This window comes from Culicoides brevitarsis, chromosome 1 (genome assembly GCF_036172545.1).
Source record: "Culicoides brevitarsis isolate CSIRO-B50_1 chromosome 1, AGI_CSIRO_Cbre_v1, whole genome shotgun sequence".
NCBI classification, from domain to species: Eukaryota; Metazoa; Arthropoda; class Insecta; order Diptera; family Ceratopogonidae; genus Culicoides; species Culicoides brevitarsis.
In genome coordinates, this window is record NC_087085.1 from 10,674,854 (window position 1) to 10,796,749 (window position 121,896).

Consider the following 121,896-nt stretch of genomic DNA (forward strand, 5'->3'; position numbering starts at 1 on the left):
ATTTACGACAATTTTCATGCATTTTGTGTCAATATCATTGTGACAATGTTGCTATCCGCAGTTATGATGAGGCGCAGTAAAAATAGCCCCAATCGCGACATCGGTTGATGAACAACCATAAAACAATATTTATTTTCAAGTCAAATAACAAATGACGGAGTGATTTTTTTTTGTGTTGTATTCCCAATAATAAAACAATATTCAAGCAATTGCAAATGGCAAAAAAAATTATCAGGGTTGGAAAAGTTTTTGAGTCAAAATTTAATAAAAAAACATTAAATTAAATTGACAATTAATTTAATTAAATTGATTAAAAATTTTGAAGTAAATTTTATTAATTTTTAATTAATTATTATTTTTTTATTGATTAATTAAAATTAAGATTATTAATTAAAAAATTAAATTTTGCTTTTAAAATTTTTCAATAAACTTCGAAGAATACCTAATGCTTTCGTTTTTGAGAAAAAAAATATAATAAAAATTACTTATTTTTGAATTTTCATTAAAAGCTCTAATAAATTTAAAAATATAAATTTGATAAAAAAAGGAAATTAATAAAAATATTTTTTTTAAATTAAAATTAAAAATTAGAAAAATTAAAATTTTAAATTATATTTAAAATTAAATTTGAATTTTTAAGAAAATTTTAAAAAAATATTTTTTTTTTATTAAAGTTAAAAATTAATAATTTAAAATAAAAGTCTTTTAATTATTTTTTTAAATTAAGTAAATTGTTTTTCAAAAGTATGAAATTTTAAAATAATTTTATATTTTTTAAAAATGTATCATGACTTGACAAAAGTTATGTGATTTAAATTTTAACTTAAAAAAGAATATTTTGACTTAATTACCTTACTAAGGCTCAAGTTAAAAAAAAAGCTAAAATAAGTCAAAAGTCAAATATTTTTAGATTTTTGACCCGATTTCGTGAAAAAAATATTTTTTTTTTGAAATTTTTTTAAAAAATTTTAAAAATAAGTTAGGCCGCCGAATGAAAATCAAAAATAAAGTCCGATGCCCCATTTTAAAAGTCAAAAATCCAATGGGGCAAAATAAAAAAAAAGTTAAAAATTTCATCAAAATTGTCGGCTTATTTTCATAATTTTTCAAGACATTTTCAAAAAAAATCTATAAAAAATTTTCAATTATTTTAGTTTTTGTTTTGAAAACTATATTTTAACTTTAATTTTCTTCTCTAAAAATATTTTTCATAAAATTACTGAATTTTTTTTTCAAAATTTTTTGACAGTTATTTTTTATGAAATTTTGATTTTTCAATTTTTAAGTTTAAATGATCTAAAATCAATTTTTCAAAAAAAAAAATTATTAAAAAATAACAAAAATGTTAATCAACGGTCAAAAATTGCTAAAATTCTGTCATTTTGTATGAAATTAAGTACAGTGAAAATTCTATTATAGGGCAATTCTGAGTTAGGGCATATTCTCTAATAGGGCACATCGATTTTCTATAGAATTTCAATCGAAATCTCAAATTTTGGGTTTATTTTAACTATTTTCAATGGAAAAAAGTTTCAAATTGTCTAAAATATGATAATTAAGAAAGAAAAACTTCAAAAAGTTAAAAATTTAAAAAAAAAATTAAAGAAATTCATCATTTTAAATTTTCTCAATAAAATTTTCAAATTTTTGAATAGTTTTTGATCAAAACAGTAAACATTTAGCTTAATGATCAAAAATATTTATAAATCCATCATTTCTTACGAATTTTCTTTGAAAAATGCATGAATTTCTGAATATTGATATGCCCTATTAGAGAATATATATTCTCTTATTGGTACACTTATTTTAATTTTGGGTGCCCTATGATAGAATTTTCACTGTATTTCAAATTTTTTTTATTTTCCAATTTTATTTTCAAAAATTTTGGACTTTATTTTTGATTTTCATTTGGAGCGGCCTTATTTAATTTTACTTAAGTCAAACTCAAACTTTTACTTAAGCTGATTTACATAAAAAGCTTTGAGCTCTAATTATTTTATTTTCAAAATTTTTTTTCTAAAGTCAATTATTCAAAAATTTTAACTTCTTGCTTAAACTTAATTTTAAAGATTTTATTAAAAGTTAAAAATTTTAAGTAAATTTTTTTTTTTTAATTTTTATTGATTTAATTCAAAATTTTTCAATCTCAAATTATTAAACAAAAAAAAAATTAAGTAAAACTCAAAAATTTTTCCAACCCTGGATATAAAAACAGAAAAAAAGTACAAAAATGTTCATACACGACGACGACACATTACTGCAAAACTCATAAAATCATAGCTGCTGGAAATTCAGTCGTTCAGCGAGCGTCTCTTGTACATTATTGCATTCCGTAAAATAAACATTAAGCGCCGTTCGTATCGTTTTCTACTCCACAATAATAATTGTATCGTTTTCTGGCATGACCATACATACCTGACAGTGTAATAAAAAAAATCGGGATAGAATTTTAAGGAATTTTCGTTATTATTACACGAACGTAACAATCATGTGAGCAAAAAAAAAAGTAGGATAGAAATGAACGTTATGATTGTTTATTGTTTGCAATTTAATTTTCCTTTCCATTTCTCTTTTCAGGAGCAATTTCACGAAAAAAATGCAATATCTGGTTTGTCATCTGTTTGTACTTTATTTAGCTCTAAAAACGGAGAATGGAGAGAGGTATTCATTTCACAAAAGCATGGCATTGGCATGGAATGTCCAATAAACAAACATTTTCGTTTATTATAATTGTTATTAAATATTAAATAAAGATCACGTTCTAATCATCTGCAATTAATTGTCCAGGCACACGATTCGTTACCTGAACAACATGTTGCCACTCTCGACCAACTCGATGAACAACAGCAGCTTAGCACGAGGCACATAATAAGGTGATTTCTATTCAAATAAAGTGAGAGACTCGAAATTTGTATCGAATTTACTGCACTGCACGACAAAATTATATTTACTCAATGTTATAATGAATGTCCTTTGCCAGACAACATAAATTGAATCTTCCTTGATATTGAATATTATTGAATTACGGAATAATTGGAGCTCATTGTATCAAAGAGAAAATGCATCGGGTAAGTAGTTTTAATGAAAATTTCTGATTAAAATTACGAGGTGACTTCATTTTGGGACATTGCATGGGAAGATAATCATTTTCAATGAATTTATAGGGCAACGGTTTCTTGATTTGCGGTGTTTCTTGTGAATTTCAATTAATCATCGAAGATATTGGTAGACAAACTTGAGATTGGTGAGTATTGAGAATTTATTGGAAATTTGAATTAAAATTAGATTGAAATTTAATATTTCTGCTTTTCTGATTAAAATTTATATTTTTTTCTAATATTTTATAAAATATTATTTAAAATTATTTTTTTCATATATTTTCTGAAACAAATTATTCAAATTTTTTTTTTTTTTTTTTTGAAAAAAAAATTTTTTTAATCTGGAAATTCAGATAATTTTGAGAATTTAATAATAATTAAATAATTTTAATAAGATACAAAAATTGTCAATAGTATTTTAATTTAAAAAAAATTATATAAATATTAAGTAAAAATTTTTGTTTATGAACTTTTTTATCTGGTTTTTTATTTAATAATATTTTAAAATTTTATTTAATTTTATTAATAAATTTGATATTTCCATTTTTTGTCGCCTCCTTCGATTTTGTCAAAAAAATTCAGGGGGAAAAATTAAAATAAAAATTGGAGCATTTTTGACATTTTTGGGAATTTTTTTGAATAAAAAATCATTTTCAAAAATTTTAATTTTGTAATATTTTTTTAATTTTTTCTTTAATTTTGAGTTCAAATTTAAAAAAATAATATATTAGATTAATAAAATGTTAAAAAGTAACGTTTAACATCCAAAAACGTTATAAAATTACAAACAAAAAATAAAAAAAATATTAATTTTTTATTTAAAAATATTAATCATTTAAAAAATGAAGAAATTAAATTTATTCGCCTAATTGAACTTTTATTATTTTTTAATATTAATTTAGGTATATTATTTTTTACTATTTTATTTTTATTTATTTTTATTATAAATTTTATTAAAAATAAAAGAATCGGCAAAGATCGTTCATTTAAGCAAATAACTTTATTTTATTGAATTAAATTTAATTTAATTTTTTTTTTATTTAATTTAATCAATTAATGAAACTTGAATAAAATAAAGACATAGAAAAAATGAAATATAATGACTAATAAGTATTTCACAGTAAAATAAATTTTTAAAAATAAAATATTCATAAAAAATTTAAATCTGAAAATTATCAATTGGCAAAAGAAATAGAAAGCAGCTTATAATTTTCTAAAAAATAAAATATGATAGCTAATTTTACACTACCTGAGTCTAAATATTTTTAAACCCATATTTAAAACCTTTGATAAGCGATATTTCCCATTTTGCACAAAAAACTTTGCACTTGAACATTTTTCAATTACTACCAAAGTTACGGGTCGTATCCCCGGATTAACTTCCCTGGACACAGGCAGAGAAAAATAAAATATAATCAGGTTATAAAGCTTACGATAGCTAAAAAAAATTAAATAAAGAAGAAAAGTGTGTCTGGTGTGTATAGTCAAGCAAAATGATTTATATCTTCTAAATTTATAGAAAACCCATTGGATTTGTAAAAGTTACCTTATAAAAAATGGGGATTTGAAACGATTTTCCTTTTTTGGCCTGAAAGCAACACGAAGATGAAACGGCATGCCCGAAGATGTAGAAGAAGAACAAAAAGGGACACATCGAATAAAGTGATTATATAATATTATTTATGGCTTTAACGAAAAACAGTATAATCTTTTGTGATAAGGTGATAATAATAAATTTTCGCCAGACGATCATGAACGATGTTACTTTTCTCGGAGCAATGTCAGTCGGATCAATATTGTTAATTTAATTTAAAACAAATCCTTCGTAATTTGCAACAAATTTCTGCAAAATTTCACAGAAATTGAGGTAAGAGGAAAATTGAAGGCAAATGAACAAGGAGACATATTGTGAAATCAAGCATATAAAATGGGATTAATTGTTTTTCATGGAAGTGCATTTCGCAAAGGGCAAAGAAAATATGCAAATACGGCTTACCTCTGCAACGGAAAGGAGTGTGTGACGCACAACTTGATAAATTGCTTGGAAAATACACAATTTATGTGTAATTGTTCACTTACTAATAAATTTACTCGTTGTTGTTGTTGCTTTGTGGATTACCGAAAAACTAACTACAAGGAAGGATCACAAGATATTTTTTAACATTTATTCCGAAAAAGGGAGTTTTATTGAGATATTCCATGAAAAACAAACACTCTTGTCTTCAATAGGCTGTTTTCGGTATTTTAACGTATATTTTGATGCAAGTTCAACGATGCAAGCGCATGTAATTGATTGTAAAGCAGAGTAAAAAATTTGCATTTAAATTGATTTTTTTTTTGCCCATGTTGCTTCGTACATATTTTTGAGTAAAACTACAATTTCTGGACTTTCATTATTATTATCTACTTCATATTTTATAGTCAAACGCGTAAGTACAACAAAATTTATATTCAAAAAAATAATTTTTTTCTTGCATTATTTCATGCCTACAGCAATTCACCATGTTTTTGTGTTTCTTATCGTGCAGTAAAAAAATTATTATTCCAGAAAATTTCGTTTTGTTTATTTTTTGATATAAAAAATTTTTTAAAAGCTTGTCTTACTCTTTATTTTTTTTCTCCTAATAAAACAATTAAAAACTTTAGACGAGCATGCGGACGTCAATCAAGGAAGTCGTTTCCTTCATAAATTTGTTTTTATAAAAAAAAAGTTAAAGACACGCAAAAATATTTTGTAATGAGTTTACGCAAGAGAAGGAAAGTAACAAAACAGATTCATCTGTCAACTTGATAAAATGATTAATTAGATTTTCCATTTTCTTTGTGTTTGATTTAAAAATATATTTTTCATGATTATTATTTGTTTTGTTATCTCGTTACGGTTTTTATCATTTTAATATTTTTTTTCTTTTAGCAGGAATTTTACAGAATGAAAAGCGACAACAATTAAAGGACGAATGACCTGCAGATGATGATGAATTAGACAAATGGTAGCTCGGACGTTTTTAAAATGACAAATGATTACTGCATTGTTACATTTTATTTTCTGTTTTTTTTTTCAGAAAAAAAGGAAATATATTTTTTGGGTTAGAAGGAGCTTTTTTGAAGAGTTTCAGTGTCCGTAAGTTTTGAAAATTAAATTTCAAGTATAAAATTTTATATTTTTAATTTTTCATTTTTTTTTAAATTTACCTAATAAAATTTAATATTTTTTATAATTTTATTTTACAATTAATTTAATCATATTTTCATTCTTCTCAATAAAAAAGCAATTTGTTTCATAATTTTTTTTGTTACAATTTCATATATTTTTTCAAGAAAAATATGATTGTAAAAATTTTGAATTGAATTTTAAATAATTTTGATCAATACAAATTTAAAAAAAATTAAATGAAATTTAAAAAACTAATTGAATTAAATGTTTTCAAGCAAAATTTGTTCAAAATTCTATTTTTTAAATGTAATTTTTAATTTAAAAAAAATGTTTTTTTTTTTGTAAATTTAAATTTACATTAACCTTTTAACAAAAAAATAAAATAAAATAAAAATATTTTTTTAAAAAATTATTTACATTTAGAAATAAGAATTTTGAACAAGTTTTGCTTAAAAATATTTAAGTTTTTTAATATTTTATATTTTTTTTTAAATTATTATGATTAAAAATTTTATTTTTTTTAATTTAATTCAAAAATAGAAAATAAATCAATTAAATTTAAAATTAAAAAATAAAATTAAATTTATTTTTAAATTAATTAATAATAAAATATAAATATTATAATTTTTTGTTTGAATTAATTTCAAAATAGAAAAAAAAATTAATTAAATATTTAAAAATAAAAAAAATAAAAATACGCTCAAATTCTTAAAGAAAACATTGCAAACAAAAACTTTTTTAAAAAAATATTTCACTTTTAAAGTCGAGAATGGAGTGAAAAGATAAAATGAAATGGTTAATGAAAAACAAATAATGAAACGAATACATACCCCTTTTTTATTATTTCTCCGTTACACACGACGACCATTCCATTTGTGACTAACGTTTCTAACAAAACAAAAATTTAGACGGATAATGGATCTATTTTATTTTTATTAAATAGGGTCTTTAGTATGCTAATTCCATCCTGTGAAAGTCATTAATTACATTTTTGTCCTATTTTTCATTTCATCACAGAAGGTCAGCTTCAAAACTTAATTTAAATAAAGTCACAAATTCTTTTTTCAAGAGCATTTGATAAAAATCTGAACGAACTTGCAATATTTCATGTTGTCAGAATGTATCAACAAAAATAATGACAATCATATTTCTTCAGTGCAAGTTGAGTTATTATGTTACATTTGATATTTAAAGTGAACAAAAAAAGGCATTTTTTCGGTCTTTTATTATGATGTGAGGTGAAATAAATGTCATTTCCCCCCCTCGTAATTTTTTATTTTTGGCTCACTAATGTAATTAAAGCGGAGATTTTTCATGTGAGCGATTTCATTAGCGCCGGAAAATTTTAATTTGTCAACTTTCGAGACAATTCTGGCGTTTCAAGCTGATTATTGTTATTAAAAGTACATCTTTTCTCTTTTTAAGTAATGCAGCAAAGGCTCGAACAAAACAAATAACAATCAGACACAAAAACTAATGATGTCTGTCATATCTTTGCGAATGCCTGCGAGTCTTGAAACTTTTCTCTATGCTGCATCATTGTTGGAATATTGTGAAAGGAACGAACAAAAGTTTTTGCAAGCACGACAAAAGACAAACAAACTAAAACTCAAACAAAATCAAAGAAATCTATTCAAAAATCCTTTTATATTGTTTCAATTTTGTGAACATATACCGAGACAGACGCTACCTTTTCTTCTTTTCAAACTACTACTCTTCAGTTTTACGTGAAAGTAATTTTCCTCGACAAACACACACACACACAGTTTATTGTCCGGATACGGCAAAAACCATAAACACATCATTGTGGTCGGCGTCGTCGTCTTCGTCTTCGAAAATAATGAAGGACCAGCAAAATGATACGAAACATAAATATTTGAACTGCTATTCCTTCTAAATATTTAGTAGTTGGTAAATTATAAAATAAACTTGTCTTGTTATTGCAAGTACCTCCTTCACACACATGATTGTAAACATTGGTTGCGATACACTTATGAAAAACATAAATAAATAATGATGGCACGGAACTAAACAAACCTGATGTTGACGATGACGATGATGATGAAAGGAATTATCACTATGGAATTTACACTATCTCTTATCACACATCATTGAGAATTTTGTCGTCGTTGTCAGAGAGCTGCTGTTTATGATGTCGTCTAGCTTACAGGTAAACAAAGCTTGTCGCTGAGACTATGCTCAAGGAGATAATGAGAATGAATGGAAGGAGACGTTGACTTTGTTTGGAAAGCGAAAATATGTCGGGTTGTTATAAAAAACCTTAAGAGAAAAATCTTTAGCCATGCTGTTGATCAAAAAATTCATGCAACGAAGGTAAGTTTCATCCGAAATGAGCTTTATAATGTATTTTTTTTCTTTTTCAGAATTTTCATATCACCCAGAATTTTCAAATGGCATAAATAAACCTAAACTAATCGAAAAAACTTAAATTAAAAATTCTAGAACGAGTTTTTGAGATTTTAGACATTTTTTAGTGGATTTGGGGGTTTTCAAGTACCTCTTTGGCATACCAACCCGAACTAAAATTTGGTAAAAACGCTGATCATCATGAAATTTCGATCAATGAACAACATTCAGTGTGGTACGACGGTGTCAGACTTTTTAATGAAATGTCGAAACAATATAAAACAGACTGTGATAGTATTCAAGAATTTAAAAGAAACGCTCTGAATTACGTGAAAAGTGCAATAAATGTGAACGTTTAAAAGTATGCCTGCCCAAATCATCGCAAGATGGACTTGACATCTACAACAACAACAACATTCTAGAATTTTACAAAATTAAAGTTTTTTGGACTTCTGTAGGCCTAACTAACACAAAACCATCAAAAAATCTCTTGCTATAAATTTTTTGAACCTTGTTCAATATTGCTCTACAAATTACAAAAAGGACGACTTTTGGATGGCTCATTAATGAAACCATTTAATATTTGGAGGATAAAGAAAGAAATCTATCAAATCATGTGAATTCATTTGTACTTTGCAGATTTTCAAGAAGAACTAAAGAGTTACTTAATATGAATGTCAAACAAATCAGAGAATTCATTGCTTTCCTTACAGGTCATAAAAGATTGAACAAAGATGAATGCAGAATTTGCTTTAAAGCAGAAGAAACAGTACTGAACACAAAACTCATTTTATTACAAAGGATTAAACGAATACAACAAAATGAAACGAGTAGTAATATCATTGACCGATAATCGAAAGCTTTCAGATGATCTAAAAATATACGTTAAAAATAATTACTCATCATATTGAAATGCTATCTGACATGATTTTTTGAACTTTAAAAAAAACTTTCAATTTTCTTCTTTCTGAACTTTTCGAAAAAATTTTAAAATCTTTAAATTAAGCTTAATTTTGAAAAAATTATTACAAAAGTCAATATTTTCTTGCTTTTTTAAATTCTAAGTCAAGCTTGTATGATTTAAATCAAAGATTTGAAAATCAAAATCAAATCTTGATCTGATGCCTCAAATCAAATCAAAAAAGATTTGATTTGCAAATCAATCAAAAATTTTTCAAAACTGAAATTTTTTGATTTGATTTGATTTGAAAATTGATTTAAATCAAAATTTAAAAAAAATCTCTTAAAGTCTCTTAAAAAAATCAAATCACTTTTTTGATTCTTAATTATGATTTAAATCATACAAGCCTGCTCTAAGTGAAAAGTGTTCAATTTTGTAAACAACCTCTTAATTTTCAAAATTTAAAAAAAACTCATATTTTTAGAAAATGTCTAATTAGTAGTTTGAAATCTTTTTTAAGACATTTCCCATACTTAATTAAAAGTATCTTCGAAAAATATTTTCGATTATTGTTTTAACCTCATTGAACTTGAATGAAGGTAACTCACCTATTGACTTTCTGAATAACTCTTTTGGTGAAAACACTTATTTTTTTTTATCAAATATTCTTGAATGATCTCATGGAAAAAACTGATAAAAATAACACGCAAAAACACGATTTACGTAAATGGATTGTATCAAAAACAACGATTGACGCACAAAAAGCCCAATTGTGTCAACGAAAAACGTAGAGACCTTCAAAAATACTTTTCATCTGAATCAACAAACTAGCGATTCTTTTGGAATTTTTTCATGAAAACATGTCACACGCGTCACAAAAAAAAATGATTTTTCGATATGAAAATAATTTTTCTTTTGTTATATTTCATGGAATTAATTTAAATTTAAAAAAAAAGTGTCAAAACTTCGCGTTGTTTCTATGTGATGGAAATCAAACAGTTAAAAAAAAATATAGCGTCAAGTCAAGGACAAACTTTGCAGTTGTCTAAATATTTGAAAATATTAGAGCAGCAAGAAATTTTTAGATATAAAACGAGAGTCTTAACGAGATTAAATCAGTCTTACTTTTAATTTGAAAAAGTGAAGTCAATTCGAAAAATTAAAAAAAAATGAAATTCTTAGCGATTATTGGTGCGATCGCCTTGTGCTCGGGAGTTTTCGCAGGCCCGCTCGAAAAACCAGAGAGTCGAGTGATGTTGTATACTGATCCTGGATATGTGAATTATACCAATACAGTGGCTAGCTTTGCAACTATTCAAACGACATCTTGGTCCTTTATGTACACCAATGCTGTAGTTGCAGTCTTCCCGTTTGAGGTTTTAATACTCCCTCCAACCTTCACGTACTATTCAACAGTTTCAACAAACATTGTTGCACAATGTAACATTATAACGACTGGACTTCACCTTGCACCTTCGAAGGATGGCATTACTATGATTGATCAAGCTATGACTTCCATCGTAAATATTGTAATGCAGGGTCAATTGCATGTTGCTATGACAAATCCTGAAGCAGCTAAAGCAATGGAAGAGCAAATTACAGCTATGCAAAAACTTCAAGTGGAAATTATCAAGGAATTGACAGCTTGTTCAGCTGGTTCGATATTTGCGATCATAGCCTCTCCGTGCACTCACACAGTTATGTACAAAATCAGCGCATTTTTGATGATGTCACAGACTGTTACAAACTATTCCTATACTACATGGTCTCATGATGTCATTTATGGTCCACCCGCACCTGCAAATTCGACAACGACAACTACGACAACGACACCATCAACTACGGTAAGTTATCACTTGTGTGAATAGACAAAATGTGTGAATTAACTTTGTTTTTAATTATTTAGACAAGCTCATCAACAACTTCTTCAACTTCGACCACGTCATCAACAACTTCCAGCTCTACATCGACTACATCAACTACGACAGTAAGTTCAATTTAAAATAAAAAAAATTAGAGCATTTGTAATTTTTTTAACCAATTTCCATTTTTAGCCTACTACGACAACAACTTCTTCGACTACATCGACAACTACTGTAAGTTCAATTTAAAATACAAAAAAAATAATTTTTGTAATTTTTTTAATCAATTTCTATTTTTAGCCTACAACGACTACAACTTCTTCAACTACATCGACAACTACTGTAAGTTGAATTCCAAATAAGAAAAAACATAAAAAATGAAGTTTTCAACTTTTAAAACAAATTTATATTGAGAAAAGGGAAAAAACAAACTATAATGTATGAAACAAGCTCTTCAAGAGAGATAGACCTTTCATATTATGAATTTCTCAATGAGCTCGTCAAACTTTAAGGATCAAAATTAATATATACCCCTGACCAAAATGATATATATTTTGGGCAACAATTTTCAATCAAATCAATCAGGGGTATATATTATTCTTGATCCTAAAAGTCTGACGAGCTCAGTGAGAAATTCATAATATGATTTATCTCTGTCTCTCTTAAAGAACTTGTTTCATACCTTATATTAATACGTTACATACAACTAATTAATAACAATTAATTTCTTTTTTTAGCCTACAACTACTACAACAACAACTACTCCAACCACGGTAAGAAATATTTGCTAAACTATTAGTAATAATTTTTTAAAATTTTATAAATTTTTAGACCACGACTTCTTCTACTACTTCTACAACTACGACAACCCCGACAACTGTAAGTTTTGTTTTTTGAACATTCTAAAGAGTATGAAATGATTTTTATCAATTTATAGACAACAACTACTACTACGACTCCTGCTCCTGCTGCAGCACGAAGATAAAGCCCATATTTACTTTTGAAAAATGCTATAATGCTTTTTTGAATTCCAATGTAAATAAAGAAAAAATAATCCTTAAAAAATTTAATGTTTTTTTTACTTTTGAGGTTATAACACAAAGATGTTTTTTCAGCATGAAAACAAATCGTAATTTTTTTTCGTAATTAGGCCGCTCCAAATTTTTTTTAAACTTTTTGTCCCATGCCCCATTTCAAAAGTCGAAAATCCAATGGGGCAAAATAAAAAAAAAAGTTGAAAATTTCATCAAAATTGATCGTTTTTTGGTCTTTTTTAATATTTTTTCAAAGAATATTCTAAAATTTTTTAAAAAAATTCCAATTATTAAGAATTTTTGTATTAAAAATCGTATTTTAACATGAATTTTCTTCTTTGAATTTTTTTTCAAAAAAAATTACTTTTCAAACTTTTTTGACAGTTATTTTTATGAAATTTTTTTATTTAAATTTTTACCTTGAAATACTTTGAGATTAATTTTAAATTATCAAACCTCTACTACCATAAAACTACCATAAAAATAACTCAAATATTCATTATTGATTAAAAATTGTTAAAATTTTGTCATTTTGTATGAAAAAGTATTTCAAAACTTTTTTTTTATTTTCTTGCCCCCCCCCCATTTTGAAAAAAAGTTTTTGGGACAAAAAGTTCGAAAAAAATTTGGAGCGGCCTTATTACATTTATTACAACAATTGCAAACTTCATTCACAAATTGCAGGCTTGTATAATCTAGATCAAAATCAAAAAATTATTTGATCTTTTTAGAGGCGACAGATCAGATCATGATTTGATTTGCAAATCTAATCAAAAAATTTTTAACCCTTAACTTTTTTTGATTTGACATGATCTAAAAATTGATTTAAATCAAAATTAGATCAGATCAAATCCAAAATTTTTAAAAAATTTTTGGCTTCAATTTTTTGTGTATTTTTTTTTTTTTTTTTTGATTCGATCTGATCTAATTTTGATCTAAATCAATTTTTAGATCAAACCAAAAAAAATTAGTTAAGGGTTGAAAATTTTTTGATTGGATTTGCAAATCAGATCAAAAACCAAATCTTGTGATTTGTAAGTTTTAAAATATCTCATTTTGAAAAAAATGTGGAAGAAACCAAAAAAATATTTCCTGAATTCGTAAATAACAGAACGTAACAGATGTATGACGACAGCGCAACTGTATCAACGATAAACACAAAATTTCTTCGTACTGATCTTCGTACTGACTGAATTTGCGTCAATTATGTCGGCAATTGGAACAATATTCATCACAAATAAAAACCATTGGTCAGATCTTTTGGATATAAAAGGGTTTGTTCATCGTGAATTATTCAGTCTGATATTCACAGTTGAATCGAAAACCTGAAATTAATCAATAACTTTACAAAATGAAGTTTTTAGTGATTTTTAGTGCGATCGCCTTGTGCTCGGGAGTTTTTGCCGCCCCGTTTGAAAAACCAGAAAGTCGAATGATTTTGTATACTGATGCTGGATATGTGAATTATACCAATACAGTGGCTAGCTTTGGAACTATTCAAGTGACATCTTGGACGTTTGCTTACAACAATGCTTTATACGCAGTCTACCCCATGGGTACTTTATCTCCCGCTCCAAGCTTTACGTACTATTTCACAATCTCATGGGATATTATAAATCAATGTAACTTCATAACGAATGGTCTTAATATGGTTCCTGCTACAAGCGGAATTGCTGTGATCGATCAAGCCATGACTACCATCGTGAATTATTGCATTCAGGGACAAGCTTATTGCGGTGCAACACGTCCCTCGAAAGCTGCGGAAATTCAAATCCACATCATAGAAATGCAAGAACTTCAAAGGACAATTATTTATGAGCTGAAAGCGTGCTCTGATGGTTCCTTTACTTCGATTCACTATTCTTCATGCACTGATTCCATCATGTACAAGATCAGTGCGTTTTTGATGATTGCACAAAGAATTACAACCATTTCCATTACAAGTTGGTCTCACGATATGGTTACGGGCGATGTTGAAACTACTTCGACATCATCGACACCAACGACGCCAACTACGGTAAGTTATCACTTGTTCAAGAGGAAAAATAGGAAAAATTGATGAATTATTTTTTTTATTGTTTAGCCAACCACATCATCATCTACTACGTCATCTACGAGCACTTCGACAACTTCTTCAACTTCGACCTCGTCATCAACTACTTCCAGTTCTACATCGACTACATCAACTACGACTCCAAGCACGGTAAGAAAAATTTTCAAAATACTCAATTAGAGATTTAGGTTTTTAAAACCTTTTTTATTGAAATTTCAATGTTTTCTGTAATTGGGTCACGCTCTTAGTTACATACTGAGAATTCAGATGGCGCTGTTGCTATTTATCGCGTTAAGTAATGGATTGGTTAAGTTCAAAATGTACATATGCAATATGACTTAAAATGTACATTGGGAAAAATTTTAGATTGTGTACAGGGACAAAGTTTTGGAATGTTCATCGGGAAAATTTTCAGATTGTGCATTGGGATAAATTTTAAGAATTTTCATTCTTTATAAAATGTTAGAAAAACTTCATAAAAGCTTCGAAAAACTTCATAGAATCTTCCAGAAACTTTATAGAATGAAACATCATAAAAATTTAAGGAAATCTGACATCCTTTGTAATAACTCAAAGGCATAAAATTAAAAAATTATTAAAAAAAATTATTTTAAAAATATATTTTTTTTTTATAAATAGGGTCCTAAAAAAGTTAAAAATATACAAAAATTTTCAAATTTTAAGTATGAGAAAAAACCATGAAATTCCAAATCTTTGAATATAAATGAGATTTAATTGAAATAAAGATTTGGATTCGAATGTTTTTTTCTCATACACTTTTTTCTTTATAAAATTTTTCGTTTATTTTTTTACTTTTTAGGGCCCTTTTTATGAATAATTTTTTTATTAATTTTTTAATATATATATTTCTTTATTTTATCTATGAACTCATCAATAATTATTTTTTTTTATTCTTTCAGACCACGACTTCTACTTCGACGCCTTCAACTACGACTACGTCATCAACAACTTCTAGTTCTACATCGACTACATCTACAACGACAGTAAGTTTAATTTAAATGTTTTTCTATTCATAAATTGATTTTTCTTTATTTTTAGCCCACAACGACTACAACTTCTTCAACTACATCGACAACTACTGTAAGTTAAATTTCGGAAAAAAAAATTTTTTTCTAATTTTTTCTAATTTTTTAAATCAATTTTTAGCCCACAACTACTACAACGACGACGACAGAGACTCCAAGTTCGACCACATCATGAGAGTTTCAAAAAATGACTGTCTCCCCAAAATAATAGAGCTCTAGATTTTTTTTATAATTACTCAAGATCAGATTCATTTTAAACAAAAAAAAATAAATTTAAAAAATTTAAATTATTTTTAGCTTAAAATTTTGTACAATAAAATTTTTAAATTAGTTAATTTTTTTTTTGTTCAGAATAAAGTTTCAAACAACTAAAAAAAAACTATCTTAAATTCACTTTAAGTAAAAAAAAAAATGTCTTCTCGAGCACATCTCTCTAAATTTATGATGATTACATCCCAGCTTAGGACAAATCCTGTGACGAAACGTCATTCCGCTACCATGATGAGAAAAGTTTCAAGTAAAAAAAATTGTATTCTTCTTACTTGTACGAGAAACAAAACATCCATACGAAAAATCTTTATTACTTTAAAAATCCACGAGGGAAATATAAAAAGATGTTCCTTGAGTCATTGCGCAAAAAGACAAAACCTTTTATAATAAATGATTTCGTCGTAAATGGCAACAGTAACAAATTTACGCGCATGTTTTAGCCATTTGTGGAACTCCGAAACATGAAAATTAAGTGCTTTGCGGATTAAAAATTGCCCATTGTTGCTAAGGAGAATTGTGAGTATCAATTAATTTACACTAAAGTTTTTTTGTGTTTGTATTTTTTATTTTTATTTTTTTTTTTTCATTTAATTTACAGATATTTTAATTTTTTTTTCAGCTGTGTCAATAAACTATTTTTTTTAATCATAATTGAATTAATGAAACACATCTAAGTTAATTAGTTTTTTTTTATTTATTTTTAGTTTAAAAGAAGCTGATCAAATTGAGATCTTCGGTTTTAAGTATCGAGGGGTTCTGTTTGACAAGTGAATGACATTTCAATAGCACAGAATATACTTCCTGAACTACATTGAGAGCAAAAAAGCCAAAAAAGCTCACAAAAACTTTTCGAAACCTAACCATGTTTCATTTTGGATATACTTGAATAAAAAAATCTTAAACTCTCGAAATTGTGAAAACTAAAGTCGCTTCGATCGGATCTATTGAGTGATGTATGATTCGTATAAGGACGATATCCTATCAGAGAAATGAGATGAATCAAATTCAGTTTCATAAAACCAATCTATCTTAAACTCATAGCCCTTGTAAGTGAGTCCTAATCAATATTTTTAGAGATTTTGAAGCGGAAAAATATTTTTTAATAAAATCAGCTCGAATACCAAACTATTGTTTGTAACTTAAGTATGGTTTATTTACTGGATATAATTCTTAATTGTAAAAAACATCGTATTACCGTAATGTAGATGATTCTTATTTAAAAAAAAAATAACCCGTTTTATTTACAAAAAAAAATTTTTTATATTTTTAACAAACTTTCAAAATTTTTAACAAAATTTTTTAAAATTAATTTTCATTAATTTATTTTCTGATTTTATGAGAAATAATTTAAATTTGTCTAAATATTTGCAAAAAAAAAGGAAAAAAAAACTAATGGAAAAATATTATTATTAATAGTATTAACTTCAAAATTGATGTTCCATTAATTATTAATTTTTTTTTTAATTTGTAACGGATTTTTTTTTCATCTTATTTTTTTCATTTATATTTTCTATATATTTTTTATATAATTATATATTTATATATTATATTTATATAAATATATATTTTATGTTATATATATTTTTTTTTAATTTTCACGTTTCTACGTGTTTATAAAAAATTTACAGCTAAAAAAGTTATTTTCTTAAAACTGATACTACTTTAATTACCCAAAGCATATTCTTTGTAATTTCATTCAATTAAAATAAATGATTTTAATCCTTTAACCATAAATTCTCAATTTAAATTTAAGCATCAATTGAAATGCAACTGGCGTCTAATGGTAAAAAAAATATTATTCCATCACACCACACAATAATTCCTTATTGCAGTTGCATGCCAATGAAACTTTATTATTTTTTCGTACACTTCTTCGAAACTGGACCAAACATTTTTCCAACATACTCAATTTGTGTCGACACAAGATCGTATTAGCATTTAAAACTAATCTGAACAAGACTGCATTCTTTTTGAAACATATTTTTGCTGCAAGTGTTGCATGTAAAGTTGGCATCTTCTCTCTGAGTTCTTTATTTTTGCGACATGAAATCTCAGAAGAAAATTTTTTTGTATGTGTGATTTTACAAATCTTTTATTTTGAATGAGTTGTTTGAAAGTAATGACTATTATTTTATATTTTTTTCCAAAAAAATTAGAGAAGTGAATAAAAAATTTTAATATTTTAGATAAAATTAATGAAATTTCATTAAATAAAATTTTCGAAAATTTTTGAATTTTTTTTATTAAACGATAATTTTTTCTGGAAACAAATTTTCATTCAAAGACAAAATCAAGTGTTTAAAAGTTTTTCTTGTAACCAAAAAGAAGAACATTGAAAGTCCATAAAAAATTCCTTTTCTCACATGTCAACTTTTTCAAGTCAATCGAACATTTTTCGTTGCAACACATAAAAAGATAGTTTCAGTAACATGTGTCTTTTTTCGAAGAAGAAACAATTTAATCCACGTTTGAAACTTTTTCTTGTCTTCATCCAAAATTCTAGAAGCTGTTTGTCCATCAAGTCACATACTTGTGTGGTGTTCCAATGCATTAAATAAATTATAAAAATGAGAACGTAGAACAAAAAAAAAGCCGTAAGAATCTAATTTGATTAAAACTCTGTATCACACATTTTTTCCATTCAAGTTTGACTCGCTTTGGGAAATTGTGAGAATGATATGTTTATAAATTAAATAAAAAAAAAAGTTTTTCCACACTACGGCGAAAAGATGAATAAATGAATTGTAATGTTGGTTGTTGTTGCCGCGTGTTAATAAAAGCTATGTTGCGTCGTCGTCGTCTCCGCTTTTGTTGCGAAAAAAACACAGAATGATAGAAAAATTGTGTTCGAGTCCCCAGAGTGGATGAAAAAGTTTGGTGTGAAAAGTATATAAATTTTATCTGTATGTGATATCTGATTTTTTCATTCATTCACTCATCCAAAATGATCCAAATAGAAAAAAAAATATAAAAGTTCAGCATCGACTGGGGAAATATAGCATAAACGTTTGCACTTCATAGAAATTAAAAGCTTTCGATGTAAACAAAAATTTGTGAGGTGCCATGGAGTCAGTCGGTCTACAGCTTTTATTATATGAAATAAATATTAAAATACATCACTCTTAATAAAAATCCTGCTCTTTGACAACCGATTTTGAAATGATGGGATGATGTTGACGATGACAACAACAGTCGCTAGAATTTTCCACTGTGGTAAACATTTTACAAAACAAGATTATCTCTTTTTTATAAAAAAAAACATCCGTCACATTGTTGGTCGCTTCTTCATCATAGTCGAGTCCTCATAATAAATATACTGTGAAAATATCTTGTGTCGAAAAGAAGATATTTCAAGAGACTTTAATATTTTTTAACAGATCCAATTTTTTAAAAATTTTTACCCAAAAGTTACTTTCCTTTAACTAAATTTTTATGCTTGATTTGGATTAAAAAGAAATTAATTTTAAATAATAATTAAATCAACTATAAATTATTATTAAGAATTATTAAAGTTCAAGTATTTTTTTTTATAAATTATTCAAAATTTTTTTATATTTTTTGGAAAAAAAATTAATATTTTAACACTAAAAACTAAAATTTTTGTTTAATTTTTTTTATTTTTATTAAAATTTTTTTTTTTAATTTTTGACTTTAATCTTGAACTATTTTTTTAAAAATTCTAATTTAAAAATTAAAAAAAATAAAATTCAAATAATTAATAAAAAAAATCTCCTATTTAATCAAAAAAAAATATAATAAAATATTTAACTATTTTTTTTTGTTTTTTAAGAAAAACTTATTCAGCTTAAATTTCTCAGAACACGTAAAACATGTAAATATCATAAAAAGTTTTTAACTAAAATATTTTAATTTTTTTTTATTTTTGACTTAAAATTTAAAAAATATTTTTTTTTGTGAAATATATTTAATTTAAAAAAAAAATAATTTTAATTGAAATGAATTTTATTGTAAAAGTTTTAAATAAACAAAAAAATAAAAAAAAAATTAAAAATAAAATAATAATTTATTTCAAATAAAAAATAATTTAATTCAAATATTTAAAATAAAATAAAAAAATTATTAAAAAAAAGATGAATCGCTTAAAATAGTAATATAATTCTCTCAAAAACTACATTTTTCACATCACTCTTAAAAAAGAAACATTATGAAATTACCTTATATACTCTGCTCGAAGGCTGGAGCTCTTCAATGGGATTATCTCTTTGTGTCTGAGCCAGACACAGATTTAAAGAAGAAAAAAAAGTAACATTTCCAACATCTATCTTCTTAATTTAATAATAAACGTATCCCATTCCTCGCCTTTTCTTGCCTTGATTCGCGTGCGTCGACGGAAGGAAGAAGCCCACTTGAAAATTTATTTGCTCACACAAAATGCGATACATAATTTGTTTTGTCAGAATGGCAAAATAAATTTATTTCCCAAACTTGTTTATTATCCACTTCATTAAAGGAAATTAAACTAAAGGTATGTTGTTATACACTTGAGATGATTTGAATAATTTGCCTCGTGTAGCGTGTCTCGTGAGTCGTTAGATGGCAAAAGGATACAATTTCAGATATTTGCATTGATGTGATGCGATGCGAGTTTTGTATGGAGAGGATAAATTTCGTTGAATCGCTTTTTTGATATATTTAGAGAATTTTTTTTTTATTTTTATTCATTTTAAATTCCCGCCAATTTTACAATTCTAAAGAAATATTCAACTGAAATATTTCGCTTGAGTTTTTTTAATTGCTATAGAATTAAAATTTTTACAGGTTGGAAGTGAAATAAATTTAAATGAAATATTTTTTTTTTCATAGCGATACATCTTGTTAAAAGCGTTGCCATTCAATTTCGAGCAGAAAAACCCCCTTTGTGTCAATTGCTATCATTTTACGTGAAAATTAAAGGGAAAATGAATGGTTCACTCACCAAACATTCATCATCGGCATGATTATAATCGAGTCATTTTAATTGGAAAACGACTGAACTTCCCGTTTGACAGACACGCAAAATTCGCTGGAATTAAATTGATTAATTTCGGTGCTTTGTAATTTTCTTATTTTCCGCATCAATAAAGTCGCACATTCGCTTTGAACTGACTTTCTATTGAACTTGCGACTAAATTAAAATATTTTAATCGACAAGGACGCTAATCAACAAGTCACAGAGAAAAAAGTTGACGACCGATTCAATTTTTATGCCATCTTCATTAAAATGGTAGCAACGTACCTGCGTCTTTTGTCCGTGACATGCCGAATGGAAAATAAAATAGCTGATAGCTTTTCAATTCGATTTCTACAATGCCATGATGATGATGATGAATATGATGTGATGGGAAAAAGACTGTAATCGTCCATTTAATTTACTCATTCAATTTAACAACTCATCTTTTCTCGGAATTTGTACGACGGGAACGAGGACGACAATTTGAATGCAAGATCGATGATGATGCTGATATCGAAATGATTTTCCATTAGATTTTGTCGCTGAGATAAATTAAATATTTAACTCAATTATTTTTGTGCATACACGACACATATACACACACCTGATGTCATGTCAGAGATAAGTGCTTTGAATGTGGAAAAATAGCGAGAAATAAAAAGGAAATTTGCAGGGTCATCAGTTTCTTTGAAAATGTGCTTTCGATGTGCGTGATAAGAAAAAGTTGAAGATATTTTTGTTTTTATGGATGTTGAAAAGGTTCAATTAATGGCGATTGTTAGTTGATTAGGTAGGAGTTTATAGATTGAAAATGATTTTATTGAATTTTTTGAATAATGCTTTTAAAAAAAATTTCTCATATTTTGTGTGGATTTTTGGATAATTTTTTTAAATATAAAAGAATTAAAAAAGTTTTTTTTATCAAAATTTTACAAAAAAAATTAAACAATTAATTAATTATTTTTTATTTAAAAAATGATTTAAAAAATTAAAAAAAAAATAATAAAATAAATTAAACTTTTGAAATAAAAATAAAAAAAAAATAAAAAAAAGCGATTATTTAATTAATTTTTACAATTTTTTTATTAAACTTATATTTATTATATTTTTTTATTATTTATTATTTTAAATACCTATTATAATTTAAAATAAAAAAAAATTAAAATAAATAATTAAATAAATAATAACATTATAGTTTTAAATAAATAAAATAATAATATTTAAATAATAAATAATTCGTTATATTATTTTTATAATTTAATTAATTATTTATTTTATTTTTTTTTTTATTTATTTTAAATTGTTTATTTTTTATTTTATTTTGTAATTATTAAAATAATAATTTTTAAGCTTTTTAAATGTAAATTAATAAATTTTTAATATTAAAAAGTATTTACTTTCTGCTAAAAAATATAATGAGAAAAATATTGTTGGTACTTTAATATTTAAAAATAAATCGAAAAATAAATTAATTACTTAACTTAAATTAATGAAAATTATTTAACTAAAACAAAATTAAATAATTTTAATTAATCTCACATATAAAATATTGTAAAAAAAATCTTTGCTATTTTTTTTATTTTTTAATTTTTTTTTATAAATTCTTTATTTTTTAAAATTATTATTCTATAAATTTTAATTTTTTTTCATGTACTTACTTTAACCAATTTTCAATATTAAATTTTAAATAATAAAAAAAAAATAATTAAAAGTAACGAAAAAAATTTAAAAAAATTGAAAGTATGAGAAAAAACTAAAAGCAGAAAATATATTTTAAAGAAAATTCCTTTTGAAAAATTTTCTACATTTTTTTCTACTTTAAAAACATGTTCAAATTCACTCTTTAAAAAAAATCTTTTCATTTCCTTCAACTTTAAACAAATTTTCAGAAAAGAAAACTTTTATAAATCAAAAAGGTGAATCACCTGTTAAGAAATATCCTTTAACGTTAAATTTTTGCTCATTTCGCACACACATCTCGTATAAACTCTCCCCAAGCCATAATCTATTCGCATAATCCAGAATTTAATGTTCTTTAATATATCATTGAAGCACCAATCCATTTCATTCCTCTTTTACTCTTTTCTTTTTCTTCTTCTGTGGAAAAACATATTTTTTCCTCGCTCCTGATGATGTTGATGCATGCAAGCAAAAGGAAAATTTATTTGGACTTATCAATACACTTCGAGTCCACTTATTGCCTCCTTCTTTCATTGAACCGCACGAGAAGAAGAAAAATATAAATGAGAAAAAATTCTTCCTTTATGCATTCATTCAATCTGATTAAGAGTATTATCTGGACATTAAGCACTTATATATGGTCTAGACACCTTATTGGCAAGACCCTCATAATGTAATAAAAATAAAATCCAGCAAAAAAAAAAAAATTATCATCAATATTTACCTCGTCAATGCACTGCACGTCGCGTCGTCCTGTGCAAGTGAAACATAAATAAGCAAAGAAAAAGTTGTTATTATTATTAAGAAATCGTAAAAGAGAAAAAAGGGTTCTCCACAAATAAATAAAACAGATACTTTCGCCGAATATTATTTCCTTCAAGGATTTTCTCGCCAACACACACACACGAAAGTCGATGATGAGGAGGATCATCATTTCGTTACAACAAGATATGATTTTCCATTCAAAACATGAAATTTAATGTAAAAAGCTCCCCTTTTATTTTTTCTTTCGGTCGATATGATGGAAGAAAACCGAAAAACCAACACAAAAAAGTCAGATGTTGTAACACGCGTGTATCTCCAACAAAAGGCAAATGTTACACCGCAGCACACAATCCCACATAGAGCAGCTGCAGTGCGGCTTAATTCCATTATGACACACTTTTCTCTGTGTGTGTTTGTATTGTTGTTGAGACGAATCGACGACGAGGGAAACACAGAGAAATTCCGTCAGACAGATGCTCTCACCTCAAATAAAAATATATGTGAGATTTTCCTATTGAAAGGCTGATGCAAGAATCGAAAAAAAATTTGGATTTAAGTTGAGGAAAATAAATGAAAATTCACTTCAAGAGCTGAAAAGTTTATTTCAAGAGCTAAATTTTGTATTTCAAGAGCTAAATTTTTATTTCAAGAGCTAAAAGTTTTATTTTAAGAGCTGAAATTTTATTTCAAGAGCTAAATTTTTATTTCAAGAGCTGAAAGTTTTATTTCAAGAGCTGAAATTTTATTCCAAAACCTAAGCTTTTATTTCAAAAGCTGAAAGTTTTATTTCAAGAGCTGAAATTTTATTTCAAAAGCTAAATTTTTATATCAGGAGCTGAAATTTTATTTCAAAAACTAAATTTTTATTTCAAAAGCTAAAAAAATCATTTCAAGAGCTAAGTTTATTTCAAGAGCTGAAAATTTTATTTCAAGAGCTAAATTTTTATTTCAAAAGCTAAATTTTTATTTCAAGAGCTGAAATTTTATTTCAAGAGCTGAAATTTTATTTCAAGAGCTAAATTTTTATTTCAAGAGCTAAATTTTTATTTCAAGAGCTGAAATTTTATTTCAAGAGCTGAAATTTTATTTCAAGAGCTAAATTTTTATTTCAAAAACTGAAGTTTATTTCAAAAGCTTAAAAATTTATTTCAAGAGCTGAAATTTTATTTCAAGAGCTGAAATTTTATTTCAAGAGCAAAAAGTTTTATTTCAAGAGCTAAATTTTCATTTCAAGAGCTGAAATTTTATTTCAAGAGCTGAAAGTTTTATTTCAAGAGCTAAATTTTCATTTCAAGAGCTGAAAGTTTTATTTCAAGAGCTGACATTTTATTTCAAGAGCTAAATTTTTATTTCAAGAGCTGAAATTTTATTTCAAGAGCTAAATTTTTATTTCAAAAGCTAAATTTTTATTTCAAAAGCTAAATTTATATTTCAAAAACTGAAATTTTATTTCAAAAGCTAAATTTTTATTTCAAAAGCTGAAAAGTTTATCTCAAGAGCTAAATTTTCATTTCAAGAGCTGAAAAATTCATTTCAAAAACAAAAAAAATAAATTTTATTTCTTTAAACTTTTTTCGATTTATTAAAAATAAATAAAATAGTTTTAAAGGGGAAAATTCAAAAATTTTCGAAACATCGCATCAGCCTAACTACTTTTGTTTGCTTCACTTCATATTCCAAGTTACGACAGAGAATATCAAAGTCACAGATCTTCTTATTATAATTTATATCCCCTTTGAGAATTGAAATAATAAACATTTTTTTATTTTATTTTAGAAATGAAATGGAAATCCACAAAAAACAAGCTCTTGTGCATAAGACAACAAGAAGGGGGACATGCATGATAATCGTTATCTCCAAACTACAAGAGATGATAATATGGTAATTTTATCAATTTAAATGAGGTCCGGTAAAATTTTCAATTTCGCTACTTCCTGCCAGATTTTCATGCTCCGCTGCAAGAAATGATAGAAAATCGCATTAAAGGGTTTTTTTTCGGATTTATGTACATTACATTATGATTATTATAATATAAATATTCCATAAATAGACGTGAATTTTACTCCGCCAAAAGATATGCAAAACATGAGTTGCGGAGTTAACGGATAAAGAAGGAGCAAGGAACGAGAATCAAGACGAAGGCTTACATTTAATAATAATCATAATATTTTTATCTCTATTTATATACAAATACATGCACTTCTGCTGCCTACAGATGTTCCGCAGTGAAAAGGTTGCGAAAAGCGAGAAAAAGAGGAAGCACACCCGTCGTTCGTCGTCTTTTCTCATAAAATATATTAAAATTAATGTGAGAAAGTCTTTAACGTACACACAATTTAATAATAATCATTAGCATAATTATTATTATTATTGGGAGGATCGAGAAGAAGACGTGCCATGTAAAAGGTGTAAAAATATAAATAAGTACAAAATTAAATTAGACTGTCAGTTGCAGCTTTGGAAGGAAATGAAAAGTGTCGCACGAAATTATGTTCATCTTTTTGTTGTATCCTGAACATGAGATTAGAAAAAGAATTCTATGAAAAGTAAAAAAGGATTTTTTTTATTTAAAAAGCTTCGTGAAAATTAAAAGAATTTAGAGCAAAAATTAAAAATTGATGTTTTAGACAATTATTTTTTCCGGGATATAAATTGATATTTAATTGGAAAAAAATCTAAATTTTTTATTGAAGTTGATTAAAATAGGAATTCAAAGATAATTTTAGTAATTCAGAATTAAATCAAGAGATGGCGCTGTTCAACAAAAATTCACAATATGCTGAAATTGTGAATAATTGAAGTTAAATACAAGGAAATTAAAGCATTTTTTTCAATTTTTTGGTTAAATTTCATATTTTTTTATATTACAAGGCTCGAAATATCTCTTTTTTAAATATTTTTTTAAAATTCGAAATTTTACCATCCGAATTTTCTTTTAAATTGATTTCATAATTTAATATTATTAAATTTTTCTGACAGAAATTATTTTTTAATATTATTTAAATTCCCTAAAATAATTTTTAAATATATTTCTTTTTATAAAATAACTCTCTATTTATCATTTTTGGCTCGATATTGGCATTTGAAAGCTGATTTTTGGTATTTAAAGATGCATTGCTGCATCAATTTTCGTTTTCCGTAACTTTTTCTTTCAATATTTCCAATTCCCTGTCTTTGTCATTTAAAGATTTTGTAATTTTTTGACACTCATTAGTAAGATCTAAAATAAATTTATACAAAAAATTGAGAAATAAAAATTTTAAACGAAAATTTACTTGAAATTTCTTCATGTTTGGCACTAATTTTATTCTTCAGATCTTGAATGATCGTTTCCTTTTCCATTAACGCGTTTTTGATATTATTCAGCTCTTCAGAAATTTTTTGACATTCGACTACTGCTTTGAGTCCTGCTTGCATTTCTCTTTAAAATAAATTTTAAATAAAAACAAAAAAAATTTATTTAGAAGAATTCACAAAAATCTTCTAAAATTTAAACATTAATTTTTTACCTCATTCTACTCGCTTTTACTTCTTCAAGTTTGTCCTTTAACTCGACCTTCTGCGCTTTCAAGTAAAGATTTTCATGAGAGAAGAACGTGATTTCTCGTCCGGCATCATCAAGACGTTTCAATAAAAAGAGCTCATTGTTGTTCGTCATTGAAACTTTAAATTCAAACAAATCAATTACTTCGTTCAAGTTTAATTTGTTCGTGAACTAAAAAAAAATAAATTTATTTTTTGAAGAAAAAAAAAATAGAAAATTTTTAAGTTACCTCATCAGCACATCTGGCTTCCAAAATTTTTTCAATGGATTTTTCAATTCTCTCTTGCAAGTGATGACTAATTTTTTCTTTCACAAAAACACGATGTTGACTTGTTTTGACTAAAAATGATGAATTTTCCACTGAGGAAGAGATTTTTTCACAAATTGTGTTTGTTACAATATCCAACGGGCATTCTCGTAAAATTTCCAAAGTATATTTTACGATTTCTACTTCTTGTAAGAAAAGACTTTGACCGAGAATGCGTTGAGTAACTTCAAAATCCAACGTTTTCTGAAATAATTTCTTCAATTTTTGCCCTTCTTGATTTGAATGAGATACGATTTGAAGCAATTTTAATCCATAAATGTACATTTCGAGCTCAGTTTTTGTAAAAGAATGGATTTCAGTCTAAAAAAATCAATTTTTAAAAAATTTTAATAACAAAAATTAAAATTTACTCACCTCCCGATAATTTGTTAATTTTCGAAAAATTTGTAAGAAGAATTCTTCATTTAAAATGCTGAGAACGACTTTTTCGAACTTTTCAATGGTCAACAAGCCAATCAAAAATTTACAAAGAGCAGAAATAGATTCACAATGAGGTACTATTTTGTGGACTATTAAAATAATTTCAGGCAATTTTTGAATTATAGTTGCAGAAATCTTCTCGTCGTCACAGATTTTTGGTATTTGAAGTAATTCTTGAATAAATTTATATGATTCGATTGCTACTTTGTCGTTCCAAATCCATTCCAGACTAAAATTTAGCACTTCCATGCATCGAAGATGATCATCTTTCACCAAAAATGGAATAAAATGCCTGAAAAGTTCCATTATTTTAGCAAAAAATGTCTCTTGCATATCGGTTAAATATTTTCCGTCTCCAATTTTTTCTTCTTTATTGAGTTTCTCATCAAGGATCTAAAAAAATTTAATTTTTTTTTATCACAAACGTGAAGAAAATTTTTCAAAAATAATTTTTACCATTATTAGATTAGAAACTTCATTCTCTCCGTCGGTATAATCATCAAAATATTGCAAATAATTCTCTTTGATGTCAATAAAAAAGTCAATTGTGTGACAAAGGACGTCAAAATTCCAAATTCTAATGAAAAAAAAAAATATTTTAAAAAAATTATTATTAAAAATTTCTAAAAAAAATTACGAAATTGTCTCCTTGACTTCCAAAAAAACGTTCTTCATGAAGCGATTTGAGTTGATTTCAAACTTTTTCTCTTCTGATGGCTCAAATAAAATATATTCCAACTTAAATTTCTGTTAAAAAATATTTTTTAGTAAAAAATTATCAATAAATCCTTTCAAAACTTACCAAAAATGCATGTTTTCGAACTTTTTCCAAGACATTCTCGTAATCAAAATTTTCGCGAAAATTTTCAATGGCTGGAACATTTTTAAAACACAAATTAATGAGCACCAAAGTTGCCAAATGAACAATTTCATCTTCGTTTCTTTGAATTAACGATACGAGTGACTTCATCATTTTATCTAAAAACGGTTCATTCCACGTCAATTTCACATTGAGAGTTAATTTGTGCAAAATATTCAACAATTTCATTATTTTTGCCTTTCCTGTGACTTCTTGAAGAATTTTTGACAACACGGATAGAAATTTTAAATTTTCTACTAAAGTTTTGTGGAAGCCACTGTTGATAGCTTGTTCCAAGGCAGCAATCGATGACCATAGAAGAGTACTTTGACCATCGATCATCGCGATTAAATTGTGTAAATTGATGAAAAATGAACAAATTTCCTTGTTACGCAAAGGATCAAAGCAACGAGGATCCAAAATTGTGCTAATTAACTAAAAAAATAAAAAATTTAAGAAAAATATTTTTAAAAAATTAAATAACCTACCGTTAAATGTCTATTCAACCCGTTAATGTTTTCCTCTGATTTTACATTCAAATATTCCTCGTAAAACGTGTTAAAATTTCTAAAGTTTTCCATGTACTTTTCCATAATTTTTCGTTTTTTTCAAGTGACAAATGTTTCATTGTTTGCTTGATTTGCATTTTTAGTCATTTTTTGACACAAAAACATGTGAAAACTTGATAAACAAAAAAGAAGCAATCACATAAACAACGAAAAACTAAAAGTTTTCAACAAAACTCGTGTTACTACAGCAATAAAAATATCACCTACTTATCATTTTGAGCCATGCACGAAATTGTGGCGTTCTTCAATCATCGTGATTCATGAACGAAAAGTGAAAATATTGGAAAAAAATGTTTGTGAAAAATGGTTTTTATGGAGAGCACTGAAAAATAGAAAATAAGAAAATTTTTAAATTTGAAAGGAGTGTTGAAATGAGAAATTACAAAATTTAATGATTTTTTAGTTGAATTTATGAAACCTGTGGATTGAGTTCTACCCGTCGAAAGATTTTTTGTCTTTAAAAACTCAAATCTGCTCCTAAATCTATGCAATTTATGAAGTTTTCATAGAAAATAGAACTTTTATCATTTTTCTGAGGTATGCAATGAACCTTACACTTCATATTTGAGAAATTTTCTTAATTTTTAATGAAATTTCTTGTATTTCAAGATAATTTTTCTACTATAAAGCCATTTCATAACTAATTTTATATTTTTTATAAAAAAAACACAAAGAAATTCTCGAAATAAAATTTGAATTGTAAAATGTCAAAATTCGTATGAGACTCAAAATCCATAGAAATTTCGAAAAATTTTAAATCAAATTTGTGCATTTCTTTCAGTTTTTTTAAGAATATAAAAATTAGCTATGAAAAAGCTTTTAAGAAGAAAATTTATCCTGAAATATGGAAAATTCATGAAAAATAAGGAAAATCTTCCAAATATGAAGTGTAAGGTTCATTGCATACCACATAATATTTTTTTCTATTAATTTTAAAAATCGTATTGATTGCATAGTTTTGGGGTAAATTTATACTTTTTCATCTCATAAAAATAAATTTCCTAAAATTATACAAAAAATATTATTTTTAAAAAATCTTCTATAAAATATGCAATGAAACTTACACTTCATATTTTAAATTTTTCTTAATTTTACACACATTTTTATATTTTTTTTTATTTTTTCAGATCATAAACCTTCTTCTGCTTCAACTTGACATTTTACAAAAAAATTAAAATAAATTCTTAAATCAAAAATTCGAGTTAAAGCGTTACAAAACTTACGTGACATCATAAAAACCCAAAATCCAATCCTAATAATATGCAATAAAACAAAAACAACTTTCGCGCCCATTCATTGTTGTCCATGACGAATCGACAAAACAAATTCTGCTGATTCTTACGTAACGTGGAAAAACAAAAAATAGAGTTTTGTGCTTTACTTCGTCTCGGAACACAGCTAGCAAAAGTACATAAAATATCGTGACACACTTTAATCAGCCAAGTAAATTTATTTGTCATTTTATTTCCATATTTTTCGGTGCCTCGTCAAGCATTTGCAAGTGTCGTGCCTTCCATGTCAACCCTTTCGCATCAAATTCACGAGTGTTCTTTATATTCATAAATTCCGTAATATTTCCTTGTCTACACATCGTAAAAAATATTACTATTACTCAATCAAATAAGCGGAAGTTGTGTGTGTGTGTGAAAAAAACTTTTCTTTATTCATTTTTTCATGACCTAGACAACTTTTTCGCCCGTGTTTAGGAATTTTTATTGACAGCAAAAAATAACACGTGAGTGAAAAGCGCAATGTTAGACCTTGAAAACACGTTGATGCGCTTGCCGGAGCCCAAAGACACCGGAGCAAAGGACGAGAAACGATCAGTTAGTTTTGTGACGGTTTATCGCCGGAAAAAATATTTGAATCGCCCGTGTTACTTCGAGGACGAAGATGCGGTTCAAATATCTTTCGGTCCATCGCGGAGTCTTGCGCGACATTGTTACTTGCCGGATACCGTGGAGCGTGGGATTCAGAATATTCCGCATAGTGCGGAGGACGAGGCGAATACGGAAGCCTTGCAATTTGCGTCGGAGGGAGTTTTGCATGCGGAAGGCGGATGGCCCAAGGATATAAGTTACCAAAATTCGGAGCAAACAAGTCGTTACAAGCGGAAAATTGAGAAAACGGAGGAATATATTTCGCAAATGTCGAATTTGACACAAACGATGATGCATATGATCAAGCAAAATAATGCTGTGAATATTTATCAGAATTATTTTGAAGAGATTGAACCGTTGGAACTGACGGAAAATTACTCGAGTCGAACTATTACTGTTTTTCATGAGCACGGGGATATTCATGTGAGTAATTTTTTTGTGTTTTTTTCACTAAAAATTATTTTTTTTTAAATTATTTCACATAAAATAGATTTTTAAAAATTTAAATAATTTTTTTTAAATTTAATTCAGTTTCACATAAAATATTTTTTTAATTTATTATTTCACTTTAAAATATTTTTTTTTAAATTTTAATATTTTTTTTTTACAAATATTAGTTTGAAAAAAATTAATTAAATTTAAAATTTTATTTTAAAATTTTATTAATTTTTTTTTCACTTAAAATATTTTTTTTTAAATTTAATTCAATAATTTCACTTAAAATAATTTTATTAAATTAAAATAATTATTTGAATTTACATAAATTTTTCTATATTTATTTTTATTAAAAATTAAAATTAATTTTTTTTCACTTAAATTTATTTTTTTTTTAGTTCTATTAAATTTTTTCACATAAAATTGATTTTTTTTATTTTAATAAAAATTTTTGATCACTTTAATTTTTTAATTTTAATTTTTAATAACAATTAAATATTAAATATATTTCACTAAAAATTTATTTTTTTCACAAATTTTTTCCTTATTAAATTAAAATATTTTTTTTTACTAAAATTCAATTAAGTTTTTATTTAAGTTTAATTTTTTTCACTTGATTTTTAAAATTTTCGTTTTTTGTTTTCAGTTTAAAATATTTCACTGGAATTTGAATTTTTGTTATAAATTATTATTTTTTTTTCGCTTAAAATTGATTTCAAATTGATTGAATTTAATTTAATTTATTTTTTTTTTATTTTTAGCGCCCCGTCACGAACATCGCATGGAATTTCGAGGTAAACACTCAATTCGCCGCCGCCTTTTCCGACAAATTTCAATTCAACAAGCCCGCAGCGACGTACATCTGGGACATTGACAACCCGAATGTGCCTCTTCTCACTCTAACTTCTTCACATCCGGCGCCCTGCGTCGAATATAACCCCAAAGATTCGCACATTTTGGCAAGCGGCATGAATTCCGGGCAAGTCGTTGTGTGGGATTGTCGCATCAGCAGCAACGAGCAACTCGTGTCGAATCACGAATTCAGTCATCGGGACCAAATTAATTGCTTGGTGTGGTTTCAGTCGAAGACAAACAGCGAATTTTTCACCGGTTCAACTGAGGGACAGTTGTGCTGGTGGGACATACGGAAAATTGACAAACCAACTGATCGAATTTTTCTCGATCCGATGAAAAGTGATCCGGGAAAGTTGTCGCGTGCGTTTGCGATTTCGGCGATTGACTCGGATCCGAGTATTGCGACAAAGTATATGGCGGGAACGGAGCAAGGAGTGCTTTTTACATGTGAGATTTTTAAGAAAATATTTTTTTTTCCTATTTTAGTGCATTTAACATAAATTTTGAGAAGAAATATAATTTTTGAAGTTAATTTATTTTTTTTTATTTTTTTTGTTGAAACAATTAATTATAATTTTTGCCAATTATAATTTTTTTCCTTTATTTTAATGAAAAAAAAAATTTTTAGTGAAAAATAATCCATTTGAAAAGTAAAATTACAATATAAAAAAAAAATTTAATAAAAAAATCAGAAAAAAAGTAAAAAATAAAAAAAAATTAAATTAATTATAAATTTAATTAGGTAAATTAATTTTTTTCCTTTGAATTTATTTTTTTTTTATTTTTTTTTTTAATTTATTTTTTTACTTACCAATTTTTTTTATTTTTTAGGCAATCGCAAGGGAAAAACTCCAAACGAAAAAATCACATCTCGCGTCAAATGTCACTACGGAGCAATTTGTTCGGTAATGCGAAGTCCTCATTTCATCAAAAATTACATGACAGTCGGGGATTGGCAGGCAAAAATATGGACTGAAGACAACAAAGACACGTCAATTGTGTGGACCAAAGAATATTTTTCGCAGCTAACATGCGGCGTGTGGAGCGAAACACGTTGCGCGGTTTTCTTCGTGGGTCGCATCGATGGCATGGTTGACGTTTGGGACATTGTGCAAGACCTTAACAAGCCAGTTTACAGCATCAAAGTAAGATTTCTTCCAAAATTTTCAATTTTCTCACGAATTTTTGCTTTCAGATCTCCGACTATCCGGTTTTGAGTTTGAAACATCACAAAGAAGGAAAATATATAATTGTGGGAACGAGTGACGGGCATGTTCATTTACAAGAATTGAGTGATAATTTGGTTCATACTTACAGGTTTTTGACTGTTTGTGAAATTTTTTGGCTTAAAATCTTAAAAAATTTTATTTTTTAGTAACGAGCGTCAATTAATGGCTTCCATGTTGGAACGTGAGACGAAACGTGAACGCTTTCTGGAGATCCGTATTCGAGAAGTCAAGCTACGTGAAAAAGAGTTGCGTCGCGAAAAGGAACTCGCACGTGCTCAATACGAAGAAGACAAGGCGACGGAGAAGGACAACGTTGAAATCGCCGAAAAAGCCTTCATGACTGTCATTGAAGCTGAAATTAAACGTCGAGAGGGTATATATCAACGATTAAATATTCCCTTTTAACTTTCTTCTCTCTATCTTTCACACTTTTTTCTAATTCTGAGACAGCTTCACTTTTTTTCTTTAAATTCACTTCCATAATTGCCTCTTGTCTACCTAAAAATGCATTTTTTATTAACTTACGCTTTATTAACCCAAACAGGAGACGGCCTTAGAATGCTGGAACGAGAAAATTTATTATATAGCTATAGTAGAACGGGTCCCGCAAGGAATTGAGCAATATCATGCCTTGTTTCTTGTGCAGTTACGTATTTAGTGGCAAGAAACCCATCAAAGAACCATTTTGAGACAGACAGATATGGTGTGTGTCTGCAAACTTGCTTTGCTATTTCCTGCTAGTAGCTGCTTGTAAAAAAAAACAGAACGATCCGGAAAAGCTTTAAAAAAAATAGTTAAGTACGAGATAAAATTAGTTGAAATATGTTTAAAAATGGCACAAATTGTTACTTTTTGCACTTGTTCAATATTTATTTATTTTTATTGCAGTAGTTGGAGTTGTTGATGTTTGTTGAGTTTTTTGAGATATACATGATTTTAGTTTAAAATATAAGACGTTTCCATACAGAAATATATTTTAAATGAAAAAATTGCAAATATATCGAATTATTTTTACTAAAGTAATTTTTAAAATATTTTTTTTAAATAATATTATTTTTTTTAACTTTAATTTTTTACTTTTAATTTTTTTTTAATTTAATGAACCCTGAAAATAATTAATTTAATTTAATTAAAAAAAATAAATATTTTTTTAAATTAAGGGAACTCTAGAAAAATTTTGCAATTTGATTAAAATTTTAAAAAATATTCATTTTATATTTATCATTATTAAAATTAATTAATTAATTATTTTTTTTAAATTAAATTTGAAAGTTTCAGAAATTTTCATTTTTTTTTTTTTGTTTTTTAATGTAAATATTTGTTTATGTATTTTTTAAATATATTTTTACGTTTTTTTATATTTAATTTAGGCCGCTCCAAATGAAAATAAAAAATAAAGTCCAAAATTTTTGAAAATAAAATGGGGGGGGGGGCAAAATAAAAAAAAATTTTGAAATACTTATTTTCATACAAAATGACAAAATTTTAGTAATTTTTGATCGTTGATTAATATTTTTTTTTTTTTTTTGTTTTTTAATAATCTTCTTTGAAACTTTCAAATTAAAAATTGATTTAAGATTATTTTAAGTTAAAAATTGAAAAATTAAAATTTCATAAAAAATAAAGTTGTAAAAAAAATTTGGAAAAAATTCAATAATTTTATGAAAAATTTTTTTAGAGAAGAAAATTCAAGTTAAATATGATTTTTAAAACAAAAATTAAAATAATTGAAAATTTTTTATCAATTTTTTTGAAAATGTCTTGAAAAATTATGAAAATACAACAAAAAACGATCAATTTTGATGAAATTTTTAACTTTTTTTTTTATTGGATTTTTGACTTTTAAAATGGGGCATCGGACTTTATTTTTGATTTTCGTTTGGAATTGATTTTCGCGCAGCCTTAATTTTATTTTTTATGTTTTAGTTTTTTTAATTTTATTTAAATTATCAAGAATTTATTTTGAAAAAAATAAAAGCATTATTTTAAAATAAATAAAAATAAAAAATAATTTTTTAAAAACTTTTAAAGTTACTCTGAACTTGAATTATGTTTTTTATCTTAAAAATATAAAATATCGAAATTAATTTTGAAAATATCATTTGAAAAAAAAAATTAATATATATAAATCGAATAATTTTAATATTTTTTGGATTCATATTTTATATTTAATTTAAAACTTAAATATTTTTGAATAATTTTTTATGTTTAATTATTTAATTATTAAAAAGAAAAACGATAATAAAAAAATAATTTTTTTATTTTTTAAATAATTATTTAATTTATTTCAACTTACTCTTAAAAGCCAAACTTAAAAACTTACATGCTGAAAAAATATAAAATACTCTAAAATATATTTATTGATCATCATGTTATCCTTTATTAAATATTTTATTCAATTGTTACATCCTAGACGTATTTCCGAATATTTCTGCTACAAAGTAGTAGATGACTAATAATATATATTTATTTTATAAAATACAGAACAGGTATCAATGTTACTCGTTATTTATATTAATTTTATTTTATGTTGTATATTCATAATAATAATCATTATAAATGTTTTATTTTTTTTTAATTGATTAGACATTCATAGAAATAACAACACGACTATACGATTTTTTTTTCTTTCTACGACAAAAAACAAAACAAAACTATCACGATAAATATTTTTATTTTAAATTTTTTAATTGATTCATAAGAAAACCGGTGAATTCATGTAGGGCAAAAAATTGCAGGAAAAAACAATGTTAATAATATATATTTTATATATATAAAAAGTTAACCTTAATATGAGTAATATTTAGATTTTTTTTTCGAAAGACACGATGACAACAACAATCCGAAACGTTGGGAAAATGTTCTACATTTTAGTGTTAAATTCAATTTTTTATTTTTTTTGTGGATATTTCGTGAATTCTGTTTTAAAAAAATGTTAAAGCGCGATTGTCGCTAAATTGATAATAAAATACTATTAAAGAGATTCAACTCATGATTGTACGAAGAAAGAGACTAGATTTGCTTCATTTCATAATAATTCTAAGCTAATAATAATTATTTTTGTTGTAATTTGACTCAAGTTTGTTCGTTATTGCTCGATGCTTTTGCTTTCCGCAGCTTCTTCTGCTTTCTCCGCGGCGGCGGTGGCAGTTTCCGTTGCAAAGCCCGTAAATTTCCACTTTTGCTCGCCATGAACGTCGGAATGATTTTTCACATTGCCCGTCGTTGCTTGCGCAAACAAATTTTCATAGCGCACAAGAATTTCATGCAGTTCATGTAGCTTCAAAGTTGGCAGCAAATTGTTCACGTACGACCAAATGTCGTACAATCGGGCACCGCTTGCAGGATGAATCGCCAAAAATGTCGATGTTAGACCGATTATTTTTGCTTCGACTAGATTTATGCTTTGGCTTGTATTTTGACAATTTTCAGTTTCAGACTTGATGTCTTCGGGCTTTATTTCGTCCGCGGATTCAGCTTCGTGTTCCGTTTTTAGCTTTTTTACGGGTTTTTCGTTGTCATCTGATGAATCGTGTGACGATGATATGTCGACAATCGGTTTAATTTGGATGTCTTCCTCACAATCGGAGCCCTTGCTGGATGAAGAGGAAATCGAATCGCGCATATTTTTCGATGTTGCGGCAATTTTTGTTTTTAAAAGCAATTCCTTCACATTCGCTTCTTTGAGTTTCGCTTCCAACTCGCTTATTTTAGTGTTAACTTCAGTTTCACGCGCCTTGTTTGTTAATAATTGGGTTTGTAGATTCCTGATTGTTTCATGAAGGACCTGAAAATTAATTTTTTTAACAATTATTCTATTAAATAAATACATTTTTTAAAAATTATATTTAAAAAAAATAATTTAATTAATTAAATAATTAAAATAAATAATTTATTATTAATTTTAATTTAATTTTAATTTAATTTAATTTTTTTAAAATAAATTTTTATACAAATTAAATAATTTTTAATTAAACAAATAATTTTTTTAAAAATTAATTTAAATTTAAATTAAAATTAAATTAAAAATTAATTAATTATAATTATTTTTTTTATTAAAAAATATTTTTTCACGCCAATTTCTACACTTACTTTGATCTGCTTGTCACGAATATCCGAATCCGACTTGTTATCAGTCTTCAATAATTCTACTTCGCTTTTACATGCACGCAATTGACATCGTAAACTGTCATTTTCCTCCTTTAATTTTCAAATAAAAATATTTCTATCAATTTTTCACACACAAAAAACACAAAAACCTACCTTCAACTTATCATTATCGAAACGCGCTTTCTTATTAACCGACGTTTTCGTGCTGTAACTATCATGCGACTCGTCGTCACTGATTTCCATGACATCATCATCACTTTTGTCTGACTCCTTGTCTTTGTTACTGCTGTGAGCGCCTCCCGAATCCTGCGATAAATTGTTAATTTTTTAAATAATTAAAAAAAAATTAAGGAAATTTTTATTTATTTTTTTATAAAATGTCATAAAATAAGGAAATTTTAAAAGATTTTGTCATCACACTCGTTCTTCGGGTGAGAAATGTTGATTCGCACATTAATTTATGTTACCTACCTATAGTGTTTATTTTTTTAATTAAAAAATTAATTTTTTTTAAATTATTTTTAGGATTTTGATTTAACAAAAAATTGTAATTTTAACAATTAACGAGATTTGACAAATAAAATTAAAATTAATGAATAATTTTGGATTTTTTTTACTTGACATACAAGTTTTAACATTTAGCACGGAGGCGAATTGAGCGAAACTTACCTGAAGGTAGGAAAATAATAAAAAAATTAATTTATAAGATAAAGGTAAAAGTCGAGAATGTACAGTAAAATTTTAAAATAAAAAAAAAAATTAAAAAGAAAATTTAAAAAAAAAATTAAAAATAAAAAAGTTAAAAAAATTATTTATAATTTTATTTATAAAAATAAATTAATTTTTATTTAACTTAATTTTTTATTTTATTTTTTATTAAATTTATACTTTTTAATAATTAAAAATTAAATATTTTCTTTAACAAACTCTAAAAAAATTAAAAAAAAAATAATTAAAAAATATTTAAAAAATAAAAAAAAAATTAATACTCAGTTGTTTTACAAACCAAATAGATTTAAAAAAAAAATATAGTTTCCATTAAAAATTTTATAAAAAAAAAATAATAATAATTTGTACATTTCGACTTTTGTATTATAGAAAATAAAAAATAATTTTAAGAAAAAATAAAATATCGAAATTTTAAATTTTGAGTCAGATTTTTTAAACATTTTCGTACACTTAAAGAAAATAAAAAATAATAAAATTCTTCAATAAAAAACCAGACGTTTCCACTTTTAAGTGAAAGTATCTCAAATTTTTGTCTAAATTTAATTTTATGGCTCACTTTCAGGCCATTTTCCAACAACATCAACTTATTCAAAAAAATTAGTAGCGAGAAAAATGTAATGATAAAAGCCTTTAACAAGTCACACATTGATTGATTGATTGATTAAAACATCTAAAATTAGTACTAATTATTTTTCTAATCTACAAGTAGTACAAAAAAAATCAGTTACAAACATCACATTCCAACAGTCAATTGTTAGATTATAGCCAAAAATTGTTAGAATCAAAAACACACACAGTTGAAAATTCGTTTTTTGTCAAAATTTCCAACATCTAACGATCAGTTTTTGTGAAAAATTTAAAAAAAAATAAAAAAAATCATGACAAGTTGCGAAATTTCTTTTTTTTTTAGGTTTATACGTACCAATGACTTTTTCCACAAGTCGATGTTTTTTCTTTGGGCTTTAGTGAAGTGGTCCCATACCTTCTTGTGATTGGCAGCCGTGAATACCTTATCGATCTGATTGACTGATAATAATTGATAATACATTTTGATAAAAGGTACATACTTAAAAAGCGTCTTTTTAAATTATTTCTTGATCATTATTAATTAAATTATTATTTTTTTTATTAAAAAATTAAAAATAAAAAAAAAATTATAGTTTTTGGGTTATACAAAGGAAGAAAAAAAGCTCGAAGGACGGTTTCCCATTTATTTATTTTTTTTTTGCGTTGCGAAAACTCTTATTTATTCAGAAGTCATTCAAATTTCGTGTGATGTAGCGTGAGATTTTATTTGCTGGTGTGTGAAGAGAACATGCATCAATCAATAAATTTATAATAAATAATTAAGAGAAATAAAAAAAAAATTAAATTACAAATCAATCAATGTTATACAGCCAAATATTGAGGTGAAAATATTTAAAAATAATAATTTTTTTGTCATACACACAATTTACTTTTTTTATGATTTTTTTTTCATCTGTCAGGCATTTGTCTAAAAATTTTATTTAATTTTGAGAATTTTTTACCTGTTGCATGTTCGCTTCATTCAACTCTTTTATTTTTTGTGATTTTTTAATTTTTTTCCGACTGACTTGAAAAAATTTTTTTAGTTTATTTTTTGAAAAATAAAAACATTTTTTTTGTACCCACATTACGTACCTTCATGAAAGTTTTTTTTCTAAAGATTTATCAGTCTTTTTCTACAAAAAAAATAATTACCTGTTCCATGAATTTTTAGTTTAAATTACTCGAAAGAAGAAATTTTTCTATCCCGAAAGTTAATAATTTTTAAGGCCAGAGATACAGAGAAGTGTTTTTGAGTAAATAAAAGGTTTTACACATTTAGAAAAATCATATCAGCAATGATACTATCACCAACTAAATAATATATTTTTTATGAGGAGAGAGTGTTTTTGATCAGAAATAATTTTAATTAATTTTTTAAAAAATAATTTGTATAGTTTTTAATTAATTTTTTTAAAAATTAAAAATTTCAAGTAAAAAAATTAAATTAAAATAAATTCACAATTTGGTAAAATTTAAATTTTTTTTTAATTTTTATTTTTTTTTTTTTTTTGAATAAATTAATTATTTTTTTAAAATATTTAATTTATTAAAATATTTTTAACAAAAGTAATTTCTAAAGAAATTAAAAAAATTAATTCACAATAAATTTCATATTTTTTAAAAATACTTTTAATAATTAAATTAAATTTCTTTAATTTTAAAATAATTTTAATTTCTAATAAAAATGTTAAAAAAAATATTTAAAATAAAAAATCTCGTTAAATTTAATTAAAAATTATATTTGGTAATTTAAAATTTTTTAAAAATAAAATGAATTTTCTTTTAAAATTATTTCTGATCTTCACATCTCATGCTCTAATCAAAAAAAAATCCCCAGGATGAGTCGATCAATTAAAAAAAAATATTAAAATTAAAAATAAAAGCCCATAATTATGAATAAAAGCCGTAAAAATCTTATCATTAAACAGTCATGAGAATCTCACCTGATCCGAAATACTTAAACGTGCTACGAAATACTTTTTTTCTGAATTTTTCTTTCTTTTCACTCGTCTCGAGTTTTCATGAAAAATGGCATGTTTGTGTAGTTATGACTTAATTCTCGTGTGTACTAAACGACACATTAATGTTAATAATATTTTGTACAAATAAAAAAATAAGTTTGCATGAAAAAAATCTCCCCTCGTTCTTAATGAAAATGTGAGATAAGCAAAATGAGACCCCTGAAGTCGATGTTCGAGTTGTTGTTACTTTATACAAATAATAATTTAATAAAAAAAAGTTTCTACCACCTATGTATGTCAAGATTTCAAGTCAAATTGAAGTGTGAGAAGCACTAACAATTAGATTTTTTTTGTGGAAATTTTTGGAAGGTACTTACATTGAACGGTAATTGTCATCATTTGTTTCTTGTATTTGTCCTGAAAAAAAATTAATTATTAAAAAATTAATATAAAATTTATTAAAAAATTAAAATGAATTAAATTTTTATTATTTTATTGTTTTTTTATTATATTATTTTTTTTAAGTTTTTTATTTATATAAATTTTTTAATTTTTTTTTTTAATTTTTTATTGTTTTAAGTTATTTCCAAAAAATATTTTAAATTTTTTGTCCCTTGGTGCATTTAAATCAATTTTAAAACTTTTCAAAAAATTTTAAAAATTTTTTATATAATTTTAAAAAATTTTTTTTTTTTTTTTAAGTCAAGTTTTTATTAAAATTAATTTATTTTTTTATTGAAAATTTTTATAAAATTTAAAATTGAATATATTTTTTAAATAAAACAAAATTAGGTATATTAAAAAATAAATTATTTTAAGTTTCATGAAAAAAATAATTTAAAAATATTTTTTGAATGTTTATAAAATATTTTATTACTTTAATTTTAATTTAAATATTAAAATTGTTGATTGAAATAAATTTAAAATTTATTTTTAAAAATTATAATAATTTATTTTTTAATATTTTGCCAAGGTTTTTATGATTTTTTAATTAAAATATTTTAAATAAAATTTATAATTAATTTTTAATTTAATTTAAATTAAATAAAATAATAAATTAAAATAAAATAAAATTAAATTTTATCAATTTAAAAAAAATTAAATGTAGGTAAAATTTTTCGAGTTTGAAAAAAAATTATTTAAATTTTTTTTCCAATTCTTTTTTTTTACAAAAAAATTAAAATAAATTTAAAACAATGTAAAAAATTGACGTACCTTCGCTTCCTTGAACTCTTGCTCATACGTCGCCTTTTCATTCTGCAAGCGACGCACATGCGAATTCGTGCTCTGTATGATTGTGTAAAAAATATTCGAGTTCTTTTTATTGCAATCGCCCCGTTCGAGCCACGTGCACAACACTTGACACGCTTTCAGAAACTTATCGTCGCTCTTGATCTTCTCGCCGAGATTCATTGCCTCGCTCTCGCTATAATGGATGATTTGCGGCGGCGATAAGGGTCTCAATCTCTCTTTCTCCATCTTTTCCCTGTGTCGCTGTTCGCGCTGCTGCTGCCTCGTGCGACACTCGTACTCGTACTGATCGTCGCGTGCTTGGGCATAATCGACATGCAATCGCCCGCAATTGGCGACGTCATTGCTGTTTCCCATTCGCACACGATATCCGGAGAGATAAATCGCCGACTCGACTGACGCCTCAAAAACAAACCGAATGTGACAAAAATTCTTCTTGGACAATCGGAGGGTCGTAATTTCGCCGCAACGCTCAAAAATCTCGTGAATTACTTGTTCCGTCATGTTTTCCGGCAGTCCCCCGACGAAAACAGTTCGACATCCGGCGGGTTTTTCACGCGTTGTTGGTTTCGGGGCATTTGGATTCGGCGGAAAAAGAGTGCAACTTTTGCATTGAATCAATTCCTTCGTTTGTCCCGATTGCCCACTCGTTCCGGGCTCTGGCGTGGAATTTGGCGCTGTTACGGGTGCCGCAATGCGATTCATTTGTTGCACCATCGAGAGTTGTTGTTGCATATTCAAGAGATTCGGATCGACCATACCCGCTGACATCATTAGGGGAAATTGACTTGTGCCCGGAACCAAAGTACCTGGCAATCCCATCATATTTCCGTAAATTATCTCGCCATTACTCAACATCCCGAGCGGTTTTGACATCGATTTGTCACCCAATTCAGACTCACTTGTCGTTCGACGCCCCATGCCATCGATAATTCCCTCGTTGGGCGTCTCCAATTCCATCGGGACATCTTTGCTGTTGGCGTTCGCAGCTCCCTGCGTATTATTGTTGTTCATGACAGCCATCGCTGCGAGATGCAATTGGTTCGCAGTGCCCGCCGTGGGTATTGGCATTTGATTTGCAGTCGTGTGTTGCGGCGCAAGAGCAACTTGCGGTTGGGCATTCACGAAATTACCCAACATTTGCTCTAAAAATAGACAAAAGCAGGAAATACTTTGAGATAAAAAGAATTTTCGTCTCATGGGGAGGTACGACGAAGCAGATGAAAAGTTAAATTTTCGCGTGACGAGCATCGATACTCACGTAATTGCAATTGCAACGCGTTGTTTGCGATGGATCCAATGTTGAATGCCATGATTTGTGGTTAAAAATGCGATTTTTCTACTGATTTAAGCTTTTTTTCGTTCCATCTGATCCGACTTGTTTTGATAAAAAAGAACTAATATTCACGTACGCCTCAGAAAATTAATTATTTCGAACACGTTGTTACTCCTCATGAAATTCAGTTCAAATCTAATGACCGTTAATATTTTCTATTGACATGAAAAATGAAAAATTTAATAAAAATTAAGAAATTTTATTCATGCCTCATAAAATAATGATAATGGACAAATCTCGCATCATGAACGCATTGAATGCAAAAATTCACCAAATGGCAAGAAAATAAAAACCAATTTCTCGGTTGGACTTGAATAGCGAAGATCATGAAAAGGAGAGAATATAAAATCAGAGCAGTTGTCATCACTCCAGAAATCTTTTCGGGATGAGAATTGATATCAATGAAGCCTGAAATTGGGATCATCCAGTTGGCGAGAGGACCCAAAAAGTGTGTGCTGAAGATGTAATTCCAGAAATTTTTATTGAGGAATTTTTCTTTCAAACGTGACATTTTTTCTTGTTTTGAAATGTTTTTCTTGGATTGCTTGAAAATTAAAAAAAAAAAAAATATTAAATAAAAAATAAATTAAAATTAAAAAAATGGAGAAAAAATAATTAATTTTAATTTTTTTTTGCAGTTGATTTTTCGTTAAAAAAATTTTAGTTAATTTTAAATTTAAGATTTTTAATTTTTTTAACTCTAAAATAAAATAAAAATTTTTTTAAATATTTTTTTTATATATATTTCAATTTTTAAAAACTTTAGTTTAAAATAAAATAAAATATATAAATTTAATTTTGTTTCAATTTTTAATTTTATTTCAAGTAATTCATTTAATTGTTAAAATTGAAATAAATAATTTAAAAATAAATAATAAAAATATTTAAAAAATATTAAAAATATTTTTTTCAAATTTGACTTGAAACTTTAGAGGTAATTCTTTAATAAATTTTATTATAAACAATTCATTATTTTTAATTTTAAAGAAATTTATAATTTTTTATCAATTACTTTTACTAAATATTTTTTCATATTTAATTTCATTATATTTTTAAAAATGTCAAAAATAATTACCTTAATAAAAATAAATGCAATAAAATTATTAAATTTATTTTTTTGAATAAAATAAATTTAATAATTCAATAAAAAAAAATTATAAAAAATAAATGAAAATAATTTTGAGTATTTTTTTCATATTTTTTAAATTAATAAAATTAAATGTGAAAAATATTTAGTATAAAAAATTTATACATTTTTTAATTAATTTTAATTAATTTAATTAATTTTTAATTTTAATATTTAAAAAATAGTAAATTTATTAAAAAATTACCTTTAAATTAAATTTGAAAATATTAGTATTTTTTTTTTTTTTTGTTGAATTTTATGAAAATTATTTTTAAAAAACCAACCAACTTTTTTTTACGAGCAAGAGAATCAAAATAAAAACAATTTTTTTTTTGAACATTTAACATCAATTTTTATTCTTTACATGTTTTTTTTCATCTTCATCATTATCTTACATCGCTAAAATTTACAATGAATCTCTTCGTCTTGACTTAATCTTATAAAATTTTTATTTTTTTTATCTAAATTTTAATTTTAAATATTTACACATATGCTCGATTACTACTTTAGAATAGCATTTTTCTACTTTTTGTCATCTAATTATAATATAATAAACATACAAACTATGGATCTTAACTTTTAGGGACTTTATGCTAAATACAACTGAAAATTATTAGAAACTTAGGTCTATAAGCGCTTTCTTACTTTTTAATATTCCTGTCGCTAAATTATTCTTTTTTTTTACATGCCAGACTTAAAATATGTGTTTATTTCGTAAAATTATTTTATTTCGTCATTTTTTTAATTAATTATTATTAAGTATTTTTGATTCACTTTTAAAGCAAACGTTATTGCTCCCGTTTTAATAGATCACTTCGTAAACTGTGGCTTTCTTGTCGCCCGAACCCGTTACAATGTATTTGTCATCAACAGAGATGTCACAGCTAAGTACTGATGAGGATTCCTTCGACTATGAAAAAAAAATAAAATTTTTTAGTAAAAAATTTTAAATAAATTTTGGTGAAAAAAATGTCTTACTTGGAAAATTGATGCTCCATAAGGCGTTCGCCAAGCATTCAATAAGTTATCTTTGCCAGTTGAGACAAACCACTTGCCGCACGAGGCAAATTTCAAACTCAATACACAACTTTCGTGTAAATGTAACTGATATTTGTCGGGTTTCGTGGCATGCAAGACCTCGACGTTGGAATTTTCCATACCGACAGCCAACCATTCGCCTAAAAAAATTAAAATTTATGTTAAAAATCGAAGTTTTAAGGGATTTTAAAGCAAAATTTTACCTGTTGGGCAGTATCCGAGTGAGAAAATTTGCGATCCAAAGTCGTGTTGTTGCAATTGACGCCCTTCTCTGAGATCCCATGAGCGAACGGTGTTATCCAAACCGCCAGTCCATAATTTTGTACCATCTGCACTGATGTCGATGCATGACGCGCCATCAGTATGACCTGAAAAAATAAAAAAAAGGATCAAGTTAGCATTGAATTTAACAATTTTTATGAGAAAATGTTGTCACGAATATTGAAATTTCTCCCAAAAAAGGTTTTTAAAAGCAATTTTCGACAAATTTCGTTCATTCCAAGATCAAAATATGGCGGAAGACAAATAGTTACGTGTGTTCCGAGCTCCTCAAATGGCGATCGGGATGAAATTATGGAACACATAAAAAAAGTCATGCTCGAATTTGGTGCCCCGATCGATTTTGAATGCGTAACTTTGGGCACTGACACCGGAGAAACGACAAAATCCGCGCTCGAGAACGAAGATTTGCAATATGCGATCAGTACAATTCGCAGAAACGGATCCGCCTTCATAAGTCATCTCGAAACATCGCAGCTGGCGAACAATATTGGCGTCAAAAACGTCTTAAAACTTCACGCGAGCATTTCTCACATCAAATCGTACCCCGGAGTCCCGATGCGACATAATAACGTCGATGCTGTCATAATTTTCCAAAATGTCGAAGGCGAATATGCGGGTCTCGAGCACGAAATTATCGATGGCGTCGTTGAAATGGTAAAAGTTGCCACGGAAGAAAGTTTTCGGAATGTCGCCGAAACTGCTTTCAAGTATGCCGTTCAAAATAATCGCAAGACAATTCACGCGGTGCACAGTGTTCGGTACTTTCCGATGACAGATGGGCTTTTTTTGAAGACTTTGGGAGCTGTAGCGAACGATTTTCCGCAAATTAATTTCACGCCGATCACGCATCGCTCGTTCATGAGTCGATTTATTCGAGCGCCGGAGGATTTTGATGTCGTTTGTTGCCCAAATGCCTATGGATCGGCGATAACAGCAGCTGCTTGCGGGATGTGCGGAGGTCCGGGATTGTTTTCGAGTGTTAGTTATGGCGAAGGGATTATGGTTTTTGAGCCGGCAGCGAGAAAGGCGAAGTTGGGACACAATTTTGAGAATCCTATTGCTTGTTTGAATGCAGCGGCGCAAATGTTGTTCTACTTGGGATATGAGTAAGTTCATTTTTTGATTGAAAATTAATCTGCTTTAATTTTTTTTCGAACATTATTAGGTTATTTTTCCTTATTTTTCAAAAAAAAAAAATAAATAAAAATTATTTAAAAAAAATATTAAAAAAAAATTGAAAGTTATTAAATTTTTTAAAAAAAATTTTGCAAATAAATTAGAATTTCAAAAGTTTTGTTTAAAATTTAAAAAAATTTTATTTAAAAATTTTTAAATATTTTTTTTTACCAAAATTTTTTATTTTTTTTTTTCAATTTTTTTTACTTAGGTTTAAACCGTACAAATATCTTAAAAATATTTTTAAAAAATTCTTCAACTATTTTTGAGCAATTTTAATTCATTTTTTTTAATTTTAACTATTTTTTAATGAATTTTAAAATAAATAGAATCTAATCAAACATCTTAAAAAAAATAAGTAAAATTATCAACGATCAAAAATTGTTTTAAAAACTGCCATAATATATAAAAATTATTTCAAACCTTAATTTTTTTTAAATTAATTTAAAGCAAATTATGAATTTGATTTTTTTTTTCATTAGGGACAAAGCCTCGAAGTTACAACAAGCAATTGACGCCACAATCAACAAAGACCGCGTTCACACAAAAGACTTGGGAGGCACCGCGAGCACATCTGAAGTCATCCAAAACATCCTCGATCGTTTAAATTTAGGAGAAATTCAAAAATCGACAACCATTTCCTAAAAAAAATGTAAAAAAAAATAAATTTACCTTGAAATTGTCTGACCAACGTTTGATTTTGCAAATCCCAAACTGCGATATTGCCATCGGAGCAACATGAGAAACAGACTTTTGAGTCAGGTGAGATAGCGAGTGCATAGCATGCAGGCGCATTTGAGGTAAGTTCAGCCTTGATTCTTGGAGTTGGACTCGCCAAATCCCAAATTGATAAATTAGATGCTAAAAAAAAAATTAAATTATTTTTTTGATTTTTTTTTAACAAAATCATCAAAACTTACCTTCTCCTCCGACAATCAATGTTCGACCGTCGGGCAAGAGTTTCACTGAACGAATGTAATTGTCCCGTTGCTGTTGGAAAAAAACAAAAAAAAAAGTTAATATCTTTGCACAAAGGAGAAGAAGCGGATTCTGATTCCACATGATCTACTCACTAAACAGTCCAATTGGCTAACTGGTGATTTCAAGTTTGGTTGAGAGATGTCCCACGCTTTGACGCATCCTTTGCCGCCTGTGTAGACGTATTTTGTGGGATTGGAGATCGTAACGGCGCACACAACTTCGCCGTGATTCAAGGTGCTGATTTGGCGTGCGTGACGCGGAATGCCGGCGCCCATTAAAGCATCATTGGGGAATGGAACGGGTTGCATTTGACCTTCGGCGCTCACGTGGAATGAATAAGCTCTGAAAAAATGAGAGAAAAATTATTAAAGTTGCTCAAAATTTTTTTTAAAGAATTTAAAAAAGGTTAAAAAATTTTTTTTAATTATTATTATTAATTTTTATTATTAATTATTAAAAATTTTTAATTACTAAATTAATTTAATTTTTGAACTTAACAATATTTTTAGTAATTTTTCACAAAATAATGAAAAAAATAATAAATAAGAAAATTTTTAATTTTTTGCAAAATTAAATTCATTTTCAAATTTCATAAAATTTACTAAAATTAATCCAACAAAATTATTTCTTTTTTAATTTTTGATATAAAATTCAAAAAATTATTAAAATTTTTTTTTTTATTTTTTTTTTAATTTTTTTAAAAATTTTAAATTTAAATTTATTTGGTAGAATTAAAAAAAAATTAATTAAATAAATTAATTAATTGAATTAATAAAAATTTTTAATAAAAAAATAAATTTAATTTAATAAAAAAAAATATTTTATTGGATTTATTTTAATTTTTTAAATTTGAATTTTGACTTAATTTTTGAAATTTTTTTTTTAATTAAATATTTTGAGAAAAAAATTAGAAATTAGTTCAATTTAAATAATTTTTTTTGCAAAAAAAATTATTTTTTTTAAATTTTTTTTAAAATATAAAATAAAACAAAAACTTACGGTTTTCCTCCCGCTAACGATCCAAGACCGGGTCCCAGCGCTCTCAATTGCGGATGCGGATCATATCCAACGGGCAACGGAGCTCTCGGATGCGGATATCCGGGCATACCTGGAGGCATTCCAGCGGGAATTCCGCCCGGACCATAAGCAGCTGCCAATTCTGGAGGCGGAGCGCCATTCAAAGGTCCCAAATAATGCGGATAACCGCCCGGATTCAAAACTGGAGGCTTAACAACGCCCTTCATCATGCCAGCTGGAGGTAATCCATTGCTTGCGGAATTTGTGGGAGTAACAGATTTCGAAACAGGAGTCGATGGTTTGTCTTCGAGCTTTTTGTTTGATGGCGTGGAAGCGTTTGACGAAGTGCCCGAACGCGGCGAATGAGGTCCTAAACGATCATTGTGTTCCATTTTCTTCACCATCATGCCATTTTCACGCGGAGACATTGTTCCGTTGTGACCCATTTGATTGGATGACGGACTCATGGGATTAATTTCTGAACTATCATCAACTACGAGATCAGCGTCAGATTTTTCGCCGTCAGATTGCTGCATGAAAAAATTTTTTTTTATCAAAATTTGGGTTTTTTTTGATGAAAAATCAAAACTTACGTGTCCCATATCTTTTTCTTCCTTCTTAATTTTTTTGAGATCATGTCCGTGCGATTCGGGAGTGCGAGGTCTGTACTTTTCACGATCCGGCGGTGAAACGGAATTTCTCTAAAATAAAAAATTTTCAATTAAAATCGATTTTTCATGAAAAATTTTCAAAAAATCTTACGTTATGTCGTTCATCAGTAGCACTCATGCCTCCAACGCTCTTCGATTCTTCAGGTCGATGCAATTCCTGCTTATTCAACATGGCAAGCGGATGCTGCGAAGGACCTCCGGGCAATGCAAGTTGTCCATTTAACGATCCGGGCGTCAAACCGGGATGAGGAATCGCCATCGGGATACCTGGAGGACCTCCGTGCGGGTGTTGCGCATGCATTTGTTGCAAAATTCTCGGCAAATCGGGTCTCTGTTGACCTATCACAGCATTCAGTTCCGACATTGTAATTTGCTTGGCGCGATCAACTGCCGTCAATACTTGCTGCTGTTGGTCTTGCGAAATATACGGAAGAATTTGGTTGATAATCGCATTCAAACGTTTCGCGATTTCAGTCTGAAAAAAAAAAAAAAATATTTAATGGTCAATTATTTCAAAGAAAAAAAGTATTTTATTAATAAAATCACGACAGACATCATTTACATTACAATTTGTGTGGGTTTGTTCATGTCATCATGTATCACACTTGAAAATCTCGCTGCTAGACAAAATGCTGAGCTATTACAATTATTAGCATTTACGCGATTTCGTTCGTTATTTAATACAGTTATTTATTTATTGTTAAAGCAAACATTAAACACACAACACGCCAATTAGTAGTGTTTGAGCGTGAGTGCGTGTGTGAGCGTTAAAGTGAAATTATATGTTTTTTTATTCGCTCTGTTCAAATAACGCAGCAGAGGCAAAAGAAAAATAAATTTATTGTTCTCCAGTAGATAATAGTCATAATAGTAATAACATAATATAGTTACTCTTATTTATAAAGTAGTAGTAAATATCTGGTGTGTAACAATAATTTTACCATGCCCATTAAATTCAATGAATGGATATGTCTATACAATAAAAATGAACATTCGGAGTATTTGTAGACGGAAAAATTACTATTATTTATGTTGACTCGATTACTTTGCTCGGAATTTCGTGCAGTGATGTTGAATTTGTATCAACAATACACAATATATATTTAGCAAAAATAAAATTAAATAATTTAATTAAATAATAAATAAAATAAATAAATAATAAAAAAAAAATAATTAATTTAATTTAAAAACAAATTTAATTTATTTTTATAAAAATTTAATTTGAATAAAAATTATAAAAAATAATTATATTTTTAAATAAATTGAAATAAATAATTTTATTAATAAATAATAAATTAAAATTGTAACAATCTTAATAATAAAATTATTTGTTTTTAATTTATTTAAAAATAAAATTTTTTTTAATTTAAATTAATTTTAAAAAAAAAATTCAAGTTGTTTTAGAATAAATTAAAATAAAATTTTATTTAAAAATTAAAAATTTAATTTTATTAAGAATTTTAATTTTTTTTCATCAATCAAAGAAAATTTTATTTTTTCTATTAAGAATTAAATAAAAAAAAATTATTATTATTTTTAAAAAAATAATTTATAAATTAAAAATTTTAACGTCAAAAAATATATAAATAAAAATTAAATTTTTAAAAAATAAATTGATAATTTATTAATGATTAATAAATAATTTTTTTTTATTTAAATTAAAACTTTTATTTTTAAATTTTTTTAATTACTCAAAAAATTAAAATTTTACGCTAAATTTTTATTTTTTGTAAATTTATTGACCTAAATTAAATTTATTTTTTTTTAATAATTAATTTGAATGAATAAATTTATTTTCTTTAAATTAAAATTTGAATTATTCGTTTTTTTATTTATTTTTTAAATTTTTATTAAGATGCAATTTAATTTATTTTTCATTTAATTAAAAAATTGGCACGATTATTAAACACAAACAAAAAAACTAATCACCATCCCTGCCTGCCTCTGCTAATAAATTATCAAGTGGTTATGATCTGCTTGCCTACACATTTCAATTTACTACTGTTTCTGGCAAAGGCACGGCATAACATGGCATGCGAAATGTGTAAAACAAAAAAAAAACAACAAAATCATTGCCTTCGCTATTATTATTGTATTACCACTCAAAAATTTATTTTTTAAATAAAAGAAATCATTAACATTTTCACAGGCGATTATTGTAAAGTAAATTGCTTTGAGTGCTTTTAAAGCGATTTTAATCAAGACTTTGTGGTTTAAATTTATTTCATTTTCATTCAAAGCGCTACTAAACGTCTATTTCTATTGTCGCAAACACAATAGCCCGTTTTTTTCTGCTGCTACAAAAATTGAATGTAATGGATATTTTATGAAGCACAAGAGACACCTACTGCGAACAGGGAAATTTCTGCGCAGTAATAACTCATAATTAACTCGATTTAAATTCTTTTGTGGAATGTTTCAATTCAATTTCTATGACCTTCCTACTCGCATGTTATGTAGCGAAATCGGTCGACACGGGAAATGCAATTGAATGCCAAAATATTCTAACCACTTAAGAAATGTATTCCACATACAAGAAATTAATTGCAACGCAAAGTATTTTTCTCACATACGAAAAAAAAATATTATTTCACTGCCAAGTTTCTGACATACCGCTACAAATTTCTTATTAACTACTCAACGAATTGGCACACACACAGAATCCGACATTTAAAAAAAATAATGCAAAAAACTAAAGCACGATTACAGTAACAGTATTTCTTTCTTGATTTAGGCAAATGCAATTTTTCAAAAAGTTTTGCATTTTGTTTCATTTAATTTTTTAAATGAAAAATAATTTAATAAAAATTATTTTTTTTTTTTCGAAGAAAATAAAAAAAATCAAGAAAATTAACTAAAATTAAAATTAAAAAACTTTTAATTTTTTGAAAAATTAATTTTTTGAGCAACTTAATGTTAAATAATAAATATTTTTGTTAAGTTAGTTTTTTTTTAAATGAGAAATTTAAAAAAAAAATTAATTTTCAAAGAAACGTTAAGAAAATTATTGAAAATTTTGTTTTTTTTTTAATCAAATAAATTTTTTATAAAAAATAATAAATTTTATTGATTTTTAAATAAATAAAAAAAAATATTTTTGTAAATTTATTTATACAATAAATAATTTTAAATAATAAAAAAATAATAAATTATTAAAATTGATTAATTAATTAAAAATAATAAATTAAATATTAATTAAAAAAAATAATGAATAAAAATAGAAATTATTTCAGATAATTTTTTTTAGTTTATATAATTTTTTAATAATTTTTTTGATAATTTTTTTAATTATTATTTTATTATTTTATTTAATTATTATTGTTTATATTATTTAAAAAAAATAATTAAATTTATTAAAATTATAATAAAAAAAAAACATTTTTCTTCAAAAATTATAAAATTAATAATTTAATATTAATTGATTAATTTTCTATTTAAAATATGAAAATAATTTTAAATTATAAAAATTATTATTAAAATTATTAATTATTATTATTATTAAAAACTATTATTAAAATAATAAAAATATCATGAAAGTTGTCAAAATTAGTCAAAACTATAAAAAATAATTAAAAACAACATAAAATATTTTCGAAAATCGCCTTTGCCTTTATAAAAAAATTAGATAAAAGCCATGATAGAAAACCGATGCCGAGCAAGAAACGACAACAAAATACCACAGACAGTGGGTGACACACACACACAGCAGAAGAAACGTTGTGCCAACTATACACAAGATTTTATCTCAATGGAGCATAAATGATTCAATGAATAGAATAATTAGATGTGGGTGCAATGATTCTCTAATGAGGTTTTTTGCTGTCTCTCTTTTAGCTGATATTTTATTTACCTTGCTCGGATTAATGATTTACAAGTCGCAACGGATTAAGCTTCATAAAATAATAAATATCGTGTGGTGTTAATGGTCTAGCCGGAATATATATTTATAAAAAATGTCTCGTCGGTGTGTGTCACGTGTTATTGTCACATTTGACAGATTTTTTATTTTGTAAAACTATAAATTTTTTATGCGTGACACGAATGTAAATGATCAAGTGGGAAAGTAGATCGAAATAGTTTGAAAAAACCCACGATGCTTATTATTTGACGTCAAGCGCCAAATTATTCAGGTGACAAATGTTTGTCGGTTTTGTGTGAATAGCGAATAAATAAACAATCGGGTGCCAAAAATTTAAAAAAAATAAAAAAAAAATTGTTACTGTGTCAAAGTCACGAAAAAAATTAAAAAAAAAAATTTTTTTTGAAAATTTACTCGAATAGTCGATAATTGATTATTAATTTTCGCCTTGTCTCACCTTTATCCGGCATGAACTACAAACACGTCTCACTTCATTAAACTACCGTTCACCGGTAAATTACACTTAATTAAACCTCATGAGTGCACAACAACTTTAAAAGTAACTCTATCGGCAACACTCTTGTTTGTGCTTTACTTGCTTCTTTTTTCTTCGCTCTCTCGTGTGTGTGATGTCGAACACTTAGGCAAACAACACAACACATAAAATTGGCTTGTTTAAATATGTACTATCATGACAAAATAACAACTTTACTCCTTTTCTCGACACAACAGCGACGCTCTCCAGTTGTCTGGCAAGCAAAAGCAAGGCAAGCAAAAAGACGAAGGAGGAGAGCAAGAGAGAAGGTACTAAACAAACATAAAATAAAAGCACTAGACTTTTATCAAAACGCCAAGCATGCAACTCTTCTTGGCAAACGCAGACAGGACATGAAGTGTGTTTGTACATGAATCATGTTACTGTTGTTGCCTGTTTTATTTTTGTGAACATTTAAAGTTTTATGGCAGTTTCGAAAAGCATCTTTCTTATTTATTTATTTATTTACACAGACACACACACACACACTTGACATACACACAGGAACAAGAAGAACATGAGTTTGCCTCCTTCAGTCAACAAGAAAAGAGGCACTAACATTAAAAGATGCTTTTTATGAGTGAGACTGTCTTCCTTTTTGAATTTCTGTGCAGGTCAGGGACGTAGAAAAAATTTTTTGTCAATTTTTGTTTTTTTTTTAAATTTTTTATAACTCATTTTTATCGAATATTAATTTAATTTAACTTTTTATTTGATTTTAATTTAAATTTTTATTTTTTTATTTTAAAATCTTATATTTTTTTTTTAATTTTTTAAAAATTTTAGTAAATTTTATTTTATTTTTTATTAACTATTTTTTTTAATTTTATTTTTAAAAAAATATTTTATACTTAGTTTTTTTAAAAATGGTTTTAAAATTTTATTTTATTAAATTTTTTTAATTTATTTAAATTGAAAAACTAATTTATTTTTTAAATATTTAATAATTTTTATTCGAATTCTTTTACCTTACAATTTTTAATTTATTAAATTTTAATTTTTAATTAAAAATATTTTTAAAAAAAAAATTAAGAAAATTTTAAAAAAATTGTTCCTGATCATGAAATTTCCTGTCTTGTAGCTAAATTTTAAATTTTATAAAATTAAATTAAATTCTTTTTTATACTTCTGTTTAAATTATAAATTAAATATTTTAAAATTTACTTAAAATTGTAACGACGAGTCAAAAAAAAATTCAAAAAAATAAATTAAAATTTAAATTTAAAATAGTGAAAAAAATTTTAAATTGCATAAATTAAAAAAATATTGCATTGACAAAAATTTTATAAAAAAAAATTTTGAAAAAAAATAAAGATTTTAATTTTAATAAATAAAATTATTTCTCTAAAAAAATAAAAAAATAATAATTTTAAATTTTTTTTTTAATTAAAATTAAATTAATATATTTTTCATTTTTTTTATTAATTTATTTAAATAAGTGATTATTTTAATTAATTTTCAAAAAATCTAGTATTTTATTTATAAAAGCTTAAAAACTTAAAATTTTATTTTTTTTTAAATTTTTTTCCCATACCCGTAAACTTCGATCTACCTATTAAATAAATTATTTTATGGATTTTTTTTATTTTTAAAAAAAATAAAAATTTGCATTCATTTTCAAGATTTTTCTGTTCATAAACCTTCTCAAAGCTTAATTTAATGCATTACAAAAAATTCAAATGAATTCTTAAAGCGAAATTTGAGTTAAAGCATTTCAAAGTTCATATAAATTTTGACTACCAGAGGGCGCTTTTATATCAAAATAGAACAAACTACGTCACTGCGTCACAAAAACTAATCTAACGACTATTTCTTGACTCGACTCGAGGAAAAATGATATCGCATCAAGGATTGATGTGCATGGGATTTACTGAGCATAAATTTGAATAATTCTTTTGTTATAACTGAATATGATGGGAAGCAATATTGAAAACGATGTTTGTTTAATGTACCTTGGGAATTTTATCGCAGATTTTCCTCTTTCTACCTCTCGTTTTCATGAATGGATGCCTGTCTGGTTGGCACCCACATCACACAACGTTTGCCTGCTTATCTTTTTGTACTTCATTTAATTTACTTTCTTAATTATTCATATCAGTGTGTGGGATTTTAATGTTTATTTACATAAATCTTTATTATTATTCTTACTTTTATTTACTCGAGAGACGACGAGAGACGAAGGAGACTAAGTAATATTTCAAAAGTCTGAGATACATCATGTGAAAGGAAGATATGTGATGTTTACATTTTATAACAAATTTAAACATTACCATCATCTCGTACTTTGTTGTAATGTTTGCAGGTTAACTCACAAAATTGGATGTTATCTTATTCGTTTAACGATACAAATATTTACATTTTATCTGTATTTGCATGGCGATGACTGACGCTCCATCATGCCATATATCAGGAAAATTTGACGCATAATATGCAATATTTTGTTTGACAAATGTATCTAACGGACAACTAGCAAAAACTTGGCATGAGTCTGATAAAATAATCCACATGGTGTAATCGTTGCTTGTCATGCAATGTTTCATTTTTTTTCTCGTTCTTCCTTTTCTGCGTCGGTTGTTCGGTAGTTGGAAAGATATTACATTTCCTTGATAACTTGTAAATTGTATGTATTTTATTATTATTTGTTGACTTCAATTTCGTTCCCCGCATGTTTGCTTGCTACTTTACCAGAAAGAAGCTTATATCTGTTTTCAACGTCATGTGTTTGAGGAAGACATGTAAGTAGTTTAATTGTGAAAAATTGATTTTTGTAAAAGTTGAAAAATTTTGCGAAATAAATTCAAATAATAATATTTTCAATTATGTAATAATAAATTCAAAATTTTTATAATTTAAATTTGTAAATTTTTACCATTAAAATTTATTAAAAAAATTTTTTTTTTAAATTTTCTTTATAATTTCTTTAATTTGCATTCATTTAAAATAAATTGAAATTTTAAAATTTGTTTTAATTTAAATTTTTAGGTTTAATAAATTATTATTTTTTTTTTCGAAAAATAAAAATAAATTAAATTAATAATTAATAAAAAAAATAAACAAATAAAAATAAAAAAAATGTTCAATCATTATTATATTTAAATATTTTAATTTTTTAAAAATTTCTAAAATATTTTTTTATTTTTATTTAAAACTTTTTATTTTTTTTTAATTAATTTCAAATTTTAATAGATTAATTTAAAAATTTTTTGCATTAATTTAAAATATTAATTTATTTATTTTTATTAATTAAAAAAATAAATTAATTTTTTAATTAATTTTTAGAAATTTAAATATAAATTTTTAATAATTTTGAAAAATTTATTTTTTTTTTCAAATTTTTTTTTAATTAATTTTATTATTTTTTTTTTAATTTTAATTTTTTTTAATTAATAAAATTAATTTAATTTAAAATAAAATTATTTTTTTTTATGAAGCAATTAAATGATTATTTATTTATTTATTTTTTTTTTTTGTTATTTTTAAATTAAATAAAATAAAAATTTTATTAAAATTCTAAAAAAATTGTAATAAAAAAATTTTCGAGACACAAATTTTTCACAATAAAAGTAGAGCAAGAGTGAGTCAAGTAATAAAAAAGCAAAAAAAAAAAGATTATTCATTCATGTGTGTGTTTTTCCATGTACTTGCGCGTTTCTCGTGCACTCACCCAAAACACACGAAGATAAACATCATGAAAATTTTGTAGTAAGGCGATAAGTATCGGGTTTTGCTGAAGTTTCCTGTGACGAAACGACGTCGCTGTCGCATCAAAGACGCATTTATTTACAAAGTGCTCATTCCATTTAGTGTAAAAATAAACAAAATACATTTTAATATAATTTTGGTTTGGTCGCACACTAAAACCATCATGCAACGTGAAAAAAAATAAAAAATGTTAAATTCGCATGTCATTACCAATTTTACAGCAAAAGTACATAAATTAATCATGGTAAGCCCCCCTGTATGGGTTTATTTTAATAATAATAATAATATTGATAAAATCATTAATTTACCGAGCGCAGAGCGAGAGAAATAAACTAAAACACAATTACACAGCATATAACCGCACACTGCCCAACATTAAAATAAACCACATGCAAACCAATCAACTGTGGACATGAAACCATATGTGTCCTTCTATCCACTCTCTCTCTCCGGCTACGCATTTGCTGATTACTATTATTATTATTATCATTATCATCATCATCATACAAAACGGGTTAATTGTCATTCATGTTAATTTGTGACAGACACACAGGAGTTTAGCGTGTGGGACGACGTTCGAAAATGATTATTATCGGTATGCATGCGATGCCACGCCATATTATTGCCTCGGTCAGACACTTTTCATGGACACACACTCTCACATTTCACTGCGAATGAAAAAAAATAGTTTGGTTTTGGTTACCGATATCATTAACATCATCAGCATAAGTATCTCATTAAAATGCTTATCGAAGCGTAAATTATGAATTTTGGTTTGAATAAAATCGTATGAAAGTGCATTGACTGGCATTGGGCATTGTGCATGCGAAAAAAATTAAAAACTACTCAAATGTCAATTTAGAAAATTGATTGTGTGTGTGTGTGCAAGTCGCTTGCAGCATATTAATGTTCTGTGTACACAACAAATTTTTTTGTGACTAATTGCAATTACAACTTTTGACACGGATTTAATTACATTTTTGTACGTGCACGTTGGATATTTGCATTTATTTTTGGATTTAAAATCCGATCCAAGTATGGAAATGTTTAATTAAATTAAATTAATATAAATAAATTAAAAGTTCGACCTATAAAAATTTTTTTCAGAAATAAAGTTGAACGTTGCTTTTAATCGCATTTAATATTGAATGAATTTTTTTTTAGTTTTTAAAAAATTTTTTTTTATTGAAGCTTGTTTAATAAAAAAAATATTATTTATTTTTTATTTTATTTAAAAATTATTAAATTAAATTTTTTTTAATTTATTATTTTTTTTAATTAAATAATTAAAAAATTTTAAAATTAAATTTAATTTTTTTATTCATTCAATTTATTTGTAAAAAAATAAAAATATTTAAAAAACAAGTATTAAAAATATATTTTGAACATTTAAAAATTTGTTTAAAATTTATTTGAGCTTTTATTTAATAAAAAATAATTTTTATACTGTCCAATTTTATTTATTTAGGTATTATTGCATTTATTTATTTTTTGTAAATTTTTATTTATAAATTTAGACTTATTTTTTTTATTTAATTAATTTAATTTAATTATTTTGTTCCAATTGGATATGAATATTTTACATTTTTAAATAAAATATAATTTAAGCTTTTAAATAATAATAATTTTATTTAAATGTAAATAACAATTTAACTTTGATTAAATTTAATTAAATTTTATATATATATTTTTAATAATTTTTAAATAAAATAAAATAATTATTAAAAAAAATAATTTTAAAAAATTAATTTCATTTATTAATTTTTTTTTAATTTTCTTTATTTTTATTCAATTTTTCTTTTATATTTTATTTTTTTTTTAATTAAAAAATCAGACAGACACCAAAAAAGACAATTTTTCACATTTTTCGCACCATAAAAAATTATCGACGTCAAATGCATATAATTCTCGATTCTATAAAAGCCACTCAACGTCCTTAGTAGGAGTTTTATTTTATTATTTTTTAAATTCTATATAATTAATTGATGTACATTGCTCGCTGTTCAGATCTTGTTAATGATGTCTGGCGATTTAAAAGTCGATTACTTCAATAAAAAAGCAACAACAACGCTGACCAGTAGCTATTTAACGTTATGATTGATTATTTATGTGAATAAAATTATTATTTAACGAGGAATGTTGTCTATTTATTTATTCTTGACGTTTTTTACAACACGCCGTTGGTTGATGTAACCGGAGTTTTTATGACATTTAAACGTTATTAATATTTATAAAATGCTGACAAGTAAAGTAACATAATTAACAAAATAGACAACAAGCTCCATTAAATGGCATTGCAAAGTTTTTGCCAACTTTGTAAAGCTCTCTCAATCATTAAAATTAAATTTACTTGATCTTTCACTTTTAATTTGAAAAATTTAAAGCAATTTCCTTGTGATGTCCATTAGGTTGCTTGGTTTTGCACACACAAGATTATTTTGAACTGTGGCTTTTCGACCGCACAATAACCTCTCGTTTCTCCTTCTTTGCTTGCGTTTGTGACCGAGAGAGAATTTTCCTAAATCTATAACTCCATAGGAAATGTCTGAATCATGAATATTACAATATTTGGCATACTTTCCCTTGACATACCAAAAATATTCTGAATTTTGCGCCGTACGTAAAATAAATATGTGATGTGGCCAAAGAGACCACAATATTATGGTTTTATAAACTCAAGCCCATTAACAAAAGTATTTTATGTTTTAGAGAGAACTGAGCATGTTTGTGTGCCGTTCATTCATCCCAATTTTTGGTTTTTGCTCTACTTTGCGTACAAATGTGGCACATCTACCGCACACAAAACATCACATGGCCTCAAGGGTGGATATAGAATTTTATATTTGCCAGTTATTAGGCGCAAAGCAAAACAACAAAGACACACATTTTCGTCTCTGTTTTGCTTTTTCTCTCTCATAGCACTTTGGTTTTTATCAACTATTTAAATATTTAATGTGGGATCATGTGTTTTATTGGATGGCACGTAGTACGATTTTATTTCATAACAAAATAACAATATCTCTATCTCCTCTTGCCAATTTGAATATTTTATCTTGACTGGCGGTTTAACTTTTTGTTTTTAATTTTTTTTTTGCAAGCCTAAAATTTTTTGTTGTACAGTTTAAGTATTAATCTTAGTTTAAGTATTTTATCAAAATTTAATTATTTTTTAAATTTTATTTTTAATTTATTTAATTAATTTTTTAAATTTTTAATTTTTATTTTAATTTTTATTAAAAAAATAATAATTTTTTATTTTTAAACATTTAATTTAACTTTAAAAAATTTTTGTTTATTTAATTTATTTTTAAGATAAAATTATATAAAAAAAACAAATTTTTATATTAAAATAATATTTTTTATAATAATTTATAAAATTTCATTTTACTTTTAAGCCCAAAATATTTTTTAATTAAAAAAATATTTTTATTAATTTTTTTATTTTTAAATTTTTATTATAATTTATATTTTTTGTTCAAAAAATTAATTATTTAATTAATTAAAAGAATAAAATTATTGATAAATTTGTCGTTTTATATAATTTTTAATAGTTGAAAGAATCAATTTTTATTTTAAACTTATTTTTTTTAAATTAATATTATTATTATAAATTTGAAAAAAAAAAACAAAAATATTTGAAGTTTTTAATTAATTAATAAAATTAAAAATTAATTATTATTTTTGAATGATTTATCAGTTCAAATTTTTATTGTTAACTATTTCTTAATATTTTATAAATTAAAAATATGTATTTAATTATAAATTTTATATTTTAATTAAATTTTAAAAAATTTTTTTTTTTAATTTTTTTATTTTATTATTAAAATAAAAACTTCAAATATTTTTTTATTAAATTAATATTAAATTTTATTAATAAAAAATTAATTTTAAAAAAAAAAAATAAATCTTATTAAAAAAAATTAATATAAAACAAAACATATTTTATTATGATTTATAATTAAATAAATAAATTTTCATCTTTTTTTAAATTTTTTGAAAATTTTAAATATATTTTTTTTTATTTTAATTTTAATACTTTTTTTTTGCGAAAAAAATTCGATAATTTCTCAAAAAATTAAAATTACACGTTAGGTCAGTAGTAATTTTTTATCATAAATACAATCGCCTCATCAAATAAAAGGGCGACAATGTAACTTCTCATTACCCACTAATTACATCGTAAAAAAATACTTTAACAACAAAAAAAAAGTAAATTTATGAGCAATTCAACAATAATTTACTTTACGACACATAACGCAGCGCGACACAACGACTGGATCTGAAATGTAATTACACAGATATTGATCAAGATATTGCGATAAAATATGCCTGTCGGGGCGAATTTCATGCATAATAATTTAAAAACGAGTCAGGTGTATATTTTTTTTTGTTCTTTATTTTTTTTGTAGTGCGATGTGAAGTGATGTGATGGTAATTACTACTGAGCCGGGTGTGTATTTAATTCTCACAAAAAAAAAATTATGTAAAAAAAATATGCAAAATATGCTGGAAGAATTTTGACCGAAAAAAATTTCATGATTTTTTTATGTTAATATTTTAATGTTAATAAATAATATAATAAAATATTTAATTATAATGATAAAATTATATTACACACGTACAAATATGTACTTTCATTAACCGAAATAAATTCCTTTTGTCCACTATTGTTGTCATTGTTCGCAAAGTTGACATTCATGTTGAACATTGGCCAAATTTCAATAAACATTAATTATTATTATCATTTCATTTATTATAATTATATTTGAATGAATCAAAAATCCGCTTAAAAAAAGAATTAAATATAAAATTTATTCAGCAAACGCTTTTTTTTTTTGTACATAAAATATTTTGCGGTGAAACGTGATGGAAATTATAATTAATTTCGAAAAAAAAATCTGAATATTAAAAAAAAGCGGAAAAGGTATCTGTCGAATTTAAATCTGCTTAAATTGATGTTATGCCTGTGTATTAAAAACATTTTTTTTACAAATTGGAAATGTCAGAAATATTTTATTATTTATTATCATGTATGTTTAATTTACTTGTATGTTATTTTTTTCGGGTGAGATATATGATCTTCTTTTTTTTATGAACACGCGTTATTTGACGATAAACATGATCAACAGTTACAATTATTATGCAAATCCGTTTGTTGTTGCGAGAGAGAAAAAAAAATACATGACATCCGCCAAAATTACAATCAATTGATAATAATTTAAAATTTATCATGTTTCATGTGTATATAAAATAATATTTATAAAATACGTGCCTAAAGCAATTTTCGAGTGTGTATTATTTTTTCGGCCAAGCCCCGTTTGTGATAAATTATTAAATATTATCACACATAATTTAAAATGTCTCGTCATATATATTTTTTTTATTGTATTTAAAATGTGCATAAATTCAATTTTTCATTTTTTTTTTAAATTTATACACACGCATGGATTTATTTAAAAAAAAATATATAAATAAATATTTGTGTGTTGTTACGAGTAATAAAAATAATAATGATACGAACAACAAAAAAAAAATATCCACACATCCATGTTATTATCTTAAATACAATAAAATAACAATATTATTAAAATGTATACATGACACGTTTTTTAATATTAAATTTAAATATTTATTGTTATCATATACGTTAAAATACATATAATAACAATAATTATTATTATTATGTACTGTGTGTCTGTCGCTTGTACGATTATTATAATAAAACAAGTTTTTAATGCATATTTATAATAAAAACAAACGTTAAATGGGATCAGAACTCACCTGTTTATGCATTTCAACATTTAATCCGTATGACATTTCGTAGTACTGCGAATTAAAACAAAAAAAAATGTATTAAAAAAATATTTTTACGCCTTTTTAACAAAAATAACGATGCGACAGAGGCAACTTTAATATCTCTTATTTTTATTTTTATTAAAATATTTATTTGCACTTACCATGACATAATGTCGTTGCATTTCTGTCTTTTCTTGTGCTAATTTTTCGCATTCCATTTTTAAGCTGTTTATAAAGAAATAAAAAAAATAATTTAATATATAAATTTATTTTTAAACAATATGCATATTATTATTTTTTTTTATATTTATTACAAATTGTCTCAGTTCATTTAAAAATTTTTTTACTTACTTGTGATATTGTGCCTGGAGGAAATTAAATTCCTCCTTTATCCTATCGCAACTTTCCACGACTGTGAATTTGAATGGCTGTGCCGGTTGTGGGGGACCCTAAAAAAATAAAAAAAAAATTGATAAGTTATTTTTGTTGAAGTTTAAAAGAAGAAAAAAAAAGTTTCATGATATTTTTATCGACGATGTCATTAAAATTCCCGATTAAATGGCTCTCGTAGTAAAATAACCACTAAGTACCGAAACTTGATAACTTTTTGCACAGAGAAAAGTGTACTTGAGAAATACACTTAAATTTTTTATGTCTCTTTATTTATTTCAATTCAATTTAATATTATATTGCGATCATTATTACTTTGCAGACTTTTTATTTTTATTTATCATATTAAGACATTCCCAAAGTGGATGCCACTTGAAAAATTTATTTATTTCATCATTTAACGATTGAACATTGCCATTTCGAGTGTTATTTAAGTCTATTACTGAGGCAAGTCTTTATCTGCGACGTCTATTATTGCGATTGTTATTACTATTTTCTTTACTTTGTTTCGAGTGCCCTCTCGAAGGCATGTTCAAGCGAGCGCGCACAGCCAAAGTTTGTATTTTATTGTTAATTACACCTTTTTACTTGATTATTTACCTTTTATACTAATGTTTGGTTAAATGATAACAATTCTACGGAAAATTTTTCGTATGCACATCACGACGAGTGTGTTGTGATAAAATATAATAAACGTAACATGTTGTCAGGGAATTAGGGGTTCCGTTCGTTCGTATATGTGTGTGCCCGCTAGGCAAATATTTGATTATTAGCACTTCTTTCGTGAGTGAGTGAGCAAATGTTGGAGGGTTATAGAACAATTTTATTACACACCCTCGTTTTATGACGCTGCCCACACAATGAAAAAGTCATGTCTCTCAAGTTAAAATATTTGCGCGAAATGAAAATTAGAAAGAAATAAAAAAAAATGTGCATTGGGGCAAAATTTTAAAATGTACATTGGGGAAAATTTTTAATTGTGCATTGGGGCAATGTTTCAGAATGTGATTTGGGTCGAAATTTTAGAATATGCATTAGGGCAAAGTTAAGAATGTGCATTGGGATGCAACTTGAAAATGTGCATTGGGACAAAATCTTAAAATATGCCTTGGGGTGCTTTGTTTACATTGTGCATTGGGACAAAATTTCAGAATGAGCATTGGACTAAATGTGCTTAATGTATATTCCAAAATTTTGCCCTTATGCAATTTCTGAAATTTTGTCCCAATGCGAATTCTGAACTTACATCTCAATGCAAATTTTGAAGCATCAGCCCAATGCACATTCACAAGTTTCATCTCAATGCATATTCTAAAATATTGTCCCAATGCACATTTTTAACTTTGTCCCAATGCACATTATTAATTTAACCCCAATGCATATTTTAAAATTTCGACCCAATTCACATTCTAAGATTTTTGCCCCAATGTAAAATTTTTTTGTGAGTTAAGCTCGTAAATTTTCATGTCTCGCAGATATTTTTGAGCTTTCGAAACACGAATTTTCCATAGTTTACCTTCTCTCTCGCGTCAAATGTGTGCACACGAGGGAAAAAAGGCAATATTTTATGAAAGCGAGCGAAACGGAGATAAAGCACAGCCGATAGAGGGTCAAGTATCGTTCGTATGTGGACTATAAATAATAAATGCCCTAAACATTTGATATTTATCCATCTCCTGTGCCAACAACGACGCAACGTACGAAAGAACGAACGTCAGAGTCATAAAATAAAACATGTTTATTTTATGGCGCGATGGCTAGCACAAAGTGGTTGCAACAGCTAAAAACACGCATCCGCCGCCGCCGCCGTACGAAAGGGGAGAGAAGCCCCTCTTTTTTAACCGAGCTCTCTTTCGGTTTAATGATTGTGGTTTTTGCGTGTCACACAGACACAAAACTGCATCGCATGTCATGAAAATAAAATAAAACACAATGTTATTATTATATTTGATACCGAAATCAACCGAAAAATGGACACAATTTAGTAAAATAACATTGTGTCACACACAGAATGCAGAGAGAGATAAATGCGAGTGTGGTGACAAGATTTGTCGAATGCGAATGACTCTATAAATATTGTTGTGTGTCGATGATGACACGAGAAGAATGAAACCAAAAATTGCACAAAATTGAAAATAAAATCAAATTAAACTTTTTTGAACGTACAATGGCCAAAAATGGGGTTTTATCGGCATGGATGACAGCTTGTTGTGTGTACGTGAAATGCATGCTATCAAATTTCAATTACTTTTCGATATTTATTTTAGAATAATAAACGGATATTTTTGTGTTTATTAATATTTAAAAAGTCACGAAATATTTCTTAAGTTATTTTTGGCGTAGATTTGAATTATAAAATGTCATTTAATTTAATTTAAAATAAATTTATTAATATTATTTTATTCGAATTAATTTTTAATTTTAAAAATATTTTAATATATATTATTAATTTATAATTAATTTATTTTTTTTCTTTATATTTCATTATAAATATTTTTTTTTTTAAATAAATTTATTATTTTTTATTTTCAAATAAATAAAAAAATATAAAAATAAATTATTAAATAAAAAATAAAATAAATAAAATCGAAATTCTTTTTATTTTTTATTAAAATTAAATTTTAAAGAATAAATAAAAATATTTAAAAAATAATAAAATTATTTAAATTAAATAAAAATATTATTTTTTATTTAATTTTTTTTTTTTATTTAATTTTTTTTTTAAATTTATTAATATTTTTGATTTTTTTTAATTAAAATTTATTAAATATTTAAAAAAAATAAATTATTTATTAAAAAATATTTATTTTAAAATTTTATCTATAAAAATTATTTTTTGCTTGAAATATTTTTTTTTTATATTTTCAAAATCTGATAACATTTTTATTAAAAAAAAAAAAACAAAAAATTCAAATTTATTTCGAATAGTGAACATTTGTCGATCAAATTGAAATTCGTCTGAAATTAGAAACGATTTCCGGCACAAAATTTATTATTTTTATGATATAACATAAACAAAGTATTGCTAATTCACCAGAATTTCGTCGGTTTATTATTCACTAAACAAAATCTGTTACGAAATTGGTCATCATTAGTGAAAAAAATCGTTGACGGAATACAAAATTTATGCTTTGCTGGAATTTGAGAACATGTGTATTATTTTTTTTTATTAATATTTGTTCGTCGTGGCAAATAAATATCATATAACATCGATAAGGAATTAGGTGTAAAATTTATTTCTTCTGAGAACTGCTTGAGTATTTCTCAAACAATAACTGTCACAAACAATTTTTTTCTTTCCTCATGGCTGACTTAAATAGAGATAATCTTATTTCCACTCAAAACTCTTCCATTGAATATTTTATATTATAATGATAACTCGTGTTATTTTTCTATCTGGCAAAAGAAAAAAATTTTCAAGCTTCTAGTACATTAATTATATGGAAAAAAAAGTTTTCCTCTTGAAATAATTTTTTTTTGCCCTTTCTGCATCACTTCTTTCATTCAGCTTTCATTGATGCTGCTGATGATGATGTTTTCAACATTTATATTATATTAAAATACTTTTTTTTTCGCTTTTTTATAAAAAAAAATAATAATAATAAAGCGAAGGATGAATGAAAAATGGAAGCGAAGCGCAGTGATGTCGACAAAAAAATAACAATGAAAGGGAGAAAAAAAGTACTCGTTATATTATATTTATTATAGTCTAGCAGAGTTCTAACACCTATTCCGCGCCATGCACCGCCAGACATCAAAGAGTACATTTATGTAATCACCGTTTTGAGTCACAATTTTCACGGAACAGGCACGACGATGACGATGATGATAAGCGCAGAAAAAAAATGTCGAGTTATTTGTAGGGACATGCCTTATGGGCGAAAAACGGGTCATGTTAACCCTTTGGGAGCTATATTAACCCCTTAAAGGAATTATTCGGACCCCTTAAGAGGTTAATTTAAACTCTTTTTGAAATTTGTGATCCACAGACCAAAAATATTAACCACTTCAAGAGGTTAATTTCATCTCTTTTAAGAGTTAACCCCTCATAGGGTCAAGTTAACCCTTCAAGGGATCAACTTGACCCTATAAGGGGTTAAATTAACCTCTTGAAGGGGGTCAAATTTTTGGTCTGTGAATGACAAATTCCATAAGGGGTCAAATTAACCTCTATAGGGGTCCATAAGGATCAGATTAGCTCCTTAAGGGGTTAAATTAACTCCTGAGGTGTTAATTTAACTCCTTAAGGAGCATTAAGGGGTTAACATGACCCGTTTTGAAAATTTTCATTCACAGACCAAAAATATTAACAACTTCAAGAGGTTAATTTAATCCATTAAACTTTGAGGGTTAACCCCTCATAGGGTCAAGTTAACCCTTCAAGGGATCAACTTGACCCTATAAGGGGTTAAATTAACCTCTTGAAAGGGGTCAAATTTTTGGTCTGTGAATGACAAATTCCATAAGGGGTCAAATTAACCTCTATAGGGGTCCATAGGGATCAGATTAGCTCCATAAAGGGTTAAATTAACACTCAAAGAGTTAATTTAACTCCTTAAGGAGCATTAAGGGGTTAATATGACTCCTCAAGAGGTTAACATGACCCGTTTTTCGCCCATAGAGCTCCGTAAAAGGCGAATATAATCTTTTCTACTGCCGTTTCCCTTCTGGTTTATGAAATCCATTTGATCTTCTCTGCACAGAGAGAGAGCGAAAACTAACTCTATTCGTACATTTGTTATTTTTTGCTTGCCTCACACTCGGTTACTTACTTAAAAAAGCAGGCAGCAGCCATCTAACGTTGTTCGTTGTACAAAAAAAAAACTATGCAAACTGTTTATACAGCGCATTATGTGCCATTTCAGCTTGCTTTCGTATGCAAGGCACGTCATGGGAATCGGCAAAATGTGTATTTCGGTTACGTTAAGGATGTGCTGGGATTTTAAATGATTTTGGATTTTACTTTTTTCTTTCTCTTCTTCGTCGTTGTCGTCGACGTCGAAGTCGTTGTTGTTGTCGGTTTTTTCAGAGAAATAGCAAAATAGAAGAGGAAATAATATAAAATGTACTCAGTTAAGCTGTCATACGAACACACAGAGGTTAAAGAATGGTTTACCTTATGAAAAGAAAAATTCTTATTTACGTGCCTTTCCATGCTTTGGTTGGCGTCGTCGTCGTCGTTGTTGTTGTTATGCCAGAGCATTAGACTCAAGGTGAAAATTTATTGATCGCTCTAACAAGCACGAGCGAGAGAGAACGAGAGATGATAACGTCGAACAAGAAAAATAGAAAAAAAAATCGAAGAAGTAGCGGAACAAATAATTTATCAGATAGAGAAGAAAACTTTTTTTTTCTTGCCAGCAGAAAATAGACAAATGGCAGCAGCGGCAGAGCAACAATGAACTAAACCGAGTTTTAATTTAGATTTCCGTTTTTCGCTTTTTACTTTCCGCCGTTTTATTATGTTATCGTCGTTAAAATAAATAGCAAAGTTTCACGAGAAAGAGACGACTTCTGGTTGAAATAAATTTCAGGTAATTAAGTTAGTTATGTGTGTATTTATCTCGTGTCAACATATGTTTAACCACGACTCTATTTAATGTCTGTGTGTGGATGAAAAAAAAAACATTTAACACAGAAAAAAAAAAGTTTAATCGCTACTTTATTTAACTTTTCTTGTATTCTTCTCGCATGTAATGAGAAATGAAACATAAAAAAAAATCCATAAAAAACTCTCATCATCATCATCAACATTAACGCATGTATTCTTTAATGAGTGAGTAAGAAAGTGAAATGTAAAAAAAAAAATATTATGAGAGAAATGAGTTGTTAATTTCCAATTAACTGTCGATTGTTGATGTATAACATTTTTTATTTCTTTTCTTGAAAAAAAAAAATGTTTATGGTTTAATTAATGTGCGACTTCAAGAGAAATAATAAAAGAAAAGTAAGTTATAACTTGAGCGCATTTATTTTCATTTATTGATTATTTTAAATTATTAATTTCAATAAAAAAATAATTTTTTTTAAATTTAATTTTTAATTAAAAAATTAATTAATTTTAATTATTAAAAAAAAAATTAATTTAATTAAAATTTTAAAAAAAATTAATTTTTTAAATAAAAAAAATTTTTGAAAAAAAATCTTTAATAAATTATTTAAAAAAATAATTATTGTTCAAAATTATTTATTTCTTATTTATATAATTTTTATTATTTTAAAAAAATAATTAAAAATTAATTAATAATATTAAAAAAAAAAAAATAATTAAAAATTAAAAAAATAATTAAAAAAAAATAATTTAAAAAAATATTTATTAAAAAAAAATAATAAATTTTATTTAATAATTTTTATTATAAAAAAATTTTATTTTAATTTTATTTACTTTCATATTAATTTATTAAATTGTTAAATTTTTTTTTTTTTATTAAATTTGAATATTTAAAAAAAAAACTTTGTTCAATTGAAAAAATTAATTTAAATAAATTAAAAATTATTGAAATAATTAAATAATTATTGAAATAATAAAAAAAATTATTTTAATTTTAAATATTTTTAAAACATTTTATTTTACAATATTTTTTTTTATTTTTAAATTTTTAAAAAAATATTTTTATTTAATTTTATTTATTTTTTTCTTTAATTTTTCAGAACACCCGACAGACATTGCAATAAAAATTTTTCACCGAAACACATTAAAAATAACATTATCTCTATATTTGCACATGTGGAACATTACAATAACGGATCACAAATGATAATTGGCAATGCAGGTATGTTTCCGAGAAACAATTCTCGTTGACCATGAGTCAAGTTATTTTTATATTAATTGAGAGTTGTCTTGTCATGTCATGCATTTCGTCAGAAGGAACAACAAAAAACACATCCTGAGGTGTTATTTTATTATGCATTCAAAAATTATTAAATAGAAAGTCAAACATATGCCGTTTTGAGATTTTCCTTTAAAAAAATAATAATAAATAATTATAATGAAGCAGGTCGATATTAAAAATAATAATAATAATCATGAAACATTTTATTTTAATAATATTCGAAAAAATAAAAAAAAAATAAAATGAGAGATACTTACACTAACCGGATGCCGGGCTGCAACAGCTGCCGGACTCGCATACATTTTCTCCACAATTGTTTATTTACGGTTTAAACTCCTGGCGATGCAATGTAATAATCCAATGTAGGTTGTGTAGTAAATCTTTTTAACACTCTCCAACAAGTGTATTTATTATAATTTTGTATATTTTATCACTTTTATTTTTTATACGAAATTTTTTTTTATTCGAGAAATTATCGAAACCCAATTGTTGAATAACACAGATGTTTAATTATATGGAAGAGTGTCATGTACGTTATACAACTACCGATAATAATGATTATTTTTCGTGCAACTTTGGTCACTTACAAAATATATACTTTGCTTGTTGTTGTTGTATATGATATTCATAATCATATTATTATTATCTCTTTTATATACTCTCGTTCTCGTTTATTTTTTATTATTATTTTTTTTATTATTACACGATTATTGACCTTTTTTTTATTAATTATTAATTGATACTTTTGTATCCTGCTTTTCACTTTTTTTTATTTAATTTTTTATCATTTGTTTACACTTGATGACTTTTTTTTATTTATTTTTGATTTTTTACACTCTTGATTTTTTTTCTTTATGATGATTATTTTATTATTACTTTTATCTTTCATTAATTTGTTTGCAAAAAATAAACATGAAATGGCACAGCGACTCTCTTTGTTGTTGTTATACAATTATTTTATTTATAAACGACGTCGTCACTACTTGAATTGAATTTAATTGATAAAGTGATTTCTTTTTTTTTTTTTGTAGTTGTTGTTAATTTAGTGCGCTCTAGTTAATTTATATTTATTTATTTTTTATTTGCTGCGAGTAAGTCGTCGTTGTCGTAAACAAGTCATTGATTGCTTGTTGTTTGTGAACCTGAAAAGAAAAAAAATACAGAAAATTATTATACAGTTTAATTAATTGAATCGCGGCATTTCGTTTCGCTCGTATTTTTATTGAACTGGAAATCGCTACACGAAAAAAAAATAATCATAATTTTTAGTCTCGCGTCTGTCGTCTGGTTTCTATCATCAAATTCATTTTCCGCTTCTTAGAGCAAACACATTTTTACTTTATTTTATCAAGCATGGCATGTATAACTCATGAATTATTAATATTAATGATGACAAAATTGTTTCGGTAAATTTAACATATTTAGCAGAAAATTTTCCTTTCTTTTCCTCTTTTATACCGTTTTTTTGTATTTTCTTCTTTTATATTTCATGTACGCCGCATGAGATGCGAGATTTAGACAAAAAGGTAATAGTCGTCGCGTCGCGTCAGTTGGTCGGAAACATCGTCGTTAACACGGAGTGACAAGAAAAAATTGGTTTTGCGACCCCTTATAAAAAAAATGTAAGTGATTGATATTTAGATAATTTTTTTCTGTCTTTTAAATTAAATAAAATCAAGTTAATGAATCGTTTTTTAAAAAGTAATCAATTTTTTTTACAGTTTTTATAAAAATTTAACACAAAAAGGACAATTCGCTTCAATAATTCATCACAAAAGGTTCTTACAGGTTGCGAAGGGTGGCAAATCGGCGACCCAATCATAAAATATCGATTAATGTGATTTTTTTCTCCCTTTTTTATTTTATTTTATGATTTTTTTTTCTTTTTAGACTCAAAAAGGACGCCCAAACCATTAATGACACACAAAAAAGTGAATCAGAATTTCCTTCGCATCATTTGCTTTGGCGAAGAATGTTTGGAGAACACACAAAAAAAAAGTTATAATAATATATTGATGATAGACACGAATGACTTGACTACTTTACTTCTCTCTACCTTCTTGCTCGGGACTGCAGAAAGAAATTTTTTTTCTTGTCAAGAGAATAAAAGGAAAAAAATGTCTGTAGATTAGTGAGGTGATTATAAAAAAAAATAAAATAAAAGAGGAAGATAACGGAACGAAGGAAGAAGAAATCTTTGAAATGGAAAAGAATGTTTTTTAGATTACTTTTTTTTATCATTTGTCTATCTTCCTTCTCGATTTTTTTTTCTTTTTACGGCTTTTTTATAACTTTTTCTCTCTCAAATAAATTGAAGACTTCGTGAAAATAATTAATATATATTCGTAAATATATTAAGTGAACGAGATTTTTTTAAAAAATCTATAAATAAGATTGCATTAATTAATTATTACATGAACTCCGTGAACTCGATTGATTAAAAAAATAAAATAAAATAGGAATTGCGGTCACATCTCGTAGATTTCTAATTACTCATTAATTTTTTGGCGGAAATTTTGTGATTTAATTGATAACGACGCGAATTTAATTATTCATTTATTTTTTCACATGCAATTAAACATCAGCATTTAAATGAGGCATGTGGCGGTGAATTCATCAAAATTACTAAACAGCTCAGAATCTCGCTAATAATCCGTTTTTATTGCCGGTTTTTTTGTTTTATTAATCATTCATACACTTTTTAATGTAGATGGAACTATAAAAACAACTACCTCGACGTCTATTAGCAATAATAATAAAGAGTCAGTCACGCCTTCTTAATTACACACTTCATCCATGCTGCTGCTGATGCCGGGAATATGTGTCATGTGTAGCATGTGTGTTAACGAACCAAAACCAACTAACAACAAAAATGTGTTTATAAATAATAGAAAATATTTCCACATTTTTTTTTTTTTTTGAGATATGAGCGAGAACGTTTGATAGCCATAATAAATAAATTTAAAGCTTCTTTAATCTCTTTTTTGTGATTGTTCATCATCTTTATACCTATCTACTTAATCTTTTATTATTATCATTTTATTTCTATCATTATCTCTTTTAAAATATTTATCATGGAATTAATATTAAAAGACTCAGCTCTCTTCAAAAATCATATAAACAATCATTTCGGGTTCAAAGAAAAATAAAAAAAAAAATAGAATATTATTTTTTTTCTACCTGCGCCAAAATATCATCGTCCCACATTCGGACAACTTGTAATAAATATGAAAATAATAATAAAAAAAAATACAAAAGGAAAAAAAATCAAAGGAAAAGAAAAATATTGTTGTACCTCTCAATTCTGACGAAATTCCTCTTATTATTATTATTTTTATTTATTTTTTTATCATGACGCATTCTTAAATACCTCTTCTTGTTCAACACAAAAAATTGACTAGAATTTGCTGTGATGCCGTGTGACATATTCTCACATCGTACATTCAACTTAAAAAACAAATATATTTTTTTTTATTATTATTTCTTGACTACATAATAATAAAAAAAAATATTCACAGAAGAAATAAATAAATATCAAAAAAAAAAAAAAAAAAATAGGTGAGGAAATATTTCATTTCACATTTCACGATGTAGTATTAGTAGTAGTCTAAATATTATAAACGAGTGAAGACGAAACAAAAAAAAATAAATAAGATTGTTTCGTATGTAGCTTTAGACGATATTATACATCATGACATGACATGCCTGCCTGCTTGCCACGCATTCCTCAAGTAGTTGTTAGGTAAATACTAGAAGTGATAATCTTATTTAACACATGTCGTGAATTGAATTTAACATTTCAGCACACATCGCGTACATACAGTCATTTGGAAAAAGAGAAAGAAAAAGACGAAGAAGTACAAAATGTGTTTGTTATAGGCGGATGCGATATGGGAAAATGTTTTAAATTATTTTAAAAATAATTTAAATTTTTTTTTAATTATTTTTAAAATATTAAGGTAATAAAAATTTATTTTTTTTTTAAATAATTTTTGCATAAAAAAATTGGTTTAAAATTTCTGTTCAAAATTTAAAAATTGATTTAAATAAATTTTTTATATTTTAAAATATTTTTTGTTATTTTTTTTTTTTTTTTTTTTTTTGAAGTATTTTATATTTTTTTTTTTTTTTCAAAAAAATAAATTAAATTAATTAATTAAAATTAATTTTTAATTAATAATTAATTTTTTAATAATTTTTAATATTTTTAATTTTATTTTTTTATATAATATATTAAACAAAGTATTTTAATTTTTTTTAATCTTCAAAAAATAATACATATTAATTATTAAATTAATTTTTCTTGATTTTAATTTTTTTTTTAATTTAAAATAAATAAATAATACATTTTTTATAATTTTAAATTAATTAAATAAATTATTATTTTTTTTTTGAACTTGATTAAATTAATTTAATTTCAAAAATTTTTTTCAAAATTTTTAAATATAATAAATTCAACTTAAATATACAAATAAAAATTCATATATTTTTAAAAACATATTAATAAAAATTATAATAAATTTAATTTAAAAAAAATAATAAAAAATTAATTAAAATTTAATTTTAATAAAATATATAATTTTTTAAATTTTTAAGAAATTTTCAAAAATCTTCATAAAAAATATTTTTCAGCATTGCATCCGCCTAAAAAGCGCATTATTTAGTATTTCTTTGTACCTCGCCGGAAATTTATTTTTTTTTTACTCCAAAAAAAGTCTTCATTATGCCGTATTAATATGTCTAAAACCTTGTCTCATTCAATGTTGTTGAATGACAGTTGATAATTGTTGTGCACAAAATCTTGCGCGCTACTCTAAATAAATAAATAATAATAATGAAAAAGCGAAAAAAAAAACGAGAAAAAGCACGTTCAAATAATTTTCACTTATCGTGTCTGCCAATCTTTTTGCCAAACAAGCGTGTTTGTGTAGAGTCGAGTTCCAATTATTATAATAACAGAAAAGTCTTCATATTTATTTATATTTAAAAAAAGCGAATGAAACACAAAAGAGTGTTTGTTTGAACTAAAAAAAAATAAATAAACAAACATTCATATATTGCTGTAGGTAAGAAATACACAAAAAACGTTCTTTCTTGCGAGCAATTGCATGATTTCTTGCTTGCCTAAGCAATAAAATGCAAGAGGAGGAACTTTCTCGGTCACTATTGATATTTGCACAAAATATTTCAATATTTATTGTACAGAATTATATTTATTATTTACATTTGTTCATGTATCTCCGTATGCGAAAGCCCGACAGGCATCTATAACATCCGAGCACAGACACTTTATAATGCCATTGTTATTCCAAGAGTATAACTTGAACATAATACCATCGCATCGAGTTGAATACATCACTAAGAGGATCGCTATTGAATTTCAATATGCAACATTTCAAAAGTGGCTTATGAATTCCGTCTGCAGTTTAATAATCATAGTTTGTAGTACACTCTATAACTTCATTATTTTATTTATTTAAAAGAGTATTGTTGGCACAGAGAGTGCCGGAGTAAGTTTGTCTACCTGCGAAAAATGCACAGGAGAAGAATGTATTTGCATAGACAAAACAAATAGCCACTGAAAAGAATATTAAATAAAAACCGTTTGTTTTCCTGTGTCGATAATGCTCGCTTTTTTTCTCTTTCTCTATTTATTTTTATTATTTTATTTAAACACCCGAACACTATCATCAGCGTCATGTTGCTATTCGGACGTTATTTTTTTTTGTAGTTTTACTCTATAAAAGGCGTCATCGTGCACACAATACGTGTCTGTCTAAATAATATTTTTCTACGTAACGCAATAACAACACATTCACGTATAATATAATAATAAAATAAATAAAAAAAAACGGCAAACAGAACATTGAGTTTATTTATATTTACTCACATTTTGTTTAAATATAGTTTTAAGATAAACAAAATAATAACATTTGTGTGTATTTCAACTTGAACGAAAAAATAATTTTAAGAATAAAATTACACTGATAACAATAATAATAATAACTAACTTTATGAGGATTAAAAACATGCATGTTTAAATGATTCGTAAAATAGACCAATGTTTATTTTGTGATTGTTTGACATTGATATGTAATGTAGAGTGTAGAGTGGCATTCCGATTGTGAGTAATTTGCGGTTGCGGTTGAAGTTTTGAATTTTTTATTGTGTCAGGAAAGAGACTCGTGATAAAGATTAACAACATGCCTTGGACATGATTAACATTTACAAATTTTCATGTTTCAACGTTGAATTAAAACATTGTATGTATGATAATAATTAGACCAAATTAATTATCCACTCCTCTTGTTTTATTTAGGTTTGGTTTTTTGTCTCTTTACACGCGGGAAAATTTTTTAGTAGTTTTTTTTTATTTTTTTTAAATTTATTTATTCGAATAATTTAATATATTAAAATAAAAAAAAAATATTTTAAATTAATTAATTTTAAAAAATCATTTATTTATTTCATTAAAATAATATTTTAAGTAAATAAATTGTATTAGAAGGATTTAATAAAAAAAATATATTATTTATTAATAGTTCGAAAAAATATTTAAAAATATAAAAAAATATATTAATTTTTATAATTTAAAAAAAATTTTTTATTTTAAAATTAAAATTTAAAAATAAATTTGAATAATTTTAAAATTAATAAATTTAAAAAAATATAATTTATTGAAAATAAATAAATTTATTTTTAGTTTATAAATTTTAAAATTATTCATTTTATTTAATGAAATTATTTTATAAAAATTATATTTTTTTAAATTTAAAAATTTATTTAAGAATTTTTTTATATTTATTTCAATAATTAATAATAATTAATTAATATAATAATTATTATTATTTAAAATTAAATAAGTTTAATAAATTTATTGAAATAAATATAAAAAAATTCTTAAATTAATTTTTAAATTAAAAAAAAAATATAATTTTTAATTTTTATAGATAATATCATTAAATAAACTGAATTAAATAGAATAAATTACTAAAATATTCGAAAATATATTTTAAAATATAAAAATAATTATTTTTTATAATTTTTTTATATTAAATTAAAATTATTTATTTAAAATAAAAAATAAAATTATTTTAATAAAATGTTTTTAGTTATTTAAAAAAATATTATTAATATTTTTTATTCGTTATAATAATTTTTAATAAATATTTTAAATAATATATTTTATTAAAATTTTATAAAAAATTATTTGAAAATAAAACAAATTCAAAATAAATTTTATTATTATTTTTTTTAATAATTTACAATTTACAAATCTTTGTATAAAAATTACAAAAAATCAACAAATTTTAATAAAAAATTTCCCAGCGTGTCAATGTAAAAAAGTATATATGTTGGTCATGTTACAATTAATAAAACATTAGTACGAGAGAGAGAAGAAAAAAACAGACGCATGACAAAAAACATTAAAGTAAAATGTTAATTGAATGGCAGGCAGGCAAGCTGTACACTTGTATGCAATAAACATATTACATGTTAAAAGCAAATGAAAAATAAATAAATATTGCTTTACTTCTTTTTCATTTCATTTATATATTCACGAAAAAAACGCAAAAAAAAAACACACGGGCACAAAAAGTAACAACAACAGAAAATTACTCTTGGCATATAAATGACTCGTTTTCTGCAATAAACATTCGTGCTCGCTTGTTCAGTTCAATCACACGAAAACATTCAAAAAAAAATGTAACAACATTAGCATGAATGTTACTCAATGAAGCATTTTTTGTGTGTAAATATATTTATTTATTATTATTATTTGTCTGAATGTTAAGTTAAAATAATAATAACAATAATAATAAAAGCAAATATGGTTAAAACAAAAAAAAAATTTACACAAAAGAAGTGTTTTGCTTGGTGTTTTTACGATAAAATTACATGTGATTCATTTCCCACCTAGCCTTACAGCTCAAACATTTATGTTGTATTTTTTTTTTAACTTAATGTATATGCGGTGGTAATTGCTTTTGCTGTTATGTTATTATTATTATTGCTGATGTTGCTTTTTCACCTCACACATACACAAGAGCCTCTGATTACTACAAAATTTTAATGTTTTATGGTTTCCTACGTTTTTTTCGGTTTTTTTAAAAATTATTTTTATGAACATGAATTAACGAAAAAAATTCGCAGTTACAAAAATTGTGGTTTTTTTGGTTCTAAATCATAAAATGCAGTGTGTGAGTCGAATGAAGCGGTCGAGCAGAGCGGAAAATAAAACGGAGAGACATCAAATGAATATGAAAGGAACCGCAGTTACTTACTCTTTGAGTTTTATTGAGATGTAATAATAATCATAATATAGTAAAGACCACACCGCGTTGTTGTTGTTGTTGTTGGACATGCACAAGAACATGTGAATGCGGTGCCATTAGTTCCGGTAGATTTACACAGAAATAGTTTCTTTTATTTTTTTTTTCTTTTTTATTTTTTACTTGTTTGCATTTCACTCGGTTTCTTTCGTCTGAGTTTTTTTTTTTTTTTTTAAATATTGACTGAACTAAAATTATTTGTATAATTTTTTGAGCAAATATCGGAGCAAACAAATTATCTTTTTAACTCACTGTATTTTTTTTTCTTCGTTAAATGTAAAGTTTATTCCTTTCTTTTTGTATTTGCGGTAATTAAACACTTTTTTTCTTTTGCACTTAATTTTTCGTATCCGTGGTGTGCTGTGATGATTTATTTTTTACGTTTGTCGTCAATTTGTGAGACGCAGGCACAAAGATATACCGCCGCCGTCGCGTTTTTCTGTATACCACGCCAGAATTTTTTACCAGAAGAGAAAAATAAATTTCAGACACGATGTTAATGCGTTCATCACAACGTTCCGTTTCACACTAACATCATCGTCATCGTGGCAGGCAACACAAACCCGTACGCCGAACGTGCATTTGTGTGTGTAAGTAATCAAGTCTCGTCTCTTTTTCCCGTACAGCAGTTCACGTACCGACGAAACCAACAAGCATCATAAAATTTCCTTATACCTTTTTGAAAGTGTACACGACAAAGTACTACTTGAGTTAGGTATGCTTTATAAGTGTTAGGTGAGTAGGTAGAAATTGTTTTGTTCCATAGGGGCAACACGCAGCACAAAAAAAACCAACTTTAATGAGTGACACACACACACACACCGAGAGACTTTTCTCCGAAAGAAGAAGAAAAAGATGAAAAAAAAACATTTACACATATTTTTTCTCGATTCTGTCGATTTGTACACAACACATGTACACACACAACATTGTCTGCCATGCCTGCGAGCGAGAGATTGAATGCGCTCCGTATGCTCCGTACACGCTACGTGTGCTCTTTTAAACAAGCAGCGGACCCCAACCTTAATATGATACGCCGTACATACGTGCCTTTTACTTGCCTGTATGTTTAATTCAGACAGCCATGTCTGTTTCTGAGTAATATCACACAATAACAGCAACGACGTCGTCGTCGTCGTCGTCGACAACGACGACCGCCGTACGATGATACTGTTAGTTATGAAAATTCACTCCACGTGGAGCGACAAAAAAAGTTTATTGCAAGCGAAACTATGTGATAGAGAAACAAGAGGAAAACCATTGAATGTGTCTGCTATTTCAAGAGAAGAGACGAGATGCGATGCTCCCAGTTGTTGTTGTTGTTGTTGTTATTATTACGGAACGTAGCTCTCTATCAAGAAGACAGAAGCGCACAGATAAACTTCACATGTAGGATATAATTTGCTGCGAAAGTAATGGCAAGTAGCAATTGGACTCGCAGCATTTCTCGGCAGGAAATCGTCCTCGCGTGTCACGTGGAATATTATCCCAAAAAAGCAATCGCATTTCAAAAGCAAAATGGAAAATGTGCACTGAATATCCTTTTGCCTCTGTGTCGCTTTTGCACAAAAAAAAAACGCGTACTCGGGGAGAAGTTTTATGGTAAGGAACTTAAATGGTTAAATTTTAATTCAGCAAATTTAAAGATTTTAGAAAATCTGAGCTCAAAAAACTCACAAAATATAAATTTTATTATAGTTTGTATCTATTTAAAACAATTTTGAAATTTGCTGAATTAATTTTAAAAATTTGCTGAATTAATTTTAAAAATTTGCTGAATTTGATTTTTACTTTTGCTGAATTTAATTTTAAAAATTTGCTAAATTCAATTTAAAATTTACCATTAATTTCTAAGTATTGCCTATATTTTAAAATTTTTAATTTAAATTTTAAAATCAAATTCAGCAAAAATAAAAATCGAGTTTAACGAATTTTAATATTTAATTCAGCAAATTTCAAAATCTAATTTAGAGACCTGATGAAAATTCGATCGTCTAAATTTAATTCTAAATTTTGCTGAATTGTTTTAAAATTTGCTGAATTTAATTTTGAATTTTGCTGAATTTAATTTTTAAATTAACTGAATTTGATTTTGCTTAATTCAATATGGCATTTTAAATTTACCATAAATTTAATGTTTTATACTTATATTTTAAAATTCTAAATTGAATTCAGCAAATTAAAAATCAAATTCAACTAATTTAAGAATCAAATTCAGCAAATTTTTAAACTCGAATTCACTCGAATTCAAAATTTTACTCAGCAAATTTCAAAATCTTATCTAGAAACTTATTTAAACCCGAAAGTCTAAATTTGATTCTAAAAAAACTTTGCTGAACTGTTTTTAAAATTTGCTGAAGTTGATTATGGTTTTTGCTGAAATTGAAGTTTATTTAAAACCTCAATTTAAATGATTTCTACTTTCTGTTTTTGGTAAAAATTTATATTTTGTGAATTTAATGAGCTTAGAACTTCTAAAATTAATTTTCACAAAATTCGCTGAATTAGATTTCAAACATTTGAGGTTCATAACCACAATATTTCTGAGCGGATAGTACTACATTTGTACACAATATTGGTTTTCGACATTCCCATGGATTGGATAGAGAATTGGATAGGATACGAAATTATATACAATATTCATTTTTGTCCGGATACACAGTGCTTTTTGCATGTCTTTCTCTCTCATGCTCCACGTTGTTGCTAGCGAACGAACGAACGAACAACCGAGTGAATGGTAGGCAGAATAAATCGAATTGGATTCTAAATTGCAGCTGTTCTAACAGCATAGAAGGAAGGCACTGAAAAAAAAAGCACTGTGGAACCGTATCAAAAACCCGAGTATGCGAAATAACATGCAATCTGACGAGGCGATGCGAGGCAAGGCAACTACTGTGTGTTTCATTTCATTTCATTTTCTGGAAACAGCATTTTATTATTATATCTTCACAAAACGATATTTTGGTCTTTTATTATTATTATATGTATCTACACAGCAGCAGCAGCACACACATATTTTGTGTTTTCTATTATTTTGCTGGCGATATTTTAATACAAGTTGGTCAAGTTTATTTGTGTGAAATTTTCAACCAACATATACCGCCAGGAGAGTAGTCGTCGTCGTCGTCGTCGCATTGTGAAAACGAAAATCAGGAGGACAGGATATCACACAGAGGGTTTAAGGGTTTGATTTTTAATTAGGTGGTAAATTGCTTAAAAGCGGTCATCATCTATTTTCTGTCTATGTCCCGAAAATGCAGAGAGAAGAGGGTAGATGATAATAATAGAAATGTTTCTGTGGATTTGAATCAATGAGAAATCAATGCTCACAACCAATTTTAGTTCGTCGTATGCACAGATGCGACTATATTAATTAATTAAAAGGGATTTGATTAGAAATGACCGAAATTTGTTGTGTATTTAATTTAATTGGTCTTTTGAGACAAAATGATGCAGAAATGCCGCTTAATTGTTAACGTTAATGGGCAGTTCAAGGCATATTTAAAGCTTAGCTAATGGAATTTCCTTGATGAAAGGATACTCTTGAACTTGAAATATTAAAAAGCATAAAAAAATACCTTAATTCTTAAAAAAAAAATTTGGGGGATCGGCGGGGGTGAAATTTTCAAATGCATTCTTTTGAGCTGAAAATTTGAATTTAAACTTCAGAGATTAAAACATTAACGAAAATTTTAAAAAATCCTTTCAGAGTAAATTTTTGGGGGGATCGGCGGGGGTAAAATTTTCAAACATGTTCTTTTGAGCTGAAAATTTGAACTTAAACTTCAGAGATTTAAACTTTGAGAAATTCTGTAGAAAACAGCCTTTAAGAGTTAAACTTTAGGGGGAATCGGCGGGGGCAAAAACTCAAAACCCCTTCTTTTAACTCAAATCCTTCGAAAATTGATTCTGATATCATCAATTCATTCCTATAATCACGTACAAATGAGAAAGGAAGCACCCTGACATACTTGTGTGACTCATTTTTATTTGATTACCATTCAAGGCGATAAGGGCTCGACTCGAAGCTGTTATTGACGTCAAAAACAATATCCTTATCAACGAAGAAACAAGTAAAAAAAAAGGTTCAATAAAAACGATAATATAATAAAATAACTCCGGTCTGATGACGACGTTGATAGCAGTCGAACTAAATCTTCCATAGAATAATAATAAATTTATCTGCCAAGAGAGAGAGTGTGAAAAAAAATCACAAGAAATTCCATGCACAGAATATATAAAAAAGAAAAACGCTCAAGGATCCATGACAAATTCATTTTCATTTTATTTTATTGTAATCACACATCATCAGAACAATGTTTTACATTTTTTTTTGTCGTCGTCGTCGTACACCACAGCAAAGACACAACAAAACGTTTTGTCTTTTCTAATGTACTTTTCTTCTACACGAAGACGACAACGAGAGGAGGAAGCAAGATGAATATTTCAAAACAATGAGAACGACATGCGCCTTACGATAAAAAAAAATATTCGCAATTCAATCCTATTTTTCTTTCTTTTGTTGTAATATTTATTAAAGGAGAAGAGCACAAAAAAAATATGAAGTAAAAAAAATCTACTCCGAAGACTTTTCAATTTTTTTTATTAATTTTTTTTATTTTATTTTTTTTTATAAAAAAAAATGAAAGTAAATGCTTGAACGGATGGCAAGTCGTCCAATTCACATTAAAAATATGTTGACGACGAATCACAATCTTATTACCGATTACCCCCCACAAATTTCTTCCTCATACATTTTCTAAAGTAGAATTTCTTCCAACTCATGACGACGCACAGAAAAGAAAATAAAATATAAAAAAGTCCCTTGGCTAAATATTTTTGCTTGCATTTAATTTTTTTTCCTTCTTCATCTTCTTCTTCCTTTTTTTCTCTGTATTATTGTTATTATTACTATTATTATTCTATTTTCTGTTATTTTTCTTGGCAAGTATATTGCTTCTTGCTCTCTTCGTTTGTGAGTGAATCCGATGGTAAATATCAAAAAATATAAAGAACATGCAAGGTAGGTTGCTTTTTTTTATTATTGTTGTGTTATTTTTTCTTCCTTATCATTCCCTTGGCGTATTTTCGTTCGTTTCATGTGAGTGAGTGTATTTTTGTTGAAATTGATGCCTATTGTGCATTTCGAGTCGAGCAGCAATTTCAGAGGAGTAGAAGAAGAAATCACAGAAAGATAAATAAAAAAAAATTATAGTTGCCCTTATTCATTTTGTAGCCAAATAAACACAATTGATTGTGCAGATTCATAGCATCGAGAATGGACTAGACCGATATACATTGTTGTTTCATGAACCTTTAAGCACCAGATGAGAGATAAGCAGCAGGGTGTAAAATACTGTGAAAAGAGAAACGATTAGTTAAGCTCTTTTTTTCTTCTTTTTTTTTTATTCTTCTCTCCTTTCAAAAAAGAAAAAAATGAAAAAAAGGACATATCGAACGTCGATCGACAGAGACACATGCTGTTATATTTTTGTTTCTTTTTGCCCATTAAGTGAAACACAGGATCGTTAACGAGATTGTGGAATTGAAAGTTTTGTCGCCAAAAAAAAATTTTTTTCTATTTATTTTTTGTGACAAAACTTTTATTTTCTTTTCAAAAAGATATCGATAGGGCATTCACATTGAATTTGCCAGACAGTTAAATATCAGTTCGTGTTTTGATTTGAAAATAAATAAAAAAAAATTGAAAAAGTAGTTGTCTTAAGGACGATATACTATACCGCATTTCGATGTTGCATACCTGCGCTTTTTTGTACTCCTCACTTCACATTTTCGTACTCCTCGTTTCACAATTAAATACTTCTCATTTTAAAATTATGTACTCCTCATCATATATGGATTTTTCTCATTAAAATGCGTATTTTTCACAATTTTTTACTCCTCACTTTACATTTTCGTACTCCTCATTTTAAAATTATGTACTCCTCATCATCTATCGACTTTTCTCATTAAAATGCACAAATTTCACAATTTCTTACTCCTCACTTCACAATTTCGTACTCCTCGTTTTACAATTATGTACTCCTCATCATCTATGGGTTTTTCTCACTAAAATGCACATTTTTCACATTTTTGTACTCCTCATACCCTTTTACACAATTTCATACACCTCACAGACGACAAATCAAGTTTATTACCATATTTTTTCTCCGAAATGCGGTAAAAAAAATATAAAATCCCAATAAAATTTTTCAAATTTAAAATTCAAATCCTGATAGGTAAAAAGGCTCCTTATTGGCAATTCATATTTTCTGCCTTTTTTTCTCGTGTAAAGGACGTGCCTGATTTTGTGCAATACATCCTCATCGGTCTGGTTATGCAAATTTAAATCATTTATTGAGTATTCAGACAGAAATTGATTCATTTTTAATACTACGTGTCTCGAACATACGTTTCTCATCGGATAAGATTTTTTTTTGCTCGTCTCATCTTCATTCATGCCTGTGTGTGCCAATAATTAAATAATAACGAATGTTCGATTTATAAATATTCAAAATCAATTTAAAAAGATTTTTTTCTGTGAATTCAAACTAATATTAATAATGATCTTAATTTAATCACATCCATGGATAACTTATGCAAAAAAGATTTTTTTTTATGCGAAAAATATTCATGATTATTTTACTTTTTTTTGTGCTCGTAAAATGTTCATACGTCCATTCATAGCAAATTTTAAATTGGAATTCGATTTCATTATGAGCAAAAAAAAAATACGAGAGGTAGAGAAGAAGATAACGATAAAAAAAATAATCATAAAAAAGAAACTCTTTCAAGCGATTCTCCGCATTTAATATGCAATCGAATAACAAATCAGTTTGGGATGAAGAAAAAAAAAGGTTAAATGAAAAGTGGTGTCGAATAAATAATAAAATAAATTATTTATGAAGCTGCTGGGTACCTGTAGTAGACCCTAGAAATTTTTTTTGTGTTTTTTTGTTGTTTTGATTGTTCGCAAATGCAAGAATATTACGCAGAAAAACAGGGGGAACGCATACAAGTTTGAGAATAATTGAGTCAGTCAGTTCAATTAAATGCAAAGAATTTTTAACATCTGACACAACATTGTTGTTGGAGTAAATAATTTTTTTTTTGCGTGAATAAATCAAATGTTGGCAGCCATTTTGATGGGAGTTTTGAGGTTTCCTTCCTTCCTGCGAGATGCGATGTGACGCGTGATGTGCAAAATTTGGGCGAATCTTGCAGTTTCCTAAATGGTTAATGGAACGTAGCTTCCGTTTATCGTTCGGACCAGCATTTGTTGTCAAGAAGGGAGTGATCTATGACACATTTTGCGAAAGTAAACTACCGAGTTTAGTGTTTGTTACGTGACTCATAATAAAAATTTGAAAAAAAAATGAGAATTGAAGAACTTGAGCGGATTTTTTGATTATTTTGAATTTTTTTTAATTCTTTAATTTTTTTTAATTTTAAAATTATTTTAAAAAACATTCAGAAAAAAATTTAAAAAAAAATTTTTATAAAAAAAAAAAAATAATTTTTAATTAAAAAATTTTTATTTGTATTTTATCATTCAAAAAAAATAAATTTTAAGCAATTAAATAAAATGATTATAGTTTTTTGTTTATATAACTTAATTAAAATTTAAAATATATTTTTCTGAACTTCAGAGAATTTTTTTTAATTTTGAAATTATTTCTTTTAAATGAAAAATTTATTAAATAAAAATTAAAAAAATTATAAAATTAAAAAAATAATTTATTTGTATTTTGTGATTAAAAAAAACAATTAAAATTTTAATTTTTTTGAATTTTATTTTTTATTAAATTTTTTTTAAATAAAAAATAATTATTTATTAGAATAATTTATTTAAAATTTAAAATATTTATTTTTTTTTTATTTTTAGATTTTTTTTTTGATATTTAAAAAAAATAAATGTTCTTCTTTATAATTTTTCAAAGCTTTCTCAAATAAATATATTTTTTTAATTTTTATTTAAAATATTTTTTGTTCTATCAAAAATTTAAAAAAATGAAACATTTAAAAAAAATTATAAAATTTTATAAATTAAATTTTGAATATTTTAATAATTTTTGAGAGTCTTTTTTTATTTCGAAATAATTTATTCATAAAAGATTACTTTTAAAAATTATTTTGAACTAAATTTTAATTAATTTTTATTTTTTCTGGTTTTTAGAAAAATTTAATTTATTAAAATATTATTAATTATTTTTTTTTTAATATTTTCAAATATTTCATCAAAAATTGACGGAAAGACACAAACCAAAACCAAAATATTTTCTAAAATTCTAACAAAAAAAAAAACACCATGTTAATCCTCTTTATTCGTCCTCTAACGAAGCAGGACTTTTTTTCCTTGTACAAACAAAAACAATAAATTAAAGTGTCCCGTTGCCGAGTTGTGAGTTGAGTGCATCAGGAAGGATTACGTGCGTTCCCTTTATGCCTTGTGTAAACAACCTACTGCTTGCAACCATATGATCCAAACTAACAAGTAACTCTTGTTTGTTTAATTTACCCTTTCTCGCTCGCATGAACGTCTGAATGGACTTTAATTAGTACCTTGCAAACGGAATCTTTTTTATCTTGCGATAAATTTCGAGATAGATTGCTTTTTAAATTGGCGCCAATATCTATTTATCACCCCTCGAGTGAGTGGTTTTGATTTTAAAAATATTTCCAGACATTTCTTGTAAAATTTCGCTCCCTGTTTTTTTGTCCCCGAAGTAATAAAAAATTAACATTCCATTAAGCAATCAAAGGGAGAGAGACGACAAAAAAAACTTGACTATGACATACCCTTGCACTTAATGATTATAAAGTGTCTTCATGCGTGTCTTTTTTCTAGCGTTGCACGAGGAACAATACTCGTCATCAACATCTTTCTTCCGTCGACGTCGTCGTAAATATTTGAAATAATTACCCCTCAAACGGTGTTGTTTCCGTGCACATCACACATATTCAATTACAATAAACGATTTATTGAAGCGTATCAAGAATGTTCATCATCATCTGCTGCTTCGTTCTCTCCGCTCGGGCATACTTTATTATTATTACAACTTATGATAAATGAATGTGTGAACCCTAAAATTTTACGAGAGAACAAGAGATCAATTTAACCGTTGCCTGATTCTTAACTTTTCTCGTACGGCGTTCCCTTATGAAAGTGCCCCTTTTTCGTGTTTTTTCGTCTGTTTAATCTTGAAACCATAAAATATATTTTTTTCCAGAATGAAAAGTGCTAACAAACAAATCATGGTCTCATGCATGGAAAAACGGTCCTCAGCACTCTTTTTTATCGGGAGCGTCATTCAATTGCGAGAAATTATTATTAAAATATACCAAGGGGACACCATCCCCTAATGAAATTTTTACAAGCATGTGTGTTTGTAAAATAAAACTATTTATTCATCGTCACAACTCTCGTTCCCCCTTTGGCTTAGGGCATGTCCTTTTTTATTTTACAACAAAAAAAAATATTCAACGGAAAGTGTATTATTATAATAAAATCCCGGATCATAACATGAGACGAGAAGGAAGGAAAAAAAACGTACACAATATAATTGATCATGTGTGAAGATATAAGTAATTTAGTCACAATTATTGTATTAAACTGCTTTCGGCAACACCCGAACCTCCGAACGAATGAACTGGATATGGGATTTGCTCTTGTGTTGTTAAGGGGGAATTTATTCATGAATTAGATATAATCATAATAATAACAATCCTCAGACAATAATCGAGACCCTCGAATTGTTGCATGTGAAATAAATATTTTTTTTAATGGATTGAACGCAATTTTTTTTTTTTTTTAGGAGATCAATAAAAGTCAAGTCGACCTTAAATGCGTATCGATTGAGCTTCCTGCAAAGTTTTGAAGAGTGAAAAACATCCGACAGCATTTCCGAGTGTCGTTGTCGTTACTGGCTGGTAAGTGTCTTCTCTTCTTGCATTTTATGTGGAAAATTCCATAAAAAACAGTGAAAAATTTGTGTTTCGCTTCTAAAATAAAATCAGAAATTTTTTAAAATTAAAAATATAATTATTTTTAAGGCTTTTATGACATTTTTCAAAAAAAAATGTTTTTTGTTTTTTTTTCTTATTTTTTTAAATTTTATTAATTTTATGGTATTTTTTGCTTCTAATTTAAATTTTATTAAATAAATATAAATAAATTAAATATCAATAAATTTTAATAAATATAAATTTATTAAATTTACAAAAAAAATAAAAACAAAAATTTTTTTAACTCATCAAACATTTTTTTTGCTTTTCGTTGAATTTTTAAGCTATTTGCTATATTTACCAATTTTTTTTAAATTTTCTTCAATTCATTTTTTATTTCAAAAACTAATAGTTTGACATAAAAAATTGATAAATAATTTATTAAAAATAAATAATTTTAATTAATTTAATTTCTTTTATTTTTAAAAAAAAATTTATATAGTAAACTGATTTGAAATCAATTTTATTTTTTTTTTATTTTAATTTAAAGTTTTAATTTTTTTTAATTGATTTTTTATAAAAATTCTAAAAAAAATTAATAATTTTTTAAAATTAATTTTTTTTTATTTTATATTTTATTAAATATTTTTATTATTTTTTTATATAATTTTTTTAAATTAATTATATAATTTAACTAAATAATTTTTGAATAAATTAAAAATTTAAATAAAATAAATTTTTTTTAATAAAAAAAATATTAAATTTAATTAATTAATCGAAAATAAAATTAAAGTTAAATATTTTTTTATTTTATTAATTCAAATATATTTTATTTTATTTTTTTTATTTAAAATAAATATTGATTTGTATTAAATTTAGCTATTTTTTTTATTAATATTTTTTTATTAATTTTTTAAAGTGCATCTCAAATTTAAAATTATTTTTTTTTATAAATTTCTTTTCAGATTCATAAATTTAAGCCAAAAAAATTTTATAAATGACAAAATAATTCCAAAAATTCCAAGACACAAATTTTTCACAGTAAACACAAACACATACTTGAAATTTATGTTACAATAAAACGAGGACGGAAAACGAGAGAGACACAAACTGGATAGAGATAGAACAAAAGTGGTCCCTTGTGAGATGACCTAACTTTTGTGATCATTGCTACTGTTTCATTTTTATTATTTTTTTTCTGTAATTCTATCGGCATGCAAGGAAGCAAAGACAACGACGTCGTCGACAGACAATGAAAAAGGTAACATTAACATGTGACTCGTGTACTTCTACCACGTTTATGATTATCATCGACGTTCTCGTCGTCATCGTCGTCGTCAGTTGATGTCACATAAAATTCAAATCAAGGAACTCGTTATTATTCATGCAAAAAGAAGGAGAAGTGCTGCACAGACAGAGAGCAACTTGCACATTTATTTGATGAGATTGGCTCTCATGCATAACTAATGCGAATGTAAGCACATCTGTGATACTCCGACTACCATCGACCGATATTCAAACATTGCCAAGTGTCTTACTCTGCAGCTCAATATTTTAATTTTATTAAAAAAACACACAAAAAATCCAAATTGATTGCTTGCAATATTGAACACTTCACCGAAAAAACCCGTCAAATATTTTCGTTTTCACATATTTCACGCAAATAAACAACCTCAGCGAAAAAAAAACTGTCGAAAAAAATTCGAATAGACGCAAAAATATTTTTTTTTACTCGAAACACAAAAGTTTATCCACTTTAGCATATCATATTCCGTGCAACGAACAAAAAAAACCTGAACTTATATTTGATTACATTTTACCGTCATCATAACGAGTCGTCGACGAAAAAAAAAATTTTTTTTTGAACCATAAAACTATGTAGCGACGAGGAAAAAACTCAAAATATGCATGTTCAATTTAAATTTGTTGTTTTGCGAGAATTTTTTGCGTTCTTTTATTGAAAAAATACAAAAAAAAAATAAATAACGGAGCAACATGCACATAAAAAAATATTTTACATTGAAAAAATATTAGTTTTACTGCAAAATAATTGAATGCCGTACATTTTTCGTGCATTTTCTGGATTACGAAGGTAAAAGTTTGCATGTTTTGGACGTATTAGCGATATGAAATAAATGAAAAATAAAACTTTTTTTTTTCAGAAATATTTTTTTTTTGCACGATGAGACACACCAGTCACTTTAAAAATAAATATTGCAGTGATTTTTTGCAGCCATTGCCACACAAATAACCTGTCGATGATTAACAATTCGCATTTTCGCACCAACGAACAACGAACAACCTGAATTGCGTTACACGAGAGAAAAACTGCAGTAAGGAAGGAAAAAAAATTAACAGCAACTAAATTTGCAGCCGCCATATAATTAAGGTTATTATGCGAAGGCACACACAGACATTTGATGAGAACTTGCATGCGGGACGATCGCATAACAGCTCACAAACAAGCAAACGAAAACAAGATATGTTTAACTATAATAATACATTATTTTGTTCATGTATCACTTAAGGGGCTATGATTACCGGCGACGACGACTAATATCACAAGAAGAGGATTTCTTTTTTTTTTCAAACATAATTTGTGCAATAATTTACTAAATTTCTCGTTTTGTTGCCTCGATGCGTTTTTTCGACAGGGCTGTGAAATTTATTAAGTTAAAATTATTTTATTTATTATTTAAGCTAAAATTTAAAAAAAAATAATTAAAAAAAATTTGAAATAATTAACTTTATTAAAGGAATTTTTTTAAAATTTTCTTAATTAATTTTTAAATTAAATTTTAATTATTTTTTAAATTAATTTTTAAATAATTTAAATTAAATTTTTAATTTAATTTTTAAATAATTTTTAAATTAATTTTCAAAAAATTTTTAAATTAATTTTTAAATTTTTAAATTAATTTTTAAATAATTTTTAAATAATTTTTAATCAATTTTTAATTAATTTTTAAATTAATTTTTAAATAATTTTTAAATTAATTTTTAATTATTTTTTAAATTAATTTTAAATTATTTTTTAAATAAATTTTTAAATAATTTTTAAATAAATTTTTAATTATTTTAAAATTAATTTTTTATTAATTTTTAAAATTAAATGTAAATTAATTTGTTTTTTTTTTTTATTATTTATTTCATTTTAAAATTTTTTTTCATATACGATACAAAAAAATTAATTAAATTTAATTTTTTGCTTTTAAATATTTTTTTATAAGCTTAAGTATAAATTTTTCCAGCCCTGTTTTTCGCATAAAAAATAATGAGATTATTATTATTTTTTGTGGATTTCACATCGACGTTCTTTAAATTAGTTTCTAATATGCATGAAGAAGACAATTTGAACTGTATCTGATTTTTCGAATGTCTGTTCGTTTGAAATGCCGCCGCCGATGCAGTTTTTTTTCAAAATAAAATTAAAAAAAAATAAAGAAGAAAAACGTGACATATTGATCGGATATCGGTCGATGTCACTAAATAAATCGCATTATAATTAATATTGTTACTTACAGCTAATTAAAAGCTGATCTATTTAAAGCGAAACAGCAGAAGAAGAAGCCGTACAATGTTTTTTTTTTTGCTTTTGTGTAATACAAGTAGTAGGCAAAGCAGCTTTTGGACTTGGAACACTTGATACGTGACATGTGAATATAGCATGGATGGAATTTCCTGAGGCCGCATAATAAATAAATATAAAAAAAATATTATCATCAATAATAATTGAATTGATTTGAACGACAAAAAAAATAAATCTTCCGCTTCAATCGGAATTTTTTATACGAAAATGTATAAATAAAATTATAATCTCCGTGATAAATTTGATATGGGAATTGAATGATTTTGATCTTGCAGTGACGTAGGTTCGCAGGTGCTAAAAAATGAGATAAAAATTTAAATTTTATTTATTTTAAAATAATTAATGGGACCTGTAGTTTTCGTTCTACCAAGAAACAATTTTTTATTTGAAAAATAGAAATTTAACTAAAAATATAAAAAAAAATTATGATTTTGTGATATGCACTGAAATTTTAAAAAAATCAAATTTGAGAGATTTTTTTAATTTTTAATTTAATTTAATTAAAATTAATTTTTATTTTAATTTAATTTAAAATAAGGATGTTTATTTATTAAAATTATTTAATTATTAAATTTATTAATTATTTAATTTTTAAATAATTAATTTTTTATTTAATTAATAAATTTATTTAAAAAAATTAATTAAACTATAAATCTTTTTATAATTCAAATAATTTTTGCATTGCAAAAAACAAAACAAAAACTATTTAATCAATTTTGAACCAACTTGAATTTCTAATATTATTTTTTTATGATTTTTTTAATAGTCTCTTAATAAAGGCATATGAACAAAAAGTCGTAAAAAAGGATGAAAACGATATTTTAAAAGCCCTTAAAAAATTATTGATCATAAAAATAACTTTTAATGTAACAAAATCAAATATTTTTATAATTTTAAAAAAAATTAACATTTTAACAAATTAAAAACTTTAGAAATAATAATTATTATTTTGTTAATTTTTATCTCTTTTTTAATTATTTTAATTTTTTTTACTTCAAAAGTCAAATTTCGATTAAAAAAAAATTATCAACTTTGTCACATCTCTGTCCCCTTACCTCACGGAGAGTTCATATGGCGACAGAGATAATGAACAAAATAAAATAAAAAAAAACTGTTAGTTAATTTTATAATAATACAAAACATGTCCGTCAGCTCGCGATACGAATCAATCGATAAACGGAGGTTTAATGGACAGCGAGATACTCAATCGGATTATTATAATTCAGTATTCAGTCAGGCGCTTTATCGTGATACAAAATTTTTTTTATCATATACATTGATCCGTGTGACGATACAATTATCATAATAATAATGAAAAAAATCTTTTTTTATTTTTTTTAATAATAAATACTCTCCCAACTGAATAAAGAAGAGAGAAAAAAAATGAAATATAAAAAAGCAGTCAGTCAGATAGTTAGTCAATGTATGTTTAATTTATTGCTTTTTAATTCAAAATATACACACACCTACCTACCTGGAATGGTAATTTAATGGTGATAATATAAAAAGCTCGCTTTTATGGGATCGCTCATCAGTTTTGGTATTTTCTTAATGGCTCGCTCTGATTTAACGACGATCTGAAAATAAAAGAAGATAAAAAGATGATGATTAGTTAATTTCTATTGGTTTCAATCGACAACGCGACGACCATAAATGAATGAATGAATGAAAAAAAAATATTTTTTTTATGATTAAATTATAAAAACACGGAGAATTAATTTTTCTCTGTCATCCATAAATAAATAAAATTAAAAAAAAATACAAGTGGTAAAATAAAATCAAGTATTTAATCTTTTAATTGATGACTCATTACAACAATTTTGCCACACTTGGAATGTCTGTCGCAGTTGAATGTGCGCCGTAAATGGAAACGAAATTATTATTAATATATTAAAGACATATAGAGAGAGAGATATTGTAAACTAATGGCTATAAAAATAATAACCAAACCGGGCTAAGTGAATGAGTAAATAATAATACAAGTAATAATTGTACAAAGAAGGAGTGTAATACGTCTCGCACATTTATTATGGTTTTATAAGAAAATTAAACAGTAGTTAGTGTTGTCTAGATATAGTCACACCGAACAACATGCACACACACAACATTTTTATTTCTTTTCATTTTTATTTCTTGTTTTGATTGTTTCTTTTGATATTTTTGTTTTGTGAATTGGAATTGCTGCTCACTCATGTTTAAATGTGTGGAGGAATGTTAACTTCTCGTTCTTTTTATTTTGTTTTTTTTTCGTATCGTTTTTATTTTATTTTATTGATTTACTTTGTATTTACTGAGTCTGTGGCAAACAGAGATATTCGATTGAGGTCGCTCCAAATATAAAATTAAAAATAATAAATTAAATTCAAAAAATCCAAAATTTTTTAAACAAAAAAGGGGAAAATAAAAAAAAAGTAATTTTTTTTTTTCATACAAAATGAAAAATTTTGAAATATTTTCGAAAAAAATTAATAAATAAATATTTCAATATTTTGTTTTTTTTAAAATAATTTTAATAATTTAAAAATTATTTTAATAATTTAAAAATTATTAATTTAAAAAATTTTATTAAAAAATAAATTTTATTAAATTAAATTATTTTTTTAAATTTTTTTATATTAATTTATTTATTTAATGTTATTATAATATTAATTTTTAATTAAAATAATTGATTATTTATTTTTTAATTTTAAATATTTTTAATTTAATTTCAAGCAAAAAATAAAATTTAATTAATAAAAATTAAAAATTTAAAAAATACTTAAGAAAATTAATTTAATTCACTAAATATGAATGAAAAATTATATTATTAAAATTAAATTTTTTAAACTTAATTTAAATTAAAAAATAAGGATTTCTTTAAAATAATTGTCAAACAATTTTGAAAAATTATATCAGTAATTTTATGAAAAATATTAAAATACGATTTACAATACAAAAATTAATAAAAAATTTTAAAATGAAAATTTAATTTAATTAAAATTAATAATTTAATTTAACAAATTTGATTAAATAATAAAATATTAATTTGAATAAATTTTATTAATAATTTAAATTTTATTTATCTAAAATTATTGATTTTTAATATTTAAAAAATTTCTTAATTTAAGCAAAAATTTAACTTTTTTTAAAGCAAGTTGTAAAAAATTTTTAAAAAAAATTGAAACAGCCTGACAAACATGAAAAAAAAATATTCGAAAAATATTCAATTAGTTTGAAGACATGTGTCGAGAAATACAAAATAAATATAAAATGTTTATCTGTAATTTGTTGGAATGACTTTTGACTTCGACGACGGAATATAATTTTATTTTATGTTTTTTTTTCGTAAATGGGTTTCCGTTTCTGTATAAATGCTCGTTATTAACAAGAAACAGATGAAAAAAACGAGAATATTATGAAGCGCGTTCAAATCAGAGTGAAAAAAAAAATGAGAAAGAAAATATGATAAGCAATTCCCAATATGATTTAAAATTGATGTATATTTTATTATTATCTCCTCTTACTCCTGCCTCTCCGTTCTCGAGAATCAAAATAATAATAATGTACTTCAGCAATAATATTAATAATAATAACAACAACAACTACCTCTTGTGTGCATACAATTGCCCCGATGCGATGTTATATGCCCGTAATACCATTATTAATATTATTATTATATTGGAAATGAAAACATTTTGATACAAAACCCGAAACAGTGGTGCATCGACGGATAAATTGCAACAATGAGATATCTATAAAAGTTATTATTATCGAACGAAAAAGAGGTCTCTCTCGGCAAAATGCATCGAAAATGCTACAACAACAACATAACACTAATTTACCACACAAACAAAACCCAAAACAAACGTTTTATCATGCACACACAAAATTTTCTACCTTTCTACCTCATCATATTATATATTTTAATGTACTCTCCTCTGCTATATCTTTGTCTGTTTTGTCGAGCACATTTAATATTATATTATCTACATCGGTACGGAGCGTCGTACAAATAGCAAATTACAAAACTGTCTGTAGTACTGATACAACTTTTTCGAAAATAACAGTTTTTAAGAGAGTTACAGCCAAAAGTTAGTCCACGTTGAGTGAATTCCGTCCCGTTCCGTGTGTATGTGGATGAAATGAAAAGCACACCAGAAAAAAAACTCATTTAATACAATACATTCCCTCATACCTTTTTAGTCTGTGAAATGTGAATGTACGGCGCGCATTGTGTAGAACGATTCACTGGCGACCATGTTTTTATCGACGTAGCAATGTAGACACATGTTCGGTCGGAGTTGTCTTGTTGTTGTCGTCGTCGTCGTCGTTTTACCCGCTTGTACGACAAGGAGGCTCGAAGGAAATGTTTATCGCACACTCACGGAAAAAGGGGTCAATCAGTAGTTTTTGTCGTCCAAAGTGCGATTTTTCGATTTTTCCGCTTTTTTTGCTGCTCGAGAATTGTTCCAAGTCAAACATGTGTAAATAATAATAAAATGCTATCTACATCGATTTAGCCGGAAAAAAGTCGAGAGCATGTGAAAAAAAAAAATAAAAACAACGAAAACACCATAAAAATAAAATACATCATCGAGCACGGTTTAAAAGTCTCTTGATACAAATTCATACAATAGGATTATAACATGTTGTTCAACAATATACATATAGATATACAAACATTGCGCGCTCGCTGATGATGGCAGAGTGGAGTAGAGCAAACACGAGACTGACATACACCAAGTTTCGGAAAAGAATATTAAAATAAAACGACGACAACAAAAACATTGGCTTTGCGAGGAAACGTGAACACAGTTCCCATGGCGCGGGAGGAAAGTGTAATTTTGGAAAATGTTTTACAAATTTTTTTAGATTTTCATTATTTTTAATTTTTTTTTAATTAAATAATTTAATTTAATTTAATTAAAATAAATAAATTTTTATTTTTAATTTTTTTTTTTAAATAAATAAATAATATTTAAAATACTTTTTTAATAAATTTTATTTTAATTATTTTTTTAAAAATAATAAATTAAATTTAAAACTAAAATCATTATATTAAAATAAAATTTATTTTTTTATTTATTATTTTTTTATTATTTTTTTTTTTTTTAAATTTTTTTATTTTATTTTTCATTTTATTATTTTTTTTTATTTATGAAATTTAAAAATTTTACAATATTAATGATACCATCTTAATATTTTTTTTTAATTTAGCCTTTTTTAAGAAAAATAATTTTTTAATATTTTTTTAATTCAAACATTTAAAAAAAAAATATTTTTTAAATTATAAAATTTTTAAATAATTTTAAATTTTATAAATTTTTTTTATTATTTTTAAATTTTAATTTTTTTTTTAATTTTTTTATATAAAAATATTTTAAAAATAAATGAAACTTAAGTTTTTATCTAAGATTAAAAACAGATTTCGACTTTAATTTTAAAAAACTTGTCAAATTTAATTTGAAATTTGAAAAAAAATTCTTAAATATTTTGATTTAAAAGCTCAAGTTTAAGAATGATCTAGATTTCGATTTTTTGAACTAATTTTTGAAAAAATTTAAAAAGAATTGTACAAATTTTATTAAAATAAATTTAACTTAATTTGATTTTTACTTTTAAAAATTTTCTTTTAAACCGTATAAGTACTTTTAAGTCGTATTAAACTTAATTTTTTTAATAATTTTTTTTTAATTTAAAATTTTAATTTAATTTTTAATTATTCTTAACCTTAATATATAAAAAAAATATTAATTAAGTTTTATTTAAGTTTTTGTTTAAATTTTAATTTAAGATTTTTTATTAAATTTTTATAAATTTCAAAAAAAAATTAATTAAGAAGAATTATGAAACAATTTTCATAATCGCACTTGCCTTCATTCAACTTTTTAACGTTTTTCGTTGTTGCCTCGCTATGCATGGTGCACTCAACCCCTGATTTTTAGGCCGATGACGCAAAGCGAAAAAAAGCAGGGAGAAACATCCTGTTGTTGTTGTAAAGCAAAGGTAGGTAGGAAGGTACCTAAAGCTTGCTTATCATATTAACTGAATAAATACAAGCACGCCGCATACTTCCATCACACCATGAAGGAGGGTGAGGGTGCATATTATTATTTTTTTTTGTTGTGTTTCGTCAGCGAGTGAACGATGCGGTAAATGTTTCTGCTAAAAATTTGACAGCTTGTCTTTTAAAGGTTTTTACCGAACACTAAAATAAAATAAAATAGAATAATAAATGAATATCTATGACCTGCGAGCACGCGCTGCGTTGGAGGGGGTAATGTACCTACGACGACGACAGCATTAAAGTGTTAAGTAGATTCATAACTTATTTGTTGTCGTTCACTTCAATTTTCAAAATGCGAAAAAAAAACCATAAACTGGAACGAAATTGTGTTCGCAGGAGAAAAAAAAATTTTAACGAGCAAACGATGCAATGAGGCATGGCAGGCGGGAGTTGAAAAAATTATTGCCGAAGAGCATGAAACAACAAACAACAAAAAAAACGACGACGACGACGAAAAAAAAATGGTATGAGATTAAGGGGATTACCATTAATCTAACTACATAATTGAATTCCATACAGATTTTGTGCATGTTTGCAAAACAATGGAATTAAAGAAGAACATTAATTTTCTATTTAGTCTCGGTAGGTCGCTCTTTAAAGCGACACATGTTGGTATCTGAAAGAAAATACCAAAACACCAAGAGAAACATTTTAATTTGACATTCACAACTTACACACAACACGAGAAATCCCAATCTACTTATTCATCAGAAATATAGCAGAAAATACACAACTGCGCCTTCCGTCTCGCTTACCCGATGGGCAAAAAACGGGTCAAATTAACCCTTTAAGAGATCAAGTTAACCCCTTAAAGGTCCCTTAGGAGTTAATTTAACCCCTTAAGTGACTTTTTTAGCTCCTTAAGGGGTCAACTTAACTCTTTAAGGAATTAATTGCATCCCTTGATAGATTAATTTGACCCCTCAAGAGATTGATTTGATCTCTTGATAGGTTAATTTAACCCCTCGGAAGTTAATTTAACCCCTTAAGAGGTTTATTTGATCCCTCAAGATATTGAATTCTACAAAAGAAGTTGAATCAATCCTTCAAGGGATTAAATTAACTCCTTAAGGGATCTTATTGACCTTATTGAAGTTAATTTAACCTTTAAGTGATTTTCTTCGTTCCTTAAGAGGTTAATTTAACTCCTCAAGGATTTAATTGGATCTCTTGATAGATTAATTTGACTCATCGGGAATTAATTTAACCCCTGAGAGGGTAATTTAACCCCTGAGAAGGTAGTTTGACTTATTCAAGGTCCAAAAATTCTCCAAAAGAAGTTAAATTAACACTTCAAGGAATTAAATTAACTCCTAGAGGTATCTTATTAACCTCTGAAGGTATCAAGTTAACCCCTTAAGAGCTCTTCAAATGTTAATTTAACCCCTTAAGTGACTTTTTTTAGCTCCTTAAAGCTTAACTTAAGAGGAATTAATTTAACTCATTAAGAAATTATTTTGGACCCTTCAAAAGGGTTTAATTAAACTCCTTTTATTTTTTCATTAAGAGGTTAATTTGACTTCTTCAAAGTTATTCTTCAAAGGACTCCTTAAAATGAATCAAATTAACCTCTTGAAGGGTCCAAATAATTTCTTAATGAGTTAACTTCAACCGTTAAGGGGTTAATAAGTTCTCCTATAGGGTTAACTTAACACCCAAGGGCAATTTAACCCCTTAAAATTGTTAATCTAACCCGTTTTTCGCCCACAGAGCAGTTGCAAGGCACAAATGAAACTACATTTAATTTTCCGCACAAACTTGTCTCCCGAGTAACGAACGAACGGATTATATTATTATTATTTATAATTATTATTATAATCATACATGACAGTCCGCCTGTTACCTTCAGCACCACGCTCGCATAAAATATTCACATTCACGTCACGGAATGTTGTGCATCTAATGCAGCAGAACCGAATTATGTTTGTGTGTTTGTTGCACAATATATCTGCCATCTACAGACGAAAACAACATGTATATAATTAAAATATAAATTAATTAATTAGAAATTTTGCTAAATGATTAGCATTCGACATTCTTGCTCAAATGCACACACTCTTGTGCAAATTTGTTTCTGTTGTTTGCTCAAAACTGCTTTTTTGTGCATGTGGCAACTAACTACTTCAATGGAAGGCAATTCAAAAGCAAACAACTCTCAAAGAAAGGATGATACTTATTTTATTGTGAATGTCTACTGATTGAGATAACTTTGCTGTTGCTGGCTGAATGTGACGATATATGTACTTGAACAAATAAATGCCATTTGAACATGTTTTTCTGAATGAGATCAAAGTTTGAACAAGTGGGGAAAAAAGAGATGTTTGTACGAAAAATTACTTGGTAATTAATCATATGGAGCGAGAAAAAAGTTAGAGTTGTAATGTTATGAGGAATTAAATTTTTTTAGCGATTTTTTCCTATATTTTTTAAATTTTTTTCAAAAAAATTATTTTTTCTGCAAATGCAGTTAATTTTAAAAATATGTAATTTATTAAAATATTTTTTTAATAACTTTAACTTAAATTTTTTAATTAAACATAAAATTTTAAAAAAAATTCTTGTATGAAATATTTTTAATTAAAATATTTGTTTAAAAAAAATTTTTATAATAATAAATTAATAAAATAAAAAAAATATTTTTTATGAATAATTAATATTATTTAGAAATTACTTTATTTTTAATAATTTTCAATAATATGAATTTTAAGAATAATAATAAAGAAATAAATTTTTATTTTGAGAAATTTTTCATTTAAATAATTTTATTTAATTTTCTAAATTAAATTATAATTTTAAATATTAAGAGATTATTAATTTTTTTTATATAATTCAAAAATTTAATTAAAAGTATATAAAATTTATATAATTAAATTTATAAAATTTATGTATTTTTATGCCTTATTGAAAAACCATTTAAAATAATAAATTATTTAAAAATTTTGAAAAAAAAAATCTTAAAAAATCAAAATTAAAAACTTTCGAAATTGAAAAATAGTTTATTTTCTCGACCAAAATTTATTTTTTACATTTTTATATAATTTAAATTATTAAAATTAATAGAAAAATTAAGTTATAAGAAATATTAAGAGATTATTTTTTTATTTTTAATAATACGAATTTTAAGCATTTAATAATTTTAAAGAAATTTTTAATTTGAGTAATTTTATTTAATTTAGAAAATTAAAATTTAGGTACCTCACTTATTTTTTGATTTTTATAATAATTTAAACAAAATTATTTTATTTAAAGAATTATAAAATTTTTAACAGTTTTATCCATTATTGAAAAAACATTTAAAATAATTATTTAAAAAATTTTCAAAAAAAAAAATCTTTAACAATTAAAATTATAAATTTTCGAAATTAAAAAAAAATAGTTTATATTGTTCAATAATAATTTCTGTCAAATTTCTAATTTTTTTTTATATTTTTATTCAAAAAAATAATAATATCATTAATTTCAATTACTCGCTAAAAAATTTCATAGAAGGGGTTCATTACGCCATTTACACGATTGAACAAGCCAAATTGCATCAAAATAAATCGAAACCCATTAAAAATTAATAAACGCACACACACAAAAAAATACCTGTAAGCCATTTACTTTTAATTCAATTATATATGACAACATCTCCAATCCATTCGCATTCAATCAATAATAATAAATACATACAACAACATAATATCTATCAAATTAATTCGACGATAAAATTAAATTACTATTTTCTATAATAATTTGATATTTATTTCGTCGAAAATATTAAAATTATTGTATTATAATTTCATAAAGTACTTTGTGCAATAATGGCATGTTAGCGGCTGCCTAAAAATTCCGAAAATTAAATTATAAAATTTTTCATATAATTTCTATTCATCGTGATTTTATTTACTTGTAATAAATTTAGTAGAGGCATTTATTTGTTAATTAATAAATTAGATGATAGAAATATTTTGAACGTTTTTCCCGAAAAATATGTAAAAGTGTAAAATTAATTATAGATGCCGGTTTCGGAAAACTTTTGTTTACACACCGTAATGAAAATTAATGTACACTACACGCATGTTTTACGATTATTATTATTATTATTTATTTTTGGAATGTTGTTAAATACTTGTATGTCAGCTACTTTTGAAATAACATACTTTGGAGCATGCACACACTTAATGATGAATGAAATAAAGTTTATTATTATTATTTTTGTTATTAGTGGAGTTGAGTTAGTAGTTTGTTGTTTATTTATTTATATTTTCATGTGAGCCGCCGTCGCTTGCACATACCGATAATATTTTCTAAAAATATTTTCTGTTTTAACCAAATAAATTATAAATGTTTTTTGCGCTGCGTGTGTTGATGTTGGGTAATGAAGTCTAAATTAAGGCATGTCTATTTAATAAAATAAAATTATTGTTTGTGGAATTTTGCGACATTCTAATTTTTTTTTTCGGATAATTATCACGATACGACGAAAGTTTGGGTAGCAGCAAAAGACAAAGTTGTCAAGTGATTTGATACAATCTTTTTGGTAAATACTTCGTCGTCGTCGTCGAACGAGGAACATGCAAACAAAGTTAAAAGCTAACTTTCTTCATTTACTTAAAAGGCATAGAATTTCAAAATCAATATTAATTGTGTATGCACAAAGAAACAGACAAACATGACAAGAAGAAATAGGAAAAGCGAACGAGACACGGAACAAGGGTAAAAGACTAACCGATGATTTTCGGTAGCTCAAATATTTACACAGCAAATCTCGAATGATTTTACGTTTATTTGCGGAACAAGAAAAAGATGAAGAAAACTTTGCAAAGTAATTTATTTAAAGAACCATAAAATTTTTCACATTAATTTGTTAAAAATTATTCCTTTTTTTCGGAGAGATAATTTTAATAAAACCGTAGAAATAATAAAAATAAAAGTAATAACAGTAATTGAGCAACATCTGACCTTTCCTTGAAAAATATTTAAACGAATGGTAATTCACATTTCATGTCTCGCTGGCACTTTCATATCTGATTGAATGTTTAACTCGACTTTTTGTTTCGTATAGTTGTAGTTACTAAGTGAGAGCGTATTAACCTCTTCACCTTTCATTATTAGCTCTTTTTTTTTGTTCGTTGCTGTTAAATTGCATCAGATAAGAAAATATTTATTTATTGTATATTCACGCGTGTAATTATTAACACATTGATTTAATTAACTTCACTTCACCTTTTCGATGACGTTGTTGAGATAGTTATTTACATTCAACGGCGAAAAAATGCTCAAAGGTTTGGCATGTTTTGTTTTTTGCTGCGCGATACAAAATAATGTACACTTTAGATAGTATCACTCTATCATTCCATTCATTCCGAAAGTATTGTGATGAATTGTCGTGTCTCAAGTTTGATAATTTTTTTAAATTAATGATATTTTAATTAGATATCTAAAAGCAAATAAAATAAATTAATTATTTAATTTATTATAAAAAAAATAAATAAAAAATTTTATAAATAAAAAATAAAGGAAAATTTAATTTAATTTAATTAATTAATTTAATTTGATTTTTTAAAATAATAATTTAATTTTAGTAAATTTTAATTTTTTATCTTTATTTTATTTTTTTATTAATTTTTAAAATTAATTATTAATTATTTTAAATAATTTTCTAATATTTATTTAATTTATATTTATTTTTATTTTAATTTAAAATATTAACTTTCCTTTCATTTTGGACCTTAAAAAAATTAATCAAAAATTAAATATATTTTTTTTCTAATATTGTTTATGTTGACAAATATTTTAAATTATTAATATTTAATTTTTCTTTTTTAATTTTTGTTTAAATAATTTAATTAACCTTTATTACTTTTAATTTGAACGAATAATTTAAATTTTTTATTTTATTATTTTTTTTTTATTTTGAGACATAGAAATTATTTTAATAATTTATTAAATTAAATTTTCAATAAAAAAATATTTTATAAAAATTTTATTTTAATTTATAATAATTTTTTAAAATTATTTATTAATTTAATTAAATTTTATTTAATGTTTTAATTGATTTACTTTTTGTATTTATTAATTATTTTTAAATTTATTTATTTTAATTTTTCATTAATTTTTTTTTTAAATTATTGATTTTTTTATTTTTTATACTTTTATTAATTTTTTTATCTTTATTAATTAAAATTTATTAATTTATTTTTATAAAAAATAATTTTTGATTTTTTTTTTAATTTTCAGATTTTTCGTTTATTTTCATAGCATGAGAAACACCAATTTCACACAATATGAACTCATTACAATCATGTTGTTGTTGCCGTAATAATAATATAATAATAACTATGGTTACCTTTCTGCCTGGCCTGCCTATCATGTCAAGTCGTGTCTAAACGCCGCGTAGGATGGTCAGTTCATTTAATGATGTATCTTTATTACTGTTAGAAAGGTTTTCCTGTCCGATGTCTGTCTACGTGTTAGATGTTGAATGTTAAAAAAGGACTCATTAACCCACATAAAAATTATAGAACACATAAATTTTATCAATTTTTCTCATCGCTCAGTTTCAATGTTACAGAAACCAATAAAAAAAACGCGGGTACATGTGCTGCCAGCACGACTTTGTTGTCGTGATATTACTATGTAATCATGTATAACATAGATTAAAACATGATCAATTCGCAGCAGAAACACGTCTCTAGCACTCTCGCTCATTCACTTTGCGCTCAAAAACACACACACACGTGATCATTATCATATCTTTATACACTATAATTTTGGTCTTTATTATAATATAGCAGTGCACGTAAAACGCTATATTTTGTCTGAATTAACAGCAACGACGAGAACGGCTTCACGCTGATATCAATATAATTATCGTTGTCTATTACTTTTTTTTTTACACTTATCTCGTTTTATTGTAATTTCTTCTCTGTGGCGTGTAGGTATGCCCACTTTATAAACATGTAACATTCCGTTTTTTTTCTTCCTTTGAATGTTGAGGTTGGGGCAATAAGGAAAAATTATTCACTGTTCAAGGTTAAAAAAATTTTAAAAGTAATTTTTTAAAAATTTAAAATTAAATTATTAAAATTAATTTTTTAAAAAATTAAATTTAAAAAATTAGCATACAAAATTATTTTAAAATTTTAACGGTCATTTTTTGAATTGACATTTACAAATTTTAATTTCAAATTTTATGAAAACCATTCTAAAACTCATATTTTTTGAACTTTTTTTAATTTTTTAAAATTTAATTTTTGTTAATTTATTTATTCAATATTAAATAATTATAAAAAATAATAAACAATTATTTCTCAAATTTTTAACAGTAACTTTTTTAACATTTACAAATTTTTCAAAATTTATAAAAAATTATTAACGGAAAAAAATAATTTGTTTTAAACAAAATGTTTTTAATTTTTAAAACTAAATTTATTTTTTTAAATTAGAAAAATTAGGAAAAATCGATTTTCAAATTTTAACGGTCATTTTTTGAATTGACATTTACAATTTTTTCAAAATTTAAAAAATTATCCAAAAAAAAAAAATTAATTAACATGTTTTTAATTTTTAAAATAAAATTTGTTTTTATAAAAGTTTTAATTTAATTAAATTTTAATAAATAATTAGAAAAAATTGTCAAAAAATCGATTTTTAAATTTTTAACGGTCAATTTTTGAACTGACATTTACAAATGTTTTGTTTAAAAAAATTTCAAAATTTGCAATTTTTCGTGAAAATGAATTTTTTTAACTTTTTGAAATAAACTTTTTATTTTTTTAACTTTTTCGATATTTTTTATTTTTAAAAAATTAAAACATGAAATTTTTCTCACAATTGCATCTTCCTTATGTTATGTTTATAACGCTAAGAGGTACGAAAAAGCGTGAGAGGGTGTTATTAAAAATTGAAACATGATTTTATGTTTATTTATTTTTACTTCTTTCTCTCTCCACTCCATCTCTCGTGCTTAGTTGTTGTTGTTGTAGTTGCTGTAATGTTCTTGTAATCACGAGGAAAGGTGCATGGCATAAAAAGAAGGTAATAAGCGAAAAAAATCATTTAAATTTTGATTAAAGATTAAGAGTTTACGTGTGTGGCTTGTAATTGATTTCGTTATTGATTGCCAGTAGAAGCAGGAAATGCTTGGCTTTGAAAGAAAAAAATAAACGACAAGGCAATTAATGGTCAAGGACAAAAAGTGACGAAAATCCTTAACAAATTCCTGCTTCTTAATTTTAAATAAATAAACATTCAAACAAAAAAAATCCCCTTTGTTTCCGACTTTTTTAGTCTTAATTCGTAGGTTAGGCATATTATTTCATGTCTAAGTCCGATTTTTCAAAAAAAAAATACAAAAAGGGCATTTGTTCCTTCTTCTTTTATTATTTTAATTTTTTTATTGCTGTTTATGCATTTATTCCTCAAGGAAAGAGAGAAAAAAAATTCTTAACAAATAAAAATATTGAAAAAAAAATTCTCAGCTGTAAAAAAATATTCTTTGTAAAATATCACACTGTTTAATTGAATGTTCATGAGTTTATTTTTTTTTATTTTTTCAAAAGACATCCTGCTGCTCGTAAATATGAGAGAATTGTAAAAAAAAAGCAGGAGGTAGACCGGCGTTATATCGTTATGCGTTAAAAATAGAAGAAAAAAATCCTTTTTTGATAAATATTTTATGTCATTATATTCTTGAGAGAATTTTAAAACCCGATCTAACTACTGAACCAAAGTACAAAGTATTTATGCGAAAGCTCATTATTCCTCGATTTTTTTTTATGAAGAAAGAAGTGGTGTGCATCAAAAGTACAAACGATTATGTTATAAAGATATATAACACCATTAAATCCAATTATATTATGCGCTTATTCACTCGTCGTTGTCGGCCGTCGTCATCGTCACTGCGCTGCATAATCAAACCACTCACTGTGCATTCCAATCCATTCCAAGTGTAATTGTAAAAATGTGAGTCTAATAAAAAATTTGGGTTTCGCACATGAATTTATGCATTTTGCGAAATGTGTTGAAAATTAATTTATTATTTTTTTTATATTTAAAATATTTTTTTAATATTTTATTTTAATTATTTTTTAATATTTTTAATTTATTATTTTCTATTAGGTAATTAATTTTCAAATAATAATTTATTTTATTTTTAACTTAATAATTAAGTTTATTATTTTTTTTTTAATAATTAATTTAATACAATTTTATTAATTTTTTTTTTTTAATTTACTTGTTTTGTTTTATTATATTTTATTTTATTATTTTTTTTAAAATAAATTTACAATTTCTATGCTGTAAAAAAAATTTTTTATTCAATAATTGTTATTTTGAGTATTTTTATTTGAATAAAATAATAAATAAATAAATATTTACCTAATTAAAATTTATAAATTTTTTGAAAAATTAAAAAATAAATTAAACAATTATTTATAAATAAAATTAATAAAATATTTGATAATTTAAAAAAAATAATTAATTAATTAAATTTTTAAAAAATTATATATTTTATTTAATTAATAATATTTTTGAATAAATTTTTAAGCTTTGTACAAACTAATGCTCGAAAATTTACAATTTTGAGTATTTTTATGTAAAAAAATAATTATTTCGAAAATTAATAAAATTTTTGAATGTTAGAAAAAAAAATTAATGAAATTTTTAATATAAATTAAAAAATTAAATTTAAAAAAAATTTAATATAAAAAAATTAAAATAAAAAAAAAATAAAATTTTATTTTATTAAAAAATTTAAAAATAATTTTAAAATAAATTTAATTTTATTAGATCATTAAAAAAAAATTCTTAAATTAAAAATAAAAAAAAATTTTTTTTTCCAAAATTCAAATGAAAAAAAAACTTTTATGCTCATCAAATAACAAAAAAATAAAAATCCCTAAAAAAAAAGATCAAAAACTCCGCTCATCTGCGAGACACCAATTCGTCACAGTTCGAGTAAGTGTGCAATAAAATTAAAAAAAAAAAACGTTTTTGCCATCCTGCAAAAAAAAAACTCTTTCGCTCTCTGCTGCCACACACAGTACGGCACGGCAAAAATATAATTTGTGATGAGAATGTTTTTTTGCGTTCCTCCGTTTTCATTTCCTCAATAGTAATAATAATCTTATTTGTTCATTCAAAAAATACAGAGAGACTGTGCATTAAGTAACGCATTCATGTACGAACTCACACAAAGAACACATAAAAAATAATGAAGAAGCCGAGGAGCGACAAGCGAAGGAAGAACAAAAAGAGGAATGCAGCAAAAAAATATAATTTAATCCTTTTAATTTTATAAGCATCATATAATAATATTGTGCAGCGTTACCTCCTAGTCTTTCCTTCACTCACTTTTCTCTCTCTCTTTTTCTCAAGTACGTGTTCAGACTGTTTTTCATATTTTATTTTATTTTTTTGTGTAAGGCGCGATATTTTGCATGCATTTGCAATAAGGCTTCAGCTTCGGGGTATTATAAGAATAATAACATGTAGTATTTATGTTGTTTTGAGCGCTGCCGCTTTTTTATGTGAAAAAAATTCTATTTTTTTCGAGTGACATGAATTTCAGTCACATTTTCGTGTCTCCCTAAATAATGCCATTAAACCCTCTTCGTCGTAAGCGTCATTTCTTCTTCATCTTCGTTCTTCATTATTCAAGTGGCAGCATATTATGCATGTTTGTTAGAGTGACTCGATGCACCTATTAACGACTCCATGTGCGAAAACGAAGTCTATTAAGTTTATAGTACTTCACACAAGTTGCATGCAAATTACTTTGGCGGATCATGACGACGACGACAATGCGAGAGAACGAGGACAGACACACAAAAAAGTGGTTAATGAAATCAGCAGCGTTATGCAGAATTCAAAAAATGTACGTGTGGTATTGCGAGTTGAAGTGCGATATTTGCATGTGCGATTCTTCTTTTTTTGTTCCTTTATTACTCCCTCAGAACAGAAATGAAATTTGTTTTCTGCATGCTGATGATGGAGAAAAAAAATTGTGACGGCTTATGCACTCACACACCCATGCACAGCACATACTTAAAACAGTTTAAAAGGTTTTTTTCTTTTTTTTTTTCATTTTTTTTTTACACCAGAACAGAACCCTCTCACACACACGCAGACACAACATGGAAAAAAATTATATATATTACAAAACCACAAACGATTTTTTTTTAAATAACCCCATCTGAGTACACAAAAATGCGCCCGTAGCACAACGACAAGTACTTAAAAGAGGCGGCAACGTGGATCGGGATTCGTCGGAACACTCAAAGATGGCATCACATTGGCTGAGATCCGTTCGTGTCGCACCAAAGTGACAAAAATCACTCCACGTGGACCGAAAAAAGTAAGTTAACGTACAGCAAATATAAACTTCTTCTTATGCCATGTCGGTTTTTTGTTGTTGTTCTTCTTGTTGTTGAATCTATGTTATGTCGATGTTTCATTTTATATATATATATTTTGTATTATTTGTACAGACGTTACATGAGTTGAACATACAAAAAATACTTAGTGCGATTACAATATATAAATATATATAAATTTTTTTTCTGCTGCTGCTGCTTTTGCTACGACAACGTTTTAATGTATGTTTTTTTTTTTGCTAAAACGATTCATTCTGCGAAAAATTGAGTATCAGTGTAAATGAAACGTATTCAATTCGACAACAACAACGAAAAAAACGACATCGAAATTTTTAAAATATTTTTATATGCACTTTTTTGTTTTGTTGCACTGACTCGTCGTCGTCGTCGTCATCATCATCGTCGTTCATGCTTTTGTACAAATAAATAATATTGCAAACAATACATGGCATGTGATTTGTGTGTGTGTGCCAGCCAACTTTTTCATCAGATATGCAAGCATTATTTTTTTGTATCCAAAATTTGTAAGCATATTTCATTCATTTGATTTTATTATTGTTGTTATTATTATTTTTCGTATATCATGTATCCCTATAAAAATAAAAAATAAAAAAAAATTATAAAAACTGCAAAATAAATGACGACTCAAATTATTTTTTTGACACTTTCTGTTCTGGTTCTTGCACGAAAAAATTATTATTGTTGTTGTAAAAGCGTTTTTATTATTTTTTTTATTTTTTTTTCATTGTAATTTAGTGACGTTGTCAGAACAAAAAGTTTATTTTTTTAATCATCTCAGTTTCTCATGATTATAAAAAATAAAATAAACCGCAATGTGGATTTAAAAATAAACAGTTTTAAATTAATAATAATAAAAAATTGATTTATTTTGATTTTTTAATAATTTAATAAATTTTTAATTTTTTCGTTTTATTATATTTTATTTTATTAATTTTTAAAATAAATTTTTTTTTTTTTATTTTTTTTTAAATAATTTAATTTTTTAAATTTTATTAAAAATATTTTTTTCATTTAATTAAATACAATTTTAAATATTTTTATTTGAATCAACTTTCATGTATCAAATGGGACCCTCCCATTTTTTTATTTTAAAAAAAATAAAAAAATTATTTAATTTTAAAAATTAAAATTAATTAATTTTTAAAATTATTTTTTTTTTATTTTAATACAATTTTAATTTTAATTTAGATTTTATTTTTTATTTCGTAGGTATATTTTTTTTATTTTATTTAAATTTTTTAAATAAAATTAATTTTTAATTTTTATTTTCAAAAATAATTTTTTTTTATTTTTAAAAAATTGTTTTTAATTTTTTTTAATTTTATTTAATTTTTTTTTTATTTTTAAAAATAATTAAAAAATTATTTAAAAATTAAAATTAATAAAATTTTTGATAAATTAAAAAAATAATTTAATTATTTTTTTTTTTTTATAATTTTAACGACTCAAATTATTTTTTTGACACTTTCTGTTCTGGTTTTTGCACAAAAAAATTATTATTATTTTTTTTTTTTTTTTCATTGTAATTTAATGACGTTGTCAGAACAAAAACTTCATTTTTTTAATCATCTCAGTTTCTCATGATTATAAAAAAAATAAACCGCAATGTGGATTTAAAAACAAAAATCAATCAAACAATTTGCCAAACACAACAAAAAAAAATAAATGTATAAAATGATCCAGATCTCGTTAACACAAAACCATAATTTACCGCACGCTGTGTGATCAAATATAATGTCTGCCACAGTGTGACACGACAAAGCGAGACACAAATACACATGCAAGACGAGAAAAAAAAATTTAATTTTTTCACATCAATTTTGTTGCTAATATAATAGTTAAATTGCTATGAAATATTTATAGTTTTTATGGGTTTATTATTATTATCATCATCATTATATTAATATTGTTTTTTTTTCATACAAAAAAAAAATGTTCTCTTTTCACAAAAAAAAATAAATAAAAAATTTATTTTAACGATTTTGTGTATGGTAATTTTTATGGACTATCAAATATACATATTTATTAGTGTAGTTTAAAAGTTGTCGTCGTCTCCGTTGTTGTTATTGTGTGTCGTTATCGACGAACAAAATGGCATAAAAGCAACAACGTTTCCCTCATTTCATTTTTTATTATTGTTTTAGTTTTATTTCTTACTATTTTGTTGTATAAAATACAAAAATAATAATCCCCAAGATATATATTTGTATATAAAATCGTCCCAAATCGATGGCAAATGGCATGTGTAGCGAAAAAAAGTTTCTTTTTACGTTTCCTTTTCTACTTAAAATATATTTTATTATTCATGGAATTCATATTTTATATAAATATTATATTTATTTTTTTTTTTTGGCAAAACGCAAAACAACAACTTTAAATTATGCTAATATTCATAAAAATAATAATAAACTTACCGAATGTTATACTTTTTTGTGATATCCAAAATTAAAACTTTAATTAGTTTAATCCTCGTTTAATTTATTCTAAAAAATTCACAAATTAATTGATGTGTGACATTGGCAATTTAATACCACGATAAAATAGCCGACGACGAATCATTAAATTAAATTAAAAATACGAGAGATATTTATCTTCTAATGCATTTGTAATTTTTTTTTTGCTTTAAACGCCACTTTTAATCACGCTTTTTTGTATTTATGATAATGATTTCTGAATACACTTACATTTAATCACTTAATTTGATTATGCACATTAAAGTGTTTATCTTTTATCTTTATTATTTTTTTTTCTCTCTCTTTTTATATTATTTGTACAGTTGTTTGATGTTTGACGCACATAAATTTGACGTTTTATTACTTTTTTCTTTGTTTTGGGAAGTCCCTCACAATAGTAAATTTTTACGATAACATACAAATTTTCTTTCGTAATTATTAATTTTTTGTGTTTTTGCGGGAAACGGTGTGATAGCGATCCTTTCACGGTGATGGCGAAACTCGTACTGAGCTACAGATGTATGGAGTTGTTTTGGTTTTGGATAGGGTTGCCAATTTAATGAGAATTTTTTGCTGTTTTTGGTAAAAATATTTATTAAAACTCAAGTTTAATAATTAATTCTTTTGAAAATTCGGAGAAATATTAATTTTAAGTATCTAAAAAAATTTATAAAATATAAAATTTTTTGAACAATTTAATAAATTAAATTTTTAATAAAATATATTTTTACCTTTTCAAATTCAAAGTGATTTTTTTTTAATTTGGCAAAGAAAAAATATTTATTTCTCTAAATTTAAAAAAATATTTACAAAAATGAAGTGCTTACTATTTTTTGACCTTTTTAATTTAATTTTAAATGAGAAAAAATTGTAAATAATCCAATTGGAAAAATTATTTTCTTATTTCACGTTTGAAACAAGCAAATCTGGCAGCCCTTTTGCCGGTTTTGCCGGGCTTTTTGTTAACGAATCGTTAAAAATGATGGCGGACAGTCGTTTAACGAACAAAAACGCTAATTTAATTGCGTTTTATTATTTTTTGAATTGATCGTTAATTTTGCTTGGAGCAAATTGGGTCTCATATTAACGAAAACAATCAGATTTATCGTATGTAAAAATATTTTTTATGGTTTTTAAATTTCTACTGAAATTATACTCGAATGTATAAACTTATTTTATTTTTATTTTATTTATTTTTTAATTATTTTATTTATTTATTTTTTATTTTTGAAAATTTATCATAACAAAAAATAAAATAATTCAATAATTTTTTTTAAAAAATGAAATTTTCCTTTAAAACTCAAAATTAAATTTTTATTTTTAATTTAAAATCTTTTTAAATACTTAAATTATTTTAAAATTTTTGATTTTTAGAAATAAGATATTTTTTTACGAAATTTAATACTCGAAGAATTATTATTTTTTTTAAATTTAAAATATTTTAAATTATTTTTGCACAGAAATTATTTAAATAATTAAAAAAAAAATAATTTAATTTAATTTAATTTTGATTTATTTTATTTTTATTTTTTTGTATATTTTGGTACATTTTTTATAACATTAGGTACAATCTACAATAAATAATGATAATTTTTGTGAATTGATCTATTTGAAGTTGAAATATTTTTATCGCATAACATGATTCATTGTAGGTGGTTTTCTGATATCAGATGCTTCAAATCGATGAATAATTTTTCTAAGCACTCATACTAGCCTCTCCTGACTTTTGCGACGGTAGTTCTCGGTAAAAGATGACTTTGTAAATAATGGGAATCACAATTGCTGCTGTCATTGGCGCCGAAAGATAAATCTAAAATAACAAAATTATTAAAAATCTTCAAAATGTTTAATTTAAAAAAAAAAATCTTACCCAAAAAGTCGACAAATCCTGATTCCAAATCGCTGGCCCGAGCGTTCTTGCTGGATTCATGCTGCATCCCGTGTATGGACCTCCAATAATTGACAATGCTGCTACTGTAAATCCGAATTTTAATGGGATTGAGTCTGTATTTTTGGCACTTCGTGGATCCCAAACGCCGCAACACACGAGCAGAAGTATCGTTGTCATGCAAAATTCAATTAAAAGTGCTTGGAAGAGACTGATTTCCGGCGCCGGGCTTGTCACACAAATATTTGACACGAAAATTGGTTCAGGAGTTGCGAGTTTTAGGAGACCGTAACCCAAGAAGCCTCCGAGAAATTGTGCCAAGATGTAAAGAAGAGACATTTTGAAGGTTATGGACTTGAAAATACAGGCAGCTACTGTCACACTAAAAAAAAAATTTTAAAAAATTAATCAATAAAATAAATTAAATTATTTAAAAATTTAATTTTAATTAATTTAAAATTTAATTTATCGAATTGAATTTTTTTTTATTAATTAAAAAATTTAAATATTTTTTTATTTAATTTAATTTTAATATTTTTTTAATTAATTAATTATATTAAATTTATAAATTAAATAATTTTTTTTTATTTTATTCAAATTTATTCATTAGATTTTAGTTTGACTTTTAATTTATTTTTTTAAAAAATATTTAAAATAATTTAATTTAATATTTAATTTAATTTTTTAATTTATTAATTTTTTTTTTATTTTTTAATTAAATTTTTTTTTTTATTTTTTAGAATGGAAAAAAAACTTACGCTGGATTGAGATGCGCTCCGCTCACAGATCCGAATATCAAAATAATCATCATAATGACCAGTCCAAAGGCGATTGCAACTTCAAAATTGCTCGGTGTCTCTTTCCACGGCACGCAAGACATGCAACCGGCAAAAGTAATCATCCCGGTGCCCAATAATTCCGCGAGAAATACGGAAATTGCATCCTGTATCGATGACTTCATTAGAATCACTGCGAAAAAAATCGGAGAAAAAACACTTAAATGATATGTTGCGTTGCCATGAAGTGAGGTGAACTGGCTGAAGTGATGTGATAAAATGAATATCATTGAGGAGATTTTTTGTTGTTGTTGTTGCATTTTGCCGCATGATGCGCATGTGACGATGCCTGAGACGATGTTTACCTGAATGAATGAACCTGCAATTTTGGGTGTTTTGTGTGCAATTTAGCAATCGAAAGCGATGGCATGTCTACCCTAATAGCTAAATTGGTATCGATTTTGGACTCAATTTAGTTTGGATGATTGCAGAAACGCACCGGATACGATTGATTTGCATACGAGACGACGAGATGAGCACGAAACTCGTTTCAAGTCAATTTCATTCATGATTTTATTAACATTGACTCTCTCTTTTCTTACCCATTTTGTTGTGAGATGAACTTAATTTTGTTTGTCGTCACAAAAAAAGCAGTTCAAGGCGCTGTTTTTTCCTCTTTAGATGCAAATTGTTAGAAATTATCGACAATTCCGACACTTTTTATGGATCTTTTGTACGTTATGTCACTCAGGAACAGAAAAATTTACTTAATTCAATGTAATAAATTTTTTATCATTTTTATTTCACAGTTAAACGGTGCGCATTTCTACACAGTCACTATTCAAATGAACCGCCTAACTTGTCAGATTCGAGTAAATACTACACGCAATAAATCTAAAAAACTGTTTTATTTACGAAATAACAAAAAATATCTTATCACCCATATTTTTCTTATCACAAGAAGCGATAAAGATCGTCGTTGACCTTTCTCTGAATCAAAAAAAAAAATGCGAGAGAAAAAAGAGAGAAATGTTGGTCACGGTTTTCAAACGACTTTTTGTCACGAGACGACGCGAATCACTGGTTGGCTTGACAAGTGCAGCGTGCAAATTTAAATGGTATTTTTACAGATAAAAATTCTGTGATAAGAAAAAGGGGCGCGCAACATCGCACATGCTCTAATCACAGCAGATTTAGATATGTCAAAATTGCAAGCAAAGCAAATATGGTTCTGACACATGCCAATGTTCTTTTCGAGTAATTAAATTTGATATTCAAGATAAATGGAGTGTTGTTAGATTAAGATTAAATTAAGATTAAAATTGATTTTTATTATTTTATAACAATTAAATTTTTATCAATTAAAATATTTTTTTATCAAAAAATTTAAAAAAAGATAAGAAATTATGCAATAGACAATTGTGTTACTGTTCCGTGTTAGCGCCTTTTTTCTTATCATTCTATTGTAAACAGAAAGAATTTTTTACAGTGGCGTAGATTTTTTTTATTTTTGAAAAATAAATTATTTTTTCAAAATTATTTATTATTTTTTTTAATCAAAAAGAAATTATTTAATTATAGAAAAATTTTAAAAAAAATAGATTTTTTTCTGCTTTAACTTTTTTTATATTTTTGCATTTCATTATTTTTTAAATTAGAAAAATATATTTTTAAATAAATTTTAATCTAAAAAATGTCAAAAGTCAATAGTTTCTAACTTTTTATTTATTTTTTTTTTTATTATTTTTTTTAATTTTGGGACAAAAAGTTCGAAATAACTTTGGAGCGGCCTTATTTATTATTATTTTTTTACTTAATTTTTTATTTACCTATTTTAATTTTATTTATTTATTTATTTTTTTTTGTTAAAAAAATAAATATTCAACAATTGGTGCTCAAAAATTTAAGAAATCCTTGATAGTTTAAAAGAAATTTTTATTAAAAATTTTTTTTCTATTAAATTAATTAATAAATAAATTAATAAAATTAAATTAAATTAATTAATAAATTAATAAAATTGAATTTTAATAAAACAAAATAATTAAATATTTTTTTTTTAAATTTAAAAAAAAATCATAAAAACAATATTAGTAACATGAATAACAAAAAGTAAAATTCAAGGGAAGTAATAATAAAAACAAGTTCTAACAAAATTCTTATAATTTTTCCGTGATTCATTCTAAACTGGCTCCTTCTTGTTTTGTTTCTAAGCAAAGACAAAACCTGATTTTAAGTGTTTTTTTAAATTTAATTGTTATTTTAAGACATTTCAATGAAACTTAATTATTTACAGAAAGTGACTAAAAATCAAAACAACTTTCAAATATTACCAAAATTTTTATAAAAATGAATAAAAAAAAATTAAATTAAAAATTTGATGAAAAAATATACTTACTTTATAAATATCCAGAAAACACGCGAAAAGACTTTTACACAATTTAATTGATTTTTCTCACAGATTTAATCCGTTATCGGTTGTAATCCAATGAGCTCTTGTCAGGTAATGAACATATTTTTTTTATTATTTTTGTTAATACTTATTTTCTTATGTTACATGAATGTTAAATTCCGAAAAACTAAACAAGAGTGAAATTCCTTGTAGTTAAAAACCCAGAAGTTGAATATCAGGAATTTAATATATTCAAATAAAAACCTTTAACAAGGACATTTTTAAAATATATTTTTCGAATTTTATTCAAAATTTTAGTTTAAAAAAAATTATTATTCTGTATTAATGTTTAAAAAAAATATTTAAAAATAATTAAAAAAAAATAAATATTAAATAAAATATTGTTAAATTTAAAAAAAAATCAAATTTAATTAAAATTAAATTAAAAATGTTTATAATAATTAATAAATTTAATTTTCCTAAATAATTTTTTTTTTAAATTTTTTTACAAACCAAAAATTATTTCCTTCTATCAAGCAAAAAAAAAATTCACATTAAACATTATCATTTACCGACTAATTAAACTGACCTTCACTCATTAAACGAATTTTTGCCGAAATCAACGACCGCTCAACAGTTGTTTGTTTATTACATAACCCAGATTTGTTACTTTTGTCGATATTTGAATACATTAGACACAAACATATAAAATGCCAAATAGAGAAAGAGCAAATATAAAATTTGTCACATTAAAACAAATTAAACACAAATTACATGAAACGTTACATAAGGCAATGACCATAATTGAAAAGGCAACACGTTGTCATGCCTTGCCACCCAAATTGCATGCCGTCAGTCAGAACGTTATTTTTACGACTGCGCCAGGCTTTAATCGCCTTTTCACGGTAATTTGCTTAATAAGATGCAGCTTCAATAAAAGTTACATCGTAAAATTTTATAATTTTTCACTTTATTTTTGTCTTTTTTACATTTTTTTGCTTTTTTATTTTTAATTAAGTTCAAGTTCACTGTGTTGAAATGGCAATGAAGTGAAGAGTATTTAGATCGAGTTAAGCAGCATTTTTCTCCGACAAGGGAAATTCCTCGGGTTGTCTCTTATTTTCCTTTGGAACGTCACGCCAGAAGACGGTTTTGTAGACAAGTGTTACGAGGATTCCAGCTGCCATTGGACCAACCCAATAAATCTGTTAAAAAAATTTTTTTTATTAAAAATTTAAATTTTCATGAAATTTTTTTCAAAAAATCTCACATAATGTCCTTTGAAATCTTGATTCCAGATCGCAGGTCCCAAACTTCTTGCGGGATTCATGCTGCATCCGGTGTATGGGCCAGCAACCAAAGCCAATGCGGTAATTGTGAAACCGAATCTCAAGGGAATCGAATCTGTGTTTTTGGCATTTCGGGGATCCCAAACGCCGCAACAAACGAGAATCAAAACAGCTGTTGCCATGAATTCGACCATCACAGCTTGGAAGTCTGTGACGCTGGCAGCGGGCATCGTTGTACAAACTCCTGCGGCGCCATCAGCTCGCTCGAAAGAAGTTGCTGGAGTAACAAGTTTTAATAAGCCGAATCCCATGAAACCGCCAAGACATTGAGCAACCATGTATACTCCAGCCATTTTGATGTCGATTAATTTGTAGATAAATGCAGCGGCGGTAACACTAAAATTTTTTAAAAGAAGAAAAATTAATTTAAAAACAATTTTAATTTAAATAATTTTAAAAAATAAAAAAAAATTAATTAAATTTTTATTATTTATGAAATTAAAAAATAAATTTAATAATTAAATGAAATTTAGAAAATTTTATTTTTTTTAAATTTATTTTTTTTAACTTATTTTATTTTTTTAATTAATTTATTTTTTTTATAAAAAAAAGTATATTTAATTTTTATTATAAGAAAAAAAAATTAAATTATTTAAAAATTTAATTTTATTATAATTTATTATTTAATTAATTTAATTATTTAAAAATTATTTAAAAAACATTAAAATTTTCGATACAAATTCTTCTATTTTAATTAAATTTTATTTTTGATTATAATTAATTTTTTTTAATTTTTAATTTTTTTATATTTATTTAAAAATGAATTAATTTTTTTAAATTTTAATTTTTTTTTAGAAAACTCAAAAAAAATTACTCACGCAGGATTAAGATGAGCTCCGCTAACAGCACCAAAAATCTGGATAATAAACATAATAATCAATCCAAATGCCAGACAAATTTGCAAATGCGATGGAGGATTGTTGCTGTCCAATGCCACACAACCCATACAACCGGCAAATGTGATCAAACCCGTGCCAATTAATTCAGCGAGGAATGCTGAGATTTTGTCAAGTGTTTCCAACTTCATGCTGCCAAGTAGAAAAAATTTAATTATAAATTAATCTGCAAGATTTTTTTCTTAATTTATTCAAAAACGATAAAATTTATGATATCTCGCATGCAAACAGAATGCACAATATTTAAAATAATTTTTTTCATTTTAATCAAGAATTTGTTGTCACTACCACGTGCAAATATTTATAAATTGTTGTTGTTTGAACAAGATAAAAATACGCGTCACTTTCTTATCAATTGTCTTGTTTTGACCCATTATTAAAAATAAATACATGACTAATTTGAAAATTTCTTAAAAAAAAATTCACCACGCAAAGTATTTTAAATAAAAAAAAATTTGCGTCAAATTCGCAAAAAAATAAGAAAAGTCATCTCAGGTCATTTTTTTATTATTTTTCGCACTTGCATATCACTAAAGTGACGAAATTTTTAAATAAAAAAAATTCAATTAATTTTTTTTTATTTTTATTTTTAATAAAAATATTTTTTTCAATGAAAATAAAAAAATATATATAAGCGGATTACGAAAGAAAAGTAGATAAACATTGTAACGCGTTGTGTTTATTTGTGTCATCATATCAGAAACTCTGTTCTACGCATTTTTAAACTTTTTGAAAAAAAAAATATAAATAGATCAAGATATTTTTTTTCAAGTAGACGTAGATAACAAACATAAGATTAACAAAAGAACGAAGAGTTAACATGTGTTTTTCGTTTTTTTTATTATTTAATCGAATTTTAGCACGTTATAAAAATTTTCTTATCAATTCCACGCGTGTACATAGGTCAACATTTCTCATTTTTGATTTGAATCAAAAGGAATTCAATTTTTTTTTCATGTGCTTGTTTGTTTTTTGTGTTATAGCGAGAAAATATTTTGAAAAAAGATGAGCAACGCGCGTCTTACTTAATCTGAAGTTGATAAGAGTTGTATAATAATTATAAATTACCGGCTTATGGCATTTGCTTATCCCTTACGTACTTTAGTTTAAATATATTTAGAAAGACATTAAATTTACATTGCTCTAGGTTATCATTAGAAATTTTACTGACAGACTACGTATTTATTTATTTGTATATTATAATGAAAAACGACACAATATTTTTCAAAAAAAATAAAATAAAATATTGTATGGTTATTTTTAAACATTAGCGCGACAATATGCACTTCAATTTTAAAGGTAAATGAACTGTCAATTGCGTTTTTACAATGTTTTCGGAAAAATTTTTGAAAAGTACGTCATTTTTGAAAATTTGTGAGGGTCACACGTTTTGGTTTAAATAATCAATCATAAATTAGAATGACACAAAAGGATAAAAATACATGATGATATCTTATCAACAGAGACACGTAAGAATGTCAGTTGACGTAAATGATGGGATAATTGCATTTGTGAATTATTTTTATTTAAATTTTTTTTTTTTTTTTTTTTTTTTTTTTTTTGAAAAATAAAAAAAAAAATTTTCGAATAATTTTAACTTACCTTTAGTCTGTTGATCAAATTTTTTTTTACACAAAATTCGACCTTTGATTTTTGTTTTTTTTTTATAGAATTAATTCTATTTTTAGTTTTTATTTATTTATTTAATTATTTTTTTTTTATTTTTTTTAATTATTTTTTTTTATTTAATTTTTTTAAATTTAAAATTTCACTGGGTTTAAAATTTATTAAAAATTTTTTAAATATTTTTTTAATTTTTTTTTTCAGAACAAACAACTCCGTGTCCGTTGCCGATCTATAATACACTAAAATCGGTCGACAATTAATTAATACACTGAGGGCACATTTTGTTATCAGTTTTTAGTCAATAATATGTATTACAATATTCCTTCGCTACCACAAGTCTATGTGTCTAAAGTCGAATCAAATAATTATACGAATGAAAATGAAATTCACTTTTAAATGTGTGCTGCTTGTTGTTGTCGTCGTCGTCGTAATCACCGTGCGTTTTTACACTAATGAACATTTCATATGTCACACATTCCGTTAATCCAAATACATATTCACATGCGGTGACAACACAATCTTAAGAACTTTATCACAACAACAACAACAACATTGACTGACT

The 121,896-nt window shown here is 25.4% G+C and overlaps 6 protein-coding genes across 8 annotated transcripts; 2 read left to right on the forward strand and 4 right to left on the reverse strand.

Moving 5' to 3' along the window:
- Positions 1 to 10,689: 10,689 nt before the first annotated feature.
- Positions 10,690 to 15,690, forward strand: LOC134837253 (uncharacterized). The gene is made up of 11 exons (XM_063852621.1): positions 10,690 to 11,364; positions 11,432 to 11,507; positions 11,575 to 11,616; positions 11,683 to 11,724; positions 12,120 to 12,155; positions 12,214 to 12,261; positions 13,781 to 14,433; positions 14,500 to 14,619; positions 15,390 to 15,473; positions 15,529 to 15,570; positions 15,637 to 15,690. Exons 1-11 carry the CDS (start codon positions 10,690 to 10,692, stop codon positions 15,688 to 15,690), a joined length of 1,872 nt encoding a protein of 623 aa, XP_063708691.1.
- Positions 15,691 to 30,652: 14,962 nt separating this feature from the next.
- Positions 30,653 to 33,705, forward strand: LOC134837254 (dynein intermediate chain 3, ciliary-like). The gene is made up of 5 exons (XM_063852622.1): positions 30,653 to 31,204; positions 31,978 to 32,518; positions 32,903 to 33,216; positions 33,267 to 33,388; positions 33,447 to 33,705. Exons 1-5 carry the CDS (start codon positions 30,653 to 30,655, stop codon positions 33,703 to 33,705), a joined length of 1,788 nt encoding a protein of 595 aa, XP_063708692.1.
- Positions 33,706 to 36,108: 2,403 nt separating this feature from the next.
- LOC134834029 (ecto-NOX disulfide-thiol exchanger 1) lies at positions 36,109 to 43,307 on the reverse strand. The gene is made up of 7 exons (XM_063848547.1): positions 43,183 to 43,307; positions 41,886 to 43,066; positions 41,048 to 41,087; positions 39,062 to 39,165; positions 37,564 to 37,716; positions 37,393 to 37,500; positions 36,109 to 37,087 (listed from the first exon to the last, which is right to left on the reverse strand). Exons 1-7 carry the CDS (start codon positions 43,232 to 43,234, stop codon positions 36,389 to 36,391), a joined length of 2,337 nt encoding a protein of 778 aa, XP_063704617.1. The 5' UTR covers positions 43,235 to 43,307; the 3' UTR covers positions 36,109 to 36,388.
- A 1,457-nt stretch (positions 43,308 to 44,764) lies between these two features.
- On the reverse strand, positions 44,765 to 112,617 carry LOC134837452 (protein groucho-like). Of its 3 annotated transcripts, none has more exons than XM_063852830.1 (14): positions 112,372 to 112,617; positions 94,005 to 94,107; positions 70,921 to 71,805; positions 63,792 to 63,889; positions 63,602 to 63,665; positions 63,426 to 63,470; positions 49,640 to 50,023; positions 48,860 to 49,578; positions 47,953 to 48,202; positions 47,800 to 47,869; positions 47,552 to 47,740; positions 45,625 to 45,789; positions 45,362 to 45,561; positions 44,765 to 45,293 (listed from the first exon to the last, which is right to left on the reverse strand). In XM_063852830.1, exons 3-14 carry the CDS (start codon positions 70,963 to 70,965, stop codon positions 45,186 to 45,188), a joined length of 2,337 nt encoding a protein of 778 aa, XP_063708900.1. In that variant the 5' UTR covers positions 70,966 to 71,805; positions 94,005 to 94,107; positions 112,372 to 112,617; the 3' UTR covers positions 44,765 to 45,185. The 3 variants fall into 3 exon arrangements, with proteins under 3 accessions (XP_063708900.1, XP_063708908.1, XP_063708916.1); XM_063852838.1 differs by lacking the exons at positions 94,005 to 94,107; positions 112,372 to 112,617 and adding exons at positions 78,949 to 79,184; positions 79,249 to 79,509; XM_063852846.1 differs by lacking the exons at positions 94,005 to 94,107; positions 112,372 to 112,617 and adding an exon at positions 78,949 to 79,509 and having other exon boundaries at positions 48,860 to 49,407; positions 49,471 to 49,578.
- Positions 112,618 to 113,949: 1,332 nt separating this feature from the next.
- Positions 113,950 to 116,143, reverse strand: LOC134836862 (aquaporin AQPAn.G-like). The gene is made up of 4 exons (XM_063852119.1): positions 115,677 to 116,143; positions 115,057 to 115,267; positions 114,281 to 114,680; positions 113,950 to 114,220 (listed from the first exon to the last, which is right to left on the reverse strand). Exons 1-4 carry the CDS (start codon positions 115,678 to 115,680, stop codon positions 114,107 to 114,109), a joined length of 729 nt encoding a protein of 242 aa, XP_063708189.1. The 5' UTR covers positions 115,681 to 116,143; the 3' UTR covers positions 113,950 to 114,106.
- A 2,268-nt stretch (positions 116,144 to 118,411) lies between these two features.
- Positions 118,412 to 121,648, reverse strand: LOC134827875 (aquaporin AQPAe.a-like). The gene is made up of 4 exons (XM_063840742.1): positions 121,311 to 121,648; positions 119,631 to 119,840; positions 118,734 to 119,148; positions 118,412 to 118,668 (listed from the first exon to the last, which is right to left on the reverse strand). Exons 2-4 carry the CDS (start codon positions 119,837 to 119,839, stop codon positions 118,534 to 118,536), a joined length of 759 nt encoding a protein of 252 aa, XP_063696812.1. The 5' UTR covers position 119,840; positions 121,311 to 121,648; the 3' UTR covers positions 118,412 to 118,533.
- Positions 121,649 to 121,896: the final 248 nt, after the last annotated feature.

What these genes read in the sequence shown, in the direction of transcription:
- LOC134836862 (XM_063852119.1), bottom strand. An exon ending in GGAGCGCATCTCAATCCAGC is followed by an intron (nt 114,681 to 115,056) that starts GTAAGTTTTTTT and finishes TTTTTTTTTTAG; the next exon opens with TGTGACAGTAGCTGCCTGTA. An exon ending in AGGATTTGTCGACTTTTTGG is followed by an intron (nt 114,221 to 114,280) that starts GTAAGATTTTTT and finishes TTGTTATTTTAG; the next exon opens with ATTTATCTTTCGGCGCCAAT.
- LOC134837253 (XM_063852621.1), top strand. Translation starts at nt 10,690, where the DNA reads ATGAAATTCTTAGCGATTATTGGTGCGATCGCCTTGTGCTCGGGAGTT. An exon ending in CTACGACAACCCCGACAACT is followed by an intron (nt 12,262 to 13,780) that starts GTAAGTTTTGTT and finishes TGAAGTTTTTAG; the next exon opens with TGATTTTTAGTGCGATCGCC. An exon ending in CGACTACATCTACAACGACA is followed by an intron (nt 15,474 to 15,528) that starts GTAAGTTTAATT and finishes CTTTATTTTTAG; the next exon opens with CCCACAACGACTACAACTTC.
- LOC134837452 (XM_063852830.1), bottom strand. Translation starts at nt 70,965, where the DNA reads ATGTATGCGAGTCCGGCAGCTGTTGCAGCCCGGCATCCGGTTAGT. An exon ending in TTAGCCAATTGGACTGTTTA is followed by an intron (nt 47,870 to 47,952) that starts GTGAGTAGATCA and finishes TTTTTCCAACAG; the next exon opens with CAACGGGACAATTACATTCG. An exon ending in ACTCGGATACTGCCCAACAG is followed by an intron (nt 45,562 to 45,624) that starts GTAAAATTTTGC and finishes TAATTTTTTTAG; the next exon opens with GCGAATGGTTGGCTGTCGGT.
- LOC134827875 (XM_063840742.1), bottom strand. Translation starts at nt 119,839, where the DNA reads ATGAAGTTGGAAACACTTGACAAAATCTCAGCATTCCTCGCTGAATTA. An exon ending in GGAGCTCATCTTAATCCTGC is followed by an intron (nt 119,149 to 119,630) that starts GTGAGTAATTTT and finishes AAAAAATTTTAG; the next exon opens with TGTTACCGCCGCTGCATTTA. An exon ending in AAGATTTCAAAGGACATTAT is followed by an intron (nt 118,669 to 118,733) that starts GTGAGATTTTTT and finishes TTTTTTTAACAG; the next exon opens with ATTTATTGGGTTGGTCCAAT.
- LOC134837254 (XM_063852622.1), top strand. Translation starts at nt 30,653, where the DNA reads ATGTTAGACCTTGAAAACACGTTGATGCGCTTGCCGGAGCCCAAAGAC. An exon ending in ATGAGCACGGGGATATTCAT is followed by an intron (nt 31,205 to 31,977) that starts GTGAGTAATTTT and finishes TTTTATTTTTAG; the next exon opens with CGCCCCGTCACGAACATCGC. An exon ending in GCAAGGAGTGCTTTTTACAT is followed by an intron (nt 32,519 to 32,902) that starts GTGAGATTTTTA and finishes TTTATTTTTTAG; the next exon opens with GCAATCGCAAGGGAAAAACT.
- LOC134834029 (XM_063848547.1), bottom strand. Translation starts at nt 43,234, where the DNA reads ATGGCATTCAACATTGGATCCATCGCAAACAACGCGTTGCAATTGCAA. An exon ending in CGCGTTGCAATTGCAATTAC is followed by an intron (nt 43,067 to 43,182) that starts GTGAGTATCGAT and finishes GTCTATTTTTAG; the next exon opens with AGCAAATGTTGGGTAATTTC. An exon ending in ACTTGTGGAAAAAGTCATTG is followed by an intron (nt 37,717 to 39,061) that starts GTACGTATAAAC and finishes AATTTATCGCAG; the next exon opens with GATTCGGGAGGCGCTCACAG.